Source organism: Sphaerodactylus townsendi, linkage group LG12 (assembly GCF_021028975.2).
Source record: "Sphaerodactylus townsendi isolate TG3544 linkage group LG12, MPM_Stown_v2.3, whole genome shotgun sequence".
Lineage (NCBI taxonomy): Eukaryota > Metazoa > Chordata > Lepidosauria > Squamata > Sphaerodactylidae > Sphaerodactylus > Sphaerodactylus townsendi.
The window spans coordinates 6586388-6730566 of NC_059436.1; the positions used below are offsets into that span (position 1 = coordinate 6586388).

The window sequence follows — 144179 nt, forward strand, 5'->3', positions numbered from 1 at the left end:
TGGCTGCCTTCTCCTCAGTCCCCAGAACCTGAATGAACGCTTCTTTCAGTAATGGGTTTTTTCCACCTGGTTGACTTGATGAAAGGTTTATGAGTTGACATTCTGAGCAAGCAGAACAAAGCAAATGGGAAGACGAGTGTGTGCTGGGTGGCAGAGGGCACTCTATTAAGTGGCTGAAAACTTTATCACAAATCCAAGACTTGGGGGGTACTAAAATCTGGAGGATGCTTGTTGTTAACTGGGGGCAGATAATGGATGCATTTGCCATGGAAGTAGGTTGAACAAGTTTTCCCAAACCCATTCCATTCTTATTTTTGAATTTCTGTCTGCTGTCTTTCACTCGCACGGTACAGTTCAATGAGGGCAATTTTTAAATTAATTCCAGAATTTGGTGCACGTACAGTGTTCAGTTTGCTGTCCGACATGCATTTATCTGGTCATGTGAGCCCCACAAGGGACAGAAGGATTACCCAGGCATGCCAGGTATCCCACTATGACAGAAGGCCCCCAGCGAAGAAGAAGAAGAAGAAGAAGAAGAAGAAGAAGAAGAAGAAGAAGAAGAAGAAGAAGAAGAAGAAGAAGAAGAAGATTTATACCCCACCTTTCTTTTCTGTAAGGAGACTCAAGGTGACTTACAAGCTCCTTTCCCTTCCTCTCCCAACAACAGACACCTTGTGATGTAGGTGGGGCTGAGAGAGTTCTGAGAGAACTGTGACTAGCCCAAGGTCACCCAGCAGGAATGTAGGAGTGTGGAAACCCATCTGGTTCACCAGATAAGCCTCTGTCACTCAGGTGGAGAAGTGGGGACTCAAACCCGGTTCTCCAGATTAGAATCCACCTGCTCTTAACCACTACACCATGCTGGCTTTAATGCCTGCCACCTCTACAAGCAGTCGTTAGAAAAAAATAAAACAAGATAAACATTAATTTTAATGTTGCTAAGCATTGATGTTTGCCAGGCATTTGCTTGGGGAAAATGTTGGAATTGGTCAAAAGCTTTCATGAAGGGTGATTCGGGTTTCTAACATTAAAATAATAATTTTTGATTGCTCGGTCTAGGAATTTTTATTTTCAGTGGGTACTTGCTGAACAACTGTGTTTCTCAAAATGAATGTGTGCAGTGCTAAAAAAACAGTTTATCTACAAATGATGCTTCATGGATAGGAAATGTGACTTGAAGCCCCTGGAATAATGGGTCCCCGCTTCTCTACCTGAACAGTGGACTCTTATCTGGTGAACCAGATCTGTTTCTCCCACTCCTACATTCCTGCTGGGTGACCTTGGGCTAGTCACAGTTCTCTCAGTACTCTATCAACCCCACTGACCTCCAAGGTGTCTGTTGTGGGGAGAGGAAGGGAAAGGAGTTTGAAGTCACCTTGATTCTCCTTACAGGAGAGAAAGCTAGGTTACAAATCCAAATTCTTCTTCTTTTTGTCTATGGGAAACCATATCTGTGAGGTGGTGTGACATAGTGGCAAGCATGTCAGACTAAGAGCTGGGGCAACTGGACTGGAATCTTTAGTTTGATATGCAACCGTGCCTCAGCCTCTCTCAGTCTAATCTATCTCACAAAGTGGTTGTTGTGAGGATAAGATGGAGGAGGGAAGAACATATAGTAAGTTCTGGGTTGTTGTGGGTTTTTTGGGTTGTATGGCTGTGTTTCAGTAGCATTTTCTCCTAACGTTTCACCTGCATCTATGGCTGGCATCCTCAGAGGATCATAGTAAGCCCCTTTATGTTCCCATTGGGGAGAAAAGTGAGATCTAAATAAACTAAAACGAAATGAAATAATTTGAGCACTCAGAAGGCCACATTCATACTTCAAGGCTGATTCTGCATGGGCCAAAAACAGCGGTGTGAAAATGGTGTGAAAACAGTATAAACCCTTTTACACTGTTTTAAACCCTTTAACACCATTTTCACATGGCTGTTTTTGGCCCATGCAGAATCAGCTCAAGAGGGGAATTTAATGTGGGTTTTTTAAATGGTTTTAAAATGTAATTTTATTACTGATATTTTTTGTAAGCTTTCTGGGTGGCCCCTTTAAGGGCTGAAAGGTGGGATACAAATTCTGTATATAAAATAAAATATTAACTCTTCCATTAAGATAGTAACCAACATAGAATTATCTCTTACTACATTGTCCAGACACATGCTCCACCACATGGAAATGGGCTGTATGAATGCTACATCCCATGAATTTTCCATAAGCGAATGCGTACAGAGGCTGGTGTCTTGCTGAAGTGTCATTTCTGTATAACAATCATGGTCATAAGGCTGAAATGCTTCTATTTTAAACTCTAATCCATTACTTCTGCATAACTCTTGCGGAACAGATGTCCTTGAAATGTCAAAGTGGAGCAACACGCTCAAGGGATTGAGGGAGTTCCACTCTGTAAATGACACTGTACAGTTGCGATTGATGTCCTGGCTTAAGGAAGGAATGGTAGTATCTTGAGGGTGGCATTTAATTTTTAAAAAAAGGCTTGGAGTGTCCCGAACTCCCTGCATTGATTTTGAGGTTTGGGAACTGAGCCTAGAAGTCATTTGCTTTGCAGTATGAAGCCCCCCCCCCCCCCCCGCCTTAGAGGATTCTATACACTTATTTATTTCTAGGGAACTATTCATGTCCAGATCACTGTGCATTCTGAAACACAGAGCCATACTACAAGTTACAATTTTTTGCCTGATTTGTCTGGCTGCCCCAACCTGACTTTCTGCACAACACAAATAAAACGTTTTGAGGCAGGAAAGAAAGCATTTCCTCCACGGAGTTCCACACGATTTTTAGCCCAAAATGTTTTATTTCCTGCCTCAAAAAGTTTTATTTGCATTCTGTTCCCAAGCAATTCTTTTTTGAAAATGTTTTTCTGGCAGCAATTCTTTTGTGGAATCATTTTCACTTGCTGTGCGGATCGCTTTAAAATGTTTCCCATGCCACTCTGCAGTCCCTGGACTTCCTTGTCGGCACCATTTTCTGAGCTTACGCAGGCTGTCACAGGCTGTATTTATTTCAGGGTTTTTTTTTTACTTCAAGGGAGTAGTGTTTATGTAGCTACTTAGACATGATCCCTAGAGAATCGCAGCATGAGGCTTTGAAGCATTGTAACACTGGAGCCACAGAGTTTAAAAGAGAAACAGAATGACCACAAAATGATGGCCAGGAATTGTTTTGAGGAGGTGAGTGAGGACAAATGGTGGGGCTTGAGAATGTTTTGCAAACATTTGCAAAATGCTTTCAGGGGTTTGTGCGGAAAGGGTCTTTGTAGCCCATCAGAATATGCCTAGCTGGTAAACAGTGTCCCTTCAGACCATGTTAGTCAGGGAAATGGCACAGGAGGAAGACTGAAGCCCTTACCTCCACTAGGGTGGCTACAATTCAAAGGGAGACTGAAGTTCCCCAGAATTGCAGTTAATCTCCAGACTACAGAGATCAGGTCTTCTACAGTCTCTGCGGCATCATATCTTTGCTGAGCTCCTTCCCCTCCTCAAATTATGCCTTCCCCAGCATTGCTTCTGTGTATCTAGGAATCTATCAGATCAGAGTTGGCATGCAACCCCAGCCCTTGATTCAAATTGGGGCTATGGTGGCCAACCTCCAAGGTCTGTCTGCCCCGGTTGGGGTGGGAGCTCCAGCGGCATGGTCCCCAGACAATCCTCTCTATTTTGTTAGGCATGAGTAGGCAGCTTGTCGGAAGGGAAAATCAAGAAGAGGTTCCTGAGAACCAAGAGCCACTGTTCACTGGAGATCCAGAAGTGATTTTTGCAGAGCATTGCTGGCTTGGTGAAGTATGTGGAGTTGGGTGGTGGTGTTGAGGCCCTGCTGTCCATGGAGATGCAATAGGTGAAGGTTCTCAATCTGGATCTCCTTGGATGAAGGGTGGGTTAAAAATGTAATAGGTAGGTAGATATGAGCTCTTGGGCCTACGAGGGTGGAAGGCAGTGAATAGAGAGTTTAATATTCTGTTCTGGATGCCCAAAACCGGTCCTTGCTGCAGGAAGAGGAGTTCATTCTTTCATCACCTTCAGAAGAACGATGTTGACTCAGAGCACACTGACAGGATCTCAGTTCCTCATCTCTGATTTCACAAACCCAAGCCCACCTTTCCCTTGATAACCAATCTGAGCAACACAGTTGCTGACTGACAGTAACAAATGAGACCAGTTGTTGCTTTTTGACACCACCTTTCAGTGGTGAGATGACAGCAAGAACAATGCATTTGTTTGCTGCCTGCAAACACTCTGGGGATCATCTGTCATCACTGGAGCTGTATGTCAAATTGAGTTGAGTGACTCTCAGAGATAAGGAACAACTTCACACTGTGGTTCTGTTGCGGCTTGGTCTTGAATGTGGATTTTCCTTGCTCCCCTTATTGCTGCCGAGAATGCTTGTGCTTCTAGAGAAGGGTTTCACTGATGAAATGTGGTTTGTTGATGGCTGCCTTCAAGGGAAATTCTATTCCGCATCTGCAGGTCTCCCACTTATGAAATCATTCAAAAATATCAAAATGGGGGTCTCCCACATATTTTTATGCAAAGAACTAAAGCGCGATCCTTTACCTGGGAGTAAGCTTGGTTGCTGGCAATTGGGCATGCTTCTGAGTAAACCCTCCTAGGGTCGTGATTCACCTGTTTGAAGAGTTGCATGGTTGCTTCAAAGCAATTTGATGTTTTGGTGTTGTTGGAGATGCAATCTTTGGATTCTAATTTCTGTTGAATTATTATAATTTTAAGTGTTTGTTGCTTTTAACATTATTTCTTTAAGCACTGTGAAATAAAGACATATTGAATATATTATTAATTTTAATTATTCCATCTTAATTTTAATTGTTCCCGGCCTTTTGCCACCCTTTTTGGTTCCGACATGAAGAAAGGGTCATGCATGTTGGCTTTATTGTTATATAGAATTTCGGGAGCAATCCTAAGCAGACCTACTCAGAATCCTGCTCAGGTCTGTTCAGTGGAACATGCTACCAGCCTTTCTTTGGCTTTTCTAGAACACATTTAAGTCCAAGCAGGAAGTGACAGTTTGCTTTCTATCATACACCCGCCTTTCAGAACATACAAAACAATACAGTGATTGGAAATTGATTTATTAAACATAGTTAATTAATCTTAACTGTGATTTCTTGTGATGCAGGAGTTCAGAAATCCTGGCTTGTTCCCCACATTGCACTTACATGCTCTTCCAATGACAAAGATCCCTGGCCAGAGCAAAGAGAGTGAGACCAGCCTTTGATGTGAAGGCCCACCAGGATCTGAATGGTCAACTACAAGGTGAATGTGGATTTCAGAATCCGACCATCTTTAAAAGGAAGCAGGGCTTTTGAGTAATGCATGAACTGAGCCATTGTCAGATTTGATATTATAATACTGAAAGCCCAGCAAAGCAAAGCCGCATTTTGTGTCCAAAGATCCTTCCCAGGATCGTTAGGATGGTTTTCCTGCCAAGTGCTTCCCTGCTGCATGTAATTTGTTACCTACTGAAAGAGGGTTTTTTTTTTCATGACGGTTGAGTGAAGATAAAAGCGCATGACACCCTCGCCCGCTTCAATGTCTTTCAATGACTGTCACATTCCGGACAAACCTAAGGAGACCTCTGTGGCTTCCACTTCCCATTTGAATCTTAAATTGGCAGCTTAAGACTTTTAGAGAGCGATGGAAATTTGCAGTGCCTAATTGCTGCTTTCCTGAAGATAGTCACGAAACTATTCGTAGTTTTTTTTTAAAGCTGTTTTTATTCACTACACACTTTAGTTGGATCACAGGCAGAGCCAAATTATGCTACCTGCATTCCCAGTAATTTCAGGGGAATAGAAAAGGGAACCCTTCATAAAATAGACTGAATCATTTATCTCACAGAAAAAGGAAATGTTCTAAATTCTAAAGTGATGTCGGATGAGGAAGTATTATGGGTTTTTACACTTTTGTGGGTGAGCTTACTGATAAGTGAAGTATCTAACTATAATGCAGCTGGCATATAGCCCGCCATGCAATTCTAAAGACTTAGGGCATTTAAGTTTTCAGAAAGGGGCAGTGCCCTGACAAATTGGTGCTTCTGTGCTTCACAGCCTGCAACTTCCTGAGTCTTGTATAAATGCTGTAAAAATTAAACCCCCCCCCAAATCACAAAAATCCTCTAAAATGCTCCAAAACCAGGGCAAGTGGCTTCTGCAGGCAAGGATTGAGCTCACAAAATGGCGCCAATGCTGAAAGTGCAAGTCAGGCACAGAGGCATGGGGAACATCTTAAAGGAACAGCGCAAGCAAATGAAGCCTTTTAAAATTGTTTCAGCCAGAGAATCCTTTTTAACAGGGGATTCATTTAAAACATTTTCAGGCTGCAAATAAAACATTTTGGGGTAAAAACAATGCAGAACTCCTCGGAGGAAACATTTCATTTCCTTCCTCAAAACATTTTAAAATGTCTGTGCATTAAGGCCCATTGGGTGACCCCCCCTCCCAGTTCTTATATTATTCTATACCAAGCAAAACAGCTTCTAATCTAATTCCTCTGTTCTGCCCATAATTGCATAAACTTTTATTGTCCTTCCGCATTCACATTTTTTTGTATACCCAAAAGGCCTAAACAAGTTAGTTTTTCCTTGCAGGGCAGGTACTGCAACCCCTTGATCTGCTCCTTCATTTATTTCAACTATTTACATCCCATCTTTCTTCTGTATGCCCAGGGCAGCTTCAATAAAAGCTAGCAGTAATGCACCATTTATAAAAGCTACAGTCAGCAGCAAGCAGTCATTCTACTACTCACAAGACTTAAACAATAGTCAAAAGATGCTGTGGAATATTTGTTCAAATAGGTGCTTCTTCAGAAGCTGCCAAGAGGAGAATGGGACAAATTGATTTCCAATGAGAAGGCATTTTAGAGACTGGGGGAAAGAGAGAGAAGGATCTCTGTACTGTGTACAGTTTTATATGGGTAGCCATATTGATTTGCAGTAGAAGACAAGATGGGAGTCCAGCATCATCTTAAAGACCAACAAGATTTCCAGGGTGTAAGCATTCAAGAATCAGAATTCCGAAAGTGGGTGTGGAAGAAAGCTTTAACTCTCAAAGGGTTATAATGTAGGGATCTTGTTGGTGTTTAAGGTGCTACTGGAGTTGAATCTTGCTCTTCTTTTCTCTTCAGGTGACCTTTGTAGCTTCATTCACAGGAGGGACACAAAAGGGAGCCTACAATTATGATTTCAGTTGGCACATGAAGCTGCCTTCTACCAAGTTGGACCAATGGCCCATCAAGGTCAGTATTGCCTGCTCTGACAGGCAGCAGCCTTGTCCCCTCCAGCCCTGCCCTGGATCTAAAATCTGTCACATCTTAACTGGAGGTGCAAATCAGGAGCTTACCAATGAGCAGTGGCTTCACTCTGGGCAGGATGATATTCTGTGCACCTTTTCCAGCTCCCCTGTGTCCTTTTTTCAGATGGAGTGACCAGCACTGTGCACGGTGGAGTTCCAACAGAGCTGAGAACACTTTGGTACCTACGCCTTTCTGCCCTTTGCACATCAGTAGCAAAGGTTTGGCTCATTAGGACAACCTGAAGCAGTAAGGAGAATTTAAAAGGGGGAAAGGGGAGAAATCTGCACAAATGTTTTGCCCTGGAACAAAATTAAAATCCCTGCATTACCTAAATCATATCCCTAGGAGATGAGAACTCCACCAAGAGCTCATTGACCCTGTGTAAGGAACCACCAGCATGCCGAGTTCCACTCGCAGGGGGTTTGGCTTCATTAAGAAACGACAGAGTGCTCCAGGTCCATCTTTATCTTGTGCTTCAGTTAAATCCCCAGAACTGACCGGTTCCAAATTAGAACAGCTGTTATTAAAACCATAAACTATGAGGCCATTAAAAGCCAAGTGGGGGAGAAGTTGTAGGAGACTGCGTAACCCTTTGCACATCGAATGCCTCCATTGTTATTTTGGATCGGCTGATGCCCCACCATGATCTAATCAGAGAACCCCTCTTGCTACTGGCAGACAGTTAACAGTGTGGTCTTTTTTATGCTGAACTCTTAGCCCTGTCATTTTACCCTCTTTAAAGCCATTCACTAATATGAATTCTTGGTAATTCGTTTATTTAGACATTCCCCCCTCACTTTTCTCCACAGGGAGAAAATTGTTTTGTGGTGTTACTGCTATTTGCTTAGTTTTGTTTTACAGTTTTAGTAGGGAGCTCCTCTGAGTAGGATTGGGAGTGTGACACACAGTCCTTCTCCACAAATAAATAAGTAAGTACATAAATAAATCAGCTTATAAATATCATTGTTCCTTCAATTTATTCTCTCAATACTAATCCTGTGAGGTATGAATTATTTCTACATGCAAAGGACACATCCCACGACATGTGTCATATTTGGCCTCAGATGTACAGGTGAGTCTATCATATGAAGAAGCCCTTGTTCTTGCTACTAGGGCTCTAACCTGGTTGGCCCAGGCAAGCTTGTCAGTTCTTGGAAGCTAAGCAGGAGCAACCCTGGTTAGTACTTAGATGGGAGACCACCAAAAATGCCAGGGTTGCTCTGCAGAGGTAGGCAATGGCAAACCACCTCGGTTTGTAAGTCCCTTGCCTTGAAAACCATCAGGGGTCACCATAAGTCAGCTGCAACTCGACACATACCTCCTGCAGGGATTTCTATGTTTTCTTTCCCCCTACTTCATTTAAGTCAAACAACTGTTGATTTAATACTTCCAAAGGCATTTGTCGAAATTGGTGCTTGGTTTCTTTAGACAATGCACATAGAGAAAGGATTTGTTGGAGAGGAGGGAAGATAGATTGGGATTTTTTCTTTCTACCTCACTCCTCCATTTACTAAGTATCTCTTTATTCATCACTTTAATTACTTAATCGTAAATTTCTTTAGGGGGTTACTTAGAAAGAAAATTAGTATCAAAGCTTGGCAGGAATTCTGAGGCTTTTGGAGTCAAGCCAAATTGATTCACCTGTGATTAATTAGATGGGTTTTCCCCCCCTATAAGTGCTAGAGGGCTGCTGAGTTTTTAAAGCAGTTACATGACTTCTGGCAGCTTGGGCATTATGATTGATGGATTAGTCTAGAGTTGGGTTCTGAGAATGCTTTTTTGTCATGTGTTCACGCCCACCAGCATTTTTTAAAAAATGCAATAAGGTAGATGTCGGGTCTGAGAGGTCCAAGGTTTCTAGAACTACAAGTGCACAACCATGACTCAGCTCTTCTTGGAGATCCTCTAAGTCACAAAAAGTGGTCGCTCACTTCTTACAGGTGATTCAGCCATTGTTCTGCAAGCTTGCATCATGTTATGTAGTAAAGTTACCATTGCAATTGTGGATGTAGTAGAAGGTGGTTATATTCATAGGGTAGTGCCATTGGGTAGTGCCAGCGACATCATTACCAGTGAATGACATAATTCTTCCCTGCTTGATTAATGTGCTGTAGCTTCTTCAGTTTTAGTCTTCTAAACCAAACCTCCCTGTACTACTCCAATATGAAACTTATTTGTCCTCAGACTTTGCAGCAGTCCCTTCACTTCATAGACCTTTTTTATTATCATGTTTATTATTATTTTTTGCTGGTACAGCCTTCTACAGTATCCTTTCCTTGACTGTGATTACATAAAGAGAAATGTTAGGGCCTCATCCAGTCATCATTTATAAATTCATTATATGTGGACTAGACAGTATAGAAAAGCATGCATATTCAATAATCCTACTCAGATCTATTCAATAGGACCTACTCCCAGGAAAATGTTCTTAGGATTGCATTGTAAGGCACTTATGGTGAGGAAGATCACAATTTGTTCCAGGCATTGTAGGTATATATACATGGTCATATGTCTAGGGCTGCCAATTCCAGCTTGGGAAATTCCTGGAGATTTGGGGGCAGTGCCTTTGGAGGGCAGAGTTTGGGGATGATAGGGAGCTCAGTGGGGATGTAATGTCACTCCAGAACCTCCATTTCCCCTATACTCTTAAGTATACTGTATAGTCTGGCTGACTGTCAAAAAAGTGGGTCTCTGTTCGCAACCTGCAAACAGGCTGTGAGCCAAAGCATCTCTAATAAAAACAAGTGTTCAAGCATTTCTAACAGAAACAGTAAGAGGGCAAATCCCATATTATTTGTCAAATAAACTTGCTCTTACTAAATTTTACACAAAAAGTAGATGCAAGACATCAAACCAAGTATAAAAGGACATAGTAGGCCATAAAACAGATGTCCAAGTAGCCACAAAAGAGCTACCACAATCAGGAAAAATTAGAATAAAATAGGAAGAATATGAACTTCCTGAACATCAAGCAAATCTAAAAGGTACAGTTTTATACATCCCTAGTGAGCTAGATGGAAGAAGTAGTGTGTGTGTGGGTGTAGCCCTTTCATTGTCTAGTACTTTTCTGTCCTAGAACTAGAGAATATCGAAAACCTTCTGAGAACTGGGGATACATCAACACTTGAGAGCTCCCCAGTATCTCATTGTCTAGTCTTGGACAGAGAGGAAGCAGATGGAGTCCTGTCCCCAAACATGTTAGAAGGTCTGAACATTGCTGTCATGCTATGAAAGATGGCAGCTTTGAGAAATGGTAGGAAAACCAGCAAGGTTAAAATCTCTCACCCCTGACACTAGTACCAGTGACAACTATTATCAAAATATACTCCTTGTAGCTTTAAATCTCAAGCAACTGAGAAAGCTGCCAAACCAAACAACAAAGTTAATCACATTTTCCCCGATACCTTTCACTCCTCACAATGTCACCTGGGGCTTCTTTTCCTTGAACACCAGTGATTTCCAGTAGACTTCTCCAAGCTTATTGACTACCCTTGCATTGAATTCAAGTTATAGCATTTGAACCCACATCAACTAGGGAAAACAAAAGTCCAAGCATGGTCCAACATGGACATTTTGTTTTGCTAGTCCAAGGTATGATGCCATGTTTTGCTAGTCCAGGGTTGTCCTCTTGGCCTGGGGGTGGTCTTGGTTGATTGGCATGATTGATAGACATTCCGCTGAATGACTGAATCCAGGTATCAGCCAGAAACTATATCATCTAACATACCTATAAGAAATTCTTGTGTCAGGGCTGAGACTCCCTTTCTCATTGGCAAAACCCTTTCATTAGCAGTTTCCTCCTGCCAAAACATCTAACATTTAGGCACATCTGTGTTCATCCTTGAACAAGTGACCCAGCATCCCCTGCTCCTTTCCTGGCCATTTCTTCTAAGACTGCAAAAAACAAAGAGAGCTTCTACCTCCATGTGTTTGTCTTCTCTTTGGCACCATGAGTCTACTGACAGGGGCTGGGATAAGAATGGGGCTCTGTTTGCAGTTGTGATGAAAGTGAGTTCAAAATCCTGAGCTGAACTCTCTTGCTAGTCTTGAACTTACCAGGTCTACTATCTCACTTAGCCTTGACTGGCACAAATGGTAACCATATTTTCTTTTTCCTTTCATTCACCACCTGTTAAAGTCACATGATGCTGAGGATGCTGAGGATTACACATTCTGTATACTGTGTTTTTAGTGCAAAACCAGTGCGGTAGCTCATCTACATATTCCAATATACCCCTCTTTCACCCAAACATGCTGTTAAATTATCATGTTTGAAAAATTATTTCAGAACTTCTGTTTTTCTGATGTGGTAAAATTATATATATATTTTTTAAAAATGGGACTTTTTCACATAAATATCTTTCAAAGCATAAAAGAGTTAGTAAAACTCCTATGATTACTAGTTAATTCTGGATCCCTATGGGTTCGTCTCTGAATTATTTCTGTAAACAGGACTGGTTTCTGCTGATACCCTTTCCCCCCTTCAGTCCCTATTCCAGAGTTTGGAAACTTCGTGGCATTTTCAATGCAACATTTGGAATGTCACAGGGTTTCAGTTCTTCCAATTCTATTTACTTGGCTGCAGATGGGACTGTGGGTGGGAAGGAGGAGAGAGGAGCCTCTCCTTCTCCCTCCACTCTCTGATCCAAGGTGCTGGCAGCATCCGATTCATCCGATGCAATGTAGTCCCTGGAGTATATGATGTTCTATACCCTGTTCAGGACAAAGATGACAGGAGATTGGTGAATTCATCCGCCATTTCCTGGACCGTCTTTATTCTAGAATGCTCCACTTGGGTTCTAGTGCCTACCTAGTTCTGTCCCCAAGGCACCAGAACCAAAGCAGAGCATTCTAGAACAAAGACAATCCAGGAAATGGTGGATGAATTCACACATCATCCTGAACAGGGTATAGTAAATTATCTGTTAGAGCAGAGGCTCTCAACCTGGGGGTCGCGACCCCTTTGGGGGTCGAATGACCCTTTCACAGGGGTCGCCTAAGACTCTCTGCATCAGTGTTCTCCCTCTGTGAAATGGATAAATGTTAGGGTTGGGGGTCACCACAACATGAGGAACTGTATTAAAGGGTTGCGGCATTAGGAAGGTTGAGAACCGCTGTGTTAGCGGTTCACATTCTGACGTCAGGGGATATGAACTTCAGCAGCACCACAATGCCATTTCAGAATCGAAAGAAGAAGAGAAGTTGGTTTTTATATCCTGCTTTTCTCTACCGAAAGGAGTCTCAAAGAGGCTTACAATAACCTTCTCCTAAGAGAGTTCTGAGAGAACTGTGATTAGCCCAAGCTCACCCAGCAGGTTTCATGTGAAGGAGCGGGGAATAAAACCTGGTTCTCCAGACTAGTGTCAACTGCTTATGTGAAGGAATGGGGTATCACCCGCAGTTCCTCCACTCTTAACCACTACACCATCCTGGCTCTCCAGGGTGTGAACAGAACTGCAAGTGGCCCTGCTTTGCTTACTAGGCACTGGTTCTATTTTTAGCTATAGCGAAGAATGGGCTATTGATCTTTGGCTGTGCCCCAGCACAGTGACCTGAAACATTAAACCCTTCAATTGGTTCAGCCTTCTTAAGTTCCAAGCATTATTAAGGCTTGCTGTCCATGGCAAAACAACAGCTATTGTTTTCTGTCCTGGCATTTATGGATCAGCAACATCCTGCTGAAGAGTGATTGGAAATGACAAGCTGAAAAGATTATGCCTCTCCTGGCTTTGGAATGGTGGAATCCATCAAACAAAGCACACCCCAGCAACAGAAATCTTACCTGGCTAAGCAAACATGCAAGCCACCCACCTTGTCAGGGTGAAGGCTTGGAAATTCCCAAAGTGAGTTCTAATCCCTGAGTGACAGATTGTCTTGGGCTCCCTTCCCCTGATGGGAGATTAGATCTGTTACAGTTGGGCACCTCTTCAAAAATACTTTTACATCTCATTGCTGTCAGCAGTCTCTTCTCACCTGTCTCCACCTGGGTGTTTGCCTTTTGCATAGCCCCTTATGCAACTAAGGAAGGGCCATGTTTACAAGGCAGTCTCTCGACTGTGGAAATACCACAAGCCGCAACACACCTTGGCGATGAGAAGTCTTCAGAAGTTCCTTTCAACAGCAAGCAATCCACCTGTTGGTGGGAAACATGAACTTGGGAATCTCCTTTTTGCTTTAGTCGCCAATACTATCAATTTCACATTCCTTTTTAAATTAAAAGTTGACATCACAATTCAAGGTAGCCAATTGGATTTGATGACATTCTGATGTCACTTAGGGTAAATTAACCCCAGCTTGGAGAAGAAGGGAATGCTTCCTGTTACACCACCATTTTCAACCCCTTTCCTGAAAGATTTCTGAGAAGAATGATTGTCCATGAAAATGAATCAACCCAGTCCTGTATATCATTTCTCAGAGAAGAAGATTTTTTTTTAAAAAAAAAAAACCCTGGGGGTATAAATTAATACATGGGGATGCTTTTCATTCACTACATTCAATCTTTTAATCTAAAATCAAAATTTGCATATGACTAGGACATGTTCATTGAGATTTGCACTCTTTCCTTTCTGATCCTATGCAGTTTTAAGTGTAATAAACCTTTGAATTTGTATAGCATTTCCAGTGTTCAAAGCACTTCACACAGATTATCTCAGTTCTTGTAACAGTCTGGTAAGATCGATCAGCATTATTCACGCCATGTTGCTGAAGAGGAATGGGTCTGGAAGTCTTTTCTCTTCTTTATGGGTAGAAAAATACACTGAGGAGAAAACATTGTGCAGTTAAAAGCAAGAGAAAAAGTGTGAAATGGCTCTGCTCCATCCCCCACCCCCCCTCAAAAATATATCTTCCACTAAAATAGTCTCCCTTTTCTCTGATGCTTTTCTGGTATTTTGTTAATTAAAGTTTAGGCAAAATTATGTAGTTTAGTACACAGTTTGGGTCAGAAACACATGAAAAATGGTTTATTTTGTTTGAGTAGCCATGCAATTGAAACTATTCTAGTGAAGAAGAAGAGGAGGAGGAGGAGGAGGTTTGGATTTATATTCCCCCTTTCTCTCCTAGAGGAGACTCAAAGGGGCTTTCAATCTCCTTGCCCTTCCCCCCTCTCAACAAACACCCTGTGAGGTGGGTGGGGCTGAAAGAGCTCCAAAAAGCTGTGACTAGCCCAAGGTCACCCAGCTGACATGTGTGGGAGTGCACAGACTAATCTGAATTCCCCAGATAAGCCTCCACAGCTCAAGTGGCAGAGCAGGGAATCAAACCCGGTTCCTCCAGATTAGAATGCACCTGCTCTTAACCACTACACCACTGCTGCTTTAATGGATTTAGTCTCGAGGCCTTTAAGGAGATATAGACTACAGGCATCTCTGGAGGCAAGGCCTATTTGAGGTTTTATTTTGTATATTATAGATTATGATTTGTAAACCACCTTGGAGTGAACCAGTGTGGTGTATCAGTTAAGAGGACCAGACTCTAATTTGGAGGATTATGTTTGATTCCCTGCTCTTCCATATAAAGCCTGCCTCTGAATTTCTCCCTTGAAAACCTTACAGGATCACCATAAGTCAGCTATGACTTGACAGCGCATGTATGCGCATGCACGCACACACGCACCCACATACACAAACAAGCCACCTTGACCTTGACCCATGAGGAAAGACAGGATGTAAATAAATTATGGGTTGGATCTAGACTCATCTTCTGTTGCTGAGAAAGGGAGCAGGAGTCCTCTTTGACCGCTAAATATATATATTTTATATAGCCAAAAGTCATATGGAACAGAGGCTGTAATAAGGAGACAAAAGCTGGCAGGATTGAGCAAAACAAACACATAAACACAAACCTTGGCTGGATCCAACCAGACAAAGAGCTAGCTGTTTTGAAAATCATTGACGATTCTCATGTAGCTCATATGTAGATATGCTACACTGTAAGTAAGAAGCTACACTGGAAAAACTGGAGCATAATTCTTAAAGAGGGTAGAGGCATGCAGGAAAGGGGTCAGCCCCAGTGTCTCCTGTTTCAGGAGCTCAGATTGCAGGCTTAGGAAAGACCTCTGTGTGACACTGGAGAGATGAGATTGTGACCTATCAATTCCCACCAAGATACTAGTCTGGGACTGATGCAGACTGTCTTTTCCAGCCTTACATGATCCAGCTTAGCTTCTGACTCACCCAGCCCTTCTTGTGCAGTCCACCTGCATTTGGTACACCCCCTTTCTTTCACACGACACCTGGTTCTTTCCCTTTAAATCCCAATTGCAAACCTTGGTCTTCAGCTTCAGGAATCACTTAATTGGCTCTCCCAGTAAAATTGCAGTGAGCACCGTTTGGCTGATAATGATTATAAATGACAGAGACTATCAGATTTACCTTGGAACCTCTCCTGGGAGTTTGCAGTTAGTTTAGTCTGAACTTGGGCTCTTTTCTTCTCAGTATGCTGTGGCTGGAGTCAAGCTGCAGGCTTTCAAACCTAATTAGTGTTAGGGGAAGGGACTCCCCTTTCTATTTACCTGATTTGGTTTGAAAATAAGGACAGGGCTTTATTCAGGGTGGGAAAAGAATGCCCTGGATTTGTACTTTAAAAAATGTGCACGCACAATGCAATCCTATGCAGATTTACTCCAGTCTAAATCATTGTAGACTATAACAACTGTGCTTGCATAAAGACCTTTTCATCTTTAGGCCTCCCTGTGTTCACCGCCAGTCCAAGAAAGACATAACTGATCTAGGAAAACTGCCTGCTCAGCACAATGACATACCCTGAACATTCCCTGACATTAGGGCAGTCTGGTCCTGGTTTCTCCAACAACTTTTTGAGACCTTCAATTAGACAGGTAAACTAGGGTTTTTTTTTGGGGGGGGGGGGTGACCCACCAGCTCTGATACAAGCCAAGATCAGTAACATGTGTGTTAGCAGTTTGGCTTTTAGAAGTTGCCTTCTGCTTTTTCATTCCTCCGTTCTCTAGATTTTACTTTCATTTTTCATTTTCATTCCTCCGTTCTCTAGATTTTTACTTTCAATCCACCCCCAAATAGCATTATTTTCAATGGTGTTTAAACTAGGGAGTCCAGATTCTCCTTTTAAATCCACCTTAAAGGGAGAATCTGGGGTCCACAGTTTAAACAACATTGAAAGTGATGCTGTTTTGGGGTGGATTCTCCCCCACCCTGAAACAGCATCACTTTAAATGTTTAAACTGGGGACCTCATATTCTCCCTTTAAATCCATGCCAAAGGGGTGGATTTAATAATAATAATAATAACCTTTATTAGGCATTGAGAGAATAAAAGAAAGAAAGAAAACAAGCATTGGCAGGAAGGGGTGGATTTAAAAGGAAAATCTGGGGAAATTTAGGGGTGCCTGCTGTCAGGGGTGCAATTATTAAGATAGCAGCACTAAAATTTCAGAGTATCTTTATGAGACCCTACCGATGACACCACCCAGGTTTGGTGAAGTTTGGTTCAAGGGGTCCAAAGTTATGGACCCTCACGGGTGTAGCCCCCATCTCCTACTAGCTCCCATTGGAAACAATGGGGAATGGGGCACTCCCTTTGGGAGTCCATAACTTTGGACTTCCCAAACCAAACCTCACCAAACCCAGGTCATATCATCAGGAGAGTCTCCTGAAAAATCCCTGAAATTTAGGTGCTGCTAGCCTAAAACTGTGCCCTCTGCAGGCCAAAAACAGAAAAACACTGAAAATACAAAAAATCACACAAACAAACCTCCAGTTTTTTCGCCTCCCACAAGGGGGTGCCCTGGGCAACTGCCCACTTTGCCCAATGGGAGGAACGCCTCTAGGGGGTGCCTTCTTTCTTTGGGTGTCTGTATATTTTTATTCCCTTTCTTGCATTTTTTCCACATTCTTTGTCGCTGTGTTATTATGTTTGTTTTTTTAAGTTTGAAAAAAGCAGAGTGGCAAGATAAGGTAGAATTCACCCCAATAGCAAATGTCGTTGCTTTGCAGTATCTGAACTGACCCTGTGCCACTTGATTAAATCTTATTTTGCACTTTTTAGATCATTTCCCTCCTTTTCCTCCTCTTCATTCTCATCTCAGGGGAAAAAATAATTAGTTTTTATTTGGATAAAGATTTGATTTTTTTAAAAAAAATCAGAAAAACCCCAGCTAAAAAATACTCAAAGCTGTCTTCCGTCTCGTTGGTATAATATCGCCAACCACATCAGTAAGGCCGGACACTTTAGTCTTGAATGGAACCAGGCAAAACAACAGATCAGAAGCGAAGAGCTCCAAACTGCTGGATGGCCGAGAAATCACAAACCTATTTTTGTTGCATAAAGAAAAGAAAAAGAGAGAGAGAGAGAAGAAAAAGTCAGCCGTGTCAGAATAAGAAGATCCAAGGAGCCATTAACTCTCAATTACATAGTATAATTTAGCAACATAAATCCTGAATATTTATACCCCCCAAATGCAAAATATTTATACGGCCAAACATTTATACGCACTAAGTATTTATACTCCCTAAATGCAAAAAGGAAGGACTCAACCCCTAAATACTTTTTAGATCCTTTGGTACTTTTTTCTACAAAATCTCATGTTGTTTACTGCCAAGAGCAATGCAAGATAAAATATCCATCTGCAACAGGTGGGTCAGGACCAACAACTGATTTAGGGTGGGATTGTACCAGTAGAGATGACCCCTATTTTTCTTTGGTGCTTCCTTTTTGGGAGAAGGACAGATAATAGGGAGAGGTCACCCAACATAGTAGTTTTAGGAGGGGGCAATTCTGTTTAACTGTTGCCAGTAAGTCAGTGGTAGTTGTACAGATTTCAAAGAAGAAAATGATGTCAGGAACAACCAGGGAATGTCCTAAACGAACAAGCAAACAAAAACAGTATAGTATTTTGCACAACTACAGTCCAAAAATGGAGTCGAACCAAGGCTTAAAGGAATAGAAGGTTCTTCCTATTTTTTCATATAATAATTTCCTTAAAATACACATACATATTTGATATCCAGCTGGCAGAGGTGTAGCAAGGGGGGAAAGTGCCCGGTGCACCGGTGCATCCTCCGTCCCCCGCCCCACCCTGGAATGCCCTTACCACACCCCCTCAGAGTTGCGCGTGTGTTGTGCACCCCCCATCCCCTTGGAGCTACGCCTCTGCCAGCTGGACAAGGGAACCACAGTATTTTGACTTCTACTGGTTACTATAGATCTGAATGGAAAGTTTGGATTGCAGTGTACTTTCCTATTTTCAGATGAAGTCTGTCCATTCTCTTCTAAACGATAAACACCAAAGCAAATGACCCCAAACATGTCAAGTGCTTTACAATACACTTCTCCAAAGAAGACCTGCAGAGAAGAAGAAACAAGCAATACAAAACAAAGAAAGTAGCTCACCATCCACATGGAGACTATGCTTTAAATCACCAGTTTCTGAATTTTGTGATTTGATATCAAATACCTCTTTTCATTTCTGTCTGTCACCAAAGCAGAACACACGATCGAAACCACTGTTTTCTGCTTTGCGTTCATTTATTTAAATATTTTAAACTGAAAATACTGCACTTTTCATAGTTTTAAATGTATACTGAAATCAAGTTGTCCTCAATGTTTAGAGTATAAATGTTTAGGTATAAAATGCACACAGATTTCAGCTACAACAAACCAATGTTTAGGTATAAAATACACACAGATTTCAGCTACAACAAACCAAGGAAATGCAAACAAAATGAATACCACAATGTGACAAAAATGGACTAGATACCAAAATACAAAAAATATTGAAAAAAAACCCAATTAAATGAAATATGATGCTACATTTATATGTCTTTGTTTCTGACCCTCCTTGGTATATGTGAATGGTCCCCATTTCATTTCTTATAATATGTATTTATATTCGAGCATGCCTTTGTTACTATTTTTTTAATAGATTCCTTTGTAACTTGTTAACATTTATGGTATTTATTAAATGCAATTTACATGTATAATGTCCAGAATTACATGTATTCTATATCTAATTTTCAACTTGGTCCTAGCATGTACAATGGGGTCGCTTCGGAATTGTATAGCAGTTTTTGCAAACCTTTATGATTGCACATTTCTTATCCATGCTGTTCAGTCCCCAAATCTCCATTTTGATTTCATTTTGTCCTTGTGCAACTCAACTCCATTAAAAAAAACTCACAATTTTCTGTTATGTTACACCAGATTTCTTTCCCAAAATACACAAATTCTTCAGCTGTATTTGTATATCAGTAAGCAGGCATTATATGTTATGGGGCTTGCAGTGAAATGAACACCTTCTTCTTCCACTTTTTATCTTCCACTTTTCACTTCCAATTCCCATTTCTTTACATTGGAGGGATGCTGACTGAGACCAGCTAACTGATGCAGGGCTAACCTAGTGCTGATTATGAGTGATAGCTTTATGTCAGTGATGGTGAACCTATGGCACGGGTGCCAGAGGTGACACTCGGAGCCCTCTCTGTGGGCACATGCACACAGAGTTCGTCATGTGGGGGGCAGAAAATCACACACACACACACACACACACACACACACATCTAGGCTGGCCTGGGCCACTGAGCACAACATGCGCACACCGCAGTGAGCAGGGAGGACTCGGCTGGCGGGCCTGGTGCCTGTGCTCCAGGTGGCTGCTACTCAAGGGGGGGGGGGTGCAGAGGAGGCAGGGATGCTAGAGAGGCACAGAGTGGTGTGCATGGGACTTGCTGGAGGCTAGAGCAGACTGGCCCCTGCTCAAGCTGGTGTGGCGGAGGGAGCCAACCATTTTTTTCTAAACTAAAACCTCAGCATTCAGGTTAAATTGCTGGGTTGGCAATTTGCAATAAATAAGTGGGTTTGGGTTGTAATTTGGGCACTCGGTCTCAAAAAGGTTCGCCATCACTGCTTTATGTAAAATCAGTTGGCTCAAAATATAACTCACCAGTATTCCATCTAGTGAAGGAGGGTCATCTGTTACTGGCAATAGTGCAAGCTTGCACCTGTTTCTAGGAGCAAATTGCATTAAGTTGCTATAGGTGCCACTCAGTGAAATCTCCTCTACTAGATATTCTTCTAGTTGTGGGCTGGTTCCACCAGTAACCAGAGTCTGGAGCAAAGCCAACACATGATGATTATAGTAGGCCTGCAATGGAAGGGGACAGTAAACAGGAAAGCTCATCTGTATCATAAGACAATTCATAGCAAACTCCTTTGCAAAAGAAAAAGTGGCCTAGACATTTGGCATGCCTTCCTGGTCTTGAATTTGGTTTTTTGGGATGCCCAGCAGATTTCTTCAGTCTTGCGGTCACCCTGCCCAAATTGGATGTTGCTGATGCAAGTCCTAAAGTACAAATAAGGTAAATGATGTGAAATCTTTGACACGCTCCAATCTCTGAAAGCATTTTGAGAACATATAGGCCATTTAACAAGTATTCTACCCGAACACTGTTCGAGCCCTCTTCTGTTGTTTAAAGGAGTTATTCTGTGCTGTAAGTCAGGGTTATCTTCCTCAGAAGGGAAGAGCATTTTATATACTTAGCTGAGTGGTGCTGAGCTCTTTAGCATCTCATGGCTACACTTTTTTGACTTCAAAAGGATTGCATTTCCATACTTGGATGAATTAATAGGATTTGCATGCCACCTGCATTCTACACTTTATTTGCTGAGGTATACACTGCTGGAGTTTGCAAAGTGAAAAGAAAGACAACTACATTGAGAATGTAAGAGGAAAATACCCATGGAAGAATGTTTGCATGGCATGTAAGTTCACAGAGTATTTTTCACAAGGTTAAAGATTGCTTGCAAAAAAACACTCATGCTGGATTTGGGATCCAAACTTCCTGATGTGGTTTCGGTTCTGATGTGTTTCCCCCGGCTCTGTATTAGTAATGTGAACATGTCTGTCTATGAAGTCATACAACTTACATGGGCTCATTCCGCACATGCAGAATAATGCACTTTCAAACTGCTTTCAGTGCTCTTTGAAGCTGTGCAGAATGGCAAAATCCACTTTCAAACAGTTGTGAAAGTGGTTTGAAAACGCATTATTTTGCGTGTGCGGAAGGGGCCACGGGTTGGTATGTATGTATGATTGTATCAAGTTTCTTTTGGTGCAGTAATTTATATTTGAACCCATGTAATTTTGAGAACTGGCAATATTCCAGCAAAAGTAATCTTTTTGCAGGTATGTTGCAGTGTTTTACCATGAGTATACATGCACTCTGATGACACAATACTCACAAAGAATATTACTGCAGTCCTATGAATGTCCATAATGAGAATGTGTTTTATTTTCTTCTTTTTTTGCAGTGTTTTTTTCAGTGCATACATGATCATGAATGCAGGACAGGAAAATGCAAATGAAATGCAGGTTGCAGTAAACCACATAATCCAATTCCAGAAACAATTTTATGAAATTCCTAGTTAAGACTGGAATGCGGGAGAAGTACAACTGGGAGTGGGGAATGGAGGTTCCTGAACTTTTCTGCTACTTCTTTATCAGGAAGCCAAAAAAGAGGAAAATCACAGAACTATGAATGGCTAAAAGGGTGCAGGGCAAACCCATTATTCATTCATTAATGTATTCATTCACTATTTAAATTATGTAGAAGCATCAGTTCACACACTAAAAGCACACTTTTTACAAAGAATAAAATGCAATTTGTATTTTAATCTTGTCTAGTGTGCCTTCTGTACACAGGTAAGCACATTGAATTATAGGCTCATTCCGCACATGCAGAATAATGCACTTTCAAACTGCTTTCAGTGCTCTTTGAAGCTGTGCGGAATAGCAAAATCCACTTGCAAACAGTTGTGAAAGTGGTTTGAAAATGCATTATTTTGCATGTGCGGAAGGGGGCATAGAGTCAGAAGAGTCCCCAAGGGCCAAAGCCAAAGAGTCCAAAGAGTCCTCAAGACCAAACCCCTGCAATGCAGGAACACATAACCTTGTCTAAGCTGTGGGACAGAGCCAACGTGGTGTAGTGGTTAAGAGTTGCAGACTCTAATCTGAAGACCTGGGCTTAACTCTCCACTCTTCCACATAAAACTTGCTGGGTGACCTTGGGCCAGCCATAGTTCTCCCAAAACTCTCTCAGTCCATGCTGAGGCAGTGACAAACCCTCTGAACATCTATTGCTTTGAAAACCCTATGTAACTTGAGGACACTTTCCACGACTACCAATCTGTGGGAGGGGTAGAAGAGCCTGCCCTTCCTAGATGAGGCTTTCCATAGCATGAGAATCTTCACATTATTTTCAGCTATGGTTGTTATTCGCTCAGTCCCATCCCCAGTGGTACCTTGCCTGACAGCATGCCAGCAGCTGGTGAGAAAAATAATTGAACAAAAAACATCATTGGTGATGGCATCACACAGCTTCTGGGGGAACTTGAAAGTGACATTAGTTCTCTCTTGGAATCACAAGAAACTCTGTGGTCTTATAATAGTTTCCAGCAATACCTAAAAATGATTTTCATAACTTTCAGGGTTTCCCAGAAGTGATGCCACACTGCAGTTTTCACTGTCTATGTGTTATTTCCAGAATGAACCTGGAACCCACAGGAATATTTGTAGGTCTTGCACCCATTCTCAAAATTATTTTGGTTCAGCTGTTGTCATTAAAGCCTAGCTCATCTCCACATACAGGATCAAGAGACAAACAGATTAGGGATGCCTCAACATTCATAAGGACATAAGAGAAGAGTCCTGCTGGATCAGACTAGAGGTACATCTGGTCCTACATCCAGTTTCACACAGTGGCTTTTTTTGCACAGCACAAATAAAATGTTTTCAGTATGGGACAAAAAGTGTTTTGGGGAGGAACTCCACACAGCTTTTCCCCTCAAACATCTTGAAAATGGACGATTTCTGTCCCAAATGGTTTTTTGGAAAATGTTATTGACTTCTCTCCAAGATGTTTCCAAGATGTTTCCTGCTTGCTGTGTGGATCGCAGGAAATATCTTATTTTTCTCACCCAAGTTTACATTCTTGACAAATGTATTTTCTTTTATGTACACTGAGAGCATATGCACCGGAGACAAATTCCTTGTGTGTCCAATCACACTTGGCCAATAAAGATTCTATTCTATTCTATTCTATTCTATTCTATTCTATTCTATTCTATTCTATTCTATTCTATTCTAATGTTCTTAGTTTTGTTTCCTCTGCTACTCATGCCTGCCATTTTCTGCCACTTCAGAATTCTTTTTATAACATGTGTAAGACAGTTTATTTGTGTAGTGTGGAAAAAGCCTGTGTCCAACCAGGGCCAACAAACAGGGTACAGAGGCCAAGAAGATTCTCTGGCATGGCCTCCTAAGAACTTATCTAGTTGTCACTGCCTCTTGGGGGGGGGGATGTTCCCTTTACTTACCAAGGTTAGTGGCTCTTGATGGACCTATGCTTCATGAACACATCTTTTTTTTTTTAAAAAAAAAAGCTTCTATAAAAATCATTTATGTCCACTGACAGTGAATTCCAGAAAATTTTTGCGTTGATATGATCTATTGTTTTTTTTCCCCAGCACTTTTGGTAGTGGTAGATATGCAACATATTTTTAAAATAAATAAGTCAAATAAATACAACTTTAAAAGAGATAATATGCTTTCAGTTTGGCTCAGGTTGGAGCTGTGCTGGAAGAGATTAGAGACATATTGGGGCAGTGGGACTATTCCTACTCATTGGTCTTCTAAAAATGAACAGTAAAGAGTTGTAATGGAATTTCTATGACTCAGGCAAAACATGAAACCATGTTTTTTTTTAGTGAGGTTGTGAAACCGAGATTCAATTCACAGAAAATTGGTCAAATCCTGATTTGCCTTGACCAATGGTCATCTTATTGCCCTTACTCTGACCAGTCTTTTCTGAAGCCAGGAAGTAAATATTGGTGGCAACAGGGAACAAGCCAGGATTAAACTAGGATGCTTGTGTTCACAAATCCCTGATGAAACCATAGTTCAGACCAACTGTTACTAAACCAAATTTATATCATGGTCTCAACTTTTCTGGTTTGATATGCCTACCTAACCATAGTCAGTAGAGTGGTCCTAGTTCAGATAGTGACACGAACCAGAGTTAGTTTCATTCAGTTGTGGTTGTGCTTTATGTCTGAACCACGTATGACTTACTGTGCACAACAGAGAATTCAGAAAGCTGTCAGAGAATACTGTTTCTCTGAAAAAACGTGCGCCAATCCGGTTGAAAGTATTCTCTGCATTTTCCTCCATGTTCTGCTCAAAGAACTGTACATTGGAAGCCACTTCTGTAAGAGGAGAGAAAGCAGTGCTCCATTCCTGAGAAACACAGGGGTTTCCCATAATCCATGGAAATTATCAGTAACACAACCCACACTGGAAGATGCAGCGCTTACAGCTGCAGAAGAACAGCGAGAAAAGCTGCGTATACACAGAGAGGCGTTGTTTATTTTAATTCGCTTGCATGAACACATTCTATCTGTACCTTTTTCCATGGAAAGATGACAGGAGATGTGAGAATTAATCAACCACATCTTCCCAAACCCTTTCTTGGGTGGAATGCTCCATCGGGGTCGTAGTGCCTGCCTCCCCCCAACCTTCCGATTCTCTAGAATCATTAGAGAATCATATTTTAAGCACCGCCTTCATCAAAATGTTTATCCTCTGTACTGTTACACATAAAACTTTGATAAAAGTGCATTTATAGTGCTCTGGATGGCTAGCAGCAACGTCACCATTTTCTTTCCTGTGGCATGAATGGGAAAGAAAAGGGCACTGGCAAGTGAAACTTTACAAAAACAAAAGTGTTGGTGAAAGCCATCTGGAGCACTATAAATGCACTTTTATCAAAGTTCTGTGTTTAACATTACAGAGAATAAAGGTTTTGGTGAAGGTGGTGCTTAAATATGATTCTCCAATGCTTTTAGCGAATCCAGACTTTTTAAAAAGGCAGAAACACGCTGTTGTCACTTCCGCCAAAGAATGCAGGACTGCACTGTCTTCTTGCCATGGAAGAAGAACAAGAAGAAGAGTTGGATTTATATCCCCTTTATCTCCTGTAAGGAAACTCAAAGGGGCTGACGATCTCCTTTCCCTCCCCCCCATAACAAAAACCCTGTGGAGTTGAGAAACGTCAAAAGAACTGTGACTAGCCCAAGGTCACCTAGCTGGTATCGTCAGCACATTTTTATTTGGGCCGTCCTCCAAGGAGCTTAGGGAAGCATACATGGTTCACCTTTCACTTTTAGCCTCACAACAATCCTATGAGGTAGGTTAGGCTGAGGAAATGACTGGCTTAAGGTCACCCAAGGAACTTCAGAGAAGAATGGAGGTGTCACAAGGTATAAAAACCAACTCTTCTGTTCTTCCCAAGTGGGTGCACGGTTGGGGAGCTACCCTAGGGAATATTCCTGTCACCCACCCCTCTCATACTGTTGCAACCATTACTAAGTGAGGAGTGAATCTGTGTCTACCTACTTACAAGTTACTGAGTGAGATGAAATGTGGTCACCCAGGCATGGTAAACACTGCTCTGGTATGGATTACACGTCCCACACTCAATTTGTATCTTCAATCTGACTTAATGCATAGAAAGGCCAAATGGCTTATTTGTAGCCATATATGAAAACTGTTGCATAGGTAGGCAGTTATCAGATACAGGTAGACTCCTTCTGGTGCCTTCGCAGCACATCTGCATCCCAACTAGGATGGTTGCCAAACCCATTCAGAACTAAAATTGTGGGTTCTGCTGCCATGTTTGGAAGAACAGTTCTTAAATCAAATGGTGGCTTGCCAAAATTATCTTCTTCCTAGAATTATGATAAATGAATATTGATAGATAAACCCCCCCCCCCTCTCAGCTTAAGGAGTGGAACTGAGCAAATGAACCATTTTGTAGCACGGGAGTAAATAGGGTCAACTGGTAAATAAGATCCGATTGAGCCTCTATTAAAGGGAAGAAAATGTTCTCCCTCCAGGCAGTGACAATCGTTTGTATGACTCAAGACTTGGACTGAATTGTGTTTTTGGTAGTCCCCAAATGACTACAAACCCCATGGGGAATTGGGATTTTGAGCAATGTAAGTATATATCCAAGGCTTTAACCATTATGTCCCAAAATTGTATGGCAGCTGAAAATTATAGCAGGGTAAATGGCAATCTGCGAGAACAAACTTTAGAGTTTGTTTAGAGAATAATGCCTTCCTGGGCATTTTGCACTTCCCTTATTAGCATGGCAGGATAAGAAATAGGCTACTAAATAGTACAGAATGAGAACTTGAAGCAACCCCCCCCCCCTTTTATCTTGCCCTAGTATATTGGAAGCTGTTTGCTGCCCCAGAGTTACTTAAACTGGGGGACTACTACTTAGGCTGGAGAAAGGCTTCAACCTTTGCTGAGTGATTTGGTTGGATACAACTCATTCAAGCCCCTTCGGCACACGCAGAATGATGCACTTTCACAACTGTTTGCTGTTCCGCACAGTAAAATCCAGCTGCAAAGTGCATTGAAAGTGGATTGAAAGTGCATTATTCTGCATATGTGGAAGGGGCCTAAATGTCTCTGAGGTTTTTACTACTACTATGGACAAAAGGAGTGACAGTGGAGTAGCAAAAGCTGAAAGGCTGTACACTGAGAGGATCAGAAGTGCCTCAAAAATTTGAAAGCGCTTCCCAGCTTCCATACAAATGTGCTCACCCTTTTAAAATCTTTCCAAGATGGAAAACAAGAGAGATGTTTTAGTTTCACACTGGGCCTTTGTGACACTCTGCTGTATTTCTTCTCGCAATAAACTATCCCGACTCTCTCAAAGCCACTGAATTAACATTTAAGTCAAACCCTTTTAATGTTCCTTGGACACGGCACACTGCCACTTTCCGTCTCTGAATTGTAAAGAGGGCTAGGAGTAAATAAATAATGCAGCAGGCATATCGCTTTGGTGAGATAGGCTCCCGAAGAATGACTTACTCAGCTCGGTGATGATGGGGATACTTTTAAAAGGAAGCTGCGGAAAGTGAATATCCTCTATGTCTCTATTAATTGCGATTGATGAAACTGTCAACATGTGGGGGAGGGGGGAGAGAAAGGTAAAGTTAGGAATTAAATGAATAGATTTGGAGTTTACAGGCAACTTGGAACGTTTTAAAGATACATCTCACCTGAATTTATCCTTGGATGATGGTGTTTTGAAGTATCTTACTTTTTTTTCTAAAGGAGAACCAATGCATTGCGTATGTGTAAAGTCTCATCAAATCACAGTGAGTTATGGCAACTCCAGCAAGGGGCTTTAAATGTGAGTAAGAAGTTGAGTGGTTTGCCATTGTTTTCCTCTGCAGAGACTTCCTTCTTACGTACTGATCTGATGAGGTCAGGCTATGCTATGCTGCCTTCCATCCCAGCCAGTGCATTAGGAGTTTTCTATTGTCCTGTTGGTCCCCCAACCTCCAATTTCATATAGAGCATTGCATGCATGCTTGTAATAGCTGTTATTTCAGTTCATCTCCCTTCCCAAGTTACCAGTGTGTACATGGGCACTCAGAAAACACCACAAAAAAGTATTCCTGATGTGACTGTTTGTATAAATATATCATCATTCTTTTTGTGCCTTGTATAATTCGTTCAATAGAATAAGGGTTGTCAGCCAAATGCTGGCAACTGGCAGAAAACTCTGGGCGGGGGGATGAAATTAATATTGTTCTGACACTAACATCACTTGTGTTACAATCCCAGACATAACATCATCACTTTGGCCCTTTACACACAGCAAATGTAAAGCGAGTTGCAGGTGGGATGAATGAGCCCGTCATAGCCCCAGGCTGTTTGCATGGCTGCGCATCCCAAGGTCGGCAAGTGCAATGGCCAGGCGTGCGCCTTCATATGGAGGCCCTTTTTTCCCCACTCACCTCCCTCCACTACGTAGCTATGAAGCCTGGCAGGCATGGACCTCCGCAGCCATGCTGCCGTCCCTGTGCCCCTTCTTAGCTACGCAGCAGAGAGGCAGGGACTGGGAAAAAAAGGGTAGTGCTGCCAAGTAATGCACTTCTGGGGCAGCCGTTCACTTGGCTGTGGCTGTAATCCACATTAAAATAGAAGAATTGTAGATAGTGTGATTCTTGAAAAACCCGGGTTGGGGGGGGAACGAAGAGTAGACTTGCGTTAGGAGTGGGATCAATGCAAAGTCCCTCCCCCCCCCAACATGGGTTTTATACTGTGGTTAGCCCGTGTTTATTGGCCCGTGAGGCCTTTTGGGTGCAGGTACAGAATTAATCATAAAGAAATGAAACTGGAAATATCTGTTCAACTTTTTAAAAATGTCAGTTGAACCAAGAGTATCAGTGCTGTCCTAAGAACATTTTCCTGGGAGTAAGCTCTATTGAATAGACCTGAGTAGGATCTGAGTTGACGTGCTTAGGATTGCTCTCTATATTCCCTAACGTTTCACAGATTAAATACATATTTGTAACGCTCCAGTTCTCCTATTGAGAATCTCTGCCTAAATTCTGCTGCCATTATTAGATATTGCTTTACTTTATCTTCTGTGTGCTTTGCTGATTCACTCTGAAATAGCTTCTGTTCTGCTGATTTAAATGCCAAGAAAATGGATCAGCAATGGTTCTTTTGGTTAAAGAGATACTCAAAAACCTAATTGTCCCACACTGGTTCAGAACAGCAACTATAGTCTGTGAATCAGCTGTGTACTGCGTTAATGTTCATGCCTTAATGTTCATGCACAAGAATAAACATACATTTGTAATATTATTTAGGGAACTTAATTTATTAGAATCAAGGTTACTATTATGCGGTGCGCATATATCCAACCTGTGCTCTGCCAGCTGCAGTACTGGCTGGAGTACTGAATCAGGTTCAAGATTCTGGTGTTAACCTTTAAACCTCAAACAGTCTGGGGCCCGCATGCCTATGGTGCTGTTGCCCGAAGATCATGACATGTGGTGAGTGACAATCTTCTAGTGATTCCTGGCCCAAAAGAAGTCCGGCTAGCCTCAACCAGAGCTAGGGCATTTTCTCCCCTGGTCCCAGTTTGGTGGAACACTGTGTCTAACAAGACCCGGGCCCTGATGCAGTTTTCTCAGGGCCTGCCAGACACAGCTGCTCCACAAGGCATTTAGTTGAGGCAGCTGTGGATTTTCTGTCATCAGCCTCCACTGCTTTTAACCACCACATCATGGTGGAAGACTGAAAGTGTGCAAACATAGTACAGACACCATACAAATGGATCTGTAAAACCAACATAGAAAAGCAGAACACCCAAACTGTTGACAAAAGAATGAACAAACATAATCAGAAATGAAATCGGGTGACATCCAAAACAGATCTTCTGTAGCCCTCTCACTTACATTGAAATTAATGTGCATAGATGGGGAATGTGCATGAGTAAGCAGGTGCTACCCATGCCCATGGGCATTCTCTGAGTCATGACAACAGAATCTACATGTGTTGGAAGTATATATGCACAGCTTCTATCCTCATGCTTAGGAGCTCTCAGGGATGTCAGGTTCCCCTGACCGTCAGCAGGGGATTGCAGTAGGGGGATAGGGTTGTCAGATCCAGGTTGGGAAACTGGAAGATTTGGAGATGGAGCCTGGGGAGGACAGAGAGTTTAATGGAGTACAATGGCATAGCCACCCCCCTCCCCAAAGCATCCATTTTCTCCAGGGGAGCTGGTCTTTGTACTCTGGAGATGAGCTGTAATTCTGGGGGATCCCCAGGTCCCACCTGGAGGCTGGCATCCCTACTGTGGAAACAGACTCAAAACAAAAGAGAACCAATGCAGTTTTGATTGATTCACACGATCTCTTCACGCTGCAGAATATCGCATAGAGTACACATCGCATAAATATACACAAGAAAGCAAGATTGAATCCCCTAGTTTTCAAATGTCGCCTAGGGCAGGATTTGGTGCACTTTGTTCACCCTCAAATATGCTAATGAAGAAAACAAGGTCACTCTGCCAAGGTGGCAATAAATTGGATTAAAAATTGAATTGACTGCATAAGCAGGAATTTAGTTGGTATTAAACATGTTGGTGGGATATTCATGTCATACAATAAAGGAATTAAACACTAGATCTTGGAGCACACACAGACAAACACAATCCTACCGAATACAGGAGGAAGTTTATGCAGCCGTTAATCCAATTTATATGTCAATGAAGCCTATAGTAGTCACTCAGCAAATTGTGAAAATGGATTGAGAAGATGAAAGTGTTTTCGACAGGCTCGAAGAAGTTAGGACGTAAGAAAAGAGAATCTGAGTACCTTGGAACAGAAAGTTTCAGCACTTGCCTATGGAAAGGGGAAGGACAAGACAACATGTTCAGTAAGGGTCCGTAGATCAGGCCCCTTCCGCACATGCAGAATAATGCACTTTCAATCCACTTTCACAATTGTTTGTGAGTGGATTTTGCTACTTCACACATTAAACTCTAGCTGCAAAGTGCATTGAAAGTGGATTTAAAATGCATTATTCTGCATGTGCAGAAGAGGCCTCTGTGGTAGACCAGCCACTTGGCATGCAGAAGGTTCCAGTTTCAACCCACTGCATCCTCACATAAAAGGATTGGGTAGAAAGTAATGTGAAAAACCTGTACATAAGAAAACTGCAGCCAGTCAGAGTAAACAGTACTGATCATGATAGATAACTTGTTGGATCCACTACAAGTAAAGTTCATGGGCAGAAGGAAACAGCAAGCAAGAGAAGAAAACTGGGAGTGGACAGGACCTGGTGAAAGAGAGGAGAGGAAGTAAGGGAACTCTGGATGGAAGGGATTGGAGAGCTATATTGCTAAGGCTCCTTCCGCACATGCAGAATAACGCACTTTCAAACTGCTTTCAATGCTCTTTGAAGCTGTGCGGAATAGCAAAGTCCCCTTGCAAACAGTTGTGAAAGTGGTTTGAAAATGCATAATTCTGCGTGTGTGGAAGGGGCCTAAGAGAAGAGGAAGGAGCCCCATGGCGCACAGTGGTAAGCTGCAGTACTGCAGTCAAAGCTTTGCTCACAACCTCAGTTTGACCTTGATGAAAGTTGGTTTCAGGTAGCCGACTGAAGGTTGACTCAACGCTTCCATTTTTTCAGGGTCAGTAAAATGAGTACCCAGCTTGCTGGGGTTAAAGTGTAGATGTCTGTGGAAGGCAATGGCAAACCACCCCATAAATAATGTCTGCCTAGAAAGCATCATGATGTAATGGTACCCATGGGTCAGTAATGGCTCAGTGCTTACACAGGGGACTTCCTTTCCCTTTGCAGTCAAAATTCTGATCACAAGCTGAATTCAATCTCGACCAAAGTCAGTTTCAGGTAGTTGGCTCAAGGTTGTTTCAACCGTCCATCCTTCTGAGGTTAGTCAAATGAATACCCAGCTTGCTGAGGGTAAAGTGTAGCAATAGCAATAGCAAACCACCCCATAAGCAGTCTGCCTAGTAAACATTGTGATGTGACATCACTCCATTTAATTATGACCAGGTACTTACACAGGGGAGTGACTGCCATTACCTTTTTAACAGAAGAGGATGATGGGGGAAAGCTAGAGTTGGAATAAAATACGTGAAAACTGTTAAGAAGAGTTGAGGTTGTATTTGACCACTCATTCGCCTCTGGCTATTTTCATTATATATTTCAACTATATGGTATATCTCCAGTGGTGGGATCCAAACATAATATAAATATAAAATAAGATTGTTTGCTGATGACATCGTAATAATGTGCGAACAGCCTCGAGAATCAATCCGACAGCTGAAAGAGACATTGGAGGAATTTGGTGAAGTCTCAGGACTTAAAGTGAATGAGACCAAATCGAAAATAATGATATTTAACATGGATAATAACCAAGAAAGGAAAATTCACTCTGAATTAAAATACGAACTAGTATATAAGTTGAAGTATTTGGGAATAGTACTAGCAAAAAATAATTCACTGTTGTATAAAAACAATTATGAAAATACATGGAAAGAAATTAAGAAGGAATTAGTAAGATGGGAAAAAAATGAAACTGCTCATTGTTGGGAAGAATAGCGAAAACAGTAAAACAATATATTTTAGCTAAAATGATTTTTCTCTTTCAAACAATTCCTATTATTGGTCTCTAATAAAAGTGTTTTTCAGCAATGGAAGAGAAGATATATTAAGAAATATATTTGGGATGGTAAAAAGCCCAGGATTTAGTTACAAAAAACATGTAATGCATAGTCAAGAAAGGAAGGAGGGTTAGGTGTACCAAACTTAAAAAAATATACTACCAAGTTGCAGCCATGGTGTGGACTCAAAGAGAATTGGATGGCGCTAGAAAATAAGGAAATACTAAATGTGGAGGGTTTTAATCCTGATCTACGGATGGCATGCACATTTATGGCATAATAAGATTAAAGAAGTAAACAAAGGAAATTCTGACAATCACTACATTAGAAAAGCTTTCAAAAGGCTATTAGTCTGGGAAGAATATAAAAGAACAACACTTATAAGAAACACCAGGGTGGATATCTCCACAAGAAGCAGTAGCATTTAAGACCAATTGAAGTAATATATAATGCAGTAAGATTATAAGGATATAGTTATAGGGACTAATAATAACTGGAAAAATTAAAGAAAGGGAAAGGAAATCATGAAATGAAATGGACAACAGTGTCAGAGATTCCTGTATACTCAGATGAAGGATAATGTTCAAGCAGGATGTAAAGAAAGGGTATTTGAACTAATAACAAGTGTGACCTTTGGGAAGCTCTATTTAAAGACGATCGAAAATATATAATTAAAAAAGAGTCTATGCAATGTTATTAACAAAAGGAAATGGAATCAGAAAGAATAAAAAAAACAATATGATTATCTGGAGCAAACAGAGAATAGGTCATAACATAGAACTAGAAGAATGGGACAATATGTGGAAAGATATAAAATTTACACAAAATATAAAATTTAAGAGAAAATTGGGTTAAAAGATGTTTTATAGGGTAAGCATCTGTGCCCAGTGAAAATAGCAAAGATGTACAAAAACAAAAAATAACAAATGCTGAAGATTAAAGCATGGAAGAAATAGGGATCATACGAGCATACATCTGGGTGGGACTGTAAAAAAAAGAAATAGCAGAGGAATATTGGTCAAAAATATATACTGTGATTGTAAAATTTTGGGTAATAAAATAAAGTCTCAGCTAAAGAGCTATTTCTACTCTAGCAACATAATGTGTAAGAAAACAAGAATCAACTTAAAATATAAAAAACTCTTATTCTATATGACTACACAGTGACGAGGCTACTTTGCTAGCCAAGAACTGGGAAATTAGAAAAGGGTTCCATCAATTGAAAGATTGGTTGAGCGCTCTTCTAGAATACTTCTAACAAATGAAAAGCTGTCATCGCTGATCAAGAATAAAACATCAAAGATTTTGTTGAAACTTGGACCCCCATTGCTAAAAATATATGGATTACTGAGGAAGGAGTGTAAAGATATTGTAAAGTACTGTAACATGTAAAAAAGATAAGTCATAAGGATAGTTAATGAGAAAATAAGAATTGTGAATTAATAATATAAAAATATCTACTGTAGAAATAGATTAGTTGGATATATATAATAGTAATTTAAAAAAAAGCAAGTGTATAAGATATAAGATAGATATATTTGTATTTGATTATAGACTTACATTTGAGTATATATGAAGGGATATGAGTTTGAATATATATACAAAAACATTTGCTTGTATTATGGAAAAAAATTTTTTTTTCTAACTAGAGACATATAGTTAAGGCTGCTAGGGAGTAGTAAATACGAAGTATATTATTTTTGGGAATAAGATAAGAATCTGTGGAGAAAGGAATTTCTTTACTCACCCAGTTAAAGAATTAGGAAGAAAAGATATATGTGTTATATGGATGTGTTATGTGAAGTCTTACTGTAAATTTGTTTTGTATTGTGTAATATTGTTTTATATGGTTGAAATAATAAAATTTTAAAAAAAACATTTTAATAACAGGTTCCGATGGTGGTGGGATTCAAACAGTGGCGCCGCCGCACACACGCACCTCCAGTCCCTATTGGGCAGGGAGGTTGCTTTAGTAACCCCTTCTCAGCACTCAGAAAAAATTAGTAACCACTTCTAGAGAAGTGGTGAGAACTGGTTGGATCCCACCTCTGTGTATCTCTCACTTGCTTCTGACATATGACTGGAGAAAGCTATAATCAACTTGATCTCTTTTGGCTATCCATCAGGGCAGCAATTCATACTTGTGCTTATCAGGAGAACTTAATGATGTTGTCTGAAACAGAATAATTTCCAGTTAAATTAGAAATGAGCAGATTTCCCTATTGCTTCAGTGTTTAAATTTTTTATCTGTACTACATTCCACTTCTCTAAGTTCTAGTTCCGAAAATCATTCCAGAACCATGGCAATCATACTTTTCCCTTCCTTTCAACTGCCTCTGTCCATTTGTATTTCTCTCCTTCAGCATTACTGATCCATACATTTGGACGGATAACACATTGCAAAAAAACCAAACAAACCAGTGTTGATGTATGTGTGCACTATTTTACTGATGTGCTCATTTGAAATGGTGAAACAGCTCATAAGGAATACTGATGCACTTATATATACCTTCATATCAAGATTTTTTCCCCCTCAGTGTTTTATTGGTATTACTGGGGGAAGAAAAGCATAGCTAGTAAAGGTTTTGAGAGCCAGGAAAACTGAATGTGCAAACTGTATTTGCCAAGTGTCTATTTTTTAGAAAAATAATGGAAAATACCTACTGCATCAGTTTAATGTGGGAAAGAAGATAATTCAGAACTCTGATCCAATGAGGAAAATCAGTAAAGAGAATTTCAGAAATATTCTTAATGAAAATTGTGAGATTTGCTACAGAATAAATAGGGTTAGGATCAGGAGGTTAATATAAAACACCATTGCAGTAACTCACTACAATTTAAAAGTGATGCCTTTGTGCCTAATTTGAATATGCATTTTTTTCAGATACTGTTGTGCCTAATTTGAATATGCATTCAGTCATTTGGCTGGACATGTTTTTCTTATGTCAATATTTTTGCTGCCACGAAGTACACAGCCCTATACCTGAAATCCCTCATCTTGGCAGGGTGCTATTACCAAAGATTACTTAATTGCATCCTACTACTGTATATTTGAATTGCAGCAGCATATTAAGTTGTCAGGTTTAATTACTGTTGTATGTTTAGATTATGCCACAGATTATTTAGTTCAATACCTAGGTTTGCCAACCTGCTTGCGACGTAACATGACAGGGTACTAATTAGAGTGATACAGAGAAATATAAACCTTTCCATGTTGGAAAACACTGCACTGAAGCATCTGCATGAATCCTCAGAAAACAATGCTTTTCAATGGGTCTTCCAAATTACTTTACAAAGACTTTGTTTACAAAGAGTTGCATAGCGGGCTTCCAAGGAACCCTTATAAAATAGACTGGATGGGTCAGATTCACTGATGATAGCCCTACCACTGGCCATTAGCCATGGCAGTGAAGGATACATGCTCTGTGTGGACAAGCAGATTTCCTGCAATCATCACACACTGGGGATGGCTGTCATCATTCTGACAGTCTATTTCCATTCTGGCATGCATCATTATTTGACAGTCTATTTGCATGCTGGTCTGCCAGCCACGCTAAGACATGGAATGCCTTTGGTTTGAGCCTGCTTTCTACCAACCATGTCTTCCTTTTTTTTTAGCCCTTCTCCTGCATGTTTCCTGCTTTCCGCACAACACGCAGGAAATATTTTCAAAACGTCTCAGGAAACAAGATCACTAATTTAGCATTTTCAAAAAAAATTCCCCTGTTTTGAGCATAAATATTTTTTTTCCAAAACATCTTGTTTCACTGGACCTTTGGGGAGCCGGCCGCTGATAGTGCCATCCCCTCTGCCCTCTGTCCATTCTGTATGCTGGTTGTAAGATAAGATCTTTTGACAGCCCTGTTGATTATTGATCACCATTTGATAGCGATTTTAGTGATATTAGGCTTTTCTGCTGTATTTTAAATGTTGTGTTTATGATGTACGTTATCTGATGTTTTAGATTGTGTACTGCCCAGAGCCCTTCAGGGGTGGGCAATTATAATAATTTTTTTTAAAAAATAACTGTGCAGAATTCCACCCCCAAATGCTTTTTTCCCCATCTTGAAAATGTTTTATTTGTGCTGTGCAGAAAAAGCCACAGTCTTATACTGATATAATAATGGTCCCAGAAACTTTTAGAGCATATGTGTATAGGATTTCCAACTCTAGCGTTCTACCGGAGTTCTACTGGAATTTCAGCTGGTCTCCAGATTTACAGAGATCAATTCCCCTGGATCAGGGGTAGGGAACCTGCGGCTCTCCAGATGTTCAGGAACTACAATTCCCATCAGCCCCTACCAGCATGGCCAATTAATGGGTTCAAGGTACTGGAAAAAATATTTCACCTAAACATCAGGAAAAATTTCCTGATGGTTAGGGCTGTTCCACAGTGGAATATACTGCCTCAGAGTGTGGTGGAGTCTTCTTATTTGGAGGTTTTTAAACTGATGCTGGATGGCCATCTGTCAAGAGTGCTTAGATGGTGTGTTCCTGTATGGCAGGGGGTTGGACTCGATGGCCCTTGTGGTCCCTTCTCAAATTCCAAAAACTTTTAATGGCATAAAACAATTTAACCATTTACAGGATGAAATTGGTTAATTTAAAACTAGTACATAAAATTCCCTCTGGGACCAAGGATCAAATCTAGAAATCTGGCAACTGTCTCTGTGGTACATGGGTGGGAATCACTGAGGAGGAACGCTACCAAGTCCCTGTGTCTGATTTTGCTGGAGCCTTTTCCTTCCTGATGGCTTTGAGAAAAATGGGGTGATGGCAGTCGAATTTATTGCATTTAAGGAGAACGTGTTCTGTCGATTCCAGAGAACCTTGGTTGCAGAAACAAACTGTTTTCCTGTGGCGTGTTATTGTATCTTCCTCTCATTTGGGCAGTTGGGAGAATATTCAATTGTGCCATAATAAAGAATCTGCGTAGATGAGGAGTAATCAGATTGCTCATGTATTTTGGCATTAAGTCAGGTAAAGGTGTTGAAATGCCATAGGATGTGGGGGAACAAATTCTCTGGGTGCTTGCAAGAAGGGTTCTTTGTTTTAAGATAGGGTTCTTTGTTTTAAGATCCAGAATGCTTGGCTTTCATCTAACTGAAGAAGTTGATAAAACTGTATTACTATTTTGTGAATTGTGGTCTCTTCTCTATGGCCGTTTCTGCATGGCGTCGCTGGGGGTTGGGTCGGCGCATTCCGCGCCCACTCAACCCCCCTGGGACCGTTTGCATGAATGGCCCCAGAAACAGCCGGGATGACGGTGCTGCGGAGTGCCGTTGCCCGGCTGACCCAGCTTGTCCCTGGCCCTCCGGCGCGTAGCCGAGGCCTGGAGACATACCACCCTGGCCCTGCGTGCCTGCTTCAGCGTCGCAGAGCAGGGGGGCTGTTCGCATGGCAGCGGCTCCAAGCCGGTGTTTCCCAACAACCTCACTCCCCGAGCGAGGTTGGGAAATGCCGGCTTCGTGCTGGTCGGGCGGTGCGAGGGCGGCGCGGCTGCGCAGCAGCTGCGCCCCCTGGGGACGGCATTTTTGCCGTCCCCAGGCCGCCATAAAACGCCCGTGCAGAAAGGCCCTCTGTGAGTCCTGTTTGCTTTTTGTTTTTCTCTTTATGGCTAGTTTTGAAGATTCATCTTAATTGTGTCTTCTTTTGCATTTTCACAGACAATGTACACAGCAATTATATGAGCAGTATGTGATGATGCATTAATAAGTGAAATATGTTTATTGTCTTATACAACTGTACTGTGCAATGTAGCTGTTAATCTTGTATGTTTTCATGAGCAATGTATACAGTAATTTTATGTGCAATGTATATGTGAAGGATTAATATGTGTGTAATGCTAATCTAGACTCACAATTGTGAGGGAAAATGCACATATTAATGGAAAAGACTTGAACCAGTGTGATGCAGTGGATAAATGTCACATGAGAGTCAGGGAGATGCAGGTTCAAATCCCCAAATGGCCATGAAGCCCACTAGGGTGATCTAGCAGGTGCATTGGAAGAGGATCAAAAAATCAAAAATGTAGCAGATTGATAGAAAACAGCATGAAAATATATAATTGTCCCATTCCATTTACACAGTGGGTATTTAACTGAAGTGAGTATTTTACCTCAAAGCAGTATGGGTGAGAAATTCAAAATCATTCCTACCGGGGAAGCATTTTCTTGAATGTTTGAACTACCCCTTAGTTGTAATGCAGTTTGAAACTTTGAAAAACACGACTTGTTATTGTTGTCTCTGAAATGCAGGCCTAACATTTCCTGAGATTTTTTTTAAATTATTCAAGGGAGTTGCATTCTAAGCCTGCATCACAGTCATGACAAAAAATGCAGTTTTGGCAAAGTTTTTGATGTGAAACAAAGAGACTTTATCTACTGTTGCAAAGTTTAAAATAACAACCGAATGGGAACAGCAGGGTGGCAGTATGTCAAAACAACTCAAAAATGGGTCTGTCAGCGACTGAGAAGCATTGTGTTTAAAAGGCAGGTTTTTAATTGTCTTTATTTTTTTAAAAAAACCAGACAAGTAACTTCACAGCCGAATCAAAAACATATTAAATCTTTTTCCTGTAGCTCACAGAACTATTATGCTGTATTCAGCACTCAGTGATCAACTTTATTGCATTTGATCCCTTTTACATCACGGTTAGCCTTCTCTGTGGGTAGCGTTACAAAATAACGTTCCATAACCTTTTCACCTTCAGAAAGGCTTGGCTTGGGAGGAACTAATGAGGAAGGAGAATGGCTGAGGGAGAAGACAGTACTTGTGCACGCATGATTGTGTGAACACACATGAACATTTTGCATGGTTCATAAAACACTTGCAAACTTCGAGGGGTATTTTTGATTTTTTTTAAAAAGTCACAGGATTTTCTTTATCATGCTTGAGTGACCTTCTTGTGAAGGTACAAGAACATGTGAAGAACATACATCAGTGTCTTATACTGAATCAAACGATTGGCCTGCCAAGGTTCAAATGGTCTACTTGGACTGGAAGTAGCTCTCCAGGGTCTCAGATGGAGAGTTTTCACTTCACTTGCTATTTGATCCTTTCAACTGGAGATGGTGTCTTCAACTTGATTGCCAAACAGATTTCAGCTGAAGACATACTCTGTCCATGTGCAGAAGCTTAGGCTCATTCCACACATGCAGAATAATGCACTTTCAAACTGCTTTTAGTGCTCTTTGAAGCTGTGCAGAATAGCAAAATCCACTTGCAAACAGTTGTGAAAGTGGTTTGAAAATGCATTATTTTGCATGTGCGGAAGGCTTCTCAGTTTCAAATGATGAGCTGAAGAAAAAGCTTTCTTAAGGAATTGTTTGATTCCGAATACGTCCAAGCATTACAAGCTATGTAAATTTATATTCCGAATGTGGTAATTATACATTTTAGTGACTTCACTGGCTCTTCCTAACGTTCCTTCATTACTCTAATCTTTGCTTTGGCACTGAGTATTATAAAATCTCTTGAATGATACTAAAGAAATGGGCAAACCACTTAGTGAAGCCATCCATTGCCACCTCATTGCCAGTTAATTAATATTTTGTCTTTCCCAAGAGGATCACAAATCTCACTCTTTTGCAAAATTAAAGGTGGAGGGCGGGGAAGAGAAGCAATAAAGATTTTTAAAAGTCCTCCAAGATTGGAGCAGTTTTGCATGCAGGTCCAAGCCAGGAGCCTCTTCTGCCTAAAGGAGACACAACCCACATTCTTCTACTTCCCTAAAAACATTCACTATTCAATATATATGAATCAAACTGGAATGACTGTTCCATGATTTTTGGTGTTTACCTTTATTTTTTGTCAACATTTTTGATCTTCTGCTTTCTCTATTGGTTTGGTACATCTGTATGCATTATGAATGCATGTTGTAGCCCTGACCCAGATTGCCCAGGCTAGCCTGATCTAGCCAGAGCTCAGAAGATTAGATGGATTGGCCCTGATTAGTATTTGGAAGGGAGACCACCAAGAAATACCAGTCATGATGCAGAGGCAGGCAATGGCAAACAACCTCTGAACGCCTCTTGCCTTGAAAACTCTACCAGGATAGCCGTAAATCAGATGTGACTGGATGGCAAAAAGGGTGCACAAAACATTTAGGGAACATTTCATGTGACGTAATAGAAAATGGCACCCAATATATGGCTCATTCTGCACATGCAGAATAATGCACTTTCAAACTGCTTTCAGTGCTCTTTGAAGCTGTGCGGAATAGCAAAATCCACTTGCAAACAGTTGTGAAAGTGGTTTGAAAACGCATTATTTTGCGTGTGCGGAAGGGGCCTATAACTATGGGAGAAATCTGTGCAAGGAAGAAGCCACGATAAAATGGGGGTTTTAGGTCAGAAGGAGGACAGGAAGTTTCTTCAAATTTTTCCTAGAAGTCTTATAGCAATGATAGTAGAAATTGCTTGCACTGCCATTTCTCAGCTCAGGTTCAAAGGGGGAAGGGTCTGTTCCTAATTTGCAAATGCTGTGAGTTTGTAAAACAGGCAAAAGTCTACCAGCTGAGTTTCCCTGCTGAAGAAGGTCGTCAATAATAGTGGTTCAGTATAACCATTCCCTTTAAAATTGTTGACAGTTGACACTTTTAAAGGGCGCACATTTATTTATGTACTTAATTTAAAGTGCATCACGGAGGCTTAATTACAAAATGTTGAAACAGCCACACACACAATGCAACAGGCCTAGGATTACAGAAACTGGGGAACAATGTAACCAGAACACTATCTCAGACGTGGCATACCAAACATCACTTTAACAATATCAGAAGTACCGGTGATTATAAGACATTCCTAGCAACACAGACTTAGCTCATGAGTAGACTTAGCAGCACTTATCACAGGTTGAACCACAGGAGAAACAAGGCTCATTGTATCCCTATGGACTAGAGTACTTTCTCCACCTTCCTCCTCTTACCTCCTGATGCACTGAACTTAAATGGTATGGAACGGATGTTGAGGGTTGCCAGGATAGATTTTGTGTCCACTAAGGTCAGATCACCAGAGCCTCTGTCGTAGGCTGAGAGTACAACACATATTGTACAGTGCTTAATGTTGACAGCCTTCAAGTCTGCACAGGAAAGGGCACTGCCCTGGTAAAAGAGTAAAGATGAAGGGTATGAGAATTAGAGAGCAGTGCCAGACCAATTCACAGGGTAGTAAATCCAGCAGCTACCATAAAGACTTTGGATCACATGTGTGCCTAGTGTTCCATGCTGAGAACTCAGCTCCAAGGTGGATGGGAGTCCAATATCCACTGGGACTGTGGGGAGCAGAGTGGAAAGGTTTAACCCTTGTGTTTTCCTACCTTGAAATGACCACACAGGACATCTATTCAGTCTCCTTGGGGGAACTGAAATGTAGCAATGCAGTGAAACATAAATTTCCCCAGGAAACATCATTTCAGATTGAAAAAAATTTGGCAGCTTAAGCCTCTTCTGTCACTATGATCTTAAATTTGACTCCTGTGCACCTAAGAACTGAGTTCCTATGAGTGTCATACATAGGTGGACATGAGAACAGGCCCTGAGACCGCTGCCGAATTCAAGCTTCAGTTGAATGTGTATACAGAAGCACAGAAGCTTGTTCCAAGGGCTGTTACATCCCAGAAATACAGATCAAGCCCACATTAAGGCATTGCTGCTACAACAACTGGACCACTTAGCATGGAGGCACATCTATTTTGTTTTAAACTTACCTTCACTTCCCTGCGCAGCTCCACAGGAACAAGGGACATGCACCTGTGGCCATGGCAATGCCTTGGGGGTTGGCAGGCAGGAGGCGTGTCCCCTCATCCCTGCAGAGCTCTGCAAGGAAGAGAAGGTAAGTTTAAAACAAAACTAAAAGCGGCGCCTCCCCCTGGTGCTGTTCGCTCGGCACTGGGTACAAAACAATGTTTTTAGAAAAACTCGCTCATTTAGCAAGTTTCAAAAACACTGTTTCCCCACTGGTTGGGGGAAAAAACATGGTGCTGCCTCGTTTCAGAGGCAGAAGCCGTGCGAAGTTCTCCCCCCACCAACTGGAGTTTTTGGCCCATGCGGAGTGGGCCTCAGTTGTGCATGCAAATGGTCTCAGGTCCAACCCCTGGCAACCCCAGTTAAAAAATGCCGATAGGAGGTAATGTGAAAGGCCTCCGCCTGAGACCCTGGAGAGCAGCTTCCAGTCTGAGTAGGTAATATTTGTCAAAAGTCTGATTCAGCATAAGGCAGTTTCATTAGTCCACATGTATAAAAATATGGCTTTTTTGACAACCGAGTGGTCACAGAGGAGGAGCAGAAGCCCAAGTGAAGTAATCCCCATTCTTCTTTTCAGTGTCTGTCATTTTGAAACCACAGAAATTTGGAGGGGCTAGGCCTAGAGTAAAATACAGGTTTCCTATAATAGGAAAATACAAAGGAAGCTTGAAACGAACAATAAAGGATCTGCATACCTGGAATAAGTATAGTTTAGGGAAATTATTGATGAATTCCCATTCTCTCTCGAGATATTCAAGAGAGCCAACAAAGACAATATCCTTCAGTTCAGTTAAGGTGAAGTTACTGGCACGCAGAGGCATCACAAAGTTGCGTAGTCCAATCAGTGGTGAGCTGTCGTTTCCGAAAACACAGACGACAATGTGATTGCGCAGCAAAGGGACGAACTTCTTTTTTTGCTTCTAAAGGAGACAGAAAATAACTGTCTGTGGCTATGAAAGAGTTTGTTCCCTTATGAAAGCAGTATCGCAGGAGAATTTGGATCACAAGACACATAACTTAGGCAGCGACAGACAAACATGAAGTTCATATTTAATTCCCCTTCGGGCAAAGCATGTCCAAATTTTCAGAAGGGCTTGTGAATCGAATCAACAATTTTTTTAAAAAATCAGATTTTAGCTAGTCAGTCTGGACTGTTTAACCTGAAGCAGTAACTCCAGGCCTCCTATTTAGTTGGGTCTACTAGTCATCTTTTTCACTCACAGCCCCATTCAAACGCAGGAGTAATGGGCTGTGGCGTTGATGTGGTGCTGCCCCACCGCTCCCCTGGAGGCTTCCCAGTGGGTCTGGGGAGGCTTAAAAAGTTTAAAAGTCCCCTGTCATCAGGAAGCCCCTACTGGGCAGAATAGATTTACACCCCATTTTGGGTATCATAAGTCAGCTGTCTCGTCCGCTCGCACAATGGAGTGAACAGCCAGGAGGGAGCCAACTAAAGTCAGCTCTTCCCCAAATTATGCCCCTGGACTGCCACAGCTATACTGGCAAGGGCACAGGGGTTCTGGCACCCAGGCAGGGCTGTGTCCGGTGTTGTATCCTAGTGCTGCGGATGGCTGAAGTGGTCGTGCGCTGCCTGTTTTGCCCCTCCCCCAGGACAAGTGCCCCAAGGAAGGCATATCTGCTGGGGCAGCCGCATGTCACTTCCACAAGTGGATTCATCCCCCCCCCCCTTTGGATAGGGCCAACAGTCTCTCAAAGCTGCCTTCTATATTATACTTCCTACCCCTCTGTAGTTTTTGTATATGTAGGTCCCCATTATTCTCAGCATTGCCCTTTTGGGTGGTCAAAGATGATGTCTCCTTTATTCACTGGCAGAAAAGCTGGTTGGACTCAGTTAATTATTTTCTAGATAAACTGTGTATGTTCCTGTTACATACGTACAAATTAGAGTCCTGTAAAGAAAATCGTCATGTTGCTTCATAGCACACAACACTAATTTCTGTACAGTCGTTGTGCATGTGACGTGACAAAGCAACTATTAATTAGGTGTGACTGAGGAAACCTTTACATGATTGGTACATGGTATATGTCCACAGTCCCAATCGAGAGCTGTCAAGCTCATGCCTTCATAAAACACTCATGCCACGATGGGGTTTTTTTGTTCTGAGGGTAATAAAAGGCTCATGTCAGGAGAACTTTGCTGATGACTGATTAGAATCATAGCCAAATTAAATGATCATCTCTAACTAATTGGATTAGTCTAAACTGATTAATGAAACCTCGAGTTCTATTTAGTGGAACGTGCCTTAAATCCAATTATTAGTCTGTCAAGGGATGCTAAACAATTGAAACGATCCATTCTGTAGGCCTTTTAATAAGGATGATTGGGGAAAAAAACCTAAGATTGTGGGTTGCGGGCGGTCAGACATTCTCAGTGCAGGGGAACTGCTATGATTATCTGTTCCTTGACTTGAAAACCATGCCACAAATAATGTATTTAAACCACCCCTCTAACCCCTCAAGTTGACTTTTAACAACTCTCTAGGGCTGATTCCGCATAGGCCAAAAACAGCAGTGTGAAAACAGTGTGAAAATGGTGTAAAAGGGTTTAAAACGGTGTAAAAGGGTTTATACTGTTTTCACACTGTTTTCACACCGTTGTTTTTGGCCCATGCGGAATCAGCCTAGAATTTTTTAGGCAAGAGACATTCAAGTATGGTTTGCCATTGTCTGTCCTCTTGTCATAGCCCTGGAATTCCTTGGAGGTCTCCCATCCAAATATTAGCCAGGGGCAGGCCTGAAAATGTGTCAATGGCCTAAGGTCACTCAGCAAACTTCCATGATGCAAGTGGGGACTTGAACTTGGGTTTCCCACGTCCCAGTCCAATTTCTACCTCAGTTAAAAATGGATGTCAGTCTTCACTCCAAGAAGCTTGCCACTGGCCCATTTTTCTTTGAGCCTCGGTGGCCAAATTGATTGTGCTATCCGAGTTCAACTGAAATTTTCGTCAGGAAGTCACAGTTTTTGTATTCTGGCACCTGAAGAAATAGGTTCATAAGTGTGACACAGGTAGGGATGCTCCAAAGCCCCTGGAATTTAGGGTTTTAAAAAGTAATCATGTAATGTTCTCTGCTGACTCTTCCTTTATCATGTTGATGAATCAGCATGGTTGATGAGATACTTTCTCCATGGGCATTAATTGTCAGGGGACGATCTCATCTCGCTGAGTTTCAGGAAAATAAAAGAGCATTGTTTGTGTATGTGTCTGGGGCAGGGGTCTGCAACATGTGGCTCTCCAGATGTTCATAGACTACAATTCCCATCAGCCCCTGGCAGGGGGCTGATGGGAATTGTAGTCCACGAACTTCTGGAGAGCCACAGGTTGCAGACCCCTGGTCTGGGGTCACAGCCTTTGTAACACACCCTCCCTCTCAGAGCAATACACACACCCCTTCCACACACGCAGAATAATGCACTTTCAATGTACTTTGAAGCTGGATTTTACTGTGCGGAATAGAAAGATCCACTTTCAAACAATTGTGGAAGTGGACTGAAGGTGCATTATTCTGCATGTGTGGAAGGGGCCACAGACATATGCATTCCCTCCTCTCCAGGACTGCATTATGCAGTTGTTGGTGCAATTTACATTAAATGCTAAAATACCATGTGTGAAAAGCTGTAAACAAAACAGCAACCCCCACCCCCCCTCAATAATTTAAAGAAAGGAATCTCTGGATGTTGTCATGTTTCCTGTGAACACAGACTTTCTCTGCATAGATCTGGGGGTTCATTCCTGTGCATTATAAAATTTCCAGTACAGGTTAAAGTGCAGATCATTTATGATGCTATACAATCTCCAGATGCACAGTGCAAAAACACTCACATGACAGGTGTGGAGAAAATGGAAGTTACTTGAAATTGGTAAATAAAGTAATTGGTTCCCCTGATTATGAAGGTGTTGGATTATGGGATCCTGATGTACCCCGATTTCAAAGCTAAAGATGCATGATATTAACAGGTCATTTCAGTGAATGGATGCCATTTCAACAATGCAAATTCAGTTTTAAACAAGCAAAGTAAAAGACATAAAATAACTGTAGCACAACAAAAGAAAGAAGGGTGGGGAAGTATATAGGAAGTGGATACTACTGGTCTTTTATACACAGCAGTCCAAAAGAGACAGAACAAACTCACAAAAAAAATCACTTTAAGATGGATTCACATGTTATGACAAAGGGTAGGAGCCAGCCAGTTTTTCTGCAGGTGATAAAGGAAGAGGTATTCCCTTTGGCCACTGAAAAACACTATGCTGAGAATCAGGGAGTTTGCATGTATAAAAGCCACGTGAGATGGAAGTTGTAGTATGGATGGGAACTGGGTGAGGTTGAGTGAAAAAGTTGTCTGGATCCACCCCAAAGAGAGGTTCGTCCATAAGGCTGTGCTTGTATGCTTCCCTGCCTCCTGCTTTGCGCATGAAGCATGATTGAAGACATTCTCTTTTGAACTAAACTTTAATTCATCATGATGTCTGAATGCAGACATTTGAGCAAAATGGCATTTTCCCCTCTGGGATACTAAGTCTCTGTTTAATTTCGATGCTGCAAGAATCTATCCTGGAATCTTCTGTATGGCGGATTCCGCATGGGCCAAAAACAGTGTTGTGAAAACAGTAGTGTGAAAATGCTGTAAACCCTTTTACACTGTTTTCAAACTGTTTTCACAATGCTGTTTTTGGCCCATGCGGAATCCGCCTATGCAAATCATGTCTTATATTCCTGGTCTATGTGCCAGCAGTATTTAAGTATAAAGGAAAGGTAGTACCTTTTAGGAGAAGTCTATGATGTATAATTTGTAGATGCTGCTCTTTCATTTATTTTTCTGAAAATGCGTGTTTTTAGATTGTTGTCACTTTGGGGATATTTTTTGTGCATATTTGTTTTATAGTTTGTTGTAAGCCACCATATGGATCCATTTAGATGGGATATAAATGTTTTCAACCAACTAATCAATCAATCAATCTCTGTTATACATTGGTTTTGTCAGGAAAAAGAGTGTTTTTTTAAAAAAAGCTATCACTATGTCCCCACAGTATAATAAACAACAGCTTCATGTTTTTACATTTTTAAATCTGTTTAAACTCAGCTGGCCACAGGCATTTCTCTTCTCCCAGTGGTCTAAAACAGGGCGGGAGAAAGGCAAACCATATAGACATCTAGGTAGTAAAGGCCCAGATATCATCTCCAGGTTACCACGATAGGGTTCTCTCAGAATTACAACTGATTTCCAGACTACAGTTTCCTTGGCACTCTTGGAGGGTGGATTCTCGGAAAACCATAGAGTCTTGGAGAAATGGAGGCTGTACAGTGACATCACACACCAGTGAGTTCTCACTGTCTTCAAACACCACCTTCCCCAGGCACTGTGCAAATTTCCAGAAATATCCCAACCTGGCAGTCTAACATCAGCATACTGAAACCTCATAGGTGTCAATGTTTTCAGGAGAGCTCTTAATATTGCATTCTTATGTCACACAAGAATTAAAATCAAAGTGGGCTGCATTCCCTTATCAGTATTATACCTACCAAGAGGGCTTTTTCTAAAGGCACAGCTTCACACCAATGGAACATTCCTGTACTGTCTAGCATGATGTCACTTATTTTTTCTTCTATAATAGTTGAACTTCTAGGTGGACAAAATGACGGATTAGTAGGAAACAGAATGGCCTAGTTGATGAGACCCTGGCATAATAAACGATGGCTTCTCCATAAAAAGCAGTTCCCCAACTAAACATAGGTCTTTTCCACTCAATATAAGTAAGATGTCCTGGACACCTTTTCAGCCCCAAAAGTACATAGTTGTACTCAGTTGGTCCTGTCAATTCTGGCAATATATAGGTTTCCTGTTTAAAATTTTCATTGAGCTATCTTACTAGCTACACAGACATAAATATGAGAACCATAGTCATTTGGAAAACCCATTGACCTCCCATTGAAAAGCACTGGGTTGACCTGTCCTCTGCAGAACAGTCTGCTTGTGCATGGGGCCCAATCAGGCTCTGAAATCCAACTTTGGCCCCACCCCTGAAATGCCCACAGTCATGACACACAGCATTTTGTGCCAGTGGGTTTGGGCAACAGAGCCAGCTTCCAGGTCAGGTACCATGAATCTGAGCAGTGCTCAGCCACCTGGGTAAGTTGCCTCTCTGCCAGCACATCTGCCCCTTGCACTGGAGGAAAGGGTATTTCTGCTGGCACATGGGAGTACCAGCTCCAGAGGGAGATCCCCCCCCCCCCGGATTGGGCTGCCCATAAAGCAAATACCCCATTGACCTTGAATGAAAATCTATATCTGATTTTTTCCCATGGATTTTATGTGTTTTTTACCATACAATATATGACATTGATGTATATAATATTGGCATCACACAAATAATAATGAAACACACACACACACACACACACATTTTATATGAAAACATCAGCACAAGGAAACAGAAACTGATGCTAAAATTAAGACTCATAGCTTTGGTTTGCCAAAGGGAGCAGTGGAATATTGGAATAGTGATTCTTTGGGTCCAAACTGCTGGAAGGAGAAATTCTAAGTCACCCTATTTAGTAAAGGCAGACATGATTGATGGGTCCTTGCCAAACACCTTTCTAGCCATCCCTGAAAAGTTCACGTTTGAATGCATCTTTAGGTTTGATTTTATGCAGCAGAAAGCAAATGTGGCGCGGGGTCACATTTCCTCTTTCTTTTTGCCATTTTGAATGGGTTTCTTGAAAGGAAATCACTGATAGTAGAGGATAATGTGAAAGAATAAATTAGCTGGTGTCTCTCAGTACACCTATGCCAAGAATAGACATTTCTGTCCATTAGTCATCTGGCACCTCCCCAGCATTTGAACCTCCTCCTTCCTGCCCAAATGATGGATTGGTCAGCTGGTGATTAAATTGTGTTTTGGCAAGAAAGAAGCTATCTTCTTGCAAGCTCTTTAAACTCAGCCCAGATCAGCAAATCAATCAGTGCACACTTTCCCATCATCATAAAACCATGATCTATGTACACAAGCTGTCACAGATGATATCTCCCTTCACTCAAATGTTATAGGAAGCATTGATGCCCTGGAGGAAACACCTGTCAGAGCTCTGGGTAGGGAAATAAAAAGGCAAGGCTGCTTGAAACACACTTCATCACCAAAGCATGCTTCTCTAGATATCATTGTGAAAGCCAAAAAAAGGAAAGAAAAAGAAAAGAAAAAGAAAAAAAGAATGCTCATCTATCTTTCTGGGCCTTAACTAACGTTCCCTTTCTGCAACATTCTCTGCAAATCAAAGGAGCTTTTCAGGAATCTACTTTTCTTGGGAAATCAGTGAATCATTTTGGAGAATGTACTGAAGATTTTCAGGAACATGAGGCATGAAGGATGAGGAGGTTAGAAATAGAAATATAGGGTCTGGGACAGGTTTGTGGCCAGATGTTCTGAGGACTTTTCACACTACCCTGTCCATGTATTATGACTTTGGTGATCCAGCTGTGCATAAAAGGAGATCATGCTATGCACCATTGCTATTTGGGCGAACAGAATGGTACATATATTTTCCAGCTTTGTTTGTCCCACCGAAAAGATGGATTTTTGCACATTTAAATGTCCTGATGTAGGAAAATAACCAGGTTGCCCTATACAGATGAAACTGAAACTGTATGCATTGGGAGGATTATGGGGAATTGGTTCTGGTGGGTTTTCCGGGCTGTGTGGCCGTGGTCTGGTGGATTTTGTTCCTAACGTTTTGCCTGCATCTGTGGCTGGCATCTTCAGAGGCGTATCATAGAGAAAAGTCTGTTACACACTGTGTCTGAGTGAGAAGGGAAAGTTTAGTGTGGTATATTGTCCATGTCCCAGGGTGGGGAACCAATCATTAAGTGTTTGGGTGGAACTTGCTATGCAAAGGTGTGGATGAGTGCATTGCAGTGCATTGGTGGGATTTATCCAGTCCATTTTTTTAAAGGTACTGGGAGCCAGGCTTTTGCTAATTTTTTAACATCTCGCTTCTTTCTTATTAAAGTTGTCCTGGTGTTTGTGGCCAGATTTCAATGGCCTCCCTGTGCAGTCTGGACATAGTAAGCTTCCTGAATCTCGTCCAGAATTTAAGTGTTCTCAAATAAAATATTATGTCCAGTTTTGTTTAACACATGTTCTGCAACTGCAGATTTTTCAGGATGGTTAAGCCGACAGTGTCTTTCGTGTTCCTTAATACGGGTCTGAATGCTGCGTTTTGTGATTCCTATGTAGACCTTTCCACAGCTACAGGGTATGCGATATACTCCTGCAGAAGTGCGGGGGTCTCTCTTGTCCTTTGCTGAATGTAGCATTTGCTGTATTTTCCTGATGGGTTTGAAGATGGTCTGTCGGTAATGCTTTTTCATCAGTTTCCCTATTTGATCCATGATTCCCTTGATGTATGGTAGAAATATTTTTTCCGGTGGTGGGCTGTTTCTCTTCAGTCCTCTGGGTTTATCTTGGCCTTAAAGGTCTTCTGATTTCTGTAGCGGAGTAGCCATTAGCCTGCAGCCACAAAGTCAGCTCCCAGTACTTAAAAAATGGACTGATAACCCCACCCGCAATACAATGCACTCAACCACACCTTTGCATAGCAAGTTCAACCCAAACACTTAATGATTGGTTCCCCACCCTGGGACATGGACAATATACCACACTAAACTTTCCCTTCTCACTTAGACACAGTGTGAAACAGACTTCCCTCTGTGATACACCTCTGAAGATGCCAGCCACAGATGCAGGCGAAATGTTAGGAACAAAATCCACCAGACCACGTCCACACAGCCCGGAAAACCCACCAGAACCAGTTTAATCCGGCCATGAAAACCTTCGACAATACATTATGGGTAATGTTTTCTCTCATTATGCAAGGCTAGAACATCAAAATCAGAACAACCAGAAAGGGCTAATTTCAGCTGTGTTTTTTCCCCCAACCCTATTGAAGCAAATCAAAGCTGGCGAATGAAGTCTTAAGCAGATGTATACCAGTGTAAGCCAATGGATTCCAGTGGGCTTGGACTGGACCAGAAGAACACATTGTAGAACGTTTTTATGAAATCTTTGCAAAACAAATGCAGAATCAAATCCTTTTTAGTAGGATCAGCTAAAACATCACTAAGTATTCACATGCTTTTGTGTTCTACAAACTGTGAAGAGCAGGATGCCAGAGAAAATGGTCTGATTCTGTAAGGACAACAACAACAACAAAGAGTCATAAGAACATCAAATGTCCATATAGTCCAGCACCCTGTCTCACACAGTGGCCAACCAGGTACTCCAGAGGTCCAAGCACTGGGGCAGGGGCTGAGGCCTTCAAAAGAACAGAGACTCTGCTTTTGTTCTTATCTGAAAACAAAGTTTCTGGTTCTTGTGGCATGTGGGGATACTTGTGAGAATTACCTGGTAAAATCCTGACAGCTGACGAAGGGCTGAGTAAGATTCCCAGAGATCAGGACCAGGAGGTCAGAATGCTACACAGCTCCTGGTCCTGTCCTCAGGCATTGCCCCTGTAAAGCAGGCTGCATTGAAACTATTCAGCAGGCTCCACTGTATTGTCCTTTTTATCTTGAGATCTGAGTGAAGTATATAAGCCCTGCTCTAGTACGTAAGACAGGACTTCACAATTCTGTTATGTTGATATTTCTTATGAATAATTCCAATTCTGAATTAAGCGAGAAAGTAGCCAAATTTTTGCAAGAAGCCAGAAAGTTGCATCATGCTAAGAATGGGAGATAAACTGTGGCATTTTAAAATTCATTTCTGTAAAAATGGGCCATTTTTACTTGTTTGTTCACGCTTAATTTAAAATCTCAGTTTTTCACTATGGATCATGCTATGTATTTTTACACCAATAAAGGCATACGGCGCGGTATGATGTGGTATGCTACGGGCTGGTACTGTAGTGGGGTAATTAGGATGGGGTAGGCACGCACATTTCATGGTGTTCATCCTACAATTTGATCTGGGAATAAAGCACACACACTCGCACAAATAAAATAAAACAAGGAGCTTGAATAGGCCATTTTCCTTGCCTTATCTTGTTTTGCTACTCTACCAAGAAGATATGAAACCATCACACTTGCTGTTGGAAGGACTGCTATTTAATTTTTATTGCACCCTTCCTCTGAAGGGTTCAGCATGACATACACACTCTCTTCTTTGCGTTCCAGTTTTGAATCACAGCAATCCTCTGTGGCAGGCTGAACTGGCCCAAAGATATGAACCGGGATTTGAACCTGGGTTATTCTGATCTGTCCAGGCGCTATAAATCACAGCAGTTTTCATACAACACTATGGGAATATTCTCGCAAAGAAACGTGGTCGATTTCAAATGTAGCAAAGACTGCATAATGTTTCCTTTTCACTTTAATGCAGTGTTTTGGGAAACAGTTGACTCTGCCTCAGTATTTCATTACCATGAATTAACACCACTTGATCTATAACAGCTCAACAATATGTTTTGCTCATGATCATGGAAAATTTAATAAATGTATACATGTTTGGAAGGGCTTATTGTAATTGAAAATGATTATTATTTATAGCATTCCAACCACTAATCAGCAAAAGGCCCCTGTAGACAGATAAAACAAATCACCAAGTACATGGTAACATTTTAATAATGATTATATTTACCGTGTTGGGAGAAGAGTACAAACAAAATGATATTTAGTTTAGTTATGAACTATTTATTTACAAAGAAAGAAAGAGAATGAATGAATGAGAGAGAGAGAGAGAGAGAGAGAGAGAGAGAGAGAGAGAGAGAGAGAGATATTCCCTGTAGAAGTTCCAAGAAAATACTTGGAATATGCAAGCAATAACAATAACAGCAGCAGCAGCAGCAAAACACTGTATCTTTGCCTTTGGGCCTAACTAATTCTTGACAACTTCAGATGAAACTGTAAATGGTTGCTGGCTGAAAAATCAGTGTTTCTCCTGCTGAGCCACTGATATAAAATCTGCAGTAAATCTTCCATAAAGCATACTACTAAAACACTGAAAGCGCAAAAGGTAAAGGTAGTCCATTGTGCAAGCGTTGAGACATTACTGACCCATGGGGTGACATCACATCATGATGTTTACAGGAAGACAATGTTCACAGGATGGTTTGCCATTGCCTTCCCCAGTCATCTACAGTTTACCACAGCAAGCTGGGTACTCATTTTACAAACCTCAAAAGGATGGAAGGCTGTCAACCTTGAGCCCGCTACCTGAAATTGACTTCTGTCGAGATCTAACTCAGGTGAAAGCTATATCTGCACACTGAAATAGACTCTCTAAAAAGATTGGAAATAATCCAAGTAAATAATTGGGAAATATACCAGCCATGATGGATGAACTTCTGAAGGAGTTTAAAGAAATTAAATCTGTTTTTTCCCAACTTGTACAGCTGGAAGAAGACTGAGAGACAACAAAGGAGGAGGTCAAAGATTTGAAAAAAACAACAACCTTATTCTGTACAAATGGAACTTAAATCTTATGATCAAGTCATACTATGTCTCAAATATCAGACCAGAGTGAAGGCCTTAAGGCTGAGAATATGCAGATACCAGAGAAACAGGATTCTTCAAAAGATTGGAAAAAGTCTATAGAGTTAACTAAAAAGATCTAAAATTACAGGATGTTTTCAGTGATATTGTCATCTTTGCAAAAGAAACTGTTGATCAAATCTTAGGCAAATTCCACATGGTTCCCTACAGCAGTATCAAGCCCCAGGGCCGTTCACACGCTAAGGTGCAAACGACCCCAGAGCGACTGTGGTCTGTGGGGGCACCTCCGCACAGAGGCGCTTCCATTTTCTTTCCCCACACTTTCCTTCTCTCTCTGCAGAGCTCCGCAGGGACAGGGAGGCATGTCCACGCTGCCCTCTGACCCCAAGGTGCTCCACAGGGAGAGATAATGAAGGCACCAAAAAGCAGTGCCTCCAACCCAGTGCCATTCCCATGGTGCCAGCTGGGAAACACTGTTCTGCCCTGGTGGGAAATGCATTTCTGCTCTGGTGGGGGGGGGGGGAAGTATGGTGCTGCCTCATGAAGGCAGCACCCATGTGAACAGCACCCCCGGAAACAGTGTTTTTACCATTCCAGGGCACTGTTTTTGGCCGTGCGGACTCCGCCTTAGTGACTCATACAAAATCACCACTCAAGATGGAGGAGAAAGATGTAATTGTGATAAAAGAAATACCCTTGATAGTCTTACAAAAGAGAAAAGACTTTGCTTTTCTAGCTGATAATCTAAGGAAGGAACAGATACAATTGCCTTGTCTTAAATGGGAGGGTCTTCTTTTCACATACAAAAGACAGCAACAGAATCACCTCTACAGCAAGTGCTAAAGAATGTTTCAAAAGGAACAATAAGGATGCTACTTAAAATATCTAGTTGTTGAATTATTTAAATATTATGATGAAACCTGATAAACAGATTAAAAAGTCATATATGAATGTTAATACTAACCCTAGAGAAACGTTAGATGTAAGTTTTAATTATATAAATTTGTGGAAGAGATGTTTAAGGAGGGATAGAGGATTTTCATATATAAGTCTTAATTTTTTAAACTAAGTTAGGGAAATAATGTCACAATATAGTTATATCTGCATTTACTTTGCTATTTTTTAGAGATGAAATTTGGTTTAATGTACATACGAAGGTTTTAAAGCTTTCTAATTTTGATATCAAGGAAAAGTTTATTATATTATGGATAACTTCAACAACAGGAGAAGTCCAAATTTTTTAGTTATTTTTAGTTTTTCACCCATGTTGCCTTTATAGTTCTGATATTATGACCACATCTCTAATGAAGAGGTTCTCTGAAGCAGCGGCATGTGCAAACGACATACGATTGTTGCGCACAGAAGACTATGACTGGCTGGCCACATCCTTTGTGTGGAGAATGGTCAGATCCCAAAGACTGCAATGAGGTGGATACCCCCTGATCCCAAATGACAGTGAGGATGCTTCCAAAACACTTGGGCCGTTTCCGCACGACGTAAGCCTTTTATGGCGCCCACAGGGGACACGGCAAAACGCCTCTTATTCCCAGGGAGCCATTTCGCGACGAAGCGGCGCTGCTGCAAGCGCGAGCAGCAGCCGACCTGACTTCACTCCCCTCCCCAGGGCGGGCGCTTCAGGCCACCTAAACAACAACCCCTTTAAATGGTTGTTTTTAGCCCCAACAAGGCGTGTTCCCTGCGATGCGGTCGCGAGAACAGCACCGCCGGGAACACCCTTCATTTCCTTTCCGTCCACTCACCTTGTCCCTGTTGTCCGCCTGCTGGCCTCCGAAGCCCCTCCCTCACTGTCCTCCGACCCCCCCGGAGGTCAGGAGGGGCAGCGTGGAAGCGAGGAGCTTCAGAAACCAGCAGGCTGATGACGGAGGACAAAAGGTGAGTGGGACGAAAGGAGGGCAGAGGCGACTCCATCGCGAAGACGCCTGTCCTCCGCCGGCCTCACCCTGAGGCCGCTTTACACGCTATTAACGTGCCAGCGGCAACCTCCGCCCCGCCGGCAGAATTCTTGCCGGCGTGGGGGCGCCTGGGGGGCCGTGCGGAAACGGCCTTGGAGGAGAAAATTCGAACAAGACCTGAAGGCACTGAATATTTCATGGGAAGAGGTGGAAACACTGGCTCTGAATTGACCAGAAATCGCTGGAGAGCACTTTGTTGCCCAATATGCTATTTAGCATACGGGAGGAGGAGGAGGAGGGAGGAGGAGGAGGAGGACTGACCGGATCGCTCTGAGGACTGACTACTGTGTAATTGTTCTTATTAGTTTTCTTGCAGTAGTTATAAAATCAATGAAAATTATATAAAAAGAGATCTCACTCAGGTCATAAGCAAAGCTTTGACTGCAATACTGCATCTTACTGCTCTGTACCATGGAGCTCACTACCTCCATTTTATCAAGCAAGTAACAGAATCAGGACTTAATTATGAAAAAAAATCCCAGAATTGCAGGTGGTATGAATGGAAAATGCAAAGTATAAGGAAAATGGAGAGAAGGGCACACCTTAATGTAGTATAATGTAATGTAACAACAATGCTATCAGTCAAAGGGTCTGTTTAGCACATGGGATGCTACCACTATCCTGTCCTTTATGTAATAGTAATGAAATTAACAAGCAGTCTTTCAGTGTAGCGTGAATCAGGAAGGTACTCAAACAGCCAGTACATGTGATTGTAGCTGCTCTGAGTTTTGCTATCTTGATTAGCATGAATTGCCCTATTGTTATGATTTCAGACTAATGGGCATTCAGGGACGCGACAAAAGAAGGTTAATGTTCCTTAATGACCAGGGATGATTTCTTTAATGTCTAGAAATATCTCCCTTCCATCTTCTGAATGTGAAACCAATCAGAGCCAGAGGGCAGAGAAACTGTAGTAAATTCAAGGTGGGGAGGGGGTGGGGAAGAGAGCAATGTGTATAACCGAATTGAAAGCAGTGAAGAGGAACTGCCTATAGGCCTAAGTACTTCTCTGTTTGGGACTTGGATGCAGCACCAGTGGTTGGGCTCCTTGTAATATATTCTGCTTGACTATTTGTAAATAGAATGAATATTGCAAAAATAAAGGCTCCCTGCTTCCATAAGCAGAGAATCCAGAGGCCACACAACACGTTAGCTTCCTTTGGATGAGAGAGCAAGGAGCCTTTAGCATAGTTGAACTGGAGTCCAGTTCTATCTTAAAGAATGTACTCCACCATGGGCTTATGTGAATTAGAGCCAACTTCGTCTGATGAGCACAGCGTCCATTCATAAGACATAGACGGGTATGAAGAGATGTTACAAAGGGAACAAAAAAGTTAGTTGGAAACAAGAACCAGGAAAAGAGTGGGTGAGAACTATGTTCTAGTTTAGCCTACTTCACAGGATTGTTGTGAGGATAAACCTTTAAACCTTCTTGGAGGAAAGACAAAAACATTGTAAACTTGTATTGTCGAAGGCTTTCACGGCCGGAATCACTTAGGTGCTGTGTGGTTTCCGGGCTGTATGGCCGTGTTCTAGCAGCATTCTCTCCTGACTTTTCGCCTGCATCTGTGGCTGGCATCTTCTGAAGATGCCAGCCACAGATGCAGGCGAAACGTCAGGAGAGAATGCTGCTAGAACACGGCCATACAGCCCGGAAACCACACAGCACCATTGTAAACTTATTTCCAACCAGAGCTAATGTCTTAGGAACTCCACCTTCAGTCTTGGTGATCTCTCTTCCAGGTCCTAAGCCTGCTCAGTTTCCAACTTATGGTGTCCACCATAAACTAATTCCTGTGCCGGGGGGGGGGGGGGGTTTGTCTGGCTTGGATCTACTGCCAATCAGTTTGACTGGATGACCCTGAATTCTAACACATGGAGTAAGGGAAACAATTTTCCTTCCAGTTTCTCCAGATGCACAAAATTTGATAAAGTTCTATCACCTTCCCTTCCAAAGTTTATACCTTCTTCCTGCTGGGATGATTAAAAGACATACCTTCTGCGCTGCCCACCTAACATCATTCAGCTATGACAGTGTACTCTTAGGAACTGAGACAATTCACTGCAGGAAAGCTCCATTTTAATCCAGAATCCTCACAAATTTTAGAAATTCTGAGGACGGATTCCTTAACGATTTGCTAATTGTATGGGGATGTGCTAAAATGACAGAAAATGAAAACATATTGGGGGGAAAAAAGAGATGAACAATTGTAAAACATACAAAATAAGATTGAAACAATGTAAATATATAGTTTTAAAATTATGTAAAGATGTAGAGGCTGGGCAAGAGACAATTTAAAAATCTTAAGTGGTTGTCAGAAGGCCTGGAAAAATGTTCTGTCCCTTTAACATGGGTTTATTGTGTGGAAATAGGCCGTTGAAGGTTTTTATGGTAAGGATATAAATAACATCATTGGATAAATGACCCTCTACGTGCTTTCATGCCAGTCTTTCATTTAACTGGAAAATCTAGCACCTAGCATGTGAGATCTGTAAGCTAATTCTGTGTGAGGTATTTTCTTTTTGCCTGTCCTGAATGTCCTGAATTTGATTCTGAAGTGAAGCAAAGGATTAAAGTGAGTGATCTTGGATTGGTGGTGATTCTTTTAAGCTCACACTGCACCTGGGTTGCTGCCTCCAGGTGGTGGCTGGAAATTGCCCACTTACTGAATTCCAGGCAACAGAGATCAGTTGATCTGGAGAAAATGACCACTTTGGAAGGTGGACGCTATAGCATTACAGTCCACTGAAATCCTTCCACCCCACTGGGCTCGGAGTATTTCCCAACCTGAAGCTGGCCAGCTGCTTCCTTACTCTGACATAAGAGCAAAGTGAGGCAGGAGGACTGGCTGGCCTTCCAGTCCCCTGGATCAACCTGAACCTGAAAGTCAAGTTTTTCATGCTTGATATCCAGTTTACAGTGAACCAACCGCTTAGTAACATTGCCCGGAAACAAACAAAAAAGTCATGTCCTTTTAACAGAGATTTAATAAGTAGAAATGGGTGGCTGAAGCTTTCCATGACAGGAAGTGAAATCATATCACTTGGCATTTGCTGCGGATCAAGAAGATATGGAAAGGACAGCTGAAGGGACTGGTTTCAAAGTACTGGGGTGAATATGAAATATGCTAGGAAGCAGTTATAAAAAATGGTAAGCTATTTAAAAAATTAGTACGTATTCAAAAAACAGGTATGTGTGGGGTGGTGGTGGTAGTGGAGCGTGCTGTTTTTCCTGTATGGATGGGTCATGGCTGGTGATGTCTTCTTGAACTATCTGTATTGTGAGACGCAGCCCTGTTTGTGGGGGGTTGCCATTCATGCAGAAGGACAATTGTGACAATGGCTTAGATGTGCCTTCTGGCCTTTTTAACATGCAAGTTAAGATTTTCCTCTTTTGCAAGAACGCAGGCAGCTAGAATTTCCCAGAAACCCCGCTGTGGAGTAAAAGCCAGGTAAGGTCAGAAGTTAAAACCGCCCTGTCCAAACTGACAATACAGGGGAGCTTTCTTTCATGTAACGAAACCTTCTCCACCCTGCCTGTCTCTCGTTTCTAGAGAACACAGTTTTACACTTGTCCTTCACACAAATAACCCGAGGGTGGGAATTATTCAGAAAGCTCATGTTTGACACCCCATCTGTTCATTTCTGACAGCGATATATAATGTAAAGCTATAAAAACTTGAAAAATAATGCAATATAAAAAGAGATTGACTCGGCTCCAAGAGGCCATAAACGGTAACAAATACCACTGTGTGATTTATTTTCTGCTGTAATCTTTACAGTAAGTCATCTTTCAGACATCTCCTCGTGACAGGTTTTAATAATATTAATGCCCAGAGCAATCCAAATCATCGCCAATAGACATATTTATCAAGCTGCCAATCCAAGTAAATGAAATTCTATAAGCAATAATGTAACATGTTAAAAGGGAGCTAATAAAACAAGTCAGTAGAGAAATATTACTTCAAAGAATTCTCCTCTCTCTCTCTAATCCGTCCCTGAATGTTATACCGCCAAAATGCAAATCTTTTTTTTTTCCCTTCCGTGATTTATCACTCCGAAAATATCAGTGACCTTTCTCCAGGCTCCTGCACAGCCTTCATAAAGAGTCTGATGCATCCTGCCAGATTAACTAGATGTGGGGCTGCTTAGAATTACGGCTCCCCCCCCCTCTCACTTTTGCCTTTGGACCAGGATGTGATGGGTAGCTTCAAAGAATAAGATCTTAAATCCTGAAGATTTATTAAAGACTGACATGCCCTAACTATACCTTGGCAACTCAGCAGGTATTTATGAACAATTATCCAGATGCTAGATAAGTTTCAATTAAGTAGGAACACAAATTTGCTTTTTTTAAAGCTGTCTTTTTCTTTCATGTAGCTCATTTTTAATGAATGTTTTGTTTGGTTAAAATGCTCAGATGTTTTTTGTTTTTTTAAAAAAAACCTCTCAGGATTTAAGCCAAGCCAGAGCTGCTGCACCCAGTTTGTACTTTTGTCAGATTATTATCTTATGCTTTCCTCCAAGGAGCCGAGAGCAGCGTGCATGGTTCTCTTCTCAACATTTGATGCCCTGAATAACCCGTTTCTCGGCTTGTGACTAACCCAGGATAATTCAGTGGACTGTATGGTTGAACGGTGGTCTCTTTGTGTGTGCGGGGTTGAAGCCAGAACTCCAAAGTCCTACCCTGACATTTGAACACTTTGAACATGGGATGCTGGTACACTGGAGGCCATTTTTTGATGGGGTTGAGGTGGGGATGGCGAAGGCTTACCGAAGTGGTGCCTTACATGGTGATCAGGGTAGGGTGTTTTAGCTGCTTGGGCTAACAATATTTAACTGTCAGTCATATGTCTTGAGAGCTCATTAATCACTATTAATAGTGGTACATGGGGGTTGAAAATAATGGTGTGGGAAGATGGGTGAGGAGCCAAACAGGTATTTACCACCTGTACAACTTCCATCCTAATAAACTGGAACAGAAACAAACCACACCAGGGTTCCTGAAGGACTATCTCCTCCCATACTGTCCAGCCGACCAAAACTTAGAGACACAAGTGGCTGGAGTAGAGGGGAAATAGTTATATTCCTCTGCAATTTGCTCTGTCAGCAGGTACCCGGTACAGTCAGAAGCTAGTTTTGATTGCACCTGAAGTTGATAATAATTTGTTCCTTAACAGTGATGTTTCTGTGAATTTCTTTGCTGATAAAATCTCTCTTATCCTCCACTATTAGGGTGCCAGAGAGAAGGTGGATCTGTTACCTTAGGTGTCAAAAAGCATCTGCTTGTCAGTGCTCTAAATATAAATTCAGATTGATTTTGCCTCTGGATGCTGGCAGGATCCTAGGTGTTGTGAAAAGCACCACTGTCCCATTTGATCTTTAGCCCATGAATTTGTAAAATCATGACAGGAAAAGGTAGCAGGATACCTATTTATTTATTTATTTATTTAGTAATATTTCCATACTGCCTCTGAAGAGTCCTGCTTGAGGTAGCTTGCAATTGAAAACCACAGTATAAATACAAGCCGATAATAAAAACACGAGCCATTAGACATCAGCCGCAAAACAGAGCAGACCGTTAAACATCTAATTAAAATCCTGAGTTAAAAAGATGGGTTTTAGCCTGGGCCTCAAGAGGGAGGACGTTCCATAGGTGAGAAGCCACCACAGAAAATATCCTGTCTCTAGTCACCACTGGCTTCACCTCTGAAGGCAGAGGCACAAAGAACAGGGTTTGAGAGGTAGATTTTAGCTGGTGGGCTGGATAGTATGGGAGGAGATAATTCTTCAGGCACCCTGCCCCCAAGCCATTTAGGGTCTTAAAACTAAGAACCAGCACTTTGACTTTCCCCCAGAAACAGATGGGTAACCAGTGCAGATCTTTCAGCATGGTGATATCCCTGCAACCAACCCAACAATAGTCTCAGTGGATCAACTGACGTTTCAAAACCATTTTCAAAGGCAGCTCCACACAGAGTGCATTACACTAACATAACTTGAATGTCCCTTCCTTGAGACAGGGTATTTTTCAGAAGCCTTTGAACAAAATAGTCATTAGTCAGCTTCTTTAAAAGTCTTCACTTGGTTCAAAAACTTCTCTAAAATGGTTCAAAACATCACTGAATAAAGATTATTTGGCCACCTGGTTTCTAGCATTCCTCAGCTCTCTCCCATGTACTGGGTATATTTGCGATTTTCCTTGTAGAAACTAAGGCATTTCAACAACAACAACAACAACAACAACAACAACAACAACAACAACAACAACAGCAACAAAATTTTATTTGCTAAGTCATAAATGATGCATTTTATGTTATTAAAGCAATGAAAATAAGGCTGATTCCACATGGGCCAAAAACAACGGTGTGAAAACAGTGTGAAAACGGTATAAAGCCTTTTACACTGTTTTAAACCCTTTTAAACCATTTTCACACCATTGTTTTTGACCCATGCGGAATCAGCCTAAGTTTTGAGCATATGTTTCAAACATCTCTGAAATTATTATTTTTTTCTTAAAAAGGTCTTGAGATTTTACATATGTCGTCTGAAGTTATACAGGCCAGCACTAAGGTTACCATTTCACCTGCTTTTTTTTGTTAAGAACTAACTTCCTGAGATTGTACAAAAACATCAAGGAGTGAAGGTAAAGGTGAAAAAAGCCACCAAGGTGAAAAAAGAATGATGAATTAAGGATCTAAAAGAAGAGATACCGTAAGGTGTTTTGGGTCCTCGTTGGGGAGGAAAGCTGCATATAAATACTTACATTAAAAACATTAATTAGATACATTTACAAGTGGCGCTTTAAGTCAACGGCATGTTTGAAATGCAGGAGGAGGTGAAAAAAGCAATGATTCCATCAGCATTTGATTCGCTGATAAGCATGTCTATCAGAAGCATTGCAAAAGGGGGGGGGGGGGAGAGTTTCCTGCATGGAAAAGATAAAAACAGTGAGAAACCTTTTAAAGAGATTTTGACTGCTGGCCGTTAGACATGCTGATAATTCAGGTTTTCACTCCACAACTGTAATGACTCCAAATCTCAACTATGATAAAAATGGAAACTCTAGGATTCTGTAGATGGAGTGAAATGCAAACAGATCTAGGGATGATTTCTAATTTCCCATTGTTTTGACCTGGAAATGACAATTATATAGCATGCGTCTAAATGAAGTACATTGTACCATAAATAAATACCATACAAATGTTATATAAAAACGAACACATGGGCATAGAACATGAACAAATCTAAAGCCGACAGGGAAAAGCAGAAGACTGAAACCATTAAATGGATATAAAACAAAATGAAATACAGAATATTTGCTCAGCGCTAGCTAGATTTTATACTGAAGAGGTGAAATCCTGAAAGGTATGGAGAATTTGCCTTACTAAATGCTGTGGTAGGCAGGGGTTAGCCTTAAGGGTCAGCGGAGGAATGACCTCCCCCTAGAGTGTAAGCTCCACTTTTGTAAGGACTATGGAACATCTGACAGTGAAAATCCTTTCCTCTTTTAAGTTAAACAGCTGCAAAGATTTCAGCAATATCTGTAATCCCCAATGTGTAATCCCACAGTATGGAAACTCACTTCCCTTAAATACCTCCCTCTGGCATAATTGACTTTTCATGCACATTTTAATAATGATATTTCAGCAGGTTGAGAAAGGTCCTTTTTTTTCAAATTATGTTATGGGCCACGGGGAGGGAGAGTGTGCTATAAAACTAATTACCATTTCTTTTCTGGCGGAGTCCGCACAATGCATGGTGTTTGCGTGCGTTTATATGCAAGTGTAAAGGTGTACTTACTTGGTCAAGCCTAATTCGCTGCCTGAATGGATGTTGCGTGTGTGTGTGTGCGCGCGCGCACGTGCATTTTTGCCTTCACCCACATTGAATAGGGAGCATGGGGTTTCAAATGGGCAGGGTTGGCTGAGCTCATGGCAACTCAGCCAATCAAACAGAGGCGTGGAGTTGCTATTGAAGGCAGCTGTGCTCCCCGGGCCACGGGCTGGTTGCCGCAGCAGCTGCACACAAGCAAACTGGCTTTCATTATGGCCTTAAAGAAAGAACTTAACAAATTGGCCTGATTTCTTGATTTAAATTTATTAGACTAGTGAGAGAAAAAGTGTCCAGATAGACCTACTGGAACCAAAAGCAGCTGACCACCTTGCTCCCATCCCCCGCCACCACCAAGATAGGTTAGACTGAAGGAAAGTGACTGGCCCAAGGTTGCCCAATGACCATACATGGGTCTCCCAAATCACAGTCCAACCAGCATCATATCTGCAGCAAAAAACACCCAAGGTAAGCAGTGAAATTGTGCCCCCCCCCAGCATGGTGGTTGGCACCCCCCTGACCCCATGGGCCAGGCTTGCTTGATACCACTACTGCAGGGTGGGCTCATGCAGGGAACTGCTGTTGGAGGCAGTTCCTGGAGAAGTCTAAAGAGGAAAGGTCTGCCATGTGGCTTTGCTCCCCCACCCAAGCTCACATCACCTGCAGGGCAACTCAGCAGGTCCCTTTGCGGATGCTTTTTTTTAGCAGGGGGGACTCTATTGCATGGCATCCCACTGATGTTCCTGTCCTCTTCTGGCTCCACCCCCAAACTTCCAGGAGCTTTCTAGCCTACTCCCAATCTCCTACTAGTGGCCCACAGGACCTGGTAATCTTATGAGGACAAAAAGAGGTTTTCCCAATACAGATGTACATTGGCTGTGGGACTGTGACAAGGGGTGGAGAAGGAACACATTTGGGGATGAGCAGCCATTAATTAAACCCTGGTTATTGCTTTATATGAGGGGAAAAGAACAGGATGGTGTCTCTTGAACAGGATGGTGTGTGGGTAAGGATTAAGAAGGTGGGGGAGGAATGCTGGCTCAGTTGGAAGTCAGGTGATGGGGAGGCAGTCCATACTAGCAGCCTTCAGATGCTTGTTGTAACTGACTGTGATCAATTGGTTGTAAATACTACTGCAATCGATCCAACTTTCAGATGCTGCCTGTAAGTTGTAACCTGCTTTAAACTGGAGGGTCATGTTCAGTTATGCAGAGCAGCCATTCATAAATCCAGTTTACCCAATATATTGGAGTTTCATGTCTTCATTTTGGGGTGCTACGGTGATTATTTATTTTTTTTAAGAGGAGAGAAGCCTAAGAGAGCAATTCGAAGCAGGTCTACTTAGAATCCTTCTCAGGAATCTCAATTCAATAAGGATTACTCCTGGGCAAATGTTCTTAGGATTGCACAGTAAATGTATTTACTATGCAATTTATCTTAGAATCTTAGAATCATAGAGTTGGAAGAGACCACAAAGTCCAACCCCCTGCCATGCAATTTATCTCAACCCTAATTAAACTTGTCATGAGGGTTACTTTGTAGGTTTACAGTCCAATCCAGAGCTCCTGGAGGCAGGATGCAGCACCATTTTGGTGCTGTCCCACCTTTTCCAAAAGGGCTTCTTGGCACCATGGGGAGACAGAAAACAAACAAAAAACCCCTCTTTTCTGCTTATGCCATCCAAAAGGCATGAGCCTAAACCCCCAGTGCCACCATTCTGGCAGACTAAGGCTGGGTGGAAGCCAACTAGTGTCAGCTACACCCCTGACCAAGGCAGCCAGGATACAAGAGGCTCCCTCCAGCAGATTTGCCCTTCACCAGAGTAAGTGCCCCAGGGAAGGCAAATCTGCCAGTGCAAGCCCCATGCCACCTCCATTGGAGGATCCTCCATCAGAGGATTCAGTCCCTCCACCTCTGGATTGGGCTGTTATAGCACTTTTGCATTCCCAAGTAAGTTAATAGCACATGTTTTCTCATCCCCCCCCCTTTACAAAAAGAGAGTATTCAAGAGGTTTGTTCCTCTTGTTGTGTGTATAAATTTTGTAATATTTGTGTGTTTGAAATTTTAAAATATTTTTATTGGACAATAGAGCTTTTAGATCTCGAAATAGTTACCAGTAGCATGCATGCACAGAGGCACTTGAACTACAACTGGTAAAATCTTGAGCACTCAGGCCCCTTCTGCATGTGCAGAATAATGCACTTTCAATCCACTTCTAATGCACTTTGCAGCTGGATTTTACCACCTGGATTGAAAGTGAATTATTCTGCATGTGCAGAAGGAGCCTCAGTTATGTAGGATTCATAGCTTATTTTTTACTTAATTTCTATTCTGCTTTTTCCCCAGTGGTGACCTGAAACAATTTACATCATTCTCCTCCTCTTACATCATACTCCATTCCTCCTTTTCATCTGTAAGACACTACCCAATCTGTTTGCCAACTTGTGGGTTATTCCACCCAGGTTCTGAGAACAGAGGGGTAATGGAATTGCACCTAATTTATCCTTGTCCATACACAAAGCTCTGTTGAGAGATGTAGTTCATCAAGACCATTAAAATTGATTGTAGGTAGGGATGCTACTGGATTTAGTGACAACTCAATGCCAGAGTTAATTTTTTATTTGGTTTCCTAGAGTTACTGATCTTTTGGTGGGGCCAGGAGATCTCTCAGAATTACAATTGATCTCCATACTACAGAGATCACATTCCCTGAAGGACATGGCTGGTTGGGGCGGGGGGGTTTCACTCTATGGTATTATACTGTGCCTTGCCTCCCCAGGCTCCGTCTCCAAATCTCCAGAAAATTCATTACCCAAAGTTGCTAACGCTACTTCACCTGCAGGAACAGATTCCATAGTTTTTCTCCCAACCATATTAATGAAATTCCACAGAAGTATTGTCCTTGAAATTGATAGCAAGTTTTGAGCTGAGTGTTTATAAATGGCACATAATAAAACAAAAATGGTGTAAAGTATAAACAAAACAAATTAATCAGGAAATTTGCCAAAGAAAACAAGTAGGATGGAAATGGTCTTCGTGACCAGGCTTGCAAATTAAAAGAAATGACAAAGAATGTATACCCCTAAGTGTAGGCCAGAAACATTCTCATTTTATAGGCTTATGTTTCTGGGATATTTACCATTCATTAAAATGGAGGTTGATGCATAACTCCAAGTGGAATAGGCCCTTAAGTCACAGATACAATTGACAAAGCTGTACAGCCATCATTACCTGTTTTTCTCGGAACAAATGTTCCAAATTGTACAAGAAACGGCCAGATGTATCACACCATGGTTCAGTGTATTGGAAGGACAAACAAGTAAATTAAAAATGCCTACAGAAGCTAAACAGATCACAGTACAGCTTGAGCCCTGGTATAAATGTTATCTCACTGAATGGGAACAGTTCATTGATTCATTTATTTCATTTATAACCCTTCTTTCTTGCTGGGACTCATAGTGGATTTCAAAAGTTAATAACAATGCAGTGAAACATTATAATAGAAATAATAGATACAATAAACAATGCAGTAAAACTGCCTAACATTTTTCACAGACATTTTAAACTTCAACCCTATTCCTTGTATTAAAACGGAAACAAAAACAAACCTTCCTGAACAATTTTGTTTTCATATTCTGTAAAATGATGAATGTGTGAGAGCTGTCCTGACCTCTTCAGGTGGGTTATCCCAGTACAGAGAATGTTTTGCTATGGGCAGATGTTGTTCATACCCATTTGCAGAGTGTCCCCTAGTAAAGGCTTTGCTCAGGTAAGCTAATCTCACACCAGAGCAAATCAGGTGAGGCCATTCTACAGATGTGGGTCCTAGGCCTTGAAGGATTTTACAGAAAATATCTAGCACCTTTAATTGAATCATGCAGGTGTAACCCCCATGCCCAGAATGGGTTGAACCAGTAAGGGGGTGGAGACTCAGAGCAGCAGAAAGGCAGCAGACCTCATGTAGTTGGAGGAGACAAGGCTACCAGACTCGGACCTTGATTTCTATAAGCCCTTAACACCTTGTTAAGGTCTTCTTTTTGTGGTTGTAATGGGTGAGAGTTCTCCTGGAAACCTTCATCATGTTGAAGCCTGTTCATCAAGCCCTTGGAGTCTTCAGGAGCCAACCCACTTGCAAAGAAGAATTGGACTTGGCAGTATCAGTAGACTGTAACTAGAAGGACTTGAAATGCAACCTGAACAGGCCCTTGAATTGTAATGTTAAATGTTGATGTTTAATGTTATTTGTAAAGAGAAGTAAACTGTTTTGTTTAAATTTGGTTCTTTGCAACTCCTTCCAAGTACTGCCCCTCAGAACCCACAAGCTGAGGTTACACAGGCACTAACCAGTAGAACAAGTGCAGAATAGATTAATGTGCATATTCTGCCTAGCTCCTGGTAGTAATTAAGCAGTGGCCTTCTACATAAGCTGCCTTCTACTGAACCAGAACATTGTTCCATTAAGGTCAATATTGCCTGCTCAGTTTGGAAGTAGCTCTCTAGGGTCTCAAGCAGAGGTCTTTCACATGACCTACTGTTAAAGGGATGCCATGTTGAAGAGGGAGCAAGCTTGTTTTCTGCTACCTCAGAGACTAGGACACAGAATAATGGATTCAAGGTGCAGAAAAAGAGATTCCATCTAAACATTAGGAAGAACTTCCTGAATGTCAGGGTTGTTCGACAATGGAATTCACTGCCTTGGAGAGTGATGCAGTCACCTTCTTTGGAGGTTTTTAAACAGAGGTTGGATGAACATATGTCGGAAGTGCTTTGATTGTGTGTTCCTGCATGGCAGGAAGTTGGACTTGATGGCCCTTGTGGTCTCTTTCAACTCTATGATTCTATACTGCCTGGTCCTTCTAACCAGAGATGCTGTGGATCAAACCTGGGGCCTTTGACATGCCAAGCAGATGTTCTACCACTAAGCCAAAGCCCATTCCCAACTAAAGCTTCTGAATTGTCATCAAGGGCGAAATCACGTAGAGTGTGTTACAATAGTCTAGTTTCAAAATTTCTATGTGATGAATCTCTGTGGCCAGATTGGCTGAGTCAAAGCAGGGAGCTGTCCTCCAAATTAAATGGTATTCTCAAAGACCTCAGCCTTCCTGATCAGGACCTGTATCAATTGGAAGTCTAAAACAGTCACTCTTGATATCAAATCAAACACTTTACAAAAATCAGGAGACTAGTCAGAAGGAAGCTGAAAAGAAAAATCAAGGGTCAAAGGGGACACCTTGGAAAAACATCCCCCTAACTTTAAATATATACTGATAGGACTGAACTGTCTGAGACTGTGAAGAAGAAAAAAATATCTTGGGGTTGTAGTGGACAGCTAGATGAAAATGATGACTCAGTATGTGGCAGCAGTGAAAAAGGCAAATCTCATGCTGGACATTCATAAAAAAGGGATTGAAAATGAAATGGCCAGCATAATAATGCATTTGTATAGATCTATGGTGGATCCCCTTTTTAAATGCTGTGTGCAGTTCTGATTACAATTTTATTTATTTATTCTATGCCACTTCTTCAGAGTCCTACTCAAGAAGGCTTACAACGAAAATAATAAGTTATCAATGTAAAAACAATCAACCATTAAAAGATATGGCAGAGCTGGAAAAAAGTGCAAATGATAACAACACAGATGATTTAGGGGCTAGAACTTCTATAAGGAAAAGCTAAAGATGTTGCAAATTCTCAGTGCAAACAGAAGACAAAAACTTTTCTCCCTGTCTTATAAAACTAGAACGTGAGAACACCCAATGAACCTTATGTGCAATAGATTCAGGATGTACTTCTTTACACAATGGCCCTTTCCGCACGGGCCTCTGGGCGCCCTCACACCGGCAGGAATTCTGCCGGTGGAAGGGTGGGGGCCGTTCGCACGCGAGCATGCGAGAGGCCCCCGCAGAGGCCGGCACAGGAGAGGCGGCTCCGCACCAGGGGTCGGAGGACAGTGAGGGAGGGTCTTAGGAGGCCAGCAGGGCGACGACGGCGATGAGGTAAGTGGGAGAGGGACGGGGTAAACAGCGTGTTCCCGGCAGTGCCGTTCGCACCGCGCCGCCGGGAACACGCTGTTTACTCAAAAACCTGCAGTTCTAAGGGGTGTTTTTGAGGGCAGCCTGACGCCGCCCTGGGGGAAGGGAAGGGGAGCCAGGTCGGCGCTGCTGCATTTCAGCAGCGCCGCCTGTGCGAACGGCTCCCCGGGGACAGCGTTTTTGCCGTCCCCAGGCTGCCGTTTTTGGCCCGTGCGGAAAGGGCCAATGAGTCATTGCATTGTGGAATTCATTGCCAGTAAACAAAGTGATAGCCACTAGCACCGATATCTCTAAAAAGGAACCAGATAGAATCATGGGGCATGGGGCATTGGTGGCTACTAGCCATGATGACTAACAGGAGCCTCCACATTCAGAATAATTAAACTTCTGAACGTTAGTGCTAGAGAACAACTATTGAAGGATGCTTGGATTATTCTATGCCCTGTTTGTGATGAGGGCAATTGGTTGCCACTGTATGAAACAGGATTAGAAAGGCCACTGCTCCAATTCAGCAGGGCACTTCTTATGCTCTTGTGACAAGACAGAGCAAAAAGTATTTCAGGTCTAAAACTGAAGGCAGAAGAAAGTTTTCTGCCTCTGTTTCACTCACAAACAAATTCTATAGGAAACAGACAAGGGGATGTTTACATAACAAAGAAAACTGTCTTACTTATCACTAGGTGTATCTATAGAGCCTGAACTTCCAATCACGTATTCCTGTTTAGTTGATGGCCTTTCTGAAAGAGATAATTAATAAGGTGTTTGTTTCTAGCTTGTCTCAATTTAATTTCAACAATCCTAAGGTTGAAAAAATATATACCCAATCAAGAGACCATTTGGTGACCTTAAGGCCACCTGAGATATCTGCTCTGCAGGAGGTACTTACAATATATCCTGTTCAGGATAAAGATGAGAGGAGATTTGTGAATTCATCCACCATTTCCTGGACCACTTTTATTCTGGAATGCTCAGTTTGACTCCTAGTGCCTTGGGGACAGGACTAGGTAGGCAACAGGACCTATGAGGAGCATTCTAGAACAAAACAGTCCAGAAAATGGTGGATGAATTCACAACTCTCCTATCATTTTCATCCTGAACAGGGTATAGCATGTCCTTAAGTGTATTTCTATTTCCCAAACCTTAGAAATTCAAATGATTTAAAGTCAGTTCACATAACTGATCAATCACATTTCCTCATGTTTTGTTATTATCAGATTACATTGTTCATACAAGTAAACTTGCATGCATGGGAAAGTATTTGGTGAAGGGAATGGTTGATTATTTATAGGAACTGGCTCTGTTACTTGCTAACATTACTCACTAATACAATTTAATACAAGGGGCCCTAACTCATAGGTGCCATAATGTCCATGGACACCTTCTTCTGGTGCCTACCAAGAGTTTTTAGAAAGTGGGTGGGTCTTTTCACCTTCTTGTTGGCTATTGGAGATTTGATCGACTGTGCAGATTTTTTAAAATGTTGCTTTGGAAGTAGCTGCCACTGCAACACATGGATCTTCACTGTATTACTGAAGTTAAGCTGCAGCAATCAGTTTGTGGCTGGTACCACTTTTGGGGGCATCCATTTTGCGTCTGTGCCCCCCCCTCCCAAATGCTCGCAGGCTCAAAAGGGTGGGGGAAAGGCTCTCCAACATGACTCTACAAAATATTTTGAAGTTTTTCACAGAGATACTTTCACAATTTTCCCAATCTCATCAGAGCTGGAAACTGACCAAGGTTGGCCACTGGATGGGAGACCACCAAAGAAGTTCAGGGTTGTTACTCAAAGGCAGGCAATGGCAAACCACCTTTGAATCTCTTGCCTTGAAAATTTTAGAGGGTTGCCTTAAGTCAGCTGCAACTAGACAGCCCCCCCCCCCAAAAAAAATCTGAAATGGAACCAATGACTTAAGATTCTAGTAATATTCCACAGGATTTTCTCGTGCACTATGCATGCCTGATTAAGCTATAGGTTTCAGTTGTTTCTATTCATTCATGTACGTTACCTTCCCACACACATTAATATAACAATGTAACAAAAACACTGTTACTACAAACATAATATTTGAACACCACAGTTATTGTTTTTTTGAAGATAATCACGGGTAGTTCAATGTATGACCAAATCCCACAGGTGTTGCTTGGAATGTGTTTGTCCTTCACTACAGCCTTGTGCAACCTACACTGGAGACAAAGCCACAAAATCAGCAGTGGGGCTTGTCTGCCATCTGCTGTTCAGAAGAGAGAGCAAGTCATACAGTTTAAAATACAAGGGAGCTTAGCTGGTACTGAATGACAAACAATTCTTCCTGTAGCAAGGGCAGCCTATCACTTCAAAAAAATCTGGGAGGAATAAGTCTTGTTCATTAACCTGTGTGTTGACTGAGCAGTTCAGCATCAGCCATATCAGTCATGTGTCTCTGTGTTTGTTAAGTGCTGTCAGGTTGCTTCCAACCTATGGCAACCCTATGAATCAACATTCTCCAAAATGTCCTATTGTAAATAGCCTGGCTCAAGCTGAGGGCCATGACTTCCTTTGTAGAGTCAATCCTTCTCATGTAGGATTCCTTTATAGAATCCTTCCTTTATAGAGTCAATCCTCTTCTGCTGCTGCTCTCAGCTTTCCCTAGCATTATTGTTTTTTCCAATGACTCTTCTCATCATGTGACCAAAGCACAACATTCTCAGTTTAACCATTTGAGCTTCTAGGGATAGTTCAGGGTTGATTTGATCTAGAACCCAATTGTTTGTTTGTTTGTTTTGGCAGTCCATGGTATCCATAGCACTCTTTTCCAATGCCACATTTTAAAGTAATCTACTTTCTTCCTGTCAGCTTTCTTCACTGTTTAGCTTTCACATCCATGCATAGTAATAGGGAATTCTTTGGCATGCATTAATTTGATCTTGGTTGCCAGTGACAGACCCTTACACTGAAGAATCTTTTCTAGCTCCTTCATGGCTGCTTTTCCTAGTCTCCTTCTGATTTCTTGGTTGCAGTTTCCCTTTTGGGTGATGATGGATCCAAGGAATCACCATGTGAAAGGACCCAAATAACTGATTTCAATCCAATGTTGCTGCTTGACCATGGATCAGAGCCTAAAGAACTAGTTTGTTCACTTTCCTTTCCCACTGCTGTAGTGCTGACCAATTCTACTTACTCAACCTAACCTTACTTAACGTAACTTTAGAATTTCCCCTACCAAAAATACAGTGCTTGGGCAAAATAGAACAGGAATCGCACAGAAAGCCAAAAAGGATCTTCTTAAGACTTCTGAAGAGCAAGGTGGTGGTTGTGCAGAGATGTTTTTTAATTTCTTATTTAGGCCCCTTCCACACACGCAAAATGATGCGTTTTCAAACCACTTTCACAACTGTTTGCAAGTGGATTTTGCTATTCCGCACAGCTTCAAAGAGCACTGAAAGCAGTTTGAAAGTGCATTATTCTGCATGTGCGGAATGAGCCAGAGCCTCTGTTTAGAATCACCATGTGAGAATCAAGTTTGTGATTCTTGGTTTTCCCAGTAGTTGCGTTTTCATTGTACTACCCTTTCGCCATTATCTGGGCTTTGATAAATCAGCATTATTTGCTATTCATACAGTATGTGCCTAAATGGCCTGCATTATATGTATAAATTACCACAAAAGTGGTATATTAAAAAAAATAGTTTAGAATGTAACCAAATGTACAAAGTTCACTCTGAGAACTGGAAGATCAAAAGCAGTAATAAATAGGATAATAAATGAAGGGTATTGTTGTCTGTTCCTATGATTTGGCTTTGCACATTCTGGTTTACTTTACCAAATAATGCTGCCCTGTCCAGTCCAGGCACATGTAGTGTTTGGAAAGAAGCTCACACTTCCCATCAACTGCCTAATTTATCCTTCAGACACTGTTGAGCACTTCATGTTACATGCAACCTATATTTGCAAGCAAGGCCTCCAAAATCCCCTAGATAAAAATAGGGGCATATTTGTAATTCTCCTTTTTTCAAAATCAAAGTAACTTGCGAGGTAACTCTTCCACCCCATGATACACAGCAGGAGGCTTTCGCCTTCCTGATGAATACTTTCAAGAGAAAAGCTGCACTAGTCTGTTGTGGCAACCAGAAATCTAATGGCACCTTTAAAACTAACCTGGTTTATTCCAGCATAAGCTTTGTGAGTCAGATGCTGCCAGAACCAGGTTGGGAAACTACTGAAGTTTTGGGGGTGGAGGCTGGGGAAGTTGGGGGTGGAGGCTGATGTCAGTGAGATACAGTGTCATAGAGTCCACCCTCCAAAGCATCAATTTTCTCCAGGAGAACTGAGCTCTGTGGTTTGGAGTGATGAGCTGTAATTCCAGGAGATCCCCAAGTCTCACCTGGAGGCCAGCATCCCTAATATAAGCCTGTGAGAATACAACTGCCACACATAGATGCTTTGGCTCATTCCGCATATGCAGAATAGTGCACTTTCAAACTCCTTTCAGTGCTCTTTGAAGCTGTGCGGAATAGCAAAATCCACTAGCAAACAGTTGTGAAAGTGGTATGAAAACACATTATTTTGCGTGTGCGGAAGGAGCCTTTGACTCCAGCCATTAAGTATTGTTTTCTAGAAAATATGCTTTTCAACTTGTGAGATGACAGCTTCTGTTGAAAAAAAAAAGAGCCTTGCCCACCAAAGATTCCTCCTGCCTCAGGGTAGATTTTTCAAGCTTGCTATTGCCCTTGTCACATTTAATTGCTGGGGAAAAATGTGCCTTTCACTGCTGTTATTGTAAGCATGCCAAGGTTCTTTGAGTGGTGTGAAGGCTAATTTATACTCATTGATTTAAGGTAAATGAGTCTGAAGTTTTTTTTTAAAAAAACCAACAACCCCAAATTGTTCTTGCTCAGCTTCTATGTTTCCGAGGCAATCAGATGCAAACAGTGCAATTCGAAGAACACTTTGCTAGGAGTCAGTCTCATTGAATAGACCTAAGTAGGTTTGCTTAGGATTGCTCCCACAGACATCAACAGCGTAATCCTGAATAGAGTTGCATCCATCTAAGTCCATTGATATCAATGGACTTTGAACGGTTTACCTCTGCTTAGGGCTGCTCTGTTAAATGCATGTACCTAGTGAGGAGATTTTGGAAGTTCCATTTGGAAATATAGAAGCCCTATCTAACGAGGAAGGGCTCCCACAACCTGCAGTGGAAAACCTGTGCTAATTTACCATACAGCCACCTTTCTGGCCCTCTTATTACTAGGCCTGCAGGTCCTACCTATGGAAGAAAGCTGGCCAATGCCTGGTCCCTGACTGATACGTGTCTACACCTCTCTGAAACGGAGTTCTACAATGAAATTACCAGGAGATAATGAGGGTAAAACTGGTGCAGTCATCTCCAAACAATGGCATTTTCTAATATCTTCTGGAATCATGATGTCACTGTGGCACTTTTTACAGTAATAACGAGCCCTAGGCAACACAAAGAGAGAATAAAGTTAACAGTGCTGAGAACAACCAAGAGAATGCAACATGAATAGTATTGCACAAAGGGTTATTTGTTGAGAGCACCAGATCAGACTACAGTGTGAGATAACTAACACCATCTGGTAAAGAGAGTTAGCAGGGTGAATTGGTTAAGAACTGTAACCTGGAGAACTGAGTTTGATTCCTTACTCCTCCACATGAGCAGTGGACTCTAATCTGGTGAACCTGGTTTATTTTCCTGCTCCTCCCTATGAAGCCTGCTGGGTGACCTTGGGCAAGTCACAAGGTATGTGTTATGGGAAGGAGAAAGGAAAGATTTTGTAAGCCACTTTGAAATTCCTTACAATTGTGGGTTATACATCTAAACTCCTCTTCTTCTCTCTAATTTGCTGGAAATCAAAGTGATATTAAAGAGCCAACACTGGCAGGCCTAAACAATGTATACACATGTTTTGCCATAGCTTTGAGATCCTCCCATTCATTTACAATTTCCCCACTTTTCAATGTTGTTAACTTGGATTATATGCTTTGATAAAGCGCTGCCCAAAAGCAGTGTTTGTTACAATTACGCATACAGTTATATCACATTTTTGCAGTGTTTTAGCAATGTACACATCCACTTTGGCAATGTAGAAGGCAGAGAAGACACTTATTAACGGAGGAATCTGAAAATTGAAGAAAACTCTACATTCACCAGCTCTGGATGAGTTTTCAAAAATATTCTAATTCAACTGGAATTAAGAATTCAATGCAGGCTGAAATCCATGTTAAACAACGGAGCAACAAATTAAAACCTCTGCTCATGATGACTACTGTGGATCTTGAATCAGATTTGCAGTGGGAATCCTTATCAGAACTTGCGCTCAGATACTAGAACTACATTCCTATCAGCCTTACCAGCATGGCCACTACATGACAGAGGCTGATGGGAATTGTAGTTCCTGAACATCTGAGATTTATATTCTTTCATAGGTCAGGGACCAGAGGGTCTTACTCCCATCAGTTACGGCCATAATTGGCCATGCTGACAGAGGCTGATGGGAATTGTAGTTCCTGAACATCTGGAGAGCCGCAGGTTCCCTACCCCTGCCCTATATTTTTCAGCCAGCTCAGCAAACTAAAGTGTGTGCCAGGTTCTTATCCATTATCGGCTCCTATTAGTCCATGAATCACAATTCAGCTTATCCTCCTAAGTGAATGCTTTATTAGGACAAAAAGGTATTCTGTCCAGAAATTCACTCTAATGCTAGATAATTGATCTTATAAAAATATACATTTTTGTCCCTGCTGACAGCTGCAGCAGAAAATATTAAAAGTGTTAGATGAGGATCTGGGAAGCCCAGGTTTGAATCCAGATGCCGCCATTAAAGCTAATTGGGTGACCTTGGGCCAATTACACCCTGACCTACTTTTCTGGATTGTTATGAAGATAAATTATAGGAGAGGACAATGCTGTAAGGCGCTTAGGGTCCTCACTGGGAGAGAAGGGTGGAATATAAATACAGAAAATAAAAATAAAATAAATAATAGCACAGGTGTTTTTAACTTCATGGACAATTCTCAGATCTACCCCCATCACTGATCTGTTTGTCCTATCTGAATTTGCTGCTGGGCTCCCTTTCTCTTTCCCTCTTTGACACATTGCACAGCACATAGGTCGCTTCCATTCCTCCCTTGCTGTCTGCAGTGTTGCCTGCCACCACATGCAAACATGTTGCCCCTGTCCCTACTACACAGTCCCATAAAGAACTGCAGAGAGGAGCACTGTGCCATATTACTTTCGAACGAAAGTTTGCTCTTCTTCCAGATCAGTGACTGACTAGTACAAGACAGTTATATCAGTATCTCTTAGGCAGCCCAACTGTTATGTAACTCTGCTGATTGGAACACGTCCCTGTCACCTGGAGGCTAGCATCCCTACTAAATGAACTTTATCAGAGCGCACTTGTAGCTATGTGAAAGACCCTCTATTAAACTTTCAGAGGAAACTCATGATTTGTAACACATCCCCCCAAATCACCCCAATGGTTAATGATTCAGGATTTAAGTGCAATGCCACGACATAAATGCAAGTAATTAAGGAAGGTACCTTTTGACTTCTGCTGCAGATTTGGCAATGAAAAAGCCCATGGTGTTATACTGCATTTTAACAGCTGGGGCTGGATTGATCAGGATGCTGTGGTCAAACATGAAAACCAAAAATCAGTGTCACATAAGAACCATTTCATTTACTGTAACACTTTTTGTTTATTTACCAGTGTTCAGTGATGATGACCATAACTTGCTCACTTGGGATTGTTTTTATGGTTGATCAGTGGGAGAAAATTAGAAAGGCAAAGTTTATCTGATTGTTCACCTTAGGCCATGTGGTCCTGGCTGGCCCAGGCTAACCTGATCTCAGAAGCTAAGCAGGGTCAACCATGGTTACTATTGGGATGACAAGCAAGGAATTCCAGGGCTGCTATGCAGGGGCAGACAGGCAATGGTGAACTACCTCTCTTTTCAGCATAAGTCTGCTACGACTTGATAGCACTTTACAAAGACACAATTCTTTGGCTGGACTACAGTGTTTATGCCATCAAAGGAAAAACAGCTCGCAGGAAGAATGGTTTGGAGAAAAGCAGCAGCTGGGGGACATGAGATTTAATCCTTTCACTCCCCCTACCCACGTGTTTCTCCGTCAATACTACCATACCCAACCCAGCTCAGCCCATCCAGGTGGCATCTTTCTAAAGCTCATGACAATTGTGTCATTAGTAGCCCCTTCACTGCAATTCAGGTTGCACACAGGTAGCTTTGGTTACAGACTTTTTTAGGGGAGGGGGTGAGTAGCTACTTCTAAGATGAACCTGATAAAAATAACTGTCCCATTGCTTACCTGTTGGCAAAAAAACCATGTTTGAACTGGACAGCAAGCAGTATGAGATTCAGCTTGACGAAGCATATTCTAAGAAGAAAGATTAGTTCATGTTAAAATCATGGAAATATATCAATAAGCAAGAATGTTCAAGCCAGGGTTAGAGTTACTGCTTTTTGAAACACAACAGAGCCAGCCAGGGATGTAAGTAAGGGGGCGGGGGCGGTTCTTGAGTTCAAACCCCTCCTATTACATGTCTGACTTGCTTGAAACAATGCATGGAATGGAACAGCTGGAAAGACCCCAGTCACCAAACCCACCCCATAAAAATACCTTTGTCATTGGAGCCAGCATGATATCGGTAAGAGGGGCAGACTCTAATCTGGAGAACTGGGTTCAATTCCCCACTCCTCCACATGGAGCTTGCTGGATGACCTTGGGCCAGTCACAGTGTTCTCAGAACTCTCTTAACCCACCCAGAGGCAGGCAATGACAAACCACCTCTGAACATCTGTTGCCCTGAAAACTACAAGGCGTCACCGTGAATCAGCTGTGACCTGATGGCATACACACACACAAATACACAGAGTCCTAACTAGTCCTTCTATTCCTAGCATGACAAATAAACTGCTTTTCAGGAAAGGGGGAATCATAGTAATAATAGTGAGGGGCATCCAACCATCTGCAGACTTTTTGGAGAAAGACTTTCCCATCTCTCTCCTGCAGTACACTAGATCCTCCCACTTTGGTCCGAGGACACAACAGACCCTCAGGGCAGCATCTATGGCAAAATGGTGATTGGCAGTGGGACTTGAAAATTGCTGCCATTCAGTTTTTCGAACCACTAATTTTTAAAGGGACAGAAAACTCTAGGTGCACTCCAAGCACACCACAAGTGGCAGAACCAACACAGCACTGGTCATTTGTTGTGGCAAATGAGAGGGGTGGACCGAGGTGCATCTAGATCAGTTAGTTATTCATGCTAAGAATGTTTTGAACAACAGACATTTTTTCTCCATTTGACAACTTTCATTTAAAGAATAAAAACTATTTTTACAACAGGATTTTTTTTAAAAAAAAATCCGATGTACCACCTCTAACCAGTGGCTAGATGAACCCCTGTCTGGGATGCTCTAGGCCAGGGGTAGGGAACCTGCGGCTCTCCAGATGTTCAGGAACTACAATTCCCATCAGCCCCTACCAGCATGGCCAATTGGCCATGCTGACAGAGGCTGATGGGAATTGTAGTTCCTGAACATCTGGAGAGTCGCAGGTTCCCTACCCCTGCTCTAGGCTGATTCTAAAATGAGCAGGGGGTTGGACTAGATAGTCCATAGGGCCCCTTCCAGTTCTATGACTCTAAATCAAATTGACCCAGCAATTTGTACCCTTAATTCGTGTTTACATGGGGAATGATGAGTGTCATATTTAAGTCATGACTAAAACCCCCAAACTTTTCACCTCTGTGACTGTGCCCAAAGCAAGTTGTTTAAAAGGACATGGGGAGGGGTTAACTTAAAGAAATTCTTCACTGAGGAAAATGTTGATAAATAATATAATGTAATGTAATATAATATAACAAACATTAAGTAATAATTATTTAATAAATATTAAATAAATATTAAATAATCCCCAGAGGTTGAAGAAAATCTTAAAACTTAAAAAAAATATGCTGAGAGGTTTTAAACTCCCTCTTCACTCACCAAGTAAATTAACAATGTCTGCACACGCACAGACTTATCTTGGTTCTAGAAAGCTGGTAATGCTGGAGTCTAGGAACAACTCCATGCCTCACAGGGGGAGTGGAATCCAGAAGCTTCTGCAGGCCTGGTTAGTAAGGAAATCCAGAACCCTCTGAGGACTTGGCAGCCATGTAGCCTGGAAGCTGCTCTGGACCCAGCTGTGGTGGTAGGAGAGTCCAGGAGCTATTCTGGGTCTAATTGCTGCTGTGGCAGAGTCTGGCAGCTGCTCCAGGCCTGGCAGCGGCAGTATATAATAGCTACTCTGGGCCTACTCAGAGCAGCTCTTTGACACCACCACTGGCAAGGCAGGGTCCAAAGGTGGCTGTGGAGATTTAGAATTATGCCAGGTTTGGTGACAGTGGGGAGATGGGTCTTGCAGACCTCCTCTTTTGTATATGTATGTGTGTGCATATTTGTGATTCTAACTACTCATGAGTTAAGTTCAAGTGTAACAGAAACCTTCAATGATCTTAACCAAGGTTGGTCTGTGAGACCAGGATTTGGCTTGTAGATAAGATCCAAATCCTGGTTTATCTCAACAAAGGTTGGTTTCATCATCATCATTCTTTCCCCCACCATCACCTGTGTAGTGACTTCACCAGTATTCCTGCCTGTGTTGTGGTAAGGGTGATGCTAAGAAATAGCTGGGATGTGACTATGAAGTATCCTAACTATAAATAGTGGAGTGGCCTGTATTGGGATGATCATACAAACTATCATTAGTTTAATTAGTTTTGGTGATGTCTGAACCAAGTGGTAAACACTAAATGATTTTGGCACAATGGTTCTAAATAGGGTTGCCAACTCTGTGGTGGGCAATCCTTAAAAACTCGTGGTTGGGGCCTGGGGTGGATAGGGTTTATTGAGGGAAGGAATCTCACTGGGGTATAATGCGATATTCAGTGTACTCGCCAGAACTACTATTTTCTCCGAAGACACTGATCTCTATCATCTGTAGATCAAGAGTAATTCCAAGAGACCTCCAGGTCTCACCTAAAGATTGGCAACCCTAGTTCTAAAAGTTGATGTTGGTCATGAGGAACATGGAATAAACTGTATCACTGTAAAAATATTTGGCAATTCAACTAGTCCATGGTTTGAAAAACCAGGCATGCTTATCTGGCTAGTGGCTACATAACAAACTGAACAAAGGAGAAAACAAAGAAAAGCTGAGGAAAAGCCACCACCTACCGGCAAACTTCTTTGAAGGTCATGTCTACAAAATCTTTGGAAAGACAGCCAGTCACCACCTTATAGTCCATGCCTTGTTTCTCATGCCAGTCTCCAGGCAAAAAGTTTTTTGTCTGCAATAAACATTTATGAGATAAGTCTTATTTAGTGACTAGGGTTCGAATTTCTTATGGACACCCAGAGCAATCCTATGTTGAGTTACTCCAGTCTCAGCCCATTGATTTCAGAGAGGCTGAATTCTCTCACACATGTTTGGAGGGCACATAAGGGCCAGAGTAGACATGGTACTGACAAATCTGTGTTAAGTAAAGGAATTGGCATATTTCCGCCATTCCATCCTATGTTGGATCAATTCCAATTTGACAACTTTTGATGTGATTGTCGGATTTGCCATGTGACACTATCACTCTCAGGCTATTATATTTTTGTTCCTAGCTGACACTGGGAAGCATTTCCTTTTTGATTATGAATTCTCCATTGAGAGTTAAGGCTATAAGTATCTGATGGTTGTGGGGAAAAGATCAAGACAAACTTCATCAGTGAAGACTGTGTATGAAATGGAATCAGAAGGGAGAAGGGGGAGAGTGAAAAAAGTAGACTATTAGAATGGAAACATAGACTACTGAAGAAAAGGAACAGACTATACTCTGTCTCACTTAAAGAAAAAATTATAACTTCATTTGCCACATGATGGACTGTCTTTGTTTTACAATGCTCCATTTGGGTCCCAGTGCCTACCTAACCAAACTAGATAGGAAAGGAAAGGCAACCTTTACTGATGCAAATGTATTTATATTGTGGAATATAAATAAGCTTTTAATAAATATACATTTTAATAGATACATATTTACAAACATGCCTTCCTTGATCACTGTTAGACCCAGTACTTAACTGAGAGTAATTCAATTCCTTTCCAGTTTTGGAAACTCTTTCTCCGAGTTCCACTCTTCCTTAATCCAGTTTAATTCAGAGAATTTCTAAAATTAATTTTGCAACCACAACATGTGCAGTTTGCCGGAGTTTTTATTCATTTGCATCTTTCCTGCCAGCCGTGTTATTGATGCACACATATGCATTTATAAAAAAGAGTCCTTGATACAATCATACATATGAATGATGTGAAGATTCTTGTAGAATGTGTTACTGATGTGCAGATTTCGTTTTTTGAGATGCATAAATTTATATTGTCTCATAACCAAGGCTCTCAAGATAGTATACAGATAAAATGCACACTAAAAATACAGTAATGATTTAAAAAAAATAGATCCATGCTTTATCTTTAAGGGGTATCTCAGAGCTACATTTTGCTTGTTAACAAAAAAAGGTTTAGGAGGCAGTCAGAAAATAAACTCTGTAGAGCTTGTGGACAATACTAATTTTTGTTCTGCTAATATATAATTGCTTTGACCTGGATAAACCAGGCTAACCTGATCTTGTCAGATCTTGGAAGCTAAGCAGGATAGCCCCTGGTCAGCATTTAGATGGGAGACCACCAAACAATACTAGATGTGTTTTACAGAGGGAGGTAATGGCAAACCTCCTCTGAATGTACCTTGAGTTTGAAACCCTATAGTTTTGCCATAAGTAGCTGTGACTTGATGGGTATAAACAATGATTTCTTCATTGTGATATGGATATAAACAACAATTTATTCATTGTTAACAAGTTTCAAGCAGCCAGATGATTGTATACATGGACATCACAAGATGGTCAATACAGAAATCAATCAGATTACATATTCAAAGCAGATGAAGGAAAAAACTCTATTATATATATATTACAACAATTATATCTATTAATATTTTCAGGTTTTCTGAATCAAATATTTGGGTTTTGAGGTTTACATAATTTTGAAGTCTGATAAACTGGAACCCAAATTTTACTTCTTTTTTGCTTTCGCTTTTGCTCAAGCCTAACAAAGACGGTTCCCATATACAAAGTAAGAAATGCCTGATGTTCAAGCTGGATTCAGAAGAGGAAGAGGCACAAGAGACCATATTGCAAATCTGTGTTGGTTACTAGAGTATATGAGAGAATTTTAGAAGAATGTCATCTTGTGTTTCATAGATTACAGCAGAGCTTTTGACTGTGTGAATCAAGAAAAGCTATGGCTGGCTTTAAAAGATTGGGTGTACAACAGAATCTGCTTGTTTTCATGCACAACCTGTGCTCTGAACTTGAGGCTACTTACGGGACAGAACATGGAGAAACAGAATAGCTTCCAATTAGCAAAGACATCAAGACAAGGATAGTTTTCATCTCTCTGTCTTTTCAATGTATTTGCACAATATAGAAGGAAAACTGGATTAGAATTAGATGAAGAAGAGTGAAAATTAGTGGAACAATTAACAATTTGAGATACGCAGATAACATCACATTACTGACAGAAAGTAGTGAAGACTTGAAATAACAGCTGTTGAAGGTTAAAGCAGAAAGTGTCAAAGCAGGACTTTGAACAGCAAGAAGACAAAAGTCATTACTACGGGGCGATTACTCAGCTTTAAGACTGACAATGAGAAAACTGAAATTGTTCAAAATTTTCTGTTCCTTGGCTCCATCATTAACCAAAAGTGAGATACAGCCTGGAAACCACACAACACCCCAAAAGTGAGATTGCAGCCAGGAAATCAGAAGGAGATTGAGACTGGGAGAGGTAGTCTTGAAGGAATAAAAATAGATTGTTAAGTATAAGAATGTGTCATGGTAACCAAGATCAAATTAATTCATGCTGTATAGATGTGAAAGTTGGAAATAAAGAAAGGTCACAGGAAGAAAGTTGATTCCTTTCAACTGACATGTTAGAGGAGAGCTTTATGGATATAGTGGGATGCTGAAAAGCAATTCAACTGGTTGTAGAAAAAAACCTGAACTGTTCCTAGAAACTAAAATTGATTTGGAGACTACAAAACTTACTAGAAAAGACAACAATGCAAGGAAAAGTTAAAAGTAGCCGGCAACAAGAAAGACCCAACATGGATTGACTCAATCAAGAAAGCCATGGCCCTCGGTTTGCAAGACTTGAACAAGGTTGTTAATGACAGGACATTTTGGAGGTCATTATTCATGTCCAGGTTAGCAGTGGTGGTAAATGAGAAAAGAAACATGATGCATTAAATAGACTGGACTCAATTGTGGACCAAACACCTGTCTTCCTCCCACGTAGCAGTAATTTTGCAAGTCCCCAAGACATACCTGGGGGTTCTCCCGAACAAAAAGTCTGGTCAACAGGGTGGTCAGCCCCGACACTAAGCAACTTTGTGCTATTAATCCAAGCTTCAGTTCAGCAAAGCAGATGACACAATCTCCTTTTTTCCAGTCCCAGTTGGGAAGTTTAGGCAGGTGAACCTGTCAGAAGAAAATAAGAAAAAAGAATGATGCACATTAGTAAAAAATTAACAAAAAAGTTTGATTTGTGGAGGAAAAGATCCATATTATAAAATGTTGAAGGGCCAATTATGCACAGTGAGATTCCTGTGGCTTCAAAAAGCATTGGCTGAGGAGTCTTTGGCCGCTTCTGCACGGAGGCGGAAGCGGTCGGGTCAGCGTAATCCACGCCGACCCAATGACGCTGGGACCGTCCGCATGGACGGTCCGGGAACCAGCTGGGAAGACGGCACAGAGCTGCGCCATCGTCAAAGCGACTCACCAATCCCGCGGCCCTCCAGCATGTCACCGAGGCCAGGGGACACGCCCCCGCAGCCCTGCACGCCTGCTTCAGTGTCGCAGGGCGGGGGGGGTGTCTCCAGGCCTCGGCGATGCGCCGGAAGGCCGGGGACAAGGTAAGTGGAGGGAGGGAGTGGGGGGGGAAGCGCCTGGAAGCCGCTGCTGTTCGCACGGCAGCGGCTCCAAGCCGGCGTTTCTAGGAAAGTGCACTTCCAAGCCCACTCTGGAAACGCCGGCTTCGAGCTGGTTGGGCGGCGCGAGGGCGGTGTGGCTGCGCAGCAGCTGCGCCCCCTGTGCGAATGGCTCCCTGGGGACAGCATTTTTGCCATCCCCAGGCCACCATGAAACGCCCGTGCGGAAGGGGCCTTTGTTTCAACATTATTTGACATTATTACCCAATACCCTGTTTGCAGTGGGGCAGGCATTACCCCTCAGCTGCCTTTTTGCTTGTGTCTGCAGTGGGGAGAGGGGGGCAATGTTCTGTGGGTTCTCTATTGCCCATGCATGATTTAATTTTTAATACAATATTAATTTTTTCTTTAATCTAATGAATACATCAATATATCAATCTATCAATAGATCGATACATAGATGTAAAGAAGACAAACCATTAAAGAAAAGTCTTGAATATGGCATCTGTACACTTTGCCTGAACACTGATTATCTTTTATGGTGGGAAGTGAGGCAGAGTAATAGTGAAATGCAGACTGCAAAACTGCAAAAGGACAATGTGAACTGCTGTTCGCTAAGCTTCCCAGGTTCATGATCATCCATCTCCTGGTATGTTGTAAACGTCAAGACTGACAGGCTTTTCCTGGTATGGTCTGGGATCACTGATTGCTTGTGTATAAAACGACAAGGCTGGAGACATCCCAGTTTGTTGATCAAATGCAGGGGCAAATTGGTTAAGAACATAAGAACATAAGAACAAGCCAGCTGGATCAGACCAGAGTCCATCTAGTCCAGCTCTCAGCTACTCGCAGTGGCCCACCAGGTGCCATTGGGAGCTCACATGCAGGATGTGAAAGCAATGGCCTTCTGCGGCTGTTGCTCCCGAGCACCTGGACTGTTAAGGCATTTGCAATCTCAGATCAAAGAGGATCAATATTGGTAGCCATAAATTGACTTCTCCTCCATAAATCTGTCCAAACCCCTTTTAAAGCTATCCAGGTTAATGGCCATCACCACCTTCTGTGGCAGCATATTCCAAACACCAATCACATGTTGCGTGAAGAAGTGTTTCCTTTTATTAGTCCTAATTCTTCCCCCCAGCATTTCCAACGTAGTTGTTTGAACTGATCGACTAGTCTTATTATTTTTATGTTGTTTAGTGTTAGTTTTAATTTATTAATCTATCAATATGGCTTTTAAATCTTTTTTTTTAATTTGAAGATTTTAAAATATGCAGGAGCAGGGAGGCCATGGGCAAGAGAAGTGATATGGCAGGACAAGAAGTGGGAAGTAGTCGGTAACAGGGAGGAGGGCGAGGGTGAGGGGGGAAAGCAGCATGAGGGAATGGGGGGTAAGGCTAGTCAGGCTGGCAAATCTATCCCACTCTGGCAGCAAAGCAAAATTGAAATTGAGCTATAAGTGAATTTGCTTGCCATGAAGAGAATGAAAAGTGAAAGTGGGGCTAGAGGAAAGACATCCGTACAAGAAATCTTGCCGCAGCAGACATTCACCTCCACCACGCGGCAAATACCTTCTGGTTAATCAGATTTCTGTTAAAACTTCTAAACTAAATGTTAAGGTAGCTTGAAGCTGTGTCTTGGGCTCTAAGTGTTTATTCCATTTGCACACTTCTTCATTGCTTGCAGAGCAAATTGTCTATGCTATAGAACTTTCTCCTGGCTTGGTGCTTTCCAGCTTATCAACATGCTGATCTTCCATGAATAGAAGCTACTTAGGGTTCCTAATGCTGGTTTAGGAAATCCCTGCAGATTTGGGGGAGGAGCCTGAAGAAGGCAGAGAGGAAGCTAAGCAGGGATGTAATGCCATGGAGTCCACCCTTGGAAGTGACCATTTTCTCCTGGAGAACTGATCTCTGCTGTCTAGAGATCCACTGTAATTATAGGAGATCTCCAAAGCTCCTGGCATCACAATACCATATTGACCATTGGAGGGCTGCTTTCACAACAGAATAGAGTGTCCTCTGGGTGGATTCACAGCTTAGGTTCTGATCCTGTATCAGATCCTGCAGATCCAGTCAGGCAGTGATTTTCCCTCTGAGCAAGGAGCTTTGCACTAATACAAATGGTTCTCCCACCAAAGGAAGAGTGTCTGTCATCTGCAGAAGTGTCCTTGCCCCTGAGCAGAGTCTCACCACTATTGAATGGTTTATTCTTTTATTTAAAACATTATCAGAATCCAATTCTGTGGGTCTAAAGGCATTCAAGTCAAATGTAACACTTTTGATGTGTGAGGATTTATGAAGGGTAGGTATGATGGGTTTTAAAAATCTGAGCAGCACACCCTGCATTAGTGGGACTATGCTAGGAGGAGGAGGAGGAAGAAGCAGAAGCAGCAGTAGTAGTATTATGTTGGGCTGCAGTAGTACAGCTAGATTTGAATCCAGCAGTATTTTAGACACCAACAAGATTTTCATGGTATGAGCTATTGAGAATCAGTGCTCAGACAAAGGGACCTTGGCCTCTCAAAAGATTTGCTCCTGAAAATCTTGTTGGTTTCTAAAAGGTTACTGGACTTGCATCTAGTTGATTTATACTGGAAACCTTAAGTCTATCTTTTGACTGCCTAATACCCACAGTAGTTCAAAACACATAATTTAAGTCAGTATTTATCAGTGAAATCCCAAACAGAATTATGCACACTAAGCCCATAACACAATGTAAAAAAGAAAAAAAGAATTAAGAGTTCAGTCAATCTCCATTATAATTTCTATAGTAAAAATATCTGATAGGTAGACAGGAAGATGTATAATGTAATACAACCTTGTTCGAAGACTGGATGATCTGTATTATAACTCTGACGTTGGCATATCGATTCTTGATGGACAACACCCTGCATAAGAAAATGCAGCTGTTCATCAGTGGTCCAGAAAATTGCACATCATTAACATTAGCAATCCAACAGTAAACAATGAAAATACCTTTGTAAAACAATGTCACAGCTGCTATTAGTTACCATTGCTAATGAAAAGCATTTTTCTTCAGTATCTGACTAGTCCAATAGAAGATATTATTAAGTCCATTTTCCCTCTTTGTGTGGTTATGGCAGCACAGGCAGTAACATTGCCCAGATAGAGGTCAAATCAGATGCCACCTGGTTGGGTTTCCGGTACTCCTCTTGAATGACAAAATAAATTTTGGGGTGAAAGACCACCTCTTCTGTCCTATCTTACCTCATGATGTTGGTAGTGTCTTCAAGGTAGGGTGTGGCAGAACACGTGTCAGCTAAGATGAGACATGCGGCAGCTTCTTTTATCTGTTTTCCAGGTAGGGCGGGGAAGAATGGAAAGAAAGTAAATCAGCAGACCAGTTCTGTCTATGTTCCCTTGAAACTAAGCATGACTGTATTTCATTGGATCTTTCCCCCAATAAGTGTACACAGGATTGCAGATTCAGCATTCAGTTAGTCAACACAGTTAAGAAATAATCTAACATAATCTTGTGTAATGGAATTTGAAATGGGGCACTGAGCCACTATTATTCCAGTTGTGTAGACAGAGACAATGGCAGAAGGGGAATGTGAACCCAGATTTCTTGGATGCAAGTTGACTGCACTATGTATTTGAAATATTCTGTCTTTTATAGCCCTCCTGCTGATGAACAAAACCAATTAATAGTATGGGGAGGGCATCCACTACTTCACAGTATCATGCTCATATCTTTATACCGGGGATCACTGACCAAGCTTTCTTTCCATTGGCTTTCTGACTGCCTTTCTATGGTCCTTTCTGCACAGGCCTTGTTTTGTCTGCACTGTGCAGGTTCCCAGCAGAGGTCTTTCATGTCAGCTACCACAAGATTCTTTCAACAAGGAATGTCAGGAATTGAACCTGGGACCAAGCCAAGCAGGTGCTCTACCACTGAGCCACAGCCCCTTCCCTAGGCTGGCACTGGGCCATCTTATTTGGAATAACATATTGTGACTGGCAGTGGCTCTCCAGAGCCCCAGTCATCTACAACTCTGCTGTCTGAGATCTTTTGAAGAGAACACACATTTATTGTGGGCTCTCCCCATTCCATGGAGAAGACACGCCTCCTTATGGATATACAAGACCTTGGGTTTGGTTTTTTTGTTCCATGGAAGTGAACTCATGGTTTGAGGATTTCTCTGTAAGGTAGTCAGAGGTGGTCCTTACCTGAACTCTCTGCAGATCTTCATTCTTCAATACAGAGCCTTGGAAGAAAGAGGCATAGGCAGAATAGCATCTGAGTACAGTTTCAAGTTCCAGGTTGGGGGGATTTCTACATAGGAGAGATGTTTGGAGACAGGTTGAACAGAATGCTGCCAGCCTTCTCATACTTCTCCATGCTTTCTGTTTTGGTATCATTACCAGTCTGATGAAGTTTTTGAATGACCCTGAAAGATTTTCCAGTTGGTTCTGATAATGGCTTTGAGCTACCAGCCTTGTGCTGATGTTTAAAGCTCTTGCAGTCCTGCACAAGTAGTATGGAGGAGGATCACGACTACCAGTTCTATCTGCAAACCTCCATGTATATAGATTGATGTCGACTGGGAACTTTGTATGCATACATGTGTACGTACATGACCTTTGCATGCACAGAAAAAGTAAGATCCAAGTTATCCATATATATAAAATTCAAGCAAATAAACTAATGTATACTTGTGCATTTATCTGTACACACAGGTAACTGGAGATGGGACCACTGGGCTCAGCCCAATGCACCTCAGCACATGTGGAATGTATGTGCTTTGAAAAATGTAATAAGGTTGCTGTTGCACTGAGGAAAAGAATGTGAAATGCCAATATGTTCTGCATTTAGACAAGAGTTCAAGGCCATTTCTAATGATGTCCCTGATTTCCTCTGATAGAACAGCACAGTAACAGTTCAGTTTACTTTTTACACTTTTGGGTGGGAGAGGAATACCTGGAGATTTTGTGGGCAGAGCCTGAGAAGGATGACATTTAGGGAAGGGTGGGACTTTAATGTGGTAGAATGCTAAAGAGTCCACCTTCTAAAACAGCCACTTCCTCCAGCTGAACTGATCTTTGTTGGCTGGAGAGTACTTGTAATTTTAAGAGATCTCTGGCCACTACCTGGAGGCTGACAACCCTAGTTTAGCCAGTGTTGGGTAGTGGTTAAGAGTGATAGACTCTGGAGAACTGGGTTTGATTCCCCATTCCTCCATGTGAGTGGTGGACTCTAAGCTGGAGAATAGGGTTTGATTCCCTGCTCCTACACATAAAGTCTGCTGGGTCACCTTGGAAAAGTCATTATTTTCTCCAAACTGTCTCAGCCCCACCTACCTCACAAGGTGTCTGTTGTGGGGAGAGGAAGGGAAAGGAGTTTGTAAGCTGTTTTGAGTCTCCTAACAGAAGGGAAAGTGGGAGTATAAATCCAAACTCTCCTTCTAGTGGCTGTAAAAATGTCACCCCTCCCCCAAGAATCAAAACAATGTGATTAAACTAAGGAAATAACTCAAGCAGGAACTGATACTTACTCTCCCAGGAAGATAATCTCGGTGGTGATCTCTCCTGTGTCCTGAGAGAGGAAGTTTCTTAGAAAAGCTGTCACGCTGTTTAGAGTGATATCACCACAAACAATAATAAACCTGCAGAAACAAAACGTGCATGTTTGAAAAATGTAGTACGACTAATTCAGATCTAGTTCTGCTTCTTGTAGCCAAAGTGATAATTCAAATATTTACTGCAAGGAAGTCATTGTTTAAGTGAGCTGTGTTCAGAATGTACTTATGTGTATTTAGTCAGAAGTAAACCACCTGCAATACATTGAACTTAACCTTATCTAAATATATTTATCATTACAGCCCAAATTTGATTTCTTCCCTACTTATTTGATGCTGGAAATAGATCTACTCATATGTACCTTTGCACTGAAATGCATTGAAATGAAGCCATTGCAGGTGAAGGAGATGCTTGTTTATGCATCAGAACCCCATATTTCTAGAAGAAGTATCAGTTTTTATATCCTGCTTTTAAGGAGACTCAGAGGGGCTTACAAACTCCTTCCCTTCCTCTCCCCATAACAGACAGGTGAGGCTGAGAGAGTTTGGAGAGAACTGTGGTTGGTCCAAGCCACCTAGCAGACTTCACGTTCAAGAGTGGGGAAACAAAACTGATTCACCAGATTAGAGTTTGCCACTCATGTGAAAGTCAATAACTTTTACTGTTCCTTTTTTGTTTGTTTCCGAATTTGGCACAGAATACTGTGTATGTGCTTGTTTGACAACCTTTCAGTTGCTCTATATTGCCAGTGATCACTGATGTGGCGTAGGAGTGGCGTAGGAGGTTAAGAGCTCGTGTATCTAATCTGGAGGAACTGGGTTTGATTCCTAGCTCTGCCGCCTGAGCTGTGGAGGCTTATCTGGGGAATTCAGATTAGCCTGTACACTCCCACACACATCAGCTGGGTGACCTTGGGATAGTCACAGCTTCTTGGAGCTCTCTCAGCCCCACCTACCTCACAGGGTGTTTGTTGTGAGGGGGGAAGGGCAAGGAGATTGTAAGCCCCTTTGAGTCTCCTTACAGGAGAGAAAGGGGGGATATAAATCCAAACTCTTCTTCTTCTTCTTCTTTGTAACAATATTAAAATATTACCTTAAAGTCATGTGTGTGTGCATTGTGTTTTACTAGCATCTGGGAATATATATGTGAACCAATAAAACATTGCACAAAAATCCTGTTGTGATCACACATCAAAGCAAGATTGCTTCTTTGCAGTGTATTATTATTGCATAAGTGTGCATCAGTAACATCAGGAGAGAAAGGTATATATGAATAAAAAAACAAAAAGTTGTGTGTGCATGTTGAAGCTTTAGTAAGAGTATTTGGGAGGAGCAGAACTCACAGTTAGCCAAACTGTGGTTGAGAAAAGGAATGGAATGATGAAATAATCGAATTTCTGTCAGCGAACACATTGATCAGAAATTCGGGGTGGGGGGTTCTTCTTAGCAAAGCATGAAAAATGTGATCAATAATTTTCAGGCAGCTACTATCTTGGAATAAGTATAACATCACATATTCAGTATCCCTTTATGCATGATGCCTTGTGTAGATCATCAGGCATATGCTGATATCTGCTTCTGCCTACTTATACCTTCTAGATAGAATAAGGCATATATGGGGAAAAAACAGCACGGTTCACATGATGAATACTTAAATCTCACTGTGAATAGAAATAAAATTGACTTACTTTCTGCCTTTCACAACTGAATAGGAACCTTTGTAGAGTTTAGTGCTTCCAACAATATCTGCTATTTCAGGTATAAAATTTGCAAACAGCATCTAGGATAACAGAAATATAAGTTCAGTTATTTTCTCAGGTTCAAATATACTCTTTTAACACCACATTAAATCTGGGTAAATATACTGCTTACAACAGAATGTTTGTGAACACTTCTGTGCCACAATGATCAGAACAAAGCTACACCCAGTAACAGAGATAAATATAGAGCTGGAATGACAGTTGACCAATTGTGGCTATTGACACACATGTAGCTCTCCTATCTGTGGTCCAATCCTGGGTCTATCAAGTCTGTACTTTCTGCTCCAACCGGCAGTGACTGCAGCCTTTTACATTACCTTCTTGCTCATAATTTTAGCAGGAAATGTAGGGGATTGAAAGCGGAACCTTCTTCACCTTAAAGCAGTTGTTTTACTACTGAGCCATAGCTTCTCTCCCATTTTGATTGGCCAGTTAAATGTTTGAAGAACCATCTAAGTTCCATCACAAATCATCTGTCAGGTGCTGTCAAAAAGTGGCATACCAGGTGGTTTGATTTTCTTTTTATTTGCATTAGTCTGAAACTTACATAACTCATCTATGAGTTTTTCTATACCCTCAGGCCCCTTCCGCACACGCAAAATAATGCGTTTTCAAACCACTTTCACAACTGTTTGCAAATGGTTTTTGCCATTCCGCACAGCTTCAAAGAGCACTGAAAGCAGTTTGAAAGTGCATTATTTTGCATGTGCGGAATGAGCCTCAGTTATCTATGGCCGTTTCCGCACGGCCAATTAACAACGGCCTGGGGGCGCCAAAAAAGGCGCCCCCAGGCCGCCGTTCGCACAGGCGCCGCTGCTGCAACGCAGCAGCGGCGACCTGACACCTGGGGGGGGGGGGGTGGGGGGGGGGGGGGGTGGGGGGGGGGGGGGGTGGGGGGGGGGGGGGGTGGGGGGGGGGGGGGGTGGGGGGGGGGGGGGGTGGGGGGGGGGGGGGGTGGGGGGGGGGGGGGGTGGGGGGGGGGGGGGGTGGGGGGGGGGGGGGGTGGGGGGGGGGGGGGGTGGGGGGGGGGGGGGGTGGGGGGGGGGGGGGGTGGGGGGGGGGGGGGGTGGGGGGGGGGGGGGGTGGGGGGGGGGGGGGGTGGGGGGGGGGGGGGGTGGGGGGGGGGGGGGGTGGGGGGGGGGGGGGGTGGGGGGGGGGGGGGGTGGGGGGGGGGGGGGGTGGGGGGGGGGGGGGGTGGGGGGGGGGGGGGGTGGGGGGGGGGGGGGGTGGGGGGGGGGGGGGGTCGCCCCGCAGGCGACGAGGAGGACACCGTAAGTGGGGCGGGGGAGGGCGCAGAGGCGGCTCCGTGCGGAGCCGCCTGCCGTCTGCCGGCCTCCCCGTTGCCTGCTCGCACGCTTGCGTGCGAGCAGGCTCCCGCCCCCACGCCGACAGAACTCCTGCCGGCGTGGGGGCGCGAGGGGGCTGTGCAGAAACGGCCCATAAGATTTTTCTATACCATCAGTTTCTATACCATCAGTTACCATCTATGAGGTTTTTCTATATCATCAGTTTTCTATACCAATACCATCCATCATATATCACTTCAGATATACTGGTTACATGATTAACAGTGTAATTGTAAACAGAGTTAGAAGTACCTTGGAGTCAATGCAGTTAGAAGGGTGTAACTAAATATAATTGCATTAAAATACATCTTAGCATACTCTCAGGCCCTTTCCACATGAACCAATTAAACCGGGATAAACCCAGTAAAAAAACAAGGTTGTGGGGGAGACTTTGCACAGATCCCGATCCTAATGCAGATCTGCTCCACATTTTCCCCCCAACCAGGGTGTTATGTGCTATTCTTTAGTTTTAAAGGGTTAAAACAAGAGAATCACACATAACACAATTCTCAAAAACTCATTCCCTGGCTACCCATCTGTGTAGCCACGCAGGGGGAATGGGCTGTATTATGGTCTGGGGGGGATAGGTCAGTTCTGGGGGAAAGGCTGTTTAAAAGGTTTTTTTTAAAAAAAAGAATCTTCGTACAAAGATGCATGACCCAGCCAATGCATTGGGACAGCCAGTTGTGTGAAGGGGCTGGGGTGAGGGCAAGTTCATGTAACCTGCCTTTCCCCTGCTTTTATTGGCCCATGCAGAAAAGGCTTCAGTATAGCAGAGAATGACTCAAACATTCTTAATATAGAATTCCCCTCATACAACACATTCTTTGCAACTTTCCAGATCTTGTATGCATTGAGAAGTTTATATCACTGTTTATTCTCATCCTACAATTTATCAGCCTTTTCTCATACTGCATGATATTTCGATTAGTCTGTCCTTTCCAGTTCGCACCATTGTGAAGACTGGAAGAAGCTCAGAGCTTGGACTAGTCACTTCCTTTCAAGCCAATCAATCTGACTAGGTTGTTGTGAGGATTAAAGGGAGGTAGTGTAATTTCAAAGAAGTGTGATTTGGGGAAAACAGAAGTATACTATACTAGTTGGATATCCAGAATCTCATCAAAATTGCAGCCAGGGGGGGGGGGTGTTGGCCATGTTGTTACCTAGCCTAACAGGGGTAATAACTTTATTAAAGGGAATCTCTACCAGCTGCTAAGAGTGTAACAGCACACATATGGTTTTAAGGTAGCGAAGGCGAATGAGCACTCAACTTTGGCAAGCGAGAGGCGGCTAGGAGGGGATCTTGTAGATTGTATATACGGGGAAGGGATTTTGGCAAGCAGTGTCCAAATGGAGTTTCAAAATATTTATATAAATTTGGTTCAAAATGCATACATACAGTAAGGCACAAGAGCACATACACACAAGTTCCTAGTATATAGAAAGGTTTGAAACGTAGGTGGGAAGATAGAGAGGGAATTGGGAATTTGCAGGGTGATATGTTACCTAACGATCTCAACGATCTCAAGGAGCAGATGAAGTAGAAGGCAGGGATTCCGTGCCAGCACAGAAACCCAGTAGAGGACGATATATCGTGTCTCAAACTGACCAGACCAAGAGAGGCACAGGCTAGTATTGAGCAAGTTGCTCTTGGAAAAAGTAGCAAAATTTCTTTTACAAGTGACAGAATTTTCTAAGTAACGTCCAATGCTAGATACAGTTTATCTGTTTGTGTTTTGAATTTGATTTGTACTTTTGATTTGTACATTTGTGCTGGGTTTGGGGGTGCTGATCTCAATTAGTCAGCTTACCTATTGCTAATCCCAGGACAATAGGGCCAAAATTGCTTTGTTAAGCTAAACGAAGAAACGCTGCAAGGCTTCCATGCAGATTAACTCTTTAGAGTCACTGCCCAAGATATTCAAATTTAGCTGAGACATTTAGATCAGGACGAAGTAAGTGGTTTTGGAGAGCCATTACAAAAGGAAGGAAATGCAGTGGAACAACTATTTGTTGCTGACCTGGGTTTCTAGAAGAGATAGGAAATGCAGTATCTGATAGCAAGGTGGCTTTCCATATTCCTTGTCTTTAACAGTATCTTTAGCAAGGTGTGGTAATCAAGCATGCCATTAAGCCGGATGAGACCTCCAGGTTATGCTGGAGTAACTCATTCTTTTAATTAGATTTTCTTAAAGCAACCTTCTAACCTTTGACTTGCTGTCATGTGAACATGCTGCTACCTACACAAAGAGGTGTGCTGTGACAACTGGCTTCTGCCAATATGTTTTTAAAGAAAAATATATATAGGAATAATATTCTGGGGGTGGTCAGGGCCATAACAATGTTTTATCAATGTGCATGGCAGTAATGCAGAAGAAGAGAGGGAGATACAAACAAAATAATTTGAAAACTACAGCAAACTGTACATAGTTTGATACTAGAATGAATTTAAAACATTCCACCAGCTGAACCAAAATTAAGGAGATCTGAAATGAAGCACAAAGCAAAATTCCATACGAACCAAAGTGGGTGAAGAGATTTGCTCGGTCCTACCAAACACAGCCTACCAAACACATTCCTATCAAACTTCTTACCAGTCCTCCAATGATGAAGAAAAGGAGGAAGCAACGTCCTGAAGTAGTTTGGGCCACAATATCTCCATATCCAACTGTAGACATGGTTACCATAACCATGTATAAACACTCAAAGTAACTCAAGTGTTGTAAATTCGTCTGACTTTCCCAGGGATCACCAGAATTCTCTATCTGCATGAGAAACAAACTATTTGAAGATGGAAAAGTATATCAACCAAAACTCACAATGCCAAAATGTATAGACAGAACAATTCCCAGGGGGGGAAATTATACAATGGGTTTTTCCCTTAACAAATGAAACATCTGGTTGTGTTTAGGTATCAGATATGCCTGACTCTTACGATGGTGGTCCTCTCTGTGTATGTGTGCGTGTGTGCACATGTGCACCATCAAGTCACAGCTGACTTATGGCAACCCCAAAAGATTTTCAAGGCAGGAGATATTCAGAAAGTTTGCCATTGCCTGCCTCTGTGTGGGCTGAGAGACTTCTGAGTGAACTGTGACTGGCCCAAGGTCACCCAGCAGGCTTCAGGAGGAGGAGAATTGAATTTGGAGTGCTCCAGATTAGAGTCCACCATTCTTAACCACTCACCACACTAACTCATGGTGGTCCTAGGGAAATACTAGGGACACATGTGTCTTCCTGCTTAAAAGAGATTGTTTTCCTTTCCTTCACCATGACAACTAGTGCGCAGAGGGGTAAGGATCAGAATTATGGCCCACTGTCAGGATTATTTCTGTGAAATAATTTACATGTAAGCCTTGAGAGTTGGAAAACCAGTTATGGAGTGCATTTGTGAATCTGAAACATAACTAACCACAACTTTAACATTCCCTGCTTGTTAACCTTAGAAAGTTAATGAATCTAAATTAAATTAGAGAGCCAGTGTGGTACAGTGTTTAAGAGCGGTGGGCTCTAATCCAGAAAACTGGGATTGATTCGCCACTCCTTTGCATGAAGCCTGTTGGATGACCTTGGGATAATCATGGTTCTCTCAAAACTCTTTTGCCCCACCTACCCCACAAGGTGTCTGTTGTGGGGAGTGGGAGGGAAGAAATTGTAGGCCACTTTTAGACACCTTATGGTTGAGAAAAGCAGGGTATAACAACCAACTCTTCTTCTACTTCTGTTATGGTGAGAAATCAAATAGGTCACATTCAGATGTTAGCTAGAAATGCTTATGTGGAATACATCTGGAGCTGTAGTCTGCAATGCCCATTTCCCTGTATCATGCATTACTTACATTACTTTGCAAAAGGAAAATTATGTCTTCTGCTTGAAGGAGCTATTGTATTGGGAGAAGCAATGTAGGATGGTGGTTAGAATGTTAGACTAAGATCTGAGAGACCTGGGATCACATCTCCACCGTGTAATCCAGAGCCCTCCCCTCTTTCTCAGCTTTGCCTATCTTCTGAGGTTGTTGTGAGAATAAAATGGGGGAAATCAGGCATTTTAACGAATGTATTGTAATTGAAATGTCTGTGAGAATGTTTTATGGTGTTGATGGACCCTCAACATGAGGTAGATTGACTCAGTCAAGGAAGCTACAGCCCTCGGTTTGCAAGACCTGAGCATGGCTGTTAATGATAGGATGTTTTGAAGGACATTGATTCATTGGATTGGCATGAGTCAGAAGTGACTTGACAGCACTTAACACACACACACACACACACACACACACACACACACACACACACACACACACACACACACACACACTGTTTACATTGTTTTATTGCATTGCTTATGGTATGATTTATACAGCTTTACAACATAGCTTTAATCTGCCTTTAATCGGTAGCCCCAGTGGGAACTGAAAATGAAGTAAATAATTATGCCATCCTGAGTTGAGAAAGGACATAGCAAACATGCACTACACAGAAGATACAGGAAGGAAGGAAAATGCTGAAAAGTTTTGTGATTAGGCAGAATTGAAGGAAATTTGAAAAAAAAATACATGTAGAAATTCTATTAGAAAATCAGTATTTTGCTGTGCCATAGTGAGAAACATATCTTTCTGTGACATGCTTCTGAAGATCCCAGCTATAGATGCAAGCAAAACCTTAGAAGCAAAAACTACCAGACCATGGTCACTCAGCCCAAAAAACCCACAACAGCCAGTGATTCTGGTTTTGAAAACCTTCGATGATATCCAGTATTTTTGCTGTTAATGCACATGATACACAGGCAGCAGAGGCAAGATGTGAAACAAGCATCTCCAGGTTTATGGCTCATTTCCTGAACTGCAAAAGTTCTTGTTCCTATTTGCCTAAGGAACACTATACATACCCAGTGAAGAAACCCTGCAGCAGTGAGCCAGGTGCTGACAAACACAGCCAGAAGTTTGGACAGCTTGATTGATGTACTGGACAGATAAAGCAAGATACGGTATAAGTCAGAAAATGAGGACAGGCACTGAAATAAACTTCTTCCCCCCGCCCCCCACACCTGTCAGGGGGTATACAGAGTGCTCCTAGATGGTTGTGTTGCAGCGGTGGTGTAGCGGTTAAGAGCAGGTGCACTTTATTTTGGAGAACCGGGTTTGATTCCCTGCTCTGCCACTTGAGCTGTGGAGGCTTATCTGGGGAACTACATTAGCCTGTGCACTCCAACATGCGTCAGCTGGGTGACCTTGGGCTAGTCACAGTTCTTTGGAGCTCTCTCAGCCCCACCCACCTCACAGGGTGTCTGTTGTTGTGTGGGGGAGGGAAAGAAGAATGTAAGCCCCTTTGAGTCTCCTTACAGGAGAGAAAGGGGGTATAAATTCAAACTCTTCTTCTTGCTATTGTTCTCTCATGAAGAGATTAGTGAGGATTAATTGATAGATTAATCATCGTTTCATCTTGATTTTTTTTTTATTCTGTGGATTTCCCCCATCCTACATGGCTCACCCAAGAATCCTAGAAGAATATACAACTATTATTCAACAAAATCAGGACATCTTAAGACAACAGATGATGGCAGACAGGTGGTAGTGGAAGATTCCTCCAGTGCCTCCAGGAATATAAGGGAATTATCCAAAATAAGTCTAAGAAGTATGTCCCCAAATAGCAGGGCTAAGGGGACATTAAATGCACATGTACTATCCTGCATAATGCAGTCCTGCAGGATTTTTTTTTCAAATCTCCTACATAAAATAGTTGCATAATGAGGATCCACTCATTACATCTGAAAAAGTGGGCACTGGGCTCCATGAAAGCTTAGGCTGGAGTAACCTTTCATTAATCTTTATGGTTTTACAAGGCTTCTGTTTACTTAAGCAGGGAAGAGAAATTCAAAATCATCCCTGTTCTTAAACCTGCCAAGATTCAGAGGGGGAAAGGGGATAGGGTGGTAAAAGGAAAGAGTACATGGTTAAATTTTAGCTTACCCACTCTTTATGATTTGGAGGAACTGTAGTATTTTTGGAAGCTCTAATAGTCTGAGGGCTCTCAAGAACCTCAAACCTGTTAGGCAAAATAGAATGAGCTGGTGTGAGAAAAAACAGATGCTGACTTTTGACCTCAACTAATCTCCAGATATTACATAATAGAAACCTACTTACAATAAGCTATATCCACCAACATCCCAATCACTTATCCAAGTAAGACTTTGAACATTTTGCACAGTGCAACCCTATTACCTGTACAGAAAAGCAGTCTTGAATTGTTCAGTTTTGCATAGCTTCAGAAAGCCAGGAGAGTGGGAGCTTCCCTAATCTCCTTGGGCTGCCCATTCTGCAAGATGGGAGTCACAACAGAGAAAGTGCATGCATGAGCAGGTGTGGATTTTGCCTATTAGTCAGCTGACACATGCAAAACCCCCTGCTGACATGGCAGAGCATAAGGAGAGAGGTAGTCAAGCAAGTAAGAGGGTCAATGCAATGAAAGGTTTTGTATTTTAAACTAAATTTAGTAACATATGGGAAGCAAATGGAGCATTTGCAGAATGGGTGTAACAGATATGCTCCATCTATCTCCTGTTAATAGCCAAGCTGAGGCATTTTGGACAAGCTGGAGTTTCCCAAGTTGATTTTGAGGGAAGACCCAGAGGTGGGATCCAGCAGGTTCTCACCAGTTCCCCTAGAGTGGGTTACTAATTATTTGTGTGTGCCGAGAGGGGGTTACTAATTGGGTCTGCTTTTCTGTTAGAAATTCCATTAGGTCCAAAAATCATGAAGTCCTGTTGTTTCCTATGTGGCTGGTTAGCGAAGGTAGAAAACGGGATAATTCTCCCTGTTGGGCTGTTTTAAAAACATGTTTTAGAAATATGGTAAAATTCCTTGTTTAAGGAAAGTATCCTTCTTTTGATTTCTAGAAATAAAATGAAGTATTTGAAAGTAATAAGTATTTGACATGCAGTCAATTAGAGGAGAAGTAGTTGTTTCTGTTGGCAGTAGACGATAGGACTTGCTATAATGAGTTTAAATTATGTTTTAATTCTAATTTAATGGGGTTTGTTTGTATGGGTTGTAAGAGGAAATTGTGCTGTGCACCACCCAGAGCCCTCCAGGGGTTGGGCGGTATATAAAACCCATAAATAAATAAATAAATAAACAAACAAACAAACAAATAAATAAAATAATGTATCACAGTCTTCTTGACAATTCAAAGCTACCTTTGAGTATTTGATGACTAGTACTTGACAACTTGGCAACACCTATCCAATGTGGGAGAAATATTCTGATTTATAATAAGTCTGAGTAACCTTAGGCAAACCATAAATGTACCCTGCATACTCACCAAGCCAATTCTTTTCCAAGTAAAAGGAAACACAGACCGGAGTGATAGTAAAGAAGTCCACGATGGAATTGAGCTCAACCCAAAACTTCAACTTGTCACTTGCTGCCAAGAACTAGAGAAACAACCCCAAATCTGATTAGATAACAGCCATATCTGACTTACTAGAAGCTTTCTACCTTTCCACCCTCAGCAATTACACCACTGCACTTAAGAAATGGTAAATGAGGAAATAACAAAACATTGCTGTTGTTGTAGAAACGAAAAAAGTTATCATTTATCTATTCCTTCCACTTCACAAAGCAAGGATTATCTGTGAAAAGCTGTGATCTACCAGATTCACTTCAAGGTTTAAAAACAGTGTAGTCACAGACAGTGGTGGGATTCAGCAGATTCGTACCACTTTGGCAGAACCAGTTGTTAAAATGGTGCTTGTAAACAACCAGTTGTTAAATTATTTGACTCCCACCACCAGAACCGGTTGTTAAATTATTTGAATCCCACCACTCACAGACATATTTTATGCTTGAGTCTCCCCACTATTGGAAGGGGGAAAGGAAGGTTTGTGCATAGGATTCCAATTGATCATCTTTCTCTAACTGTCTGGCATTGTTTTTTTGCCTAATGGGAGCAAACCCTCCATTTCAAAAGCCAACCTAAGAATGCTCGCAGAAATCCTTATATCTCCTTTCCAAATTGGAATCCTGCTCTAATTTTTCTCCCCGCCAGAGCAACCTCCTCAGTCATTGGGGGGGGGGAATACCTGCAATCTCTTACCCGCAATCCAAAATAAAAGAGGAAGAATACATTGAAGAAGAGGTCAATATTAATCAACCCATCTTGGAAGGAAAGGCAGAACTGTATGGCACTGTAAGGAAAGGAAGAAGGAAAATGGATCTATTTGTAATAAGACATTTCTATGTGAAATCATTTCATCTTTTAATGGTGTGTTTTATGGTGCAGACTGAGTGGTAAGCTGCAGTACCGCAGTCAAAACTGCTCATGACCTGAGTTTGATCCCAATGGAAGTCAGTTTCAGGTAGCTGACTCAAGGTTGACTCAGCCTCCAATTGTTACAAGATCAATAAAATGAATACCCAGCTTGCTGGGGGTGAAATGTAACAACTGGGGAAGGCAATGCCAAACCACCCCATAAACATAGTCTGCCTAGTAGCCATCATGATATCATGGGTCAGTATTGACCCAGTGTTTGCACATTTTTACCTTTTCATACTACCTTCACCCTTTTATACCACTTTGTTTTGGACTGTTGATGGCCCTGATTGGACTGAAAGGTGGGATATAACTGTTCTAAATAAATAAATAATAAAATTAACTTGGCTGCATTTTTAAATAATCATTTGTATCATTTTGATTTAAAAATGGTGCTGTAGCTTACTACAGACATAAAATTGTGGTTTGTTAAAACATGATAAAACTTGCAGATAATCAGACTTGTACTTAGATAGGATATCACCAGGGAAGTTGGGTTGCTATGCTTGGAAAGGCAATGCCAAACCACCTGTGCTTTGAAAACCCCATCATCCTGGGATAAGCACGAGCTGATTGAGACTGGAAGGCAAACAATTTTTATTGTTTTTCAGGTTCTGGTTTGATGGGGTGACCTGAACCTGAGAAACAATAACCTGAAAACAAGGACCTGAAAAACAATAAAAATTCATAGTTTAACAAACATTAAAAACATTCATAATGTAATAAACATTAAACACATTAAACATATAGTTTAGTCAGAGGTGTAGCTAGGGAAAATGGAGCCCGGGACAAAATCTGAGTTTTGCGCCCCCCCACCCCATATGGGCGGCCACCCTCCCCCAACACAACCAAACAACATTTTTTGCACCAGGCCATCTCAAAATTACCATCACATTATAGAACATGCCCCAACACACAAATCTGAACACACCCAGGGCTCCCTAGTTTAAACAACCTTGAAAGTGATGTTATTTTTGAAGGGAGTGAAATCCACCCTGAAACAGCATCACTATTAATGTTGTGAAACTAAAGAGCCCAGGTTCTCCTTTTAAATCCACCTTCACGGGAGACTCTGGGCTCCCTAGTTTAAACAACATTGAAAGGATATTAAGAGGATATTTTTCACAAATCATCCTCTTAAAAATTGAGGTTTTGAACACATTTTAAAAAGTCTTAGTTCAGGCTGGTGCAAAACTAACAGAAGACATTTTATTATTTATATGATTTGATTTCTATCCTGCCCTAATAAGCACTGGCAGTATTAGAGCAAAGCTGTGCTCCCACCACACTGGCAAACTGAATTCTGAATGTCATTTGACACCCTTGGCAGTTTCCACATTTCCCCCCTGACACTGTTGACAAGCGCAGCATGACAGAATGAAATTGTCAGAGTAATTTTGATTGGTGTCTTTAAAAATAATGTTGCTATTTTCAACCATTTTGCTATTTGGTGGTGGCGGCGATAAACCTCTGTGATAAGCTACAACAGTACATATCACACAAATGCAGCAGTTGCTTGCTCAGTGTGTCAACTAATTAATGCTAAGGTTAGGAGGATACACATGCCTGGTTGATGACATAATATTTCCCAGAGTATTAAGCATGATAGTTGATTATTGCAAATATTACCTGCATTGACTTGGATCCAGAATTGTTTTCTGGAGGCCCAAAGACTTCTGCTTTTGGAATGGCAGGGCACGTGGGAAAATTGTGTTCCATGGGCAGAAACACCAGTGCCCATGGGAATGCTGTTCTTGATCTAAATCATTGTGTGGTATAAAATATTTTTTAATAAAAAGGATTTTCCCCCTCAGAGTTCTGGAGGACTTTTCCTGTAAGTTATTGCAAAATTGCTAAAGGAATTATTAAAATTCCATGCTTGGAACAGAGAACCATAGACAAAGATGGATAGACAGTCCCCATTTTGTCTGACAGTTTGGAATTGAAACTCAATGCCTAATTGATCCTGAAATTTTCCTCCCTCAGGGGTATAATTCAAACATTCTAGTAACCATACAATTAAGATCATAGGAAACAGCCCCTTGATTCTTATTCACATACATTTTGAATATGGAATAGCAGCAATTATGATAAAATGACTTGCATTTTTAAAATTCTGAAAAACTATGTTAGTTGAACTCCATAGTAATCAGCTACATTTATTGTAATTTGACAAATGACACAGGTCTAGTTTCACGAACTGTATTTTTTAAAGCAAGCAAGAAGAAATGAATAAAACCTTTGGGAGAAACATCTATGTTTTAATTACCTGTAACAGTTGATAAAATAAATGATGAGTGATCCAATACTAAACAGGAAAACCAGTATTACCTAAAACAGAAATTCACAGTGGCAATTGGTATCAGATACTCCTACTGGTTCTGGAGTTCAAAACCTTTGCTTTTCTGACACTGCAAAAATGCCCTTTACTATTGCCTTAAAAGTTATCTTGAATAAAGAGCAGTGGCACACATTTAGGTTTTCACTTGGAGGCAACTTGAATTGAAATGGCTTTCTGTTGTGACATGCTGACCTTCCTTAGAGCAATAGTTCCACACAATCCAAGAGATTTTCTTTAAGTCATCACTGACTATTCTTTTTGCCAATTATGGGATGGCAAGGCCTAACTCAGGAGCTCAGACCATGATGGCCCTCACAAATTATGTGCTAATCTTAACAAAGTAACCTCATAATGTCTTCTCACAGAGTGATTGCCCTCTTCAATGCTATACGTATGCTCATGATCTACAGTCCACTTGATTAGAGTCCATATTTTGGACTCTTTCAGCTGCATCCAAGCAAATTCAGATGGGCGCATTTGCACAAATATAATATATTGCTTTCTCAAAGGTTCCCTCACTGTCTGCTGCCTTCATTTTTTAAAAAAGTCATATAGCATTACAAATCCACTTTCTTAATGTCTTCCTTTTTGTTCCTTTTTGTTTCTGTTTTTCAGGTACAACATTCAGTTAGGACTGCAGCAGTGGAAGAATGTTATCGGTTGCAAACCTTTGCTGAGTGCTGTATCTTCTTTGTAAATTAATTGTTACACACTTCTTTGCAATTGGTAGATTCTGTTTTTTCACAGCTCTGACCTAAGAAGGGTAGGATGTAAGTAGCCTGAATGAAGAACAATGAACAGAGACCTCCCCATCACACTACTCACCAGCACACGTCCCACAGAGGTCTGTGCAGAAAGCATCATCTGTATTGTGTCTTGAAAGCGCCTCTTCCACGAAATATACATAGAAGGTGCTGGGGAAGCTGTCCGCTTAAGGCAAGAGAAAAGAATACTTGAAAAGTGTCATAGGATATATTTCTAAATACCTTGAATGGTCAAAGCCCAGTAAGACAACTGGATTTGATTCCCCACTCCTCCACACGAGCAGCAGACTCTCATCTTGTGCACCAGGTTTGTTTCCCCCACTCCTCCCCATAAAACCAGTCCATGACCTTGGGCTAATCACAGTTCTTTCAGAACTCTCTCAATCCCACCTACCTCACAAGGGGTATTGTGGGGAGAGGGAGGGAAGGAATTAGTAGCCTGCTTTGAGATTCCTTGTGGTTGAGAAAAGTGGGGTATAAATCCAAACTCCAAACTCTTCCATGTTTCCTTAAACTTAATCCAAGCCACTCCTTTTCATGCTATTGACCCTCCAGAATGCCTTCTAGGGTGATCTTCCATTGCCAATGGCAGTAGATGAGCCTCTACTTGGGAAGGGGGGCATTTTTTACTGGTCATGGGCTGTGAATCATTACTATGCCATCAGAGGTGGAGCAAGGGGAAACTACGCCCAGGGTGCACACACGCCCTGTGCCTCTGCCGCAACATCACCCACCCTGCCCCAGAATGCCTCCAGAATGCCCTGCCATGCCCCTGCCATGCCCCCTCAATGGTCTGGCCTCGCCTCTGCCGCTGCTCCGCCTGGGGCATCACGCCACTGCATGCCCTTCCTTGATGCAAACCTTCTTTTGGACCATAGTCAGGACTAGCTTCTTATCTGTCATGTTATAGTTATTTGCGCCCCATTTCTATAAGTGGTGAGAAATGGAGAGAATGTTCAAGGCTTAGAGATGTCTGTTAGAATTTGTCTTGTTCATCAATGTTGAAGCAAAGAGTGAGGGTAGAGGAACCTAGGAAGAAACTCTGGAGCACAACATGTGTCACTGCCAGCCCCCTTTGCCAATGGGAGTGAGATGGAACAGAAAGCCTGAGAGCAACACATGGAGTAGCCGAGAGGGAAGGGCGGAGCAGGCGTTGCCACATGTAAGGTTTCCAACTCTGGGTCAGAAAATGCATGGAGATTTGGGGGTGCCATCATGTAACTGCAATCAACGGCCATTGGGGCCAGTTCCTCCTCTCCCTCGAGCCCCCACTGCACATGAATGGAGCAATCGCTGCCATGCCTGGCGGGCCGGATAAATGCCTTCAGGGGGCCACATTTGGCCCCCGGGCCGTAGTTTGGGGACCCCTGCTCTTCCCCCAATAGATGCCTTGTGAGGTAGGTGGGGCTGAGAGAGTTCCAAAGAACTGTGACTAGCCCAAGGTCACCCAGCAGAGTTCATGTGTAGGAACGGGGAAACAAATGGTGTTTGTTCATCCACTGTTATTCCCATTCATTTCTATTACACCATCAAAGGTAACAGATGGAACTTGGAGGAATATGTGTATGTGTCATTCATTTGTACGTGTCATTCATTTATAAATAAATGCATGCTGATAGGTCATTTAATGGACAGCTTTTTAAAGGATTTTAGTGATGGGATTCCTAATCCCACTCATTTTGAGGTTTGGAGTGATGGGTAGGCTCCATAATTCAAATTAATTTGACTGATTTGACTAATTATACTTGTATGCCGCCCTTCTCCTCAGGCTCAAGGCAGCTTCTGCCATCAAAGCATATACAATACATATCACTATACATTTTAAAAATTATATAGTTAGATATAATAAAACCATACATTAAAATCAAATGTATATCCAAAGATGGCATTTTAAACATTCCAGCAAACAATAATTGAAATTTCACCAAGGCAATAATGTTCAAAAAAAAGGAGGGAAAGAAGATGGTATCAACGGATAATCCAGATGGAAGATGGAAAAGAAGATGGAGACTGTTTGCATGAGGTAACACTGTAGCTGCCTCAACCATAAGTCTGGAAGAACAGCTCTGTCTTTACAGGCCCTGCAGAACTGTAATAAACCCAGCAGGGCCTGAATCTCGTCAACATTGCATTACGATGCAATACAAAAACATTAACCAACCAAAAATGACTTCTTACAATACATAAATTCATCACTACAAATCACCTTTATTCTTTTATTATTAAAAAGCTTCCCCCTAGAAATATCTCCACCTGTTCTACCAACCAATATTTTATATTACATTTACACCTAAACTTTAATAAATCCTCTTAACAGAACTGAACAACAGGAGAAAGAAAGTTTATATACCTCATATTGAATTCAATATCAATTTCTATTAAGCAACAAGAAAAAAGATAATAACAAATACGTCTTTTTAATCATTTTTACTAGTATTGAATACATTGCAACAGATATTTATACTCCTTTACCTCCTTAAGAAATTTCACTAGTAAATCCCAATTTTCTAAATTTTTCTAAACCTTGGTATTTGATAAGCACTGATAATTTGTTTACAGTCATATATTCAACCGGTTTTTGTAACCATTATTTTATAGTCAGACTCTGCACAGACTTCCATTTTGATGCTAGCAAAATTCTCACAGCTGTGATCATATATACTGCTAATTCTGCTAATTTTTCACTTTTCTTGCTCAACAGGGAATCTAAAACATATTTATCAAAAACATTTCAGGTGTAAACTTAACATTTTGGCCTATTATATTTTTTCATTAACTTATATAGTTCATACACCAGGCCATTTAGGACTTTGAAGGTAAGCATCAAAACCTTGAACTTGATTTGGTACTCCATTTGGAGCCCATGCAGCTGGCGGAGCATCAGTTGAATATGGACCCATGCATTTTGCACTAGCTGGAGCTTCTAGATCAAGCCCAATGATAGCCCTGTATAAAGCGAGTTGCAGTAATCCAGTCTAGAGGTGACCGTTGCATGGATCACTGTGGCTAGAACAGTTTCAGGCAGATAGGGGGCCAATAGTCTCACCTGACAAAGATGGTAAAAAGCCAGGTGAGCTATTTGTGGGCCTTTAGCCTCCATTGTCAAGCAGACATCAAGAGTTGCACCAAGACTCTTGATAGACAATACAGGTATTAATTGTACACCATCAAGAGTCAGCAATTGGTAACCCCAATCTCTCTTCCCCCCCCCCCCCCCCCGCACAACCCAATCACAGGACTTCCATCTTAGCTGGATTTAGCTTCAATCGGCTCTGTTTCAACCGTTTTACCATGACCTCCAAACAACTGTCCAAAACATATGGAGTGGAGTCAGAATGATAGTCCAACAACAGATATAGCTGAGCGTCATCAGCATATTGGTAACACCCAAGCCTGAAACTCAAGATCAATCTAGATGTAGATGTTAAACAATATTGAAGAATCACACCTTGCAGAGCTTCACATACCAGTGAGTGCGGTGTGGATTTTCTCTCACCGAATAAAATAAAATCCTATTCCATAGGTGGCAGCACACCTTAGTTTGAGAGCAACATAATATGGCACAACCTAACTCAGGAGCTAAGACCGTGCTAGTCCTCACAAAACATATGCCAGCCTTATCAAAGTAAACTCATAATGTCTTCTCACAGAGTGATTGCCCTCTTCAGTGCTATTCATGTGCTCAGAGCGACCATTTATATAATGCAATGTGGAAAGGGCTTCCTCAACATTTATGCTTGATTACCAGCTGGTTCAGTTCACGACCTGCAGTCCAGTCAATTATATATAAGGGAGCCAATCATTTGCCAAGCTGTTCAGCTGTACTAAAGCAAATTCAGATGGGTGTGTTGGCACAAATATGATATATTGCTTTCTCAAAGCTTCTGCAACTATCTGCTGCCTTCCTTTTTTAAAAAGGCATACAGCTTTACAAATCAGTTTCACTGTTTTAGTTGTAATTTACTACTGGACAGTCCCATCCAAATGGCCAAATGGCCAAACCTGCTGCCATGGCTGTGCTGCCACGCACCCCTTCCAAAGAGGCTTCCCTGCAGCACGGGGAGCCTGGCAAAGAGAAAAAGCCTCTCTGCTGCCGAGGCGCCTCTGTGAGGCTATACAGACATATCCTGCCTTTACCAACAACGTAAGATGGTGAATGGCCAGGAGGGAACTGACTAAAGTAAGCTCCTCCTCCAGCCATGCCCCTGGACTGCCGCAGCTGAATCAGTGGCAGAGGAAATGGGGCAGGGACTCTGCTGCGGCATCCTGCACTGCATCCCACCAGTGCCATACCGGGGGCTAAATTGCGCCCAGGGCATGACCACCTCCCCATGGCCCCCCCATCTGGCTCCCACTTACCGGAGCCAGCAGGGAGACTTGGGGGAGGCAGGGCTCGGATGACTGCCACAGTGGCAGACCGGCTCCTGGGTCAGCCTGTGCTGCGGCGCCTGCCTGGGCCCACCGCCACAGCGCCCATCCGAGCCCTGTGACAGCAGGGCCTGGGAAGGGTAAGAGCCGGCCTGCATGGAGGCCAGGAGGGGGCGGGGCTCAGCAGTGGCTTGGGAGAACACCATTTCATGTGGGGGGCACCCGGTGCCCCCTCACATGATGAAATGGTGTGCACCCAGGGACATCTGATACCCCATGTCCCAATTAGCAGTATGCCACTCCATCCCACTACTGGGGATAGTGGCACCGGCCTCACGCCAGTGATCTCGCCCCTCCACTCGGGTAAGTGCCTCAGAGAAGGTAAATCCACCAGAGCGGCTGTGTGCTGCTCCCATTGATGGATTTGCCCCCCTTTAGATGGGGGGGTAAATCTCCACGAGCCTTTTACTTTGATGTCTCCATGCACCTTTGATGTTTGCCTATGAACCTTTCTTCTAGTAGTGTTTTTACCTGAATTCCAAGTTTTTCACCTAGGAACTTCAAGAAGAATTTCCCTGTCCTGTACATTAAGATCATGAGGATGCCTCCTAGGAAAATGGACAAGCAAGAACCTATAAAAGCCGACTGAAAATATTCATTGCAGTGCTGTTCCGTCTCTTTAGACTCATAATGTTTATGGACAGTCATGTTTCTGGCCTGCCATTTACGCCTATACTTCAGCTGTCCAACTGCCCTCTTCGGACATTCTAGAAAATACTAGAATTCCAGGAGATTCTTTCCTCCTTTGTAGAACTTTTGTGATGCATGGCCACTGCCAACAAGCAAACGGTGCTGTAAGTCTTCGAGTGGAAGAGCGGAAAGATTGGAAGAGCTCTCTCTTGCTTCCCTTCCCCATAGTTCCTGCTTGGGGTTACCAACTTCAGATTGGGAAGTTCCTGAAGATGTGGAGTAGAGCCTGGAGGGGATGTGGTTTGGGGAAGGACGGGGTACAACACACTAGAATCCACCCTCCAAAGCAGTTATTGTAATTTGGAGATCAGTTGTAAGTTGGGGAGATATCTAGGAGGTTGGCAACCCTCGGTCCTGCTGCTCCTCTCTGATTTGCCTTCCACTTTCTGATCCAGTTCCCACATTTGTTTCTTTCTGCTTGCCCCATCCTCCTGGCCTGTAAGCAATTCGTACCCTTCCTGCTTCGCTGCCCCCCCTCCAGTTTCTGTTGCCAGCCCCTGCTGTTTCCGCTGTCTGCTTCCTCTTCTTACACCTCTCCTCTTGTGTATCTCCTGCTATATATAGGCTTCTGACCTACTCTGTAAGGCACCACCTCTCCAAAATCTCAGGCAGTCATCTTTTATCTAACCTGCTACTGGGGATTGAAACTGTGATCTTCTGTAAGCAAAGCAGATGCTCCCCACCACGCCCACATTTAAGCTGTGCAACTAGTGTTGTTATGGGAAAGAAGCGGACCAGACTTACCTGGGCCGCCATTGCCGCCAGGGGAAGGGCGCCGCATTGCCTTCCTTCCCCTCTTCCGCCAGGCCTTTATTGATCAGCTTTCAGACTGATCAGCCTCCATGAGTGCCAGACGGCTACAGCCCATTGGCTACAGGGCGCCATGTATTCCTGACACTAGACCCTGTCACTCCCACCACCTTTAAAAGCCAGGGTGGGCCACGTGTAGGCCATATTTGCTTGGCTGCTGTCTGTTCGACCTACCCACCCTCCCTGTATTTCTCTGTTAGGTTTTTTTCTAGTTGTTAAATTGTGTTGTTTGCAGTTTGCGCATGGGGGACTGATCCTTGGCCAGGTTAGCTGCCTGCTAACCATTTGGGGAACCTCCTTATAAGGTTTGGGGTGGAGCAAGCCAGGGCTCTTAACGGCCAGGCATGGGCTGAGCTGGCTTGCGCCCCACAGTAAATGGGGGAAATTTTCAGGCAGCGGTCCACCACCCATCTGATATTTCCCCCTCATTGCTGCCAGGTATCTGTTAGTGTTTCATGTCCTCAAACAGGCGGATTTGAGGAATCCTGGGGTTGGGGGACAGTCTTCCGGGCTGTCCAACACAAGGATCAGACCCCATGCTGCGCCTTACGCTCGCTATTCTGTGAAGCCAATAAATTCATGGCAGTGGCCATTTTTATACCACAAATTAAGTGTTTGTCTTTTGTGTAACTGCTATCTTGTTTGGTTCATACAGCAAGCTATCTCTCCCTCTGGTGGCAAAGAATTTTTTCCCTGAAATTTTCTTTTTGAGAGCCAGCATGGTGGAGTGGTTAAGAGCAAGTGCACTCTAATCTGGAGGACTGGGTTTAATTCCCCACTTTGCCACTTGAGATGTGGAGGTTTATCTGGTGAATAAGATTAGCTTGTGCATTCCAACACACGCCAGTTGGGTGACCTTGGGCTAGTCACAGTTCTTTGGAGCTCTCTCAGCCCCACTCACCTCACAGGGTGTTTGTTGTGGGGGGAAGGGAAAGGAGATTGTAAGCCCCTTTGAGGCTTCTTACAGGAGAGAAAGGGGGGTGTAAATCCAAATTCCTCTTCTTTTTTTACTCATAATCTTTGATTCCTCCACTTCTCCCCCCCCCTTTTTTTTTAAAGAGAGATTTCTCCTCTTTCTGGTGGCAGGCGTCACCCTTTGAGAGTCTCTGCTTGGAAATATGAACCCATTTGTGGTTGTTCACATTGTCTTCAGTGGTTGTTCACATTGTCTAATATCATAGGGTTGTGGAAAGATTAACAGACAACAAAAAGATGGCTCGAAAAATTACAACACCCCTTGCCACTTTCTCCTGTCAGGTCTAGCTGCCCTCTTGTACACCTGCTGGGATCAGATGTGGCTAGTTAGCTGAACAGTTCTTTTCCCACTGAAATAAAATTGTATCCAAACCTCTAGGACTCCTCAAGAGTTTTAAACATCTTTTATGAAGCTGACAGATGGATAATGCAATCAGGTTCCTCTTCATGCAATCAGAACAGCAGAGTAGGAAAGCAGTGATTTTATCTGAAAAGGGGACCCCTGTCCAGGAAAACCAAGGAGCAAAACAGCTCACTGGCAGTGTGGTCTTTCAGTTCATCTCATGTCCGTCCTTACCCCCATTTGAAAGCCAGTGGCAATGGATCCAGTGGCAATGGATATGCCAGGCATGGAATGTAAATGGCAGAAAGATGCCATGCCTATGGCAGACATTTTATCACTGGGCAAAATGATGATTTCTGCTTATGTCAATGCATGCCTTTGAGTGTATCCGGTACCACTATAACCAGCTCTCCTTTGGAGAGATCGTAACACTCAAGTGTTATGTATATGTCGAAGCAAGACCCTGGGTTTGGATTGTGTGTGTACAAAAACAGGGCTGTCTTTCAGGGTTACTCTAGAGGCAGTAATTTATCGCTGTGTAGTACAAACAATCTTGGTCAAAGCCTTCTCCTTAGGGTTGCCAGCAACCTGGAGAAAAAGTGTCCTGTCTGTTTAACAAAGGCTTACTAGGATATAATTACCAGGTGGTGTTATTTACCTCCACACCTTGAAAAACCCCACCTGCCCATTCCCACTTCTTAAGCCTTTAATAAAGAGACAGGACACTTTGTTTCCAGGTTGTTGCTTGTGGCAGAGCATCTGCCTAGCATGCAGAAAATCCCAGGTTCAATCCCTGATATCTCCAGTTAAGGATCAGGTAGAGGGGTGGGGTGAAAAACCTAGAGTGGAAACCATGAAGAGCTGCTGTCACTCTGAACAGACAAGACCAACTTTGATGGACAAAGGGCTTGATTCAGTATAAGGTGGATTCATGTGTTCATGCATGAGGAAGCGCCATCCAATAGCCATAGCTAGTAGCCACCGATGGATGTATCCTTGAATCTAATTCCTTTTAAAAACCACTTATGTTCGTAGCTACCACTGCCTCTACTAGCCGTGAATTCCACAGTTTAATTATTCATTGAGTGCAGAAATATTTCCTTTTGTCCATCCGGAATCAATTTCTCACCTATATCAATGGCTGCCCCCCTGCCAAGTGTGAGCCTCCCCATTGATGTCTCCCACAACTTGTATTTAGACCCTTGCTTTCTCTGAAGATGGCTGCTGAAGAGCTGGATAGTCTAACTGAAGGTGGCTGTTTCTACAGCAGTACCCTGTAAAGTTGCCAGCAACCTGGGGAGACCATTTCCTGCCCCCCTTTTACAGTGGCTTGATGAGTGGGAATGGGCTGGTTAAGTTTTTCATGGCACGAACCACCTGGCACATGACAACCAATCTAGTCTCTATTAAATCTTCAAGCTTTTGGCATCCCTAACTTGGACGCTGGATTGCAGAAGCAGACAGGTTCTTCTTATGGTCAGTTTAATGAAACAACGGAAGGAAAGTGAATGCATCCTATTTTTAAAAGAAAAAAAATACATCCTCAATATAGACAGAAAAGGCAAAATCTGCACAGCGATTTAGAATGGCCAGGTACCAGAAGGCAGAGGTGGAACCTGGTAAACAGGCACGCAATGGAAGGTTAGGGCCTTCTTCAAAGCCATACAAGTTGTCGTTTTATCCATTCATGTTCTGAGCTTGGCAGATCTAATACACCACACTCAGTAGTTTTCACAACTTTCTGTCTTTTTATGCCAATACAAAAATGTGCCTACTTCTCACTTGCGGGTTGCAGCAACACTTCGCTGCTCCTTTGGTGTGAAGCTGAGCTGCTGCCATACATAGAAAGGACCACTAGATGGCACCATAAACCTTTTTAATAGAAACCCTCCCCTCCACCCATATTTATCAGCAGAACCCAGCCAGTTACACGGCAGAACAGTACCGCAAAAGAAATAGTATAGAAAAAAGGAAAATAACTGTGTAGGGAAAGAGGTGGTTGACTTATTCACTGCTGGATCAGAGCAGTGGTCCAGCAAACTGTTTCATAAAAGAGACAACCAGTTGCCTTGAAGGGCCAGCAAGTGGGGCATAGTGGTTGAGATCCTCTCCAGATGTTGTCTACTAATACAGGTGTTAATAGATTTGCTGCCCTTGAATGTGGAGGTTCACTTTCGTCACCACACTTGGTGGCCACTGATGGACCTTTCTTCCATGAATCTGTCTAATCCCCACTGAACACTATGTGGGGTTGTCAGTCTCCACGTGGGGTGTGTTGGATGGGATGGGGTTCTCCTAGAATGGCAACTGATTTCCAGATTACAACAATCAGCTCCCCTGGAGTAAATGACTGATTTGGGGAATGGACTCTATGGCTTTACATCTTTGCTGAGGTCCTTCACCAATCCAAGCCACACCCTCCTTAAACTCCACCTCCAAATCTCCAAGAATTTTCCAATCCAGAGTTGGCGACCCTACTATCTAACAGGTAAAAGAAACAAGAAGAAGCTCCATTGATCTTTCTGGAAATGCCCGCTGAGGAGTGACCAAAACTGCTCCTGCATGGACAGCCGAAGGCAGGGAGGAGCAGAAAACTTGAAGCAGGAAAAATGGACACTGCTTCTGCTTTGCTTTACCTGCACAGGCAGGGGATAAGTCACACTTTGCCTGCTTTTACAAACCGCGGGGCTTCTCTGATCTGCGTTGCAGTGTGTTCGGGATGGGGAAAACGTGTGTTCAACTGGAAATCTGATCCAAAGGGAATGTAGGCTCACTTCGGTGTTGATCACATGTAAATAAATGGCTTTAGTCTCTTATCTGGAGCCAGTTTGGCCAGTGTGCTGTAGTGATTGAGCGTCTTCTCAAGTCTCTGGATTATACGGTTCTAGAGTAACAGTTGGGTGTTCATCTGAGTTTGTCTGACATACATCAACATTAATGGCTGCTGATCCGTAAGGAAGAGTGAATGGTCATGCAGACCCACTGAACTCATAGTTTTTCACCCCCACATGTATCCTTTAGTTAGCTCACACAACCATGACCCAAGGGCAAAACTGATCTCACCGACTGCACAGGTGCAAAAGCAGAAGGAAAGGAAACTGTGCCACTAGGGGTGCAAAGCTGCTTGTCTCGATGCCTGATTAACAAACAACAAAAGAGAGAGGATTCCATCTGGGGTTCAACACATGAATGACCACAAGCTGTTGAAAACAATATGATCATCTTCAGAGGAACACATTCTTTTTGAAGTTATTAGCATGTCTAGTAACAGAAAGAGAAAATAATATGTGTAAGGAAGCAGATACCAGAAAAGGTGAGCCAGTCTGGTGTAGAGGTTAAGAGTGTTGGATTTTAATCTGGAGAACTGGGCTTGATTCCCCACTCCTCCACATGAGCAGTGACTCTAATCTGGAGAACAGGGTTTAGTTCCCCATTCCTCCACATGAAGCCTGCTGAGTGACCTTGGGCTAGGCACAGTTCTCTGAGAACTCTGTCAGCCACACCTGTCTCACAAGGTGCCTGTTGTGGCAGATGGTGGTGGTGGAAGGTGATTGTAAGCCACGTGGAGACTGCAGTGGCACAGTGGTTAAGAGCAGGTGCAGGAGGAACGGGTTTGATTCCCTGCTCTGCCGCTTCAGCTGTGGAGGCTTATCTGGGGAATTCAGATTAGCCTGTGCACTCCCACACATGCCCACTGGGTGACCTTGGGCTAGTCACAGCTCTTTGGAGCTCTCTCAGCCCCACCCACCTTACAGGATGTTCGTTGTGAAGGGGGAAGGGCAAGGAGATTGTAAGTCTCTTTGAGTCTCCTACAGGAGAGAAAGGGGGGATATAAACCCAAACTTTTCTTCTACTTCTTATGGTTGAGAAAATCAGGCTATAAAAACTAACTCTTTTTCTCTCTTCTTTCACATTTAAACTCTCCTGATCTGAGCTAGCCAGGGTCACCTATACAATGGGAAAATTAAAGGATAATTAGCGGATTGCCATCTGCTTTCCATATTCATGCACTGCACACTACATCCCGCCAATGCTCTGATCAGGCCAGGACAGAAAGCTTTAAAGCAAATAACTGCCTACAATAAATATAAAATTAATATAGATACACAGATTTTCTTCTTACTTGCTTGGCAAGCTGGACCCAAACTTTCTCATTGAAGGAACCCAGAGGTGAGTATGGAGTTTGAAGCAAATGTTTGTCTGCTCCGTTTCTTCCTCCTTTCCAGTTTAATAAACATGCATCTACATCTAATGGGCCGTCTGTCAGTTCCCTTTAATAGAAATCACCTCCTCCTCTAATAATCATTAAACAAATTGACAGTGTAATAGCCCGGGCATCTCATCTTAATGCCACCTGCTGCAAGAAGAAAATATGCTGCTAATATCTTTCCCAAAAGGCCATTACTCTGCTTAATACCGGCAGAACTCCCGGCAGAGAGTACAGCCCCAAATGTATTGGTGTGACGAACAAGACAGGGGGGTCTGTGTGTGTGTGTGTGTGAGAGAGAGAGAGAGAGTGTGTGTGTTTCATAATACTAACAATTTCTTAGCAGCAGTGGCATAGGAGGTTAAGAGCTCATGTATCTAATCTGGAGGAACCGGGTTTGATTCCCCGCTCTGCCGCTTGAGCTGTGGAGGCTTATCTGGGGAATTCAGATTAGCCTGTATGCTCCCACACATGCCAGCTGGGTGACCTTGGGCTAGTCACAGCTTCTCGGAGCTCTCTCAGCCCCACCTACCTCACAGGGTGTTTGTTGTGAGGGGGGAAGGGCAAGGAGATTGTAAGCCCCTTTGAGTCTCCTGCAGGAGAGAAAGAGGGGGTATAAATCCAAACTCTTCTTCTTCTTCTTACATTCTTGCCCTTCAGAAACACCAAAGAAGTATTGATAAGAAATCCTACCTCTTGGTTACTTTGACAATCAGGAATCCTATTCCTGAGCAGCCCCACCCATGTGTATTGAACATTTCTGCCTTCTTATGTGACTCAGAGGTGGTGGGTGCATACTAAATTTTTCACTGATTGAAATTTCCACCAACCCTACCCCTTCCTTCTGAAACCCCTCCTCATATTGTTCCTGCACCCCCTGGAACACTGTAACCAGGGGTTGGAAACCTATTTAACATATGTCTCAAAAAATAGCAATACTAGCTGTCAAGATGTTGATCTGTCAGTGAACAAGATAGGGTAGGGGAGAGACGAGGACAGACGTGCTTGGAGTGAGCCAATCCCAGTGGCACTGCAGGGAACTCAAGGAGGGCCTCGGATTTCTTTGGTGCATGGTGTTTGACCAATGGGCACCTGTACTCTTGTACATTGGTAAAACATCCCACACAAATGCAACTGTATCCAAACTGCTTATTCGTAGTTGTGGTGATGGGAAAAATGGCAAAGAAACAAACTGTGCAGAGACTGATATATGCATTGTACTGTGAGCAAAATTCAAGAGACACACCAAGAGAATTCAGCTGGTGGCTGTGTTGGTCTGAGAGGCGAAGAAGAAGAAGAAGAAGAAGAAGAAGAAGAAGAAGAAGAAGAAGAAGAAGAAGAAGAAGAAGAAGAAGAAGAAGAAGAAGAAGAAGAAGAAGAAGAAGAAGAAGAAGAAGAAGAAGAAGAAGAGTTTGTCTCCTGCAGGAGACTTAAAGGGGCTTACAATCCCCTTGCCTTTCCCCCCTCACAACAAACACCCTGTGAGGTAGGTGGGGCTGAGAGAGCTCCAAGAAGCTGTGACTAGCCCAAGGTCACCCAGCTGGCATGTGTGGGAGTGTACAGGCTAATCTGAATTCCCCAGATAAGCATCCACAGCTCAGGCAGCAGAGCTGGGAATCAAACCCGGTTCCTCCAGATTAGATTCACGAGCTCTTAACCTCCACATTATTATTAATTATTATTTATTCAGTTTATATATCGCCCTCCCCCGAAGGGCTCAGGGCGGTTCACAACAGAATATATAACACTGAACATTAAAATCAAACCCTGCTGGTTGATATCTCCCACACTGCTGCTTCCAGCAATGCTGCCACCACCTATGCAGCCTGGCAGGAGCCCTGCCCCTGTGCCAAGCCAAATGTTGAAGTTGGCCACGGCTGGCACATGTGCCAGGGATTGCCCATCCTTGCTGTAGCCTAATCTGACATTTTCTGAGTTCAGGAAAGTGCCATTTCCACGTCCCTGTAGCTGATCTTTTTCTTCCATTTAATATTTCATAGTTCCAGAAAGGGGAACACTTCTCCTTGAATGAGAAATACATGGGGAAGTAGCTGTCATGCTGCCAGCTGCAGGGAATGTAAAAATAAGCTTATCTGATCATTTGTGGCAAGTAGCTATCACCATTTGATGACCTTCTTCTGTCCCTCTCGCTTGCTGAAGTCCCTACATGCAGTAAGTTTGATTATCTCAACTATGAGGACACAAACATACCTGGAAGCCTAAGGATATCACATGCATTCATCGCAGGCAGAGATGCTTCTGAAAGTGGGACCAGTGCATCAGGAATTCTCCCTTGTTCTCTTCATTTCTGTCTTGAATTTTGTTCGCTGCACAATGTATCTACCAGTCTCTGCCCATTTCAGCTCTTGCATTAATTCACACCACCATGTCTATAAGTAAGCTATCTTCATGCAGTTGTATTGATATTATTTTTGTGTGGTGTTTGTTTTACCTATTGGAGAAGCTACTGTCAAGTAAGAGTGTAGTTAAAGAACATACAGCTGAAAGAGTAACTTAGACCACCTGTACCGCAATGGAACTGTGGTATTCAGGGTTTGTGGAATGTTTTCTCTTACAATTCATCCTGCCTCTTGCTATGTGTTATTGTGTGGGATAGTGCTAGTAGTCTGAAGAGCCACCCTGGTGTAGTTGTTAAGAGGGATGAACTCTAATCTGGAAAACTGGGTTTAATTCTCTTTTCTTCCATATGCTTGGTGGACTAATCTGGAGAACCAGGTTTGTTTCCCCCACTCTTCCACAAGAGCAGAAGACTCTAATCTGGAGAATCTGGTTCGTTTCCCTACTCCTCTACATGAAGCCTGCAGGGTGACCTTAGGTTAATCACAGTTCTCTCAGAACTCTCTCAGCCCCTCCTACCTCACAAGATGTCTGTTATAGGGAGAGGAAGGAAAGGCGATTGTAAGCTGCTTTGAGACTCCTTAAAAGTAGAGAAAGACACGTTCTAAAAATCAACTCATCTTTTCCTCCTTCTTGTATTAGCGGCCTGTAGTCAGTAATTGCCTTTTGCAAATCCTGTTGCAGTAAAGGTTACTGAAAGCAAACTCCAAAGCGTGGAATTGGATTATTTCTTGAACTCTGCCAACATTATCAACATGTAAGAGAGCAGGTGCGTGTGGGTCAAACCCCCCGCACAAAAGAAATCATAGAATCATGCAGTTGTCCTTGTGCTAAGCAGTGTAGAATGGGCATAAGATGCTAATGAAAGGAAGGAACCGAAAGCTGTAACAAATTGTTTCAATTCCCAAACCTTTGGGATTTAACTGGAATTAGTGGGATGCCAGGCAGAATGAATACGTGGAACAATAAAGAAACAGCACGGAAGAAGTCTGCTTGCCCCGAGTCCCAGACAATCAGCTAGGCTTGTTCAATAGCAGGCGTTCTGCTCATAGAAACTGGTTTGGCTTCCAGATTGAGGCCGCCTTTTGTGTCTGGGCCGCAGCCACTGTGCCCTTTTGTGCCCGTCACTGTGGCTCTTTAGGGTTGCTATTATCCTTCCCATTGGTCAACATGGTTTCCTTGGCAGCAGCCTTCATTAGAAAGGGATCCTTGAGGCTAATGAAGGATTTTTAAAAAAGCCTTCTGCAAGCAGCTTGATTGCTTCAATCAGGCTGATTTGGAAATAGTATTTTATCTGATGGGGGCCTCTTAAGCCTAATGAGGGTACAAAAAAAGATGCCAGGGATAATAAGAGACCAAATGCCTCAGGGAGTGAATCAGCCACCGCTCATGATTAAGAGGCGTATTACTGGCACCACAAAGAAACCTTTGCAGTGGCTCTGAAGAGGTGATTTAAAGTCATGTGCCCAGCCGCACTGCAAGCTGAAAATGCAACACATGGACAAATCAGGTGCAAGTTTAACCTGACCCTACACTTCCCTTGTCCCATCTCTGCTTGGTGCTCCTCACATAAAGTTTCATTTCCCATCAACAAAGGTGAATAGGGAACCAATAGTTAGAGTGTCAGGGTAGCATAGCATAGTGTGAGAGCCAACGTGGTTAAATGTGGTAGACTCTAATCTGGAGAACTGTGTTTGATTCTGCACTCCTCCACATTAGCAGGGGACTCTAATCTGGTGAACCAGATCTGTTTCCTCATTCTTGTCTGAGAACTGTCTCTGGGAACACTCTCAGCCCCACCTGCCTCACAAGGTGTCTAAGGTGAGGAGAGGAAGGGAAGCACAGTATGATAAAAACATGGTATAAAAAGCACTTAATCTTCTTCTTCAAATGGGAGACTGAGGCCCCTTCCACACATGCAGAATAATGCACTTTCAATCCACTTTCAATGCACTTGACTTTGCAGCTGGATTGTACTGTGGAGAATAGCAAAATCCACTTGCAAACAATTGTGGAAGTGGATTGAAAGTGCATTATTCTGCATTTGTGGAAGAGGCCCTGGGTTCAGATCCCCAGTCTGTCAATGGAAGCTTGCAGGGTTACCTTGGGCCAGTCACACACCCTCAGTTTAACATACTTTACAAAGCTGTTGCAAAGGTAAAATGGTGGTGAAATGAAGTAAAAAAAAAGTAAACTACACATCCTGAATATAATAATAATAATAAGCCTTTATTTGGCATAACAATAATCATAACACAATAAAAAACCTGAGATAAAAGGTATACAAATACAAAGGTTTAAGATAAAAGGTATACAAATACAAAGGTTTAAGATAAAATATAAATTATTGATTGTGCATCACCTCCAGTAAAAATTGTGCAACCAATTCACAAGTTTCATTGTCAGAATTGTCCAGAAGAAAAGGAAGTCTACTTGATTCTTCCATTTCACTAGGTATCCTAGAAAGAATGTTGGAATATTTTGACTCTGATATTAGCAGATTTAGGGCAGAAAGCCAGTTGCTTATGTGCCACATGTTTCAATTTGTTCTTCACCACAAGAGCATACCCTTTCGCTCATTTCCAAGTTGTTAAATCTACCACTAATAAAGCGGAGGGGAAAGCACTGAAGTTGGAGCAGAAGTGGAGGGCTCTTTTCTCTGCATTGGATTAGTCAAAAAATACAAATAGGGAGCCATCCTGTTTTGATATCCAGGGGTATTGAAGTAGATGTGTGGGTGAACAAGTTTTCATAGCAGCCCTAAATAAATTAATCCATTCGCTTTCCAACAATTTTTGACTCTAACAAGTTGTAGATTGCTTTGAACTTCAGATCCAGCGGGAAAAGCCAGTTCGAGATATACCAAGTGATTCAATCTTTCTTTCGATCAGAGAGAACCATGGATTAGCCTGAGTATCAGACAAAAGTAGGTGAATCAGCGAGTGCTCATCATGCGAGAAATGCAGGCGAAGCCAAAATTTAAAAGCTCTCAACCAAGCCCTATAAACTAATGAATTTTGGCCCAGTTCTAAACAGAGGGTCTAAACTGATTTATTTAGGGACATATATGGAAAACATAATTTCCTTCCAATATCTATTGGAATGGTCAATAGCTGTCTATTGACCATTCAGGATACACTAGTGTGTGAAATGGCTACCTGGTACTTTATTGCATACATGCATACATTTACCTGCATGCTTGAGCTACATGGTGCCTTAGTGTGATGCACATCAGTTCCCATATGTACTGGGATGCATCCATCATCACCAATCAATGACTGAAACTCCAAGACACTTGGAGAAAGAAACTGAGCTCTAAAAAAAAGAAAAAAATGGCAGCTCTTGCAACTCACATTGGTGATAGAAAGTGGTATCAAGTATCAGCCAAGCTTTGATGACCCCCAAAGTGTTTTCAAGATAAGAGATGAACAAGGATAGTTTGCAATTGCCTGCCTTTGTGGAGCAAACTTGGACTTCCTTGGTGGTCCCTCATCCATATACTAAGCAGGGCCTACTCTGCTTAGCTTCTGATATCTAGACTGGGCCATTCAGGTCAGGGTGCAATCCACACTACCAAATCTTTAAGAAGGCATGCACAAATGATAAAAGAAACTGGGACAAATTATAGACAGTGTTTTACCAAGGATGGATATTAGAAAATCAAGACTGTGCCTGGCAAACAGGGATAGTTGAAGTATATAGCAGGGTCATCTGTTGCTAGGTGGATGAATATTGTAACCTCAGCTTGTGGGTTCTGTGGGGCAGAACTTGGAATGAGTTTGCAACAACAAATTTAAAAAAAACAAAACTGTTTACTTTCTTAACATATAACATCAACATTTAACATCACACTTCAAGGTCCTGTTCAGGTTGCATTTTCAAGTCTTTATATTTACAGTCTACTGATACTGCCAAGTCCAATTCTTCTTTGCAAGTTGGTTGGCTCCTGAAGACTCCAAGGACTTGATGAACAGGATTCAACATGATGAAGGTTTCCAGGAGAACTCTCACCCACTACAACCACAAAAAACCCTGAAACAAACTCCAACATTTACAACATGGCAAAAATAAACAACTACCTTCCCACTAGTTCCCAACAACATTGCAGTTACCTTAACAAGGTGTTAAGGGCTTATACAGATAAGGTCCGAGTCTGGTAGCCTTGTCTCCTCCAAACTACATGAGCTCTGCAGCCTTTTGCTGCTTTGAATCTCCACCCCTTTCCGGGTCAACCCATTCTGAGCATGGGGGTTACAAATATCATTCGATTTTGTCTTGTAATTTTAGTGCAGTGGAAGTTTTCTCTCTGGGCTTTGCACCATGTCAAACTTCTGTTTGCTCCGTTGCTGCGTTAGTGTGGTATTCTTAAAGAGGGGCTGGTGCAAGCTAAGGATGATGATTAGATCCCTCTCATCCGCAAAGGCTCATTTCAGAGATGTTAAGTCACAAATTACCCTCCATGGGTCCTTTCAGGCCCTCCAGGAAGCACTCTTCTCTCTCGCCTTCTCTCCATTTTTCTCTCTGGGTTTGTCCATTCCTCACTGTGACCCTGCCATCTTTGTGAGTCTCTGCTGTGCAATTATGCACTGAAGGCCAAAAGTTTAAAAGAAGTGGAAAGGATGCACTTATCATGGTAAGTACTTGCATTTCTGGGATACCATGCATTTGTCTTGCCCCTTGAGAGTAATGATCTCAAAATATGTAATTAACAAAGCTTGTACAGGGAAAATGCTTTTGTTCACATTATTGTGTTGTGAGAACAGCAAAAACAGGATTTTTTTTTAAAAAAAAAGACTGAGTGGGATACAACTGACTTTTCTGTTAGTGAAAAAGATAATATGGGATTAGGGGCAAGGCTTCAAACCTCTAGGGTCCCTTCCGCACATGCAGAATAATACACTTTCAGTCATTTTTCACAATTGTTTGTAAGTGGATTTTGCTACTCCACACAGTAAAATCCATCTGCAAAGTACATTGAATGTGGATTGAAAGTGCATTATTTTGCATGTGCGGAAGAGGCCTGTGTGAGACCTGGAGATCTCCTAGAATTGCAACTGATCTCTAGACTGCAGCGACCATTTTCCTTGGAGCAATGGCTGCTTTGGAGGGTAAATTTTATGAATTACACCTACCCAAGTCTGAGGTCTCACACCCAAATCTCCAGGCATTACCCAGGTTGGCAACCCTTGAGGATTGGAGTTGGCAACCCTAGAGGATGAAAAAGGCTATGCTGGGGATCATGAGCCTTAAATGGACAGAAGTTGTGAGAGACCACAGCTGCAGGAAGGAGTGGGTGAGACTGAAAAAAAACCTATCTGGATCCAACCCACTATCTGTCAATTCAGAGAAAAACATAGAGGGTTGGATTCTATTACTGGCCTTTGAAGCTATGTGAGAGCCAGCAGGAGCTACATCTATGGGGGCGGCCCCCATCTCCACATGAGTGGAGGGGAATTTGGCAAGAGGAAAAGCTGGCAGGATTCAATGCAAAGTTTGAAGAAATAAAACATAACAATAAGAAAATGTTAACTTTTTTCCTTCAGTTACAGCCAAGCAATATAGTGAAAGCTGGTGAGAAGCGGTGATTGAACAATTGAGCTAGATGTCAGGAAGTCTTTGTTTAAACCCAGCTTCTGGACATGGCTTTTCCAAATCACTCACTGGTTTCCATTAATAACAACTGACCCACCTTACAGGTTTGTGGTAATGCCTGCGAAACGCTTGGAACGCTCTGACAGCGCTGTGAAAATGCTACCTGTTATTAATAGAGCTCTGAACTTTGAGAGGTTCAGAAAGTGCTCAGAGCTGACTTAAATTTCTGCAGAAGGAAATGAGTAAATACCTTTGAAGGCTGATGAGGGTGGGTGAAGAAGGGAGCGACGAAACAGTGCCATTCGGAACCATGCTCTGCTGGCATTTGCATGAACATTGTGAAGTCTTTGAAGAGAGATGAATGTCCTTAGCGTGAGCTCCCTGAGCTGATCTCTAATCTCACCAGGGCCACCAAGCAAGCAGCTTGCAGGTTGGCAGTAGTGGGGATTGCAAAAAACAGTCCCTTTGAGCTTCTGACGAGAGGGTTCAGTATAGGGCATGCTTAAAACTTTATCTAATCCCATAACCCTTGTAGTTGCACATCAGGGGAATTCAGGGAAGTGACAGCATATTTTATTCACTTAGAGATGAGATACGAAGTCTGACCAGTTTGGTGGGATGCCAGTGTTTAGAGTTCATCCGCATCCTTTCCAGTATTTATTTGATTAAAAAAATGATTTTATCCCACATTTCTAACTAGCTTGGGGTTGCTTATAGCTGTGAAACGTACATCTGGCTCATTCATCAACAATATATCTGAAGAGTGCCTAATAATCCAGATCCTCAGTGGCTGCAAAATGTGACTTTATCTTCATTGATGGTAAAGATTTCTTTAATTGATTTGTTTATTTTGAGAATGTTTATACTATCTTTCTAAGGTTTACAAAGGTAAGCAGGGAAGAATTTTACTAGAAGTTGCTCCTTTCCCCAAAACGAGGCTGAGTCTGCACATTACCTGGGTTCGTTCATTCGTTCGTTCCTTTGTTCCTCCCTCCCTCCCTCCCTCCCTCCCTCCCTCCCTTCCTTCCTTCCTTCCTTCCTTCCTTCCTTCCTTCCTTCCTTCCTTCCTTCCTTCCTTCCTTCCTTCCTTCCTTCCTTCCTTCCTTCCTTCCTTCCTTCCTTCCTTCCTTCCTTCCTTCCTTCCTTCCTTCCATCCTGCCTTTTCCACCATCCCCAAAATGAGCTCAGGGCAGCCTACAATGGAGAAATTTCTCATCATGGACATCACCGTACGATAAAACCCTGATATAAAATTCTAAAATGCCAAAGAACCTTGGTGCCTTAAAATTGAGGGTATCAAATATAGCCAATACCATCCCAAATCAATATCTTCAGTCCTATTGGGGAGGGAAAGAGAAGGGAGGGAAGCCAGCCAGATGTCCTCAACCATTGTCCTCAGCCATTGTGCTCAGCCATTGTTGTCCTCAACCATGTCCATGGGCGTGGGGAACATCTCCATCTTACAGGCCCTGTGAAATTGCACTAAATCCCAAACAAATTGCCGTGCCTTCCTCACTGCAATGCTGTTTCTAGGAGCAGCCTTGTAAAGTCATCCTCTTTCATCCCACGTGCATAACCCACCCACCAACATTTTGCTGCAATCTTTCTCAAATCTGGGGCTTCCATGCCCCAACTGTTGTGTGTGAAGGGGGGGAAAAGTCAGCTGATGAGGGTTTTCTCAGCATTCTCATTCTCTAACAGAGGTCTAATGTTGTCCTTTAAGGAGTGCCCTGGATGGCATTTCTTTTGTGATGTGCGCTCAGTTTGAAAGTCCCAGTAGGTTCTGTTTGATGGGGGCAAACCAAATGACATCAGAGAGGCAGAGATTACCCCACCTAAATGAGACATGTGTTCTAATTAGAAAATGTAATCACCTCAGGCGGGCTCATTATTGCTGTCTTTATGTTTGTCATTTCCACAGCCTTCAGGTCCCTGGTAATTCCTTTATCTGACTTGTACTCAAGGACATCAAGTTTTTAAATCATTAAATACCTTAAACTCTCTTTTTCAAGGAACTTTGAAGTAATTGCTTTTTTGGTCATGTAAGGGGTTTGAGTCTCCCAAAATCTCAGAGGAAGACCTTTCATCAGTGTCTGTATATATCAAATGATCTTTTGTGGCAAAAGGATTTTTTGGCCAGACAGTTGGTGTGGGGAAACAGACGAGAGAGACCAACAAATGCTTTATTTGCATGAGTTTTAGCACACACAACAGTGATCTGAAGAATTTACTTGTGCTAACTGGTGAAAGGCAGGGGGGTCTTAATATGCATAAGCGGACAGTTGAAACTCTTCATGGTATGGAGCTAAATAGCATCACCAGATATGAAACGGATATTCAAGGAATGGCTAGAGGGATCGGTTTAAAAGATGGCAACCTAGAACTGCTCCTTGGTTTTAAAACAGATCAGAGTTCCACAAAGTGGAAACCTGAGTGGAAAAATCCCTTCATCAAGCTTCATTCAGCAGCTAAATAAAAACAAAGAGTGGGTAGAAAAAAGATCCTGAGCTTGCTAGACAGCCCACATTATGATAGTCTTAAAACACAGCAGATGAGGTTTAACATCCATTCAAGGAGGGACGGAGCGAGGGGGAAATGCACCCAGTGCGCGTGCATGCCCTGCACCCCTCCAAGCCCCTGTCCACTCCTGGAATGCCCCCGTTCCACCCCCACCACGCCCCTGGAATGCCTCTGCAGGGATGTGCCTCTGGTGTGTCGCGCATTTCCCCACCCCCTTGGTGCTATGCCTCTGCATTCAAGTAACCTGGCTGATATGTCTAGGTTGATTCATGGTCTGCTCCTGTGGCTTTAAGAAGGATTTGCTTCTGCAGAAATCAGCAGGTGAAGCTTTTCATGACCATGAAGCAAGACTTTAGTGTTTGCTAACAGCAATCCTGCTGCATTTGATAGGATAAAGGCACAGGCTCCTTCAATAGTTGACAACTCTGCTAGAAACTGGCTGGGGAAGAGAAATAGGGAAGGGTATAAAAGAAAAAGACATCCAAGGGGAGTTAGAATCTAGAAAGTGACAAATCTTTTCTAGTAGGGAGAAACAGTGATAGCATGTACTCTAACTGTTCCAATTATCAGGTACCATCTCTGGCTCTTAGTTATATGCCTTGAGTAAATGGCCACCTGTTTGTTAACCTTTTGCAAGTTGCTATTTAGGAGACTTCCCCATGGTCTCCTAAAATGTATGTTTCTTTGGGTGGATGGATGCATCTTCCCTCTAAAAAACGTACACATAAAAGTGTGCACATGAACACTAAGGCATTGTCATTTCACCAGCTTCAGTTGTTCAGTTATGTTCCAATAGCAGGGCATGATGCATTTCTAATGGTATTGTTTTTTAATCAGTTTCTTCCTGTCTACATTGGGGGATGAGACGGTCATGCTGCCAAATCCAGGCTGGAAAACTCCTGGAGATTTGAGAATTGAGCCTAAGGAAGAAAGACTGGCACCTCAGTGGGCTACAGGGCCAAAGTGTCTACTCTCCAAAACATCCATTTTCTTCAGGGGAATGGACCTTTGTAGTCTGGAGATGAGATGAAATTCTGGAATCCCCTGGTCCCAACTGGAGACCAACTTTTGATTGATTGATTGATAGATAGATAGATTGATAGATTGATAGATTGATAGATTGATAGATTGATAGATTGATAGATTGATTGATTGATTGATTGATTGAATTTATACCCTGCCCATTCACAGCCAAGGTTGGGCGCAGGGCAGCTTACAGTAAAATTAAAAACATAGTCACAGCAACTTAAAACGAATTAACATGTGGAAAGGTGTTGCCCGTCAGGTTAGACCAGGGGTGTCAAACTCGCGGCCCTCCAGATGTTCATGAACTACAATTCCCATCAGTCCCTCCCAACATGAGCATTGACTATACTGGCAAGGGCTGTTGGGAAATGTCATTCATGAACATCTGGAGGGCCGCGAGTTTGACACCTGTGGGTTAGACAATGTTGGACTTAAAAGATACTGGCATGACTCAGGAGGAGGCAGCTTTGTATGTTGCTTTCATTTTTCCAAATTGCTGTTAAGGATAACGGAGCACACTAAAATAACAGCAGACCGAAAGGAAGCATCTCAGTTTGGTGATTCGGGTGAAAAGCTTCAAGATTGGATCCTAGCTGAATCTTCCCTCGTGTGATGAAAAGTCAGAGTGCTCTGAGATTTTGCTGAGGCCCGTTTTTCATTATACAGTGAATTCACTTACTGGGATAGAGGTGGATGAAGCACTGGCCCAGAACGAGAAATATGTCATAAGCATTATCCGGTTGGACCCAAGATCTTTTTCCTGTTTGGGAGGGAGACTTCATAAACTCTTGATTTCCCCTGGAAGTTGCCGGGTCCTCGCAAACCGTAGATTAAATCTCGCCCATTAATCCAAGTTTCATATACATGGCTCAGGATTCTCTATTATTCAGAATTGCCAGACAAAGAGGCAGCCTTTGAAGCATACAAAGTGTGTGCAGATCAGCAACAGCCCTCTGCCTTCTGAATTCTTCTGGAGGGTTGATGGCATTAAGAGTGATTTATATTCTGTCAGTTTTATTCAAGAGAAATGATATTCTGTATTTCAGCTTTTTTTCTGATTAACACTGTTGGGGGAAAAAGGAACTTTTTTTTTTTACACCGTTAAGCTTAATTTATTTTTTCCCCTTTTATTCTACACTCTTCTCACTGAAACTATTACTACAAACAGTGGCTTATAAGGCTGCCAGTAAAGGATGTCATTTCTTCAGTGGTGATTCTTTGCCAAAGAATGTGTGTTTTGGGGACAAAGGTTTAAAACCTGGCCATTAAAAAAAAAGAAATGAAAGGTTGTTCCTGCTGATCATTTCATGGGGAAGACAAACAATCATTTTTCACATTTCTAAATGAAATATTAAATATACACTTGCCAATCTCCTGGTGGGGGACTGGAATGTCCCTAGAATTACAACTGACCTCCGGGCTATAGAGAACAATTTTCCTGGAGGAAATAACAGTTTAGGGAGGCCAATTATATGGTGCCAGTTCTCTGCTGTACTGAACTCCTTTCTGTCCCCAAAATTTGCCCTTCACAGACACTATCCATATATATGTATATGGATGGCTCTGTCCCTCCCCTCCCCCCCCAAACACAACCTCTAGCCCTGCAAGGACTTTTGGAGGCAGAGACCTATCTGTAGAAAATAGTGCAAGCACTGAAATTCCGCCTTCAAAGAACTTTTATTCATGGGTCTGAATCCATTGCTTTAACCACTACACCACCCTGTTTTTTAATAAAAGGTTTTTTTAAAGGGATTGGAACTGTGGTGGAATGGGGCTGTAGTCTCCTATAATGATTATTGCACATAAGAACTTGTTTCTACTACGAGGTTTTTTTGCCTTTGTAATTCCACTACTGCATTGAAGAAGAGGAAGAAGAGTTTGGATTTATATTCTGTCCTTCTGTCATGTAAGGAGACTTAAAGTGGCTTACAAATACCTTACCTTCACATAAATGACACCTTGTGAGGTAAGTGGGACTGAGAGAGTTCTGAGCGAACTGTGACTAGCCCAAAGTCACCCAGCAGACTTCATGTGGAGGAATGGGAAAACAAATCTAGTTCACCAGATAAGAGTCTGCCACTCATGTGGAGGTGTGGGGAATCAAACCCACTTCTCCAAATTAGAGTAATCTGCTCTTAACCAATACAGCATTCTATTGCTGTTGATAATATACCATGCCTTAAGGACTTTGTCATTTGCACTGTTTTCTGATTTTGCAATCCCAGCCCTATGACATTGTTCAATAGATGTCTTATGCTGTATGACTTAATAATAATTAATTAATTTTAATATTGTACACTACCTTAAATAAAGTAAGGAAATAAAAAATACTATTAGCTGAAGATCAAATTACAGTTAAAGTCAGTGTGGCAAACAAAGTGGTAACCATACATCCTTCAGACTGAGACAACTCTTCATCAGCTTCTAACAGTGGAAGGGAGTAGCTGTTACCAAGTGGTTGATGATCAAAGCATAAAGATGTTCCAAATATTAACAACTGAACTATTTTCAGCTGTGAAATTCTGAACAGTATATTGTCCAGTTGAGGCATTTAGGCAGGGATCAGGGATGAGAAATTCTTAAAGATTTTTTAAGGGGAGCCTGCGGAGATGGCGAGAAATCTCTGTGAAATGTAATGCCCTAGAGTTTACCTCCCAAGCAATCATTTTCTTCAGGAGAATGGATCTCTACTGTCTGGAGATCAATTTCAGCTCCAAGAGACATCCAGGCCCCATGTGGAGGTTGGTAACCCTAGCAGAGACTCAGAAGCTCAAACCTGAAAACAGTCTTAAACCAGTGATTTTCCTTCTGTAAAATGAACAGACTCCACTTAGGAAGGTTAGATTTCAAGATATATACTGAGCAAAAGTGAGTGAGCATGGGAGTGGAAATTATTGATGAATCCACATAGATAGGGGCATAAAAGAAAATGTCAGATTTCTCTATTTGATTCCAAACATGTTCTTTTGAATGTCTTTGAACCTGGTAGCCATAAATATGTACAGCTCACAAACAAAGTTGGCAGTGGAAGACAGATATCAGCACAATGTCTGTTTTTTCCCCATTTTTATGACACATTATATGGATCATTTATTCTATCATTTATATTTTAAACATGTCTTTATTGTCTTTGTTTCTTTTCTAATCCTGGCCCCACCCCCCTGGTAATGGCCAATTTTCTGTTTCTTCCCTCAGGGACTGAATGTCCAACCAAGTCTCCTCCTTTGATCTGTAATACTATTTTTAAACTATTCTGTTCTACTCTACATTTTGTCACGATGATTTGTTTCGTAATGCAGGCAGTGGTTTCACAAAGGAAATTCTTCTCTTTTTCCTAATGAGATCTACAGTGACAGCTAAGTATGTAATTTTAGAAATGAAATTATGTAGCCTTTCTTCTATACGGTACTTTAGTGGCAACGACCAACAACATTTATTTACAGAGCCTCTGGCCTATTCAGTACAGCACAAATAAGACGTCCTGGAGATGTCTTAAAAAAAGGCACCTCCTAATTTTTAGTTCAGACAGCATGGACGAAAAATGCATCAAAGGAGAAAGAGACTTTTTCCCCTGCCTGGCCATTAAACCTCTTGTTAGTTTCATCTGCTGCTAGTACCTGACATTTTGTGGTACTGCCGGGACTCTCCATCATGCTACAGCTTTTTGCTTAAGGTTTTCCCAAGACGTCTGCTCTGCAGACTCCGATCTTGGGTGCCTTCTCAGTTCTAAAAGTACATAGTTGTACTTTGCTCATACTGCTGATTCAGAAAATAAATAGTTCCTCACTCTTTTTCACCCTTTTAAAACATTTTTGATGAGCTGCCTTCAAAGACATGAACACATGCATACAAGAATCGATAGCTTCTTGTACATGTGTGTTTGTGTCTTTGGAAACAGCTCATCAAATTTTTTTTAAAAGAGTAGAAACTATATATTGTCTGAATGGGCAGGATGAGCAGGGGACAACCATGTACTTTTTGGGCTGAGAAGGCACCCAAGATTGGAGCCTGCAGAGCAAATGTCCTGGGAAAATATTAAGCAAAAGGCTGCAGGCACAATGGAGAATCCCTGCAGCACCACAAAATGTCGCGCATGAAACTGACAAGAGGCTTTAATAGTCAGGCAGAAAAAAATAAGACATCTCAGCTTTAAAGTTCCACATTGCAAGAGAAGTTGACTTGCAGAAGACGCCAGGGGTGGGGTGTCTGTAGTCCTCAAAATAGGATGGCTTGAGCAGAAAGAAGGCATCTTGGGGGAAACACAAAGTATCTGAGATTGTTTGTTGAACTATCATTCTACAATTCAAATATACTGCTGAAATACAAATACCCCCGCCAGCCAATGACACACAATCTGAAACTACTGATTAAAACAAAGTTAATCATATCATGTAAATCCATAAATGCTTGCCTGCAAAATAGAAGCCCAATTCTAAAACTTTCCCCTCTGTGAAAAAAAGAAATGGATTCATTTCTTTTAAAAAGAAAAAACAGTAGATTGGCACAGAAACATTCATTGCTGGTGGGAATGGAAAATCAGTCTGCATAAAATAATAGCACCTGGAATAGGGTAGAAGAAGATGCCTGACAGCACCTCCTCAGATGAGGAAGAGACAGAGGAAGCTGCCCCTGCCTGCCCCCAAGCCCTTGGGGGTCACAGGAAGACCCACCAGACAATGCAAAAACTCTGGCCCTTTCCACACAACCAAAATAACACATTTTGAGACAGGAAATAAAACATTTCCACCATTGAGTTCTGCATGTTTTTTCCCCCAATACTATGAGAAAAGTGACCATCTAAAAATATGAAGATTGGACAACAGAAGTAAAAACTGGGGGAAATCCAGTGGATTTTGATTATGCATATGTAGTGTGAAAAATCTGACAAGAACTCAGCATGTTGCTAAGATTTGAGCTGATCCCTAACTCCAACCCTTATTTTCCAAGAGACTACACACAACCACCAGTTGCTCATGATTTCATTTTGCTTAGATTTGCATCACACTGAATTGTGTTCCCTTCACAATTTGGCCAGGTACTCAGTGCAAAATCAAGAAGGAACGAACAGAAAGAATAAGCTTCCATCATGAGTCATGATGAATACTATGCAAGCATATCGGTTTGCTGCTGTTCTCCCTGTCAGATGAGAGTGTATACCCTGAGAGGATAAAGGACTGACACACAGGACTGATGGACCCTGACTTAACATGGTTGAACAATTCTTTTTCGTAGATTTTTTTTTCAGACCTGCTCATCAAAAGACAGATATTGGTGTGAGTGAGAAATCGCTTGGGATTCCAAAGCAATCCCTGGAAGAGAATCTTGAGAAATAGACTTGTGAATACCCTGATGCATCAATCCTTCATCTATCTTACAAGACAACTTTCTTGATCCTTTCCTCTCTCCCTTCCATTTAGCAACATGTCTGCTCAGATAGTGGGCAGTCAGTTAATCTCCCTGCAAGATATTCCACTCTTGTTAGCCTTGTCTCAAGGACAGCTGCCCCTCATGTTAAACCTTAATTCCAATATTATCGATTTACATTAATGCGTTTGAATAATTTCCACTTTTCCACCCCTGCCTTCCTATTGCAGTTGCTCATTTCCATTTTATTTAAAGAAAAGACTCCCTCAGCAACATCCTATCTCTTTCTGAGAAGGAATATTTTGACTACAAGCGAAGAGCTTTGAAGACAACCAGACTGATGAGATTAGGAGAGAGAGAGCTGGAGAGAGCACAAAGTTAAACAGAACTTTCTTTTCTTTCTTTTCCTTTTTTTTCTGAAGCAACACATCAGAAAGAGGTTGACCATTTATGCATTTATCACAACTGCTTGCTTCACAATGTGCACGCCCTGGGCGCAATTTCCCCTTGCTCCACCCCTGGGTAGCAGCTGACACTACAGCATAAGGATCTTCATTGTGTGACTGAACGTAAGCTGTAACAGCTGTTTTGTGGCTGTCTCCTGCAGCAGCCATTTTGTAGCTGCACCCACTATGCTATGTCAAAGTTCCAAAGGTGTCTGCAAGTTCAAAGAGGTTGAAGACCTTGATCTATGTACTAATGTCATGAAGGGGAGCATATGGGAGGAAATGAAAATAGAGGTGAGCAAGATACAATCTGACAAAAACTCCAAATAAGACTTAGATGAGGGATTTCCACATGAATCTCTTGGCTCCCCTACACTACTTAGAGCCAGTATCAGTGTAAACTGAGATGGAGCAACTGCCAGGGTTCAGACGTTTGGTGGGACACACACAGCTGGTGAACTTTACCCACACACCTCCTCTGCCACTTGTCTGTTCCCAATTGCCCAGAGACTTTGAAAAAGGGTTCGTGGGTGGTGCACAGTGGTGGCACAGCACCAGCACTCCCATCTGCATTCACTGGTCAGTGTTGTCAGGGGCGCAGATGGTGTAGGCAACTGAGCAACTGAGCATGAGTGGCGGTAGGATTGGCAAGCAGGAGGAGGAGGCATGAGCAGACTAGGGCACTTAGGTGTGAGGGTGGAAAGGCATGAGGGAGGTCCTGGTGTGGGCATCTGCCCAAGGTCCCCCAACACTGGTCCAGAATCTCAGGCAGAAGAAGGAGAAGAAGTAGCACAAATCAGGGTCCTGTCATTGTAGGAAGGTTTGTCTTGATGTAAGAGCTACTTTTGGGAAACTTTCAACGTGATTCTAGTTTCCTGAGGTCCTTTCCTTGGCCAAGTGTTAACCATGGGGTGAGGGATTATGAGGAAATGGACTGATATGATCCAATAGCTCTTAAAACATGGAACCCTCCTAATATCCCTTGTCCCTCGAGTGAACAACTTGCAGGGAGAGAGGAAAAAGAACCCTCACTTCTATTTGCCTAGCTCACTGTGTCCAAACTTTCTCTTGGATACCACCTGGTACACAATATGTTGGACTTCACATTCCTGTGCAAAAGGCCCAGGATTAGTTAATTACCTAAGCAACCAGGAGACCTTTGAGGTTGTTGCAGGTCCTTGTAGACACTACCAGGAAACCTGCCAGCAAACAATTTGCCATAAAGCACTTCAGTGGTTCCATATAGCATGGATTACAAAACCCATGCATGGGATGAAAGCTGCAGCATTATGCTTTCCAAGGAGAATTCTCTCTCTTATTAGAAAATCAATTACACCTTCCATTTGGTGCAGGAAATATTGGAGACGACAAAGTGCCTGGCACTCCTGTTCACTCATAAACTTCCTTCTCGGCACAAAGATCACCACAGAGATGCTAATAAAATTTTCTATCTGGTGATTCGTACACATTTCAATATTATACTCCTGCAATCCGGTGTGGTGAATGGAAAACAAATTTAAATCATGATAAAAGCTTGGGCAGATGCTATCCATAACGTTAACTGCTTGTCATTGGGAGAGATGCATTTGGGGTCCCTCGGGATCAGCAGTTCTCATTTCTCCTCACTGTAAGCCTATAACATTTATTGTCTCTGAGTAGGAGCTACAAGGTATTCTATTCGGATGAAGTGTTTGATCGGATTTGTATATGTGTGTGTGTGCGTGCGAGTGTTTGTGTTGGTTTATAGTGTGCTCCTTCCTGTCTCTTTCGATCTCCGCTCTCTATTTTACTTCTCCTGAATGCTGCATGAATTCACAGCTTCCTTATTATTTTCTGCCTTGCCAACAAAACTCTTATATCATTCCTGTTTGGCTGCTTCTTGATTACATGTTCACTTAAAAATCAAGCATGTTTTGGCTTTTGCTACTAGCACCCAATACTGCTTCACAGCATTTTGATACACATACACTTTCAAAAGCAGACAAGGCAAGGTTATAATTGGGATCATGGTGGCTTAGTACTGGAAGCTGGTTGTCACTTTAAGATTAGCCCTAGAACATGTGAACCAATCAATGGCTGTCTTTGAGAATTGGTATACTGTCTTTCTGTAACATCTAAGGCCTGTTGTTCTCACAGGCCGGGGCTATGGCTGCCCTATAATGATCAATATCATCTACTATTGTGACTAGTAGTGGACTAGTAGTGCAAATGCTCATATATCCTCCAAGCAATCTGTTTGTAAGAAAGAGCCAATATATATTTATTTTTACAAATGAAACTGGGGGAAAGAACTTGGATAAATGTACCATTTCAATTACACATTCAGCTGTGTGTGTATTCCATATGACCAAGACCAGAGCGAGGGGGAACAGCGCCTGGGGCACGCATGTGCCCTGCTCCCCTGCCACACCCCCACCCACCCCCACTATGCCCCAGAATGCCCCCACCATGTTCCCGCACTGGCGCGTGCCCAGTGAGTCGCGCCCCTCTGTCCCCTTGGCGCTACGCCACTGCATGTAACATGAGAATTACTCAACAAAGAAAATCAAGAACATGGTCTACATAAATTTTATACATATTTAATGTAATTTTTGAATGGGGTTATTGGCTTTCCAGAATCTCAGGCAGAAGACTTTCATATCACCTCCTACCTAATTATTTTTTCCTGGAGATGACACAGACTGAACAGTAGATTTCAAGTTTGCTCATATTGTTTCGATGATTGGAGAAGGGTCAAGTGGAAATGTGTACGCTGTTAGTGCTCCCAAACTTTATGTCAATTTGAGGTCTGAATAAAGGTTACACACACACAGTACTTTCCATTGTTTAGCTCTCCTCCCACTGAAATGTCAGGAAAGACTGGTTTTTAGTCCAGTTTTTGCCCTGTGACACAGTATTTCTTTCTATGTGCATTGACATTAGTAGTGGGGAAACATTTCTTCATGTGAGCCTCATTTCCCTAGGATAAATTGATTCTACCTGAACACATGTTTACACAGACTCATTTACACATGAAGTTTTCCAGATTTTTTTCCAGTCCTTCAGTTCATATGCATCTTTCCACCACACATTACCTGTGTGGCATATCATGGAAACACTTGAAAAAGACAACCTTTATGTGGCCGCACACACTGTCACATCAAGATTACAGGAATGCACATGTGTTGAACAAATTTTGATACAATCCTCTTTTTGATGGACCATGCCAAGATTGCTTTTTGCAGTGTTTCATTAGCATGCATCAGTAATAAAGAAAAAAAAGGCACATGAACTCGGGTGGGGGGCACAAACCTGTGGCCAACTGGGCATGATCCATGATTCTAAAATTTATTCTAGAACAATAAAGGAATAGACCAAGAGAAATCTGCTTGTCCCTAGTTAGAAGCTATTGAACTGGAAAAGAAAAGAAGCTAGATTAATAGAAGGCACTATATAAGGGAGAGAAGGAGAGAGAGGACTGAGAAAAAATTGAAACAGTACATGCTGAGTGAAGCTTGCCCTGCAGATATTTTGCTTCCTATCTCGGTGTTGCAGAGAGCTTCAGACCTACAGGTTTCAAAGTTACATCAGTGATTGCCTGCAGTAAACGAGAGGTTTTCTACATTCTCAGTCAGGCTTCAGCTAGGAAATCTATAACATTATAGTATGGATTTTGTTGGAAATGGGGGAAAAAAATATCATGCTACAAAAAATACAAAGTTAAAGTGATTGTCACCGTCACCCATTATGGAAATTTTAACCGATTGATATTATTATGGCAGGGGGTCTTCTCTTGGGCAAAGTGCAAGGCACCAGTCTTAGTTCAGAAATGTCAAATTAATAACCACAATCCTTATTATTACTGGGAATAGTTAACTGTACTCTGTTCCACAGAAAGATGATAGTAGTGTTGTATATTTATCGTCACAGAACAAAGTAAGCCAGATTTTCTTTGTTGTAGAATGTTCCACCTGGATCCTAGTGCCTACCTAGCATTGCTCCCTCCATCCATTTGGAAGTTGTTCAGTGAACTGTAAATGCTCTTGTATCAAAGTACCATGTTCAATAATGCACAAAATATTGGTTTTGGCAAAAGTCACCACGTAAAAATGAATGATAATTTTCATATTTATTTGGGACTATATTCTAATGCAGAAGCATACCATTTTCTCAACCATTGCACCTCAGCTAATCATACTATTATCTTCCTGTGGCACAGAATATAACAGTGGACTAGGGATCCAACACAGTGGGCATGCAGCTTTGTTCAAGTAGCCGGGATGAGGACAATCAGCTGTTTGATGGAGAAGAAGGAGAGAAGAGAGTGGATGAAGATACCAGTCCTTCCCACTTGAGCAGCTGGTTAGTGATTCCATCATGTGTAACCTTAGCTATTGCACAGGTTGTATGATTTCCTATCCAAATGGGGATGCATATGTACAAGAATGGTTTCTTGCACATAACAACATGTTTTGCATCTGATTGTGGGTGGTGGTGGAGAGCCTGTACATCTAATTTTATAGTAACAAGGAATATAAAAAAATAGTGATGACAAGTTTTTCATACATATGACTACCTGCTGGATTCCAACCAATACACCCCATCTTTGAACTATATCTTCACTTTTGTATTTGCCATTCTCAGATGCTTTCAATGCATGGACCCAGACACATTTTATTTATTGATATTAATTATACTATTTCTAATCTGCTACATCATATTAGTCTGTTATTCCTTTATTCTTTGTTCATTCCAAGGCTATTCTACTCGGTGTGCTTAGGTGAGAGCCAGACAACCCTGTTTCTGGCCTGCAGAAATATCTTCCATGCTTTAGCCAAGACCAGCCACTGTTGCCATTTATTTCTGGCTACATCCATGACACCCTGATGGATCAGACCAATGGCCCATGTAATATGGCGTCCTATTTCACATGCGGTGAAGCAGATGCCTTTAAACGCTCACAAGCAAGGCACAGAAGCCAGTGCTTCTCCTGGCTGTGTTCACCGGCAATTGGTACCAACAAACCAACCTGCTCATTTTTGTTTCTTTTTTATTTCAAATGCTCATCCAGACATTGGTTGTACCAGCACCCTCCTCTATGAAAAAGGTGAGAGACAACCAAATGTGTGTTAAACTAGTTTATTAAAAGGGCTGATACGCATTCCCAGAAATAACTACTTCAGAGGGTTGGTTGTAGATCAGTAGCCCAGCAGCTACCAGCATTTGGGCAACTATACCCTAGCTCACATCATGGCTGGTGATCCGTTAGCCTTGTTTTTCTTTGCTTGCACATCAGTTGTGCTAAGAAGTGCCAAGGTTCATCCCCAACCTTCAGTATATCACACCAGATTTGGTTGAATCCCCTGAGATTTGGTTGAAATCACTGAGAAGTCTCCCCAGCTCACCGCACCATAGAATGAATGATGCCCTGGGCATCACATCCCTGCTGACCTCTCTCCCCTCCCCAATCTCTGCCCTCCCCAGTTACTGTCCCAGCTCTCCAGAAATTTCCCAAACTGGACTTGACAACCAGTGGTGGGATTCAGCAGGTTTGCACCACTTCGGCAGAACCGGTTGTTAAAATGGTGCTTGTAAACAACCAGTTGTTAAATTATTTGAATCTCACCACCGGAACTGGTTGTTAAATTATTTGAATCCCACCACTGTTGACAACCCTAGCTGTGGCTAAGCACTGTAAGCAGTGCAATGCTTCTCAATGGGCAGCAAGACCTGCCCTCTGCTGCCCCAGTGCTTTTCAGTGGGAGTTCTCTGAGCAGATAAGATTCTCTTATGGTCGTCTGTGTATCTTCAAAGATAGAGCCTCCAAAATTAAAAAAGGAAAACTATATATTGCTAGAATTGGCAAGACCAGCTGAGTAACTATGCACTTTTTGGGCTAAAAAGGCACCCTGGATCAGAACCCGCAGAGCAAACGTCCTGGGGCAACCTTCAGCAAATGGCGGCAGGGAGAACCCCTTCAGCTGCACACAAAATGTTGGGCGCAAGAAAGCTGAGGTGGAAGCTGACCTGAGAGCAAAACAATCAGGTGGGAAACAGCCTCTTTTCCACTCTGATGCTTTTGCTGTCTAGAAAGAATACCAGAAGCCACCTCTTTTAAAGAGATCCTTTGGATCTCTTATTTTGGGTGTTGGGAGTGAAAAGAGGCAGTTGCCTCTTTTGAAGATGTTCCAGACGTCTTTTTTTGGACTGTGTGGAATTGACCTAGATGCCCTGGGCTTTTTCAGCCCATGCATGTGCCAGAATCAGGCCTGATCAGAGTTATTCAGAAGAAGTGCTCTTCTTAAGTTCATAACATGAAGAAATGAATTACCATTTGATATTTCTAGATGAAACTGAGTAATTAATTGAGCAATGCATTAATGGTATGATTAGTTTATTCAATTTTCTATGTAAATGTCATCAGGTTTAAAAGATGTTCTAATGGGAAAGAGAACTGAAGCTAAGGTATTCCTCTGGCCATTCCCCCATATGGAAGCACAGCTGGCCACATTTGTTCTCTTTCTATATAAATATGTTTCATTAACCTTGCTAATTTGGTATAGGTGCTTCTTTTAAGAGGAATAGAGATGAAGAGGACAATCACTGGGAAAGTCTGAGCAATCAAGCCACAAATTGGGACTTCCCCCCCCCCCTCAAAACACTTGTCCTTTGTCTCCTCAAAGGATAGGAACATTGACTGAGCTCAAAACTCATCCAGATGTTTCACTATATTGTGAAATTGGTGCCCTAGTTGTGGCAAACCTGAGTCAGCTGTTGCAAGGGTGAGAAGTAGAAGTCTCTGTATCTCTGGTCTTTTGAATCATGAGGCAGCCCCTACATTCTGAAGCACTGGGAAATTACTGGAAGAACTGGGACATTCTAATGGGTCAGATCATCTTAGGTAACATAGTAACATAGGCCCCTTCCGCACATGCAAAATAATGCATTTTCAAACCACTTTCACAACTGTTTGCAAGTAGATTTTGCCATTCCGCACAGCTTCAAAGAGCACTGAAAGCAGTTTGAAAGTGCATTATTCTGCATGTGCGGAATGAGCCTCAGTAACATAGTAACATAGTCTTAAGGTGGTTTTTTTTTTTGCATTATCTAGTTCATTTGCAAATCCATGAGAATAATGAACTGTCAGTGAGTACCAAATTCCTAGCAAGGAACTTTGATATTCTCCCCCAAGGCTGTAGCTCCATCCAGGGATATGTGAATACAACATTTTTCATTTCTTTATATGTGTTTGTGTTTAGCATTTTCCACCTTCCTAATACCTTATGTCATTGTATGCCAGTTGAACATCAATATAGCTAATACCTTATCTTTGGAGACTGAAACAAATTAAATAAATAATAAATACAGCTGGAGTCTTAGAGGGGCAGAAAAAAGAAAGGCTGCATAGTTAGTGGGAAGGATAGAAGAAAGCAAGGAATAAGGGAGAGGATATGGAGGCTGCCAGGAGGAGAGACAGATAAAACAGTGGGGGGCAGAGGTACAAGGGAGAAATGAAATGACCCTTACAAATTCCTACAGGTCCCCCACAAACATCAGTTTTAATGCTGATTTTATTGCTAAATTCAATCTCAGAAAAGATTTGTTACAGTTTCACCCTGACAGCTGAGAATCCACAAAACTTTCATACTGAATGAGCATGATCACAAAATTGATTGACAGCCACAGTTCCAGCTGAGTTCTGGTAAAATCTCCCTCCCTCCCATCTTTAACTGGGAGAATGATGTTTCTTCAAACTCTGATTTGTAACACTTGAGAGCACTTATGTTCGCTTTACTTTCATTTTCAGCTTTAAAAGCGTCATTCTTTTTTCTACATTTCTTTTTTGCTTTTTTGCTATATTTCTTTACATTGATTTTGATTTTTTCAATGGGAAAAAAATTAAAATGCATTGTTGTGCTGTTGCACTGTGCAACCATTGCGCCTCCTCGGTGTTCATAACATTACAAATGTGCAACAATCCCGCCCTTTAAAATGAATATTACTTATCCTATATAGTCATTCTCATTGCTGTAGAATTAAGAAACCATCCCTTGATTTAATAAGCCTGCAAATATTGTTGTAATCAGTGTGGCAAGAAGAAGGACCAGTCCCTGACCTGAATGGCTTGGGCTGGCCTGATTTTGTCAGATCTCAGAAACTAAGCAATTTTGGTCCTGGCTAGGACTCGGATTCAAGACCACCAAGGAATAACAGGGCCACTATGCAGAGGAAGACAATGGAAAGCCACCTTGCTCTCTTGCCTGGAAAACCTTACTGGATTGCCCTAAGTCAGCAGTGACTTGACAGCACTATGTTCAAAAGGAGGACCAGTACATTTCTGTTCTGATGCAAGATCTGTTTGACTTCACTGATAGGAAAGCTTCTGTGCCAGTTTAATTTCTTTTGACTTTCCCCCCTTCAACTGGGCCTTCTTTAACTTTCTAGTGCCAGACTAGTCAATGCTTTGAAAATGAATGAAAGAAATGGCATCCATTGAGTTGTTTCTATTTCTATTCATTATTGTTATACAAACAAAATATTTTTTGTTTAATTTTTCATTAACTTAGAAATAAATACTTATCACAGTGTGAGGTCATCTCCTGACTACTAGCTCCTATTGACAAAACAACAATTAGCCATCTTAGATTGTTACCCAGCAGTCCACCTAAAGAAGGCTGTGTTGGCCGGCAGCTGAAGCAACAATATTGAATATGGGAGTTTGTGTACTGCTATAGTGTCCTCATCATTCTTTGCAATCCCATTTTCACAACTTCCATATCTGCAACGAAGGCCTAAAAATCAGATACACCATGTGGCTTACCTTCTTGTTTGTCTGATCCAAAGTCCTTGGCATTCTAGAGAACTCTTTCAACTATCTTTTATTTCCCGATGAAATATTTTAATATATGACTGTGTGGAATGAAAATACCCCCCCCCCAATTATATTTCTTGATCGCTTTTCGATTAACAAGTGCTGCCATGAACAGGAGCCACTAATGTGCTGCCAACACAATTAAGATCATGCAATTAATTTCACTAATGAAAGAATCTCCAAATGTGCCTTAAAAAAGGAAAGATAATTATTTTTCTTATGGTTGTCTAATTTTCTAAGGTAAATACCAAGCTATTGACATTTTGCAAAGCTCACTTTTATAAATAGTGCGTTTCCATTGTGCTTGACATAGTATAATCCTTCTAGAAAGCTTATTAGATCCTTTAATGTAATGTAAAGTTTTATTACTTTTAGTTATTACTGTGTTTGTTTTGTTGAATTAATTACTAACCATCTTTAGCCTATATAATTCATCCTGGCAATCTTGACTTTTTCTCCTCTAGGAACTTTTTCCAAGTTTGAATCATTGCCATAATTATTGATTATTAAAAGGAATCATTAGATTGATTTCTGGGATCTACTGAGTGCTTGACAAGTAACATGTTGCTTTATTTAGTTTGATTTGAATCTTGAGCAAAAATGTTGTAAGCTCCTGTTTATATCATCTTCTATTGCAATATGGGAATGGTGCAGCATTCTTTTGCTTCATTTACTTCACTTATACCCTACTTATCTTATCCACCGGGCTTTTGGGGCGGCCAGCTGCGGATTGGATGCCCCGTGTTGTGTGCCGTACCATAATCAGCATTACCAATGTGACATCTTTTTGGTATTGTCTGTCCCCTCCCGGCCTTGGGATCGGGCACCATCATCAGTATCATTTTTATTGGGTTTGGAATGCTGCTATCTTATATTGAGTTGAGTTTTAATTATTTATTAATTATTTATTGTGCACTATTGTTTTTAGTTGCTGTTCTGTTGTACACCACCCAGAGCCCTTCGGGGGTGGGTGGTTTATCAAGTTTAATAAATAATTATTATTATTATTATTATTATTATCTCTCCAGTGGGGACCCAAAATGGCTTATAACATTCTCCCCTTCTCCATTTTATCTTTACTACTGCCCTATGAAATAGCTGCCTAGTCCAACAAACTATGACTGGCCCAAGGTCACCCAGCAAGCTTCCATGACAGCGTGGAAAATGGGTCTCCTAGACTATAATACTCTTAACACCACACCATGCTGTGATGATGATCCCCAGCCTAGGTAAGTTGAAAATGAGATGTGCTACAATTATATGGAGTAATTTATCAGTGTCTATTAGCCAAGATGATGACATAAAAATTTATAGTCTTATGCAATGCACCTTTGGATACTCGTTGTTGAGATATTCGCCTTCATACCTTGGTTGTGAGTTTCCCAGGAGGCATCTGGGTGGCTACTACAGTGAGAGCCATTGTGGTTTAGAGGTTAGAGAGTTGGACTAGAAGTTCAATGACATTATCAATAAACTTGCTAAGTGACTTTGAGTCAGCTAACTCAAAGAGCTATTGCAAAGATAAAATGAGGAAGGGAGAACAATTCTGAGCTACTTGGAAGAAGGGCAGGATAAAAATCTACTAAATAGATCTGTTTGACCCCTGTGAGTCTGGATATTCATGAAAATTTTGGCCACTGAATTTGTCTACCAGATATGATTTGTTGACTCCCTGGCATGACACATCATAGCGGACCCAAATGCATTTGTTTTCTTCCCTCAATTTGTCCTTCATGGCAAGATGGACTAAAGTACATTTTCAGGTATGCATTTTGGGGAGATGGTAGCATTCTGTGTATTGTCAAAGGGTTTCATGGCTGGAATTAACAGACTGTTGTGGGTTTTTCAGGCTTTATGGCCATGGGTTAGGAATCTTGTAAAGATTTTTTTAGTGGAGGTGGATATTGGGGAAAGCTGTGTTTGGGGAGAAGAGGGACTTTAATAAGGTATAATGCCATAGAGTTTACCCTTCAGTGCAACCATTTTTTGCAAGCGAAATGATCTCTGCGGTCTCAAAATCAGCTGTAATTCTGGGAGGTC

At 42.1% G+C, this 144179-nt stretch overlaps 1 protein-coding gene across 1 annotated transcript; it reads right to left on the minus strand.

The window, feature by feature from the left end:
* Positions 1–17445: 17445 nt before the first annotated feature.
* On the minus strand, positions 17446–109605 carry KCNU1 (potassium calcium-activated channel subfamily U member 1). Its single transcript, XM_048513086.1, has 30 exons — positions 109429–109605; positions 107576–107662; positions 104591–104695; positions 103694–103755; positions 101209–101299; positions 100435–100546; positions 99084–99159; positions 98003–98078; positions 95713–95883; positions 91701–91792; positions 89989–90099; positions 88664–88769; positions 87701–87783; positions 87291–87360; positions 83869–84021; positions 83443–83466; positions 82214–82228; positions 80677–80756; positions 77765–77833; positions 76976–77062; positions 74762–74871; positions 70103–70169; positions 47632–47731; positions 42789–43013; positions 41277–41451; positions 27226–27312; positions 24415–24548; positions 20230–20430; positions 18542–18632; positions 17446–17609 (listed from the first exon to the last, which is right to left on the minus strand). Exons 1-30 carry the CDS (start codon positions 109603–109605, stop codon positions 17446–17448), a joined length of 3201 nt encoding a protein of 1066 aa, XP_048369043.1.
* Positions 109606–144179: the final 34574 nt, after the last annotated feature.

Bases quoted from the DNA above. Each gene is read 5' to 3' on its own strand.
- KCNU1 (XM_048513086.1), bottom strand. From the start codon at position 109,605: ATGACTGTCCATAAACATTATGAGTCTAAAGAGACGGAACAGCACTGC. The intron at 70,170-74,761 runs GTAATTTCATTG...TATCTCTTTCAG, and splicing joins TTTACCCTCATTATCTCCTG to AAAGGCCATCAACTAAACAG. The intron at 18,633-20,229 runs GTGAGTTATATT...TCTTCTCTGCAG, and splicing joins CTTCACTAGATGGAATACTG to GTCTTCTTTGGAGAAGTGTA.